Source organism: Sciurus vulgaris (assembly GCF_902686455.1).
Source record: "Sciurus vulgaris genome assembly, chromosome: 7".
NCBI classification, from domain to species: Eukaryota; Metazoa; Chordata; class Mammalia; order Rodentia; family Sciuridae; genus Sciurus; species Sciurus vulgaris.
The window spans coordinates 74517686-74630865 of record NC_136467.1 but is presented as its reverse complement, the minus strand read 5'-3'; the positions used below and the strand labels follow the sequence as shown (position 1 = coordinate 74630865).

The following is a 113180-nucleotide window of genomic DNA, read 5'->3' as shown; positions in this document are numbered from 1 at the left end:
CAGGAGGATTGCAAGTTTGAGGACAGCCTTAGCATGACCCTGTCTCAAAATAAAAAATTAAAATTAAAAAGGGTGGGGTTGCAAAAATAAAATAAAATAAATGGTATAACTAAGGAAATACCAGTTTCATCTTCTTGTACAAACCTTAAACCTTTTTTATTTTCTTTTCCTTTCTTCCCCTCCACCCCTGTCCCCCAGTATTGGAGATTGAATCCAGGGTACTCTACTACTGAACTACATCCCAAGTCCTTTTTGGTTTTTATTTTGAGACAGGATCTCTAAATGGCCTAGGCTGGCCTTGAATTTGCATTCCTCCTGCTCAGTCTACCAAATTGCTAGAATTGCATGGCACCAAGCACAAACCTTAAATTTTCAAGAATGAAATAAGGACATGGTTTAGATAATTCAGGCTATGTCCATTTGATGATTTTGTATGAATCCTATATTTTCTTGGATGTTTTAAGGACATAAACATGTCCCCCAAACCCTTAGGAAGAATTGACAGAAAATCATTGGCCAACTCCCATTTTTATTTTATGTTTTGGGGTTACAAACTAAGAACAAAACAAAACAAAAAAACCCTCTCTGTACAATCTCAGGCTTAAAAATCACAAGCATTTCTCTAAAACAACTATTCATTTTGTACCCTTCTACTATCACATAGTTGAAAGAACCCTAGCGTCTGATATTCTACTTTATCATATCACTCTAAATTCAAATACTGTTAAAACTGGGGCGCTGCAGTAGTTTGTAAAAATGAAATATGCTATTCTCCTTACGGAATTTTAGCTGACTAGAAAGGAGGATTGAATTGACTATCCTGGGACCTGAAAAATAAATGAGATTTGACAGAGTTTCAATCGAAGGAAAACTTAATTTATTTTAAACTTCTTGGCAGTAATTTCCTCTTATTTTCTGGAGATGTCAAGTGAAATATCCAAAGATAACTATAACAATTAAGTCAATAGATTTCCATGTTTTGCACTGAACAAGGGTAGGAAGGTCAGTTTTTGTGTTAGGGATTCACAGGCAAGCAAAACCACCTTAATTATTTTGGGATTCTTTTGTGTTAAAGAAATAGAATATTGCCAGGCACAGTGAAGCATGCCTGTAATCCCAGTGACTTGGGAGCCTGAGGCAAAAGAATTCCAAGTTCAAGGCCAGCCTCAACAATTTAGTGAGGCCTTCAATAATTTAGAGATATCATGTCTTAAAACACAAAAGGATTTGGGGATGTGGATCAGTGGTTAAGCCCCCCTAGGTTCAATCCCTACTACCAATAATAAATAAATAATAAAGTTCAAAATACATAAATATTTTAAATAAATATAAATATATAAATAAACTCAACTCTGGCTGGGGATGTAACTCAGTTGTAAAGTGCCCGTGGGTTCAATCACCAGTTAAAAAGAAAAGAAAAATGTGTCAATATTCTACAGAGTACATTCTATAATACACACAAAAATAGCATGAAGTTAGTTTTGGTTTTTCTTTTTTTTTCTTCTCCTGTGCTGGGATAAAACCCAGGTTGTTGTATTTGCAAAAGCCCCACCATTATGCCACATCTCCAGCCAGAGTTATTTTTGCTGGTTTGATCTAGAGTAGTGTATTAGCATGACTGGTTCTGGTGAAGGCCTTCCTTAGGATTGTAGACTGCCAACTAGGGGATGGCTTGGGTGTCCCAAGTTTTACAAGAAGCTTAAATCATGAGAAAGACAATAACTCTCCTGAATCAAAAAAAAAAATTCTGCAAGAGTTTTGTTTAAATTCCATGCTCTGAAAATTTAAGGTAGGGGAGATGAAATAAAGATTATGATGATATTAAAAAATAAAAAGATAATGCTGGGCGTGGTGGAACACACCTATAATCCTGGTGATTTAGGAGGCTGAGACAGAGGGATTGAGCTCAAAGCCAGCCTCAGCAATTTAGCGAGACCTTGTCTCAAAATAAAACATAAAAAGGGCTGGGGCTGGGGCTCAGTGGGTAAGCACCTCTGGGTTCAATCCCTGGTGCCAAAAAGAAAAAAAAAAAAGATATCATGGTCAATGGAAAAATTACAAAATGCCAATGATGAGCCATAAAAGGATTATACATGGGGATGGGATTATGGGTGAGGGATTAAAAATTTCAGATGAGCATGGAGCACAACCTGTAATCCCAGCCACTCAGGAGACTGAGGAGGGAGAATAGAAAGTTCAAGGCCAGCCTCAGCAATTTAGCGAGGCTCTGAGCAACTTAGCAAGACCCTGCCTCAAAATAAAAAAATAAAAAGGGCTGGGGATATTGCTCAGTGGTTAAGCACCCCTGGGCTCAATCACTGGTACCTAAAAAAAAAAGATTTAAAAAAAAAAAAAAAAAAAAGGGCCTAGATGGCTTCAAAAGCATACAGCTATATTTTACCTCCTTCACTCTTTGGCCAGATTCTCTTGTACAAAGTTCAACCTGCACAGACTTGCTGTACCCCTTAGGAGAGTTTAAGAAATAAGCATGTGGTAAAAAATTACTGCAACTTCTGAAAGATGTTAAGTATAGGCATAATGAAGACTTTCATTTCAACCTATGGCAATAATGCTTAATAAACTTTTATAATTATTGTAAAATTTGTGCATACTTGGCTTTTTAACACAAACTGTTGTTTAAATTAAATGGTTCAAAGTGAGTTTATCATAAGTTTTATGATCAATGCTTAAATGTTAGGGAAATAATTGTTAAACATTTTGATTTCCTGGTTGTGTTCAATGTTAAAGGAATGTTATTTCATGATTGGAAAGTTTCATAATTGAGAATTAAGCAAAATATAAGTAGGATTATGTGTTATTTTCATGTAGGTATCTCTCAGACAGGCATTGAATATCTAAATAGTAGGTAGAGGATTGGAAATAAAGTCACTGTTGTGGGGGAGCTGGAAAAGAGAAAGATATTCAAGGTAGAGAGAAGGGGAGAAAAAAAGAAACAAAATTTAAGTGTTGCAGACACCAATAGATAAAATCCAGTTGTCACTCATGATTAAATGTATTAAAAGTTTTATGTAGTTATTAGAAGGCATTACTTTAGATATTCAGTTGTCCAACTTTATTATCAATCATAGGGCATTTGTTTTGTTTTAGGCACTAAATCTTTTACCACCTCAAAACTGAAAAACAGGCTGAAAAAGAGGCTTTGAAGATACAGAGAAGTGTAAGTTCTTTCTTTCTTTTTTTTTATTTTTTATTTTTTTGTTGTTGTTGTTGTAATCTTGGGATCCAAAACAGGAAACAGGGCCAGGGGGCTTGCTGGGCAAATACTCTACTGCTGGGCTAGCTCCACCAGCCCTTGTGGTCTTCTAATAACCTACACGTAAAACACATATTATGGTTGATGTTAAAACGCTAGTCTTGCCAGACCTACAGTTCAAAGTTCTGCTAAGTTACTGAATGATCATTGACAAGTTCTTTAGCCTCTGAGCCTCAGTTTCCTCTCCTGTAAAATGGGAATAAAATACAGCACCTATTCATTAGGGTTGTTGTTTCAAATGAGATTACTTAAAGAACAGTTCCTGGGGCATAAAGTGTTTGCTAATTGAAGGGCACAATTCTCTGGTGTTAGCGCTGTGGGGGAAATAATGAAAAATCTCTCTCAATGCGCAGCTAACAAAATAAACTATGTTGCAGAGCTGTTTCGCTTTCTCCCTTTGAGATCCAAAGCCATTCTTTTGTTGCCTCTTGAAGCATCAGGCACGGTGTTGTGATCCTAAAGTATCACAGTCCTTTAAGTATGAAGGCAGTAAAAAATCCAAAGTCCATTTATGGAGAACTTTAATCAATAAATCTTTTAATTCTTATGCGGTCACCAGCGCTAACAAGCAGCGTTGCTGAAAGGAGTGAGTGAAATTTTTATAGTGTTCTTCGAAATCATTTTTTTTAAATGATAATGCTCTTATGTTGGGCTTGGAATAAAACGAATATTTCCCCAAGGTCAGGAGCTGAGAAAGCACTGATCAAGTGGCCTTGATGTTTTCCAATTCCTCCGCTGCCCTGTTCTGTCCCACATCCCCACCCCCAGCCAATTCACCCCCGACCTCTCAGCGCCCCGCTGAGCGACGCGCAGAAAGAGCCAGGGAAGGGTGGGGGGAAGGTGGGGCCGAAACCTAACTTCATTGTTCGCGGGACTGACTCTTCCCGAAAGAGCCCGTTGGCAGCGCCTGCGCACTGCGCGCTCTTTGTGCCGGGCTGCAGCAAGCGGCTTGTTTGTGTGTTCCTCTCCCTGAAGCGGTAGAGGCGGGGCCTGAGAGGCGTGGCCTGCCCCGTCGCATTCAGATTGGATTTCTGCAGGGAGGTAGGCGGGTGCAAGGCGGAGCTTCGGATAACAACACTCGGAACCCGGGCTGGGGCTATTTGTTGCTGCGCCGCCTCCGCCCGAGTCATAGTCCGCGCTCTTCTGTGGCTCTTTTAGCAGCAGCAGCCGCCGCCGCCCTGTGATCACTGCCTTCACTTCCTCTTTTTCTTCTTCCTGCCGAGCTGCCTGCCTCCTGGCGCTATGACTGTCGTCTCTGTCCCGCAGCGGGAGCCGCTCCTCCTGGGCGGCCGTCTTGCTCCGCTTGGCTTTTCCACCCGCGGTTACTTTGGGGCCCTCCCGATGGTGACTACGGCACCGCCGCCTTTACCCCGGATTCCAGACCCCCGGGCACTGCCCCCAACCCTTTTCCTCCCTCACTTCCTAGGGGGAGACGGCCCCTGTCTGACTCCCCAGCCTCGCGCTCCAGCAGCTCTGCCCAATTGTAGCCTGGCCGCTGCGGGAGGCACCCCGCGCGCAGCGCCGAAGAAGCGGCGAAAAAAGAAGGTGCGAGCCAGCCCCGGGGGGCAGCTACCCAGTCGCTTCCACCAGTACCAGCAGCACCGGCCGAACCTGGAGGGCGGCCAGAGCCCGGCGACTGGTCGAAGCGGAGCGCAGGCGGTCCCGGGCCCGGCCACCGTCTCGGTCTCGGATCCTGCAGCCGCAACCCGAACTGAGGAAGCGATCCGCGTCTCTGGGCCGCTGCGGCCCGCGGTATCCGGCCAACCCCCGCTGAAAAAAGAGGTGAGGACTGCGAGGCGGGTCTGGGGGGCCGTTGGCGGGCTCTCGGGCTTGGGCCGGGCTCTGAGGGGGTCGGGAGGGTGGGGGCAGGGCGAGGGGCGGCTGTTTACTCGGGAGGGAAGTTTCCGTGACGCCCGCTTGGTCTTGCTGGAGGAAGGGGGGAAGGGGAGGCATGCGCTGGCGCTGCTTATTGGTTCGCGGGAGCCAGCCAATGAGAGGAGCGGCTGCGCCCCAGCAACAGCCCCGATTTAGAAGGCTGGCGACGTTCCAGGGGGTTTCGGCGTTCCGGGCGCGCGCGGTGGTGGGGGAGGGTAGGGGCCCGCGGGAGGGCTGACGTCAGCGCGCGCTACGTGCCGAGCGCTCCGGCGCTCATGAAGGTGGTGGGGCCGGGTTGGGGAGGCCAGGGAAGGGGTGGGGCCCGCTTTGGGTTTCCACCGGCTCTAACCACCTGCGTGGGCGCTGGACTGGGCTACAGGCGGCTCGATTTCGTTGGGCTGGCTTTTTGCCGAGATGTGGGACACCCAGCTCAACTGGGGCTTCGCTTACCGCGGTTCTGACCTACTTTGTCGGACTTTCAAAGTTTCAAAGTTCGAAAGAACGGCCTTCGTTTTTTCTTTCTTTGAAGAGGTAAATTTTGTGGGCTAGTCTTAATGTTGACTGAATATATTGTTCAGCAACTCTCACTGTGCACTATACTGAACTTTACGAATGGCGGGTAGTTTTACTTGTCCAGAAAAAGTATTCACTAACAGTTGAATTGACGTTGTGTTGCCCAAGTGTCATGGTGTTTGATTTGGATAAAATGGATGAAAATTCATGCGGGATTAAATGTCTAAAGTGATTTGTAATTTTAGCAAATTAAAACGTGTAATTTCAGTGACTTCATAATTACGTGGAAACTGGTTCTTGCCCTTGGTTGTCGGATGTTGGACTGAGATTTGGAATTCATCTGGCTTGTGCCGTTGGAAAAAGTTACTAACTTTAAATTATCTTCTCAGATTACTAGTTTTAATATACGATGACTTGAAATATTAGTGATAATATTAAAGAGCATTTTGTAGTTTGTTTGCTGACCAGTAAGATTTCTTTCTTCCAAACGGATATTCAAACGGGGAAGCTTTGCTGGCAGTTATCTCATTGACATGCAATGTTACCTTGTACTCGCTGGTTTGTTTTGGGGTGCTACAAAGCATGTTACAAGTATTGGAAGGGCTATGATCTAATTACACACATCTTTTTTAACCTTTGCCTTTGCAACTTACTGTAAGGTCCACTTAAGGTAGGAAAGTATTGGATTGAATGAAACGAATTCTTGCAACAAATGTTAAAAAAAAGGGGGGGGGGCAGACTGGAAACATTTTTCTGGCAAACATTTGGAAGAGATCTCATTACAGTTGTAGCTAGATGGACTGGAGGTTAGTTTGAATTTAGACATTTTAGCACTTGCTAAGGTTGCATACTGGTTACACCGGTGATTAATTGCATAATTTTTAGTGGCAAACATTTAAGAGGTATATTTGGACATCCAGTGCAGCAAGTTCAAAAGCAATCAAAACAGTGAACTTAAAGTCTAGGGGGAAACATTTTAGAAGGAAATATGTAAAATATATATAATGTGAGTTTTATAAATGATTTTTATTTGAAAACTGTATTCACTTTTGTGTTCCTTATCTTTGTAGGTTTTAAAATCAAAGATGGGAAAATCGGAGAAAATTGCCTTTCCCCACGGCCAGCTTGTTCATGGTATACACTTGTGTGAACAACCAAAGATAAACAGACAGAAAAGCAAATATCACTTGCCACTAACCAAGATCACCTCTGCAAAAAAGAATGAAAATAACTTTTGGCAGGATTCTGTTTCGCCTGATAGAATCCAGAAGCAGGAAAAAAAGCCTTTTAAAAATACTGAGAACATTAAAAATATGCATTTGAAGAAATCAGCATTTCTAACTGAAGTGAGCCAAAAGGAAAATTATGCTGGGGCAAAGTTTAGTGATCCACCTTCTCCTAGTGTTCTTCCAAAGCCTCCTAGTCACTGGATGGGAAGCACTGTTGAAAATTCCAACCAAAATAGGGAGCTTATGGCAGTACACTTAAAAACGCTCCTAAAAGTTCAAACTTAGATTTCAGATTTCAGTATGTATGTAAAACAGTTTTCCCCAAATCTCTGGACTCTAAAAGAAAATTGGTACAGAAATGGAAATTTGCCTTGTTGCAACCTACAGGTGCAAAAGATGAGCTTAAAAAGTTACAAACAGCTTGTATTATATTTTATATTTTGTAAATACTGTATACCATGTATTATGTGTATATTGTTCATACTTGAGAGGTACATTATAGTTTTGTTATGAAAGTATGTATTTTGCCCTGCCAGCATGGTAGGTGTTTTGTATATATACAGTGGAGAAATTTTAAGTGTGTGCTAAGGCACATGGAAGACTGATTTATTTGCACAAGGTACTGAGATTTTTTTTTCAAGAAACAGCTCAAATCTCAAAGTGAAGATCTAAATGTGAAGTTTACTAATGCACTACTGAAGTTTAAATCTGTGGCACAATCATTGTAAACATGGGTTTTGTCTGTGTTTCCCAGAATTGGTTTCTGCCTTCTGTCTGTAATTACTGGAAAACTATTCCCATTTTGCCAAATTTAATTTCTGAGTTTTGGTATATAAGTCATTCAAATTTAAAATGCCTCTTAATTTTAATGCCAACAAAATTGGTTGTAATCAAATTTGAAAGTAATAATAATAATTTGGCCCCCCCTTTTAAACTAGTCTTGACTCTTTATGTGTGACTGTGTTTGTGTGATTATGTTGTGATTGGATTTTAACTTTCCATTTTTACTGACTGACTTTATGCTAATTATCCATCTTACAAATTTTTAGAATTTAACTGTAATTTAACACTTCTACCTCTAAGAGTTCCCCATCTCAGTAGTGGAAATGGGTATGTTAGTATATAGCTTGAAATATATTATTATGAGTGGGTTTTTTTTTTTTTTTTTTTTTTTTTTTTGGGGATTTAACCTGGTACTTTACCACTGTCGTGCATCCCCACCCCTTACCCCCATTTTTAAAAATTTTGAGATAGGACCTCACTCAGTTGCTTAGGGCCTTGCTGAATTCAGGATGGTTTCGAACTTACAATATTCTTCATCAGACTCCCGTCTCTGAAATTTTAGGTGTGTGAATGGTTTTATAAAGTACCATTTGACTTAATGCACAATGTTTTTCAGTGAATGTCAGGATTGGTTTACTAGATTTGAATTGGTTGATCTTTTGAACCAAAATAATTATAAGTGATGTTAAACTCTTAGATGGAGAAAAATCTAAATTCCAAAGCTTGCTTGAGGATAAATATGGCAGTTCATGTGCTTGTACTTTGTCAAAGTAGAGATGCAACCTTATTTCCAATAGTGTGTGTGTACATATGTGTATATTTCCAACTGAAATTCTAAAAATACAATTCCTTAGGGATTTTAGTTAATCTCAACAAAAAGGAAGTTTTTTTCTGAATGGGCAGTATTTAAACATGATAAGGAAAAAAGATGTTAAAGAGTACATGGGTTCTTGAGAAATGGAATAGAAGAGGAAGGTGTTACTTGGAAGAATCTTAGGTCTTATATATCCTTTGGTTCACATAAGGGCAGAAAGAGACTTCTGGCTGCATAAAGGGTAGAGGTAGTATAGGCATTACTTTAGAATAACTTGATAAGCAGTGCTGGGAGGGTATGATAACTCAATACTGTCACCACAAAATTTGAGAAATAGTCATAGGTCTGCTATTCTGTATAAATCACTTAACCTAGCAGTCATTTTTTGCCACTGGTTGTAACGTGTTATATGTAGAGAAATTAGCTATACTCAATATACATACAGCTGGCTTTTTAAAAATGCATTTAGAGAAACAGGTGCTTAAAGTGATGAAAATAGGTGAACTTCTAACCTTGTAATAAGAGCAGCAAGTTAACACGATTAAAATTTTGAAAAGAATGACTTCAGGATGTAGACTGTATTATAAAGTGTTAAAATAGGTCTTAAACACTTTGAGCAAAATTGATTGAATTATACTAAAGATATGTATTCAAAGACAAGGTATTAGTGAATCACAAGTTGAATAGCTTTTGTTCGAAAATGCTCTTTAGTGGTCCATTATCGTCCAGGTACTTTTTGATTTTGCTATCATTTGAATGCCTTAACATTTCCTCTCATGTTTTTGTCACTTGTTTTGGTTTTGTGGGTATGTAAAGCAAGTGATGTGTGTCATTGCCAGCTTTAGGCCTAAATTTTAAACTAGTGTTGGTAAAGGGAACTCAATTGCAATGAAGTGAAAGGTTTGTGAGTGTGAAAATTGTTACGTGTAGGGGCACTTACCTACTGAAAAAATAGCAGTATGTGTTTAGTACTGCATAATGAAGTTTTCAGATATTAATGATTTGGTACTGAGTTTATTCACATCATCGATTTAGTGATATTATGGGAAGAGCTTTTTTTTTGCATTCATTTTGGTATCAAGCATATCAAGCATTGTTAGGTGTCCTCGTAGGCAGATAGATAAAAAGGCAATAAAAAATCAAAGTAAATTACAAGGAGCAGTTTGTTTCAAGGTGGTACTTTGTTTTTTTTTGGGGGGGGGGGGTGCTGGGGATTGAACTCAGAGGAACTTGATCACTGAGCCACATCCTCAGCCCTTTTTTATAAATTATTTAGAGACCGGGTCTCATGGAGTTGCTTAGTGCCTCGCTTTGCTGAGACTGGCTTTGAATTTACAATCCTGCCTCAGCTTCCTGAGCCTCTGGGATTAGAGGCCTGTGCCAAGGTACTTCTTAATGCAAGCTTTAGGTGATTTTGTATGGTTTATAAATGAAAACACTGCAATATTCTAGGCAAGTAATCTACATTGTCTTAGCAGGACCAGCATTGAGGTTTTGGGCATGGTACTTTGTAATCACCCTTTCCTTCCCTATATTTGAATGAAATGCTAGTATGTTGTACAAATATGGGATTTGAATTGAATCCCATCATTCTAGAGAAAAATAGGTTTAGTACATGACTTCAAACTATCTTTTTAAAAGTCGCACTTCCTGCTCATGTCTTTACCTCTGGAAAAGACAGAAGTTAACTTGTAACGTTGAAAAGGAAGTAAACAAAGACCACCCCCCAGCTCCCCGCCACAGTCCCAGTGTTTATGCCTCTTAGGACCAGGGCCTAGAATGGACCTGGGAAAGAGGTCACAGCTACCTTCTTGGAGAGAGGGTAGAATGAGTACTGTGAGTTGCTCTGGCTGCGGTGGATTGTCTAGGTTCTTTGAATGTCTGGTCATCCCCAGCAATCTCATGTAAAGCCTGTGTGTTAGATGTCTGAGGGAAGATTTGGGCTTTACAGCTCAAAGCCACCTGCCCTTGCCTTATTCCTGATTATTCCAGAAGCAGTTTTGAGAAGCATAATTAAACAGTTTGAGATTACCAAAAGGGGGAGCTGGTTTTGTAACTAAGAAGGCTAAAAGGTGACAAAGAGAAGACAATTTTTTTTTAAATGCCTTTTTTTTAAATTAAAATCTTTTTTTTTATTTTTACAAACTCCATTTTGATTGATTGTACATAAATGGGGTACAATTTTTCTATGGTTTTACACAATGTAGATTCACACCATTCATTAATCATACATACGTATGGTAATACTGTGTTTCATTCTACTATCTTTCTGTCCCCCACCCCATCCCACCCCATTTTCCTCTACACCATCCAGAGTTCCTTCATTCTTCTCTTACCCCCAACAACCCCCTCTCATTATATATTGTCACGCACTTATCAGAGAAAACATTCAGCCTTTGGTTTTTTGGGCTTGGCCTATTTCACTTAGTATGATATTTTCCAACTTCATCCATTTGCCAGCAAATGCCATAATTTTATTGAGAAGACATTTTGAGAGCAGGTTTTTTAAGCATTAGCGCCTGGGAAGGAAAGGTAGGGGTTTGAAGATGCAAAGGAACTTGAGAGCTGAAATTATGCTCACAGACAAAGGTATTGTCCTCAAATAGGTGGAAATGTTTTTTTCTTTTTTAGTTTTGGGGTTCAAACCCAGGGCCTTGACTCTGCTAGGTGTGTGCTCTTCACTCGCTCTGTCCCCAGCCCTGGAAACTTAGAAGTTCAGACCATAGTTAGAAAATTCACCAAACTTTTAACCAATTTTAACCTTTTTTCTAATGACATTGTTTCTGAGAACTAAAAGATTGGTTTGGGTGAATTGACATTTCCCAAATATAAGTCCATGATTCTAGAAGATGACACGTTCATTCAGTTTTAATTATTTTTGCATTTGATTATTAAAATTCTGATTGATAATATAGAGTTCCTGCAGATTGGATAATAAACTGCCTTGACGTCCTCCCCCTTGCTTGACATTTGTCCAGTAGAATGTCTGCAATTTAATGTGTGAGGATTTGTTTTGACGTATGTTCAGGAAATGAAAGGATAAATGGAACTGAAAGTTAACTGGGTGAGGTGGAGAGGAAAAAAACTCGACTAAGATACAAGCTGCATTTTTCTCTCGCACAACCACAAATACTTAAAGAGGTAAAAAAAGAAAATTGTTCCTCCTAGGAAGTAGTGAATAATTCTGGTAACTGGGAATTTTCTCTTTGGGAATCTGACCCCTTAAAAATAGCATTGAGTCGGGCCTTAAAAAATCAGTAGTATTTGACAGAAGAGGAAAACAATGTAGAGGTAAAAGTGAGTAGTAATGATGTAAAAAGATGAATTTCCAGCAGCTCAAGAGAGGTAAAGAAAAATGTATTTGAAAGGTATATTGGGGTAAGAACATTGACCCTTGAATGTCATGCTGAAGAGCTTCAGCTTTATTATGTAAGCATGGCAGAATCATCAGATTTGAGGAAAGGAATGAGATTTTTGCTTCAAAAAAACAAAATTGGTGGAAATATGAACAGGTGGGAAAGGGAACACAAAACAAGAATGTCACTTGAACATATTTTAATAGCTCTAAAGAGAAAAGGGCCTTCAGAACATTGTCAGGGAATGTAAAGATGCCTTACATTGGAGCATGTTTTAGAACATTGGAATGAACGGTAAGGAAAGAATGATTTTTAAATCCAATGACTAGGACAAACTAGCAATTAGGGAACTGGGTGGGGGGATTGGAATTGCCCCGGAAGATAATTTTGATTTGACTTGTTGAACTTTTTGGATGTACTGTAGGTTGTCCATGTGGAAAGGCACAGCAAATAGAAGATGGGTCCAAGAGGTACAGTGTAGGTAAATAGTGCACAGAAGCAATAATCACATTAAAGTGGAGCTTTTTTAATTTATTTGGTACTGGGGATTGAGCTACATCCCCACCCCTTTTTATTTTTTTATTTTGAGGTTGGGTTCAATCATTGGGACCAAAACAAAACAAAAACTGAAAAACTCCAAAACAGTGGTGAAGTAGGCACCCTGGGCCATGACTTAAGTAGGGACACCCACTCCTCTATCTTCCATGCTAAGGCTATTGCTGCCCTCAATGTTGACTTTTGTCAGGCTCATTTTCTGTCCTGACAGTGAATTTGGCTACAGTAGTAGGATGGTGAACATTATGGTCCACATAGCCTCCAAGGATTAGGAGGCTGTGGACTACCAACCCCAATAATTTTTTTTTTTTTTTTTTTTTTTTTTTTTTTGATCCTGGGGTTTGAACCCAGGGGTGCTTAACGACTAAGCCACATTCCCAGACCTTTTTTTTTTTTTTTTTTTTTGATACAGGGTGTCACTAAATTGCTGAGGCTGCCTTGACTTGTGATCCTCCCACCTCCTTAGTTGCTGGGATAATAGGCCTGCACTACCACTCCTGGCTGTCAGTGAGATCATGAGAGGAAAAGAGAGGCCCTCAGCTGCTGGGGAATCCCTGCCTCAATTTAGTCCCCCAACACATCGAGAACCTCCCTGCTCCTCCCAGTTTCCATCCCAGATCTTCTGAATAAGATCCACTTAGTCCACTTAGTTTTATGTACTACCAATAAATTCCACTGTACCCACCCCCTATTCCCCCACACACACGAAAAAAAGAGTTGGGGATGATCTGCTTGTTGAACCAAACCTTTTTTCTCTTGGATTTAATTTAATCTCTTGGATTAAATCATCTTGAATTAATCAGTTTTCAAATTGTTACTTTTCATCTTTTTTTTTTTTCTTGAGGTTCTAAATTAAATGTACTAAAATGTATATAAGTAATGTTCTCAACACCCAGGAATTGTATTGCCCAAATTTAAACTGGAATTATAAAAAAAAACCCAAATTGAGTTACAATTTAAGATTTATAAAAGGTGTCATATTTACTGAGGGTTCACTGTTCATATTTTAGAATAATTTTCTCCAGCAGATTTTATAATAATGTGTCTCTTGAACTGGCTACACAAATTTAAAATTCATTAGAGGACTAGTTTATCGTAGATTATGTGGCATTAATTAGTTTCTGATTAAGTAATGGTAGAAAGGGACAAACTGGGAGAACTGATAGGATCTACATAAATACTTTTTGAAAATCAGATGCACATTTGTCAAAGAAGGCTTTATGTACATATGGGTTTCTGGTTATAAAGATACTGGAGGTGGTTCTTGAGTTACAGTGGTTCCACTTAACTATTTTCAACTTTACAATGATGTGAAAATGATTTGTAGTCTATAAAAACTGGACTGGAGTTTTGAAATTCGATCTTGGGGTAGTGATATGTGATAAGATGCTTGTGATGCTGGGCAGTGGTAATGAGCCATGGCTCCCAGCCAGTCACCGGATCTTGAGGGGAAACAGCTAATGCTGTTCAGTGTTCTGTGTTGCTATGATGTTTGGTAGGTTACCTATGTTAAATGCATTTTCAGCGTAAGAAGGGTTTGTCATCATTGAGAAGCACCTGTGGATGCTGATCACATTCCTCTATAGCTGCTTATGTATACATAACTACAACTAATTATGGAATAATTCTCTAAAATTAGAACTTAACTTGACTAGTTGTCAAGTCTGAATTATAGATATGCTCCTGACAGGCTAAAATCTTGGAAAAGGATAGCAGGTACATTTTCCCTCCCCCCACCCTTTTTTTAAAAAGCAAACTAAGCTGAATGTTTTTTCTTTTTGTTTCAGGGTTTTTAAGTAACAAGCTGTTTTTCCTTTTTATAAACATTTGGTGCTTTTTGATTATTTCCAGTATGCAAATGTTTCATTTAAATTGAACCCAAAATTGCCTAACAGTGAGATCATTATAAACAGGAAGATTTTTATTATGATACTTTTTACTTGGCAACATGGAATAACAGGGCTTTCGTTCAAAACCTTTGATAAAGTAGTTTGGGGGATATTTTTGCTATAAAACAAAGGCTCACAATGGTCCCTTCCAAAGTTGAACAAAATTAACCTTATTTTTCAACTGGTAAGACATTTACTGCTCTCAAATTTTAGAAGGGATTGATATCAAAGATAGGAATTGCTTTTCACCAGACTTCTAAGACTTTAGTCACTGTGCATTCATTCATGCCAGTTTGCTTAACCCGATATATACTTCTGAAATTCCTGTAATCATCTGATGTCTGAGACCAAATCCTGAATTTTAAAAATAAAAGTGTTTATGAAAGCTGTTCAACCAAGGTCTTCTGACTGCTCTTTAGCTAATTTAGAATACCCCATTATGAATGTTCCACTTTTTTTTTTTTTACTATGTGTTACATTCAAAATAATTGGGATAGATGGATGGCTATGTGATAAAGTGAGCATAGTTTACTGTAAATTATAGAATTTAAATAGTGGATATATGGGTGTTCACTATAAAATTCCCACTGAAGAATTTTATAAAAAATGTTAAATAGAATTGGAGAAAATGAACACTGCTTTACCAGGTTATTCCACTAGTACAATATGAATATTTTCTAATTCTAAAGTTCATTGACAGGTAGCAATGCAGTACAAATAAATTTTCTGAGTTTGTAAATTTTCAATCTCTTTAATATTTTTCTTTGCACGTTCAAGTATGTTGGTTAGTTGGTTATGTCTAAAACAATAGAACAACTCTAGCCAATGACTGAAATACCAAAGCTATTAAGAACATTAGGCCAAATAAAAGATTAGAGAAAGTAATGGTTTGTTTGGAAAACGTGACAGATGATATTTAATGTTGATGTTGACGTGTTAATGCTTGAAGAACTTTTAAGGGAATATAAAGACGAAAATGGGGATTAAAAGGATTCTGAAAGAGATTTCTAACTTTCCATGGTTTGAGAGAAAAGCTAAAGATATTAAAGTGGAATAATCTGAATTGAAAACAGGGAAAAGAGATTATGGATTTATGAGATGTATGTTCTGGAAGCACTGAAATGAATAGAGGGCAAGGCAATGAGCAAATCTTAACATTTGATTGTTTCCTATTTAAAGTGTTTGTTTTTTGAGATAGGGTCTCACTACATTGCCCAGACTGGACTTAAATGGAGTTAACACTCCATTTAACTTCTACGTGTGCCTCCCAAGTAGTTGAAATTATAGGCACATGCCACTGCAATTGGCCAAAATCAAACAAGCAAACAAAAAACTCAAAAACAAACTTTTATTATTTGCTGTGGTGGGAATCTAGTCCAGAGCCTCCCTCATGCTGGGCAAATGCCTACCACTGAGCTACACCCTCAGCTCATTAAAAGCTTTTAATGCTGAATTAATGCCATTAGAGCTAATGGAAAACTACAAGAGTTGTTTGAAATTATTCCCTAGGTGATAGGGTTCTATTTTCCATGATAGACAGTCATGTGAAACCACAAGCTTTCAGTCTAAAGAGTGAACAAGGTGTTGTCATTTAAAAAAACAACAAAAAAACCTATTGAAGAGCACCAATTTGCCAAGTGTGGTGGTATATGCCTGTAATCCCAGTGGCACAGGAGGCTAAGGCAGGAGGATTTCAAGTTCAAAGCCAGCCTCAGCAACTTGGTAAGGCCCTAAAGCAATTTAGCAAGACCTTCTATGGGATGGGGATGTGGCTCAGTGGTTAAGCACCCCTGGGTTCATGCCTGGTACCCGCCCCCCCCCCCAAAAAAAAATTCATCCACCATGGTAAATGGCATTTAAAAAAATCCTATTTAATAGATTATATGGCAAGAGTGGGAATTATAAAGCAAAAGCAATACTGAAAATGATTAGAACATACACATATACACACATCTAAAATTGTAATGAATTTGTAATCCAGTGACTCAAGAGGCTGAGAGGATGATCACAATTTCAAGGCCAGCCTCAGCAATTTAGCAAGACCCTGTCTCAAAAAATAAAATGGACTAGGGATGTGGCTCAGTGGTTAAGCACACCTGGATTCAGTCTCCAGGACCAAAAAAATAAATAAAATCGTAATGAATATTCTAATAAATCATGAACATTGCTATTTCTAATTTACCTACTTTTGTTCCAAATATATATATATTTGTTTTGAGATACTGGGGTTGAACCCAGGGACCCTCTACCACTGAACCACATTCCCAGCCCTTTTATTTTTTTGGACAGTGTCTTATTAAATTACTTAGAGTCTTGCTTAGTTGCTGAGGCTGGCCTCGAACTTGTGATCCTCCTGCCTGTTTCCCGAGTACCTGGGATTACAGGTGTGTGCTACCACACCTGACTAGAAATTGCAATTTTAATTAATAGTAGTCCTCCTTTAAACTGTGGCCAATTTTGCTTCTGGTAATGGGATCAGAATAAAAGCAATTCTTATTTGTAATGCAGCACTGTACCTTGGGATAGCTGTATCTCAAGCAAACATTACAAAGAAGTCTTGGAATAAATTAACATTGGAAAATAACACAGTGACATAAAATTAAATCCTAGGTTCCAAATAAAAACTTCAGCAAATTCCCCCATCATGGTAGCAGCCACAAAATATGAGTTGCTTTACAAAAATTATTTGGGCCTTATTCATGAGGAGACAGGAAACAAACAGCTACAGTGGCCATCTTTATTTTCTTTGACCTTATTCTCTATAATCCTGAGGAAACAGTGGTAATGTAGTAACCCTGTAATGAACTTGGCAAGTACCTAAGTAAATATATTCTCTCTAAAGGAACTGATCACAGATGTCTAAAATGAAGACAGTTGTTTATTAATAGACAATCATACGCTAAGTATCTCTCAATTAAGTCCCACGAAACAATTCCATGACAAAATGAATGCTAGAATAAAGATATTTCCAGATTTTCCAAGAAACCCAAACATCGGTTTTTACCCAGAGACATGGAACCACTTTCATTGAAGGCATTTCTTTATAGAATAAAGAATAGAATTCTCTTATTTTCCTCTAAACATTATCTTAGTTAAGCATCTGTCAGAAGACTTTGCTGTTCCTAGAAGACATGGCACAGTAGTCAGGGAGGCCTTTCCTTAGCTCCCATCAAACCACATGGTATCCTCCTAACCAGCCTAGGGATTACAATGGAAAACCAAGTCAAAGGTACACAAAAGAATTAAATATGTTAGGGAATACTGCTTTATTAACTTTTTGCTAAGAGATAATGATTTGTGAAGGCAGAGTAAAAAACAGTATAATCAATTCCTAGTTGTTATCTATTTATTTTTTGCAGTACTATGGATCAAACCCAAGGCCTTGCAGGTACTGAGCAAATGTTCTGCCACTGAGCTACATCCCCAGTCCCCCTAGTTATTATTTAAAATGACTATATGTCTTTACCCATTTAGAAAATATTTAAAATTACTATTAATATTTGTTTTACTAAGTTCAGACTTTCCTTTAAATTTTCTATAGTGTCACATAATTTTATAACTTTTTATTATAGCTGAACACTTCAGAGTTGTAGTTTTGAAATAAATAAATTTTGGTATATGATTAAATAGAGAAAAATCTATTCAGAAAGTACAATATACATGAATTTATGGTACTTGTCCAAATATTACCAGCATACAAATTATTTTGTTGTTTCTTACATATAGAATCTAAAATGCAAAGAAGAATGGAATTTGTATTCAAAACAAATAGAAGAAAGACTGGTTCCTATATACTAAAAATATAAGGTTTTCTTCTTAACCACTCTAGATATAAATATTAACTGTATGGGTTGATAACTTTTAAGTTTCAGTAATATAATTCAATTAAGTATACAAGTAGACCTCTATAAATATACCCCCTATAATAATCATATGCAAAACCATTTTATTACAAAGCTACCAAAACCCTCTGAAAAACAAACTACAAACATAGCTTAAAAGAAATTTAGTTATAACAACTATAAAAACAATATCAACAAAGTTATTTGGCTTAAAAAAATGAAGAGTAGTGTAATGTAAAATCTGAATACTGTAATGTGTTTTGAAGATGTAGTTTTGGGTTTTGTAATACAAGGTATTAAACATTCTTTCAAAAATAATGAGTTATATACTTTAGAATATTGAACTAGAGCTTTAAAAAGAAAAAAATTAAGCAGCAGATGAAAATAGGTATGTAGAAATAATGGTATAAAATATGATTTTATATAAAACATAATATTCTTCACATGCATAAGGCTTAATATGAATATTTTTGGATTGTGAGTGTTGCACACCATAATTTTTAAAGTAATAGTCTCAACTGAAAATATAGTATTTCTAAAATGTTCTCAAGTTTTGAGGTGAACATGGTTTAGGATATAATTTCGCATCAACTTTTTTATACTGTTTTTCTTTTTCCCAGTACTGGGGATCAAACCCAGTGGTGCTTTACTACCTACCTACATCCCCAACCATTATGTTTGAGAGAGTCTTGTTAAATTGCCAAGGCTAGCCTTGAGAGTGCAATCCTCCTGCCTCAGCCTCCCGAATAGCTGGGATTACAGGCATGTGCCACCATGCCTGGCATCTCTAATATTCTATCCAACAATTTAAAAAAAACTCTGAGCTCAGAGAAGACAATGTGTCTTTTGAATGCTTGATCTTTATATAAATTCTGCTTTTGGGGATTTGAGACTGTTCTAATTTGAACTAGTACCTACCAGGAATTGACCTAAATGTAAACAAGACAAAAGAGACAGAGGTGTCAAAAAGTTTAAGTCTGCCCTATGCAATTACATAGTTGTAATTACTTTTTATATGAAAAGTGCTTTAGAGTAAAAAATGTTTTTGTAAAAGGTATTATTAATATTATTATTTAATATCCAAGTGGAATTTTCTAAATTGGTTCCATTTTAACTCATTACCTTTGAAAAGTACTCTTCTGCTACAATGTAAATAAAATATGGTCCATAAAATGGTGACATTAGACACGGCATAATTTTTGGTGTGGGCCCTTAAAGTGAGACCAAATCTTTATTATTCCAAAGCTAGATTTTATTTCTTCCACATGCCCAGAGTAACTAATATCAACTCACATTTTCTGTAAGCCTTGAAGAATTTTTATTTAACATAATGAGAGGTTTAATAACTTATATTAAAGACTATGTAGTATTCTTCCATTGCTGTTCACCAACTGTTTTTATGACGATAACTCCGAGATCTGGAATGTGACCGAAAATGAGAATGTTTTGCTGTTTGTGCTTTAGTTTCAGAATTGGTATACCCTTTGGGAGATTTACATGGGGATCTTGCTATGGAGTCAGAATGTCTTCCATGTGATCTTGATTTTGTTCCTGAGCTAGTCTGCTTTTGAGGTGAACTTGATTGTGATTTTCCTATTGACTTGGACCTTTTTTGTAAGGACTTGGACCTTGACCGTCCTCTAGAACCAGAATTCCTTCTTGGAGTTCTTGACTGCCTTGCTGAGGTAGACCGCCTCGGTAGTGATTTGGAACGAGATTTAGACTGGCTGTAAGAAAATCGCCTGTGTCGAGACCTGCAAACATCCATGAAGTTAGACACATATTTCAGACAAAACAATAGTTAAGAAACAACACTTTCAGGAACTTGTGCTTTGCATAACATTAATTATGTTTATATTACATAATATAGGTAAGCTACAAGATAATTCTTTTTTACTTTTGTGATGCTAGGGACTAAACCCCAGGGTGTTTTGCCTACTAGGCAAGCACTCTACCACTGAGCTACACCCCCAGTCCTAAAATAGTTCTAATTTTATTATGCATGCTTTTGGTTCAAACACAAGTAATAAATTCATAGTATTTGTTACAGCAGAATATATGACCAAAAGATTTTTACTTTGCTAGATACATCTTATGAGTCAGTTCTGAAAAATATCCTGCATGTTCAGTCAGGGTTAAACAATTCATCGGAGGTATAAAAATATGAAGAGAAAAGAGAGGAAAAATAGAGAAAAGAACAATTATTTAAAGTTTAACAAATAATGCTCACTAAAAACAAAAACCTAGTTGGTGTGATGGTGCATACCTATAATCACAGCTATTCAGGAGGCTGAGGCAGGAAAATCACATATTTGAGGCCAACCTTGGGAACTCAGCAAGATCTTCTCTCAAAATAAAAATTTAAAAAAGGACTGTGGATGTAGCTCAGGCATAGAGTATGCCCCTTGTTTCAATCCCTGGTATTGAAAAAACAAACAAAAACAACAAACCCTAGATACAGGACCTCTGGGTCCTACCATGATAGAGTAGCTTCTGTTAGGCCAATCTTCTCATTAAAAAAAAAAAAAAAAAAACTATATAAAATAAACGCTTTACAAGCCAGGTGTGGTGGTTCATGCCTGTAATCCCAGCAATACAGGAGGCTGAGACAGCAGGAGGATCACAAGCTTAAGGTCAGCCTCAGCAACTTAGCAAGACGCTGTCTCAAAAAAAAATAAAAAGGTCTGTTGTTGTAACTCAGTGGTAAAGTGTCCCTGGGTTCAATCCCAGGACCAAAAACAAAGTTTCACAACATTTATAAAACCATTATTTGAAGGCATTGGAGAATAACCAATATAAGCATAGGCTGTTTTACCAGGGCCACTTATCAAATGACAGCATGGGAAATTAATCCTCAAAATGGCTTTTTAACTAAGCTAAAGAGACAGAAGTTAGAATTCAGGACTACCCAAATAGTACCAAATTTGAGAAACAAAAATTCCAGAAATAAGGAAATTATAGACCCAAAACCCCCCGCGCTAAGATTGACCTACACATTCTCCTGAAGTCATTGGCTGTCATTAAGCTGTAAGCATATAGGATGAGGCCAGCAAAAAACAGCAATTTGGATATTCAAGAACTGAACTGAAATTTTATCAGATGCACATGGTTGGAGAAACAGGAGTCCCAGTAACCAAAAGGTCAAGAAATCTTGCACAACAACCCAGACTTTCTATTTTCTTTTGTGGTACTGGGGACTGAACTCAGGCGCACTCTACCACTAGATGATATCTCTAGCCCCTTTTATTACTGTATTTCGAGATAGGGTCTCCCTAAGTTGCCCAGGATAGCCTTGAACTTGTGATCCTCCTGCCTCAGTCTCTCAAGTAGTTGGGATTATAAGTGTGTGCCAACCAAAACTGACTAACCCAGGTTTTCAATACTACCCAAAAGGACCACATCTTAGTGGTAAAGGCCACATCCTAAGAGTAAATCAAAGCCAAAACAGATTAGCTTTCACAATGCTCCAAACCATACCTGGTGTATCAAGGTGATCTGTCATTTTAGTACTCTCAAGGAAGAAGAAAACTTTTTTTTTTTTTTTTTTTTTTTTTTTTAGGAGGACATGTAGTTTGAGTGCCTCTATGGTTTTTCATCCACCATATCCAACATCCAAAAAAATATGAAAAAAAAGGCATGTGGAAAAAATAGGCAAAAATGACTAGAAAGTAAGGAAAATTACAGACAAAAGAAGACCCAAGTGATTTGGATATCTGCATTATCAGACAGGAATTTAAAAAAATTACTGACATATTCAAGAAAACACCAGGAGAACATAAAAGGTGAAAAGATGGGGAATTTCAATGGAAAACTGTAATCTATAGAAAGAAGTGGACACTTAGAACTTAAAATATATGATGCCTGAAATTAAAAAGTCACTAAAATAGATTTAACAGCAACCTGGATACAGCAGAATAAACACTAAACTAAAAGATTAGAAAAATTCCTACTGAAACACATTGAGAGCTGGGTACAGTTGCACATTCCTGTAATCCCAGTGACTTGGAGCTAAGTCAGGAGAATTTCAAGTTTGAGGCCAGCATGGGAAACTTAAGAAGACCCTGTCTCAAAGCAAGAAATAAAAGGGGCTGGAGATATACCTAAGAAGCAGAGCACCCCTGGTTTCAATTCCCAGTACCAAACAAACAAAGCAGAAAAACACTGTCTTGAAAGATGTGGCTCTTCTTATCCCTCATACTCTAAGATGATATGGGACAATAGTTGCTTTTTGTTGTTTTTGTTTTTTCCCCAGCCAAGTGTATATACTTTCCTTCCACTGGAAGGCAGAAAATGATGTGATGCCTTATTTAAATCAATCAAGAGAAAAAACTGGTTAACCAAGGCCTTTGGAAACAAATTCTTAATGAAGCCAATGAACATCTTTTTTTTCCAAACAATCTTTTTCACCAAGGCCAGTGGATTATTTATTATAAGGAATTTAGAACAGTACTCCTTAGGTACAATACAACGTCTGATTTCATCTTTGATTTGTAGACTAAATCATTCACCACTCTAAACTTGGGCTAAATTCTGTGTGTGTGTGTGTCTGTGCATTCATTTGTATACATCCATACAGGCAGGCAGGCAGACAACATTCATAGTACTCTGAACTAGTAACATCATTCTCTTATAACATGCCCTCTGTAAAATCAAAAGCAATATTATTGGTATTGGTGTTGCTTTTTTGTACATAAGGCATATAAATTAAAACAAAATCTTAGTTTGCCTTATTTTTGGGGGGAGGTACCAGGGATTGAACTTGGGGGCACTCAACTACTCAGCCACATCTCCAGCCCTATTTTGTATTTTATTTAGAGACTGGTTCTCACTGAGTTGCTTAGTGCCTTGCTTTTGCTGAGGCTGGCTTTGAACTCATGATCCTCCTGCCTCAGCCTCCTGAGCTGCTGGGATTACAGGTGTGTGCCACTGTGCCTGGCTTGCTCTTACTATTTTATGTTCTATATATATAACTTTTTATTTTGAATATAGAAGCTATGTATCATAGTATCAATCTCAAGTAGCCATCCACGTCCTGTAGCTATGAAACAAAATGGATCATTCTTCATAAGATGCAAGGGAGGTTTATACTGTTATTAAATCAGAGAAAGGATAATAAAAAAAAAAAAAAAACAACCAATCCTGACCTAGATTCTCTTTGCTTATAAAAGGAGCTTAAAGCTTCCCTACTTTAAACATCTACTCAAGGATGGGCCAAAATCAAAGCATTTGGTTCACACAAGAGGAAAGGAACTTATGTGATGTATGAGATTTGAGAGTTCTAATCAGGCCACATTTTCTAGCAATCAAGATTCTTAAATATTGAAAGTCATAAAACGTGGATGTGGTTCTCTAATTAGCTCTGGTGTATATATATGCTATATAAGATTTTTTTCTTGCCTCATGTCTGGGAGTTAAGGAATGGAGGGACTGGAAGTGAAAGTGAACAACCCTCGGTGACCAGCTTTAATTCGAAAGTATGTAGCTTAGATATACTAAATGTGGTCAAGGCTAGCCAACCCAGTCAGAGAATAAGAATGCTGTTTTAAATGATGATCTTTCTTTTCTTTTGCAGTACTAGGGATTGAACCCAGGAGTGCTGTACCACTGAGCTACAACCTCCCACAGATTTTTTATTCTCACTAAGTTGTAGAGGCTAGCCTCAAACTTGTGGTCTCCTGCTTCAACCTCCCAAGTCACTGGTATTACAGGCATACACCACTCTGCCTGGCTACACTGATCATTCTTTAAGAATAGAATTCAGCTTAAAATTCCCAAAATGCCTATGAAAATATTAAAACTCAAAAAAAAATTAAAAAATTAAAATTAAAATGAAAAAATTAATGAAAAATTAACTCAAAATATGATAAATGTTTAAGAACTTAAGCATGCCATTACAATTTGTTACATTTCAAAAACTTCACCATGTAATTAATTTCAAGGCAATTTATTATTATTCTATCAGAAACCAACTCCTAGTTAACAAAATAGATAACTTGCAAGTATCTTTCTCACCCAGATTTACTATTTTGTTGATATCTTCTTATAATATTGTCATACTTGGAATTTATTCTTTTTTTAAAAAAAATTTTAACCTTCATTTTATTTATTTTTTTATTTATGCATAGTGTTGAGACTTGAACCCAGGGTCTCATTCATGCCAAGCAAGTGCTTTACCACTGAGCCACAAACCCAGCCCCTGGAATTTATTCTTGATAATAATTTACCTTTCATAAGTAAATTGGTTTATATTAATTTAATTCATTTACTTTGTGGTACTAGGAATTGAACTCAGGGGTGTTCTAGCACTGACAACATCTCCAGCCCTTTTTTGTTTTTTTAAATTTTGAAACTGGGTCTTGGTAAGTTGCTGAGGCTGGCTTTGCACTTGTGACCATGTGCATTAACTTCCTGAATTGCTGAGATTATAAGCATGTACCACCACACCCAGCCTATTCATATTAGTTTTCATAAACCTCCTTTTACAAGTGGTTGCATTATATTTCTTAAGAGTTTAATAATTTTTTAGAACTCAATATTCTGAAGTTTTGGCCTTATTGAGGAAAATTTCATTTGTCTAAAATTCCTCCCCTTGTCAAGTAAATATTTTTTTATTTTTTGTTTTTTCTTAAGTTTATAGTATATTTATATTTAAAAAGTTAAAATTTAAGTCTGCCAAGAAATAACACTGGGGTATCCAAGACGCCATAGTTAATAACAATATGTGACAGAAAAGAGCATATGTTTCACAAAAGTTGATTGTTTATATAAATTAAGATGGTTTATGTGGCTTGCTAAAAAGAAAAAAAAAAAAAGAAAAAAACCTTTGTTTTCCATCTTCTTGTATTTGATACTCACTCTTTAAGGCTATCTGACCGCCTCCTGTTTCTTCCCCATGAAGAACTTCTACTTCGAGTTCTCCTTTGGCTGGGGCTTCTTGATCTCCTATGATCACTTGGAGAACAAGGATGACGTTCTTTTGATTTCATTTGGCCTGGTGCTAGAATATGAAGAACAAGGCTTATAACATAATTCGTTATCTGAAAACCACAGTAATACTCACTCAACTAGTATAATTTTCTGAAAGAATTTTAAATTTAAAAAATCTGTCATTGTTGAAACTCATTCTGCTGAATAAACGAGATCTAATGTTTAGTCACACTTACTTTTGCGATCACCTTGTGCAAACTGTATTTCAATTTGACGGCCACATACCCACTTTCTATTGAGGTTATAAAGAGCATCTTCAGCATCTCGAACATCTTCAAATATGACTAGCTGTTAAGGACACTTTGAACATCAGATAGCATGTGAAAATATTTTAAAGTTGTTATTTAAATGTGAAATGAAATTAATAGGAAAAATAAGTTCTACATATTAAGCTTATATCTCCAATATGAATAATCGGAAAAAAAAACTTTCACTGTTTACTATGAAACAAATGCCCCATTATGATTTAGAGTGAATCTAAAGAATAGAAATGACATGTTATTTTCCTTTTAATGTATACATTAGTATAGCTACAATATACATGTATACTTTGAAATATGAGAAAAAAATTAATCCAAAAAGGCTAGCATTATAAAATAAACTGTTTAGAAGGACTCATTCCCTTCTTTCAGATAAAGGATTCATCATATTTTCACTGAAAATATCAGTATGCAGAAGCCTTTATTCTGAAATTAAAATTACTTTTCCATTAAAAAGCTTTCCAATTATGACATTTGGGGAGAAATTACTTATAAACAAAGTTGCACACATACAAGTGAGCTAAAACAAGAACTGATTTAGTCCTTTTAAAAATAATATCTACCTTTGAATCTACCACTTTAAATAATGCCTATGTTTTCACTATTTGGAAAATAAACAAACAAACTTGGAATAAACTACTTGGAATAGAAATAAAAGAAACATAAAAGCAATCTGTAGATATCTGTAATTATATATATTGATTTGAAATACCCCACTGAACTCCCTTATCTATATCAATTAAATAATTTTAAACCTAACCTATAATGGATATTAACTATTAAATAGCTGTATTTCAGGAGGTTGTTGACTAGTTTTTTTTTTTTTTTTTTTTAAATAGCAAACAAAATAGCTCAAGAAATACAATATAAAATGAGACTGGCAATTACCTCAATGTCACTTGATCTTGAACCTTGACCTTTACTCTTTAAGACTTGCAAGATGGACTTTATAAGAGACGCAGAACCAACAAAATCAGACTTGGCTTTGACTCTGGAACTCTGAGTAAATGTAGGAAAGCCGAAGTCTCAAAGTTGGCTTTGTCTTTTGCTTGATAAAGACTTCCCCTCTTCCAGGTCTTTATATCTGTGTCCACCCTCCCTCTTTACTCCTTGATGCTTGAACTTTAGGTGCCTTTTGTCTCGCCTGCTCGGTTTATGCTTGGATTCTAGCTAACAGGTTGGTTCAAACTGGGGGGCGCTTGCCAGCTACTGTGGACTGCTTTAGATTTTCTGAGATAAAGAAATAAACACATTTAATTAGGCAATGTTAATATCATAACACAAGCTCCTGAATACATATATGTATAAGCACATGTATGCAATATATTCACATGTACATATTAAAATAAAGGATATTGAACATAAGCAAATCCTCTTGGGCGGCGAGTGTAGAAGTCAAGTGGAATGTAAACGTCTACTATAGGGCCATATCGACCAAACTCACGGCGCAAGTCCTCAGGCCTGAAGTGTTTTAGAAATAAGGCAAAGAAAATGAATGGCTGGATTAAAATATTTTGCCTATAGAAATCCAGTTGAAACCTTCAAAAGAAATTACATCAGCTTGTCCAGCATTATCTAATACTGTCTTTTGTTAGAATCAGCCAAGGTTTTGAAAAGAAGAAAAAAAGGAAAGGAAAAAACCAGATTCTCGGTCCTCTCTCTTAGAAGCTCTGATTCGGGAAGTCTGAATTAGGGACTGGAAATCTATATTTTTATAAGCACTCCAAGTGATTTTTATGCTTAGTCAATTTTCAGAAACACTGACCCAGAACATCCAACTTTGAAAGTTGTTCCCATAAGAATTTACAGTTTCATTAAGAACACATTCATATGCCTCACTATAATTTTATATTTATGATAATCTTTGTTTTCAGACAACAAGAAGTAGATTCTAAGAAAATCCTAAAATTATTTCTTAGGCTTTAAGGAAAAATGGATGTTTTACTATTTAACACAAGGCAAAACAACCACTGTATTCTCAAATTTGACAGGTTATTTTGAGTCTTTTATATGCCTTGTACTTCAAAAGGTACTCAGGAAGGCTGGGGTTGTGGCTCAGTGGTAGAGTGCTTGCCTGGCATGTGTGAGGCACTGGGTTTGATTCTCGACACCACATATAAATAAATGAATAAAATAAAGATCTATCAACATCTAAAAAAATATTTTTTAAAAAAAGGTACTCAGGAGGGGATACCAAAAAAATACATAGCATATTTGTCTTCATGGAGCTACAATTTAACTGAAGAGACAAAATTTTTAACAGTAATAGGTTGACTTTTATAATACAGTTTTATACTAGTAACTGTTCATCTGAAGACTACTTAATTCTAACAACTCTACGGCTGTTTACAGATGAGAATACAAAATTAGTCCTTCACTGAGTCCACAAGTGACAGAGGTGGAATCTAACTTCCAGTCTGACACTAATCTGTGTTCATTTGATCTCTATCTACCTATCCATTCATTCAGGTACTGGGGTTTGATCCCAGAGGTGGTGAACCACTGAGTCACATCATCAGCCCTTTTAATTTTATTGTGAAAGAGGGTCTCACTAAGTTGCTTAACACCTTGCTAAACTGCTGAGGCTGGTATTGAACTTGCAATCCTCCTGCCTCAGACTTCTGAGCTTTGGATTACAGGCATAAACTACCATGTCCCACTACTAGTCTGTGTTCTTTTTTTGGTGGGGAGGGTACTGGGGATTGAACTAAGGTGCACTTGACCACTGAGTCATATCCCCAGCCCATTTTTGTATTTGATTTAGAGACGGGGTCTCACTGAGTTGCTTAATGCCTTGTTGTTGCTGAGGCTGCTTTGAATTCACAATCATCCTGCCTCAGCCTCTTGAGCCGCTGGGATTACAGGCATATGCCACTGCACCCAGCAGTCTGTGTTCTTAACTACCACACCATGTTGCCTCATGGAGATCATAGGAATTCAGCATAAAGAGTTGAGCACAAAGCATGGCTTGTAAGAAATAAAAATAATGGGGAGATCCAAGATGGCAGACTAGAGGGAGGCTGCGTTCCTTGTCGCTCCATAACGCCGATTCAAGCAGAGGATATCTGTTTCTTGGTGAGTCAGTTTTTGCTGCTTATCAATCCCCTGGTGTTTACCCCATTTGTCTGCTGTGATGACCTGCAATCTGCCAGCATATCGACGCCTTTTTTGAGAGCAGATTGCTTACTGTCAGGCGTCTATCATCTGCCATTTGCCTGCCTCTCGCCTGTCCATCGCCTACGTTACCCCCTATCCATCACCCAACGCTCGAGGTTCAGCTCCCGATTGTCCGACAGCTGCCAGCAGACTGACTGCAGACCGCCAGTGGAGCGCCAGCTGCCAGCTGTCACCTGGAAGTTCACTGTCACAGTACCTGTAGGTTTGATTACACGTGGCTGCCGCCATTTTGAGACAACAGCCAGGCCCCGTAGGACCCCTGGCCAGACTGACTGAGGCCCGTCTCCAGGATCCCTCAGCCCGACTGATCACTCCCCGTCTCTGGGGCCCTCACATCAACTGACTGCTCACTACTGCCAGGATCCCCAAACCAACTGACTGCGCCCTATCACCTGGAACCCAGACGGACTGATTGCACCTGGCCTCTAGGATCCCACAACTACACCAATCACACAGGACCTCCAGGACCCCTGCTGGGCCAACTGCATCCTGTCTCCAGGACCTTCAGCTGACCACGCCCACCCGAGCTGCAGCTCCCCATTTGCCAACACATTTTGAAGCCAGAGCGGCCATCTTGGATAATCCTGGAAGCTGTAGCTCCGATCTTCGGGTGGGGCAAATCCCATCCTGAGACGCCTGCTGGAGGCTTGAATCTCATTGTCAGGTACCTCTCATGCATCAGGCTACTGGACACTGGGAGGTTTCATTAGTATATGACTGTTATACAGTAGATTTTCTTTTTTCTCCTTTTTTAAAAAAAATTTTTAAGTTTTTATTTCTTTACTTTCTTGCTTTCTTTTCTTTTGTTTACCTGTTCCCTCAGAGTCTCTTTCTCCCTTTTTTGCATGCTAACATCCGATTTCTTTTGATTACACTCTCACCCTTTCTATTTTCTAGAACTTCTGTATATTCTTTTCTTATCCCATTAACAGCCATATTCTACATCCCTCTGCATCCTCTTTGTCCTCCATTAGAAACTGCAGACCTTACTGCAAACCTGTTTGTTTTACCGAAGATAACATTTGAACTCATTTTGTTTATTATGACCATTCTGTTATTGTCCCCATAGAGGCTATTTGGTCTAGGATTGCATAGTGTCTGATTTGGGCACTGCTACTATTGATCTCCCCTTAAAGAAAGGGTTTTGGAAACCTATAGGGCCACTATAAGCCTACAGAAGGAAATCTGCAATACCCCAGATCTGCAGCGCTAGAGGGGAAGATACATGAACAACATGAAAAAACAAGGGAAGAAAATGATCCAAACAAATCTAGATTCTATAGTAATAGAATCCAATGACAGTATGTTAGAAGAAATGTCAGAAAAGGACTTCAGATTATACATGATTAAGATGATTCGCAAAGCAAAGGATGAAATGAGAGAGCAAATACAGGCAATGAATGATAATACCAATAAGCCGAAAGAGCACCTGCAGGAAGCAAAAGATCATTTCAAAAAAGAGATAGAGATTCTCAAAAAAAACCAAACAGAAATCCTTGAAATGAAGGAGATAATAAACCAAATAAAAAACTCAATGGAAAGCATCACCAACAGACTAGACCACTTGGAAGACAGAACCTCAGACAATGAAGACAAAATATTTAATCTTGAAAATAAAGTTGCCCAAACAGAGAAGATGGTAATAAATCATGAACAGAATCTCCAAGAACTATGGGACATCATGAAAAGACCAAATTTAAGAATTATTGGGATTGAGGAAGGCACAGAGATACAAACCAAAGGAATGAACAACCTACTCAATGAAATAATATCAGAAAATTTCCCAAACCTGAAGAATGAAATGGAAAATCAAATACAAGAGGCTTACAGAACACCAAATGCACAGAATCACAACAGATCCACACCACGGCACATTATAATGAAAATGCCTAACATTCAAAATAAAGATAGGATTTTGAAGGCTGCAAGAGAAAAGCACCAGATTACATATAGGGGGAGACCAATACGGATAGCAGCCGACTTCTCAACCCAGACTCTAAAAGCTAGAAGGGCCTGGAGCAACATATTTCAAGCTCTGAAAGAATATGGTTGCCAACCAAGAATCCTATACCCAGCAAAACTAACCTTCAGATTTGAAGATGAAATAAAATCCTTCCATGATAAACAAAAGTTAAAAGAATTTACAAATAGAAAGCCTGCACTACAGAATGTTCTCAACAAAATATTCTATGAGGAGGAAATGGAAAACAACAATGGAGGTCAGCAAAGGGAGGAACTACCTTAGAGAAAAACCACTCAAAGGAGAAACCAGGCTGACTTAAAAACCAAAAATAAGCCAAATGACTGGGAATACAAATCATTTCTCAATAATAACCCTGAACATTAATGGCCTAAACTCATCAATCAAAAGACATAGACTGGCAGAATGGATTAAAAAGAAAGACCCAACAATATGCTGCCTGCAAAAGACTCATCTCATAGAAAAAGACATCCACAGACTAAAGGTGAAAGGATGGGAAAAAACATACCATGCACATGGACTCAGTAAAAAAGCGGGGGTTTTCACCCTTATATCAGATAAAGTGGACTTCAAGCCAAAGTTAGTCAGAAGGGATAAAGAAGGACATTTCATACTGCTTAAGGGAACCATAAATCAGGAAGACATAAAGATAGTAAATATTTATGCCCCAAACAATGGTCCATCCCTGTACATTAAACAAATCCTTCTCAATTTCAAGAATCACATAGACTACAACACAATAATTCTGGGCGAATTTAATGCACCACTGTCACCACTAGATAGATCTTCCAAACAAAATCCAACCAAAGAAACCATAGAACTCAATAACACAATCAATAACCTAGACTTAACAGACATATGTAGAATATTCCATCCATCAAAGAGCGGATACACTTTCTTCTCAGCAGCACATGGAACCTTCTCGAAAATAGACCATGTATTATGCCACAAAGCAGCCCTTAGGAAATGCAGAAAAATAGAGCTACTGCCTTGTGTTCTATCAGATCATAATGGATTCAGAGTAGAAATCAATGACAAAGTAAAAAAAGGAAATTACTCCAACACTTGGAGACTAAATAATATGCTATTGAATGAAACATGGATAACAAAAAACATCAGGGAGGAGATTAAAAAATTCTTAGAGGTCAATGAGAATGATGATACAACATATCAAAATCTCTGGGACACTATGAAAGCGGTACTAAGAGGAAAATTCATTGCAGGGAGCGCATTCCAGAAAAGAATGAAGAGTCAACAATTAAATGACCTAGCATTACAGCTCAAAGCCCTAGAAAAAGAACAGAATAACAGCAAAAGTAGTAGAAGAAAGGAAATCATTAAAATCAGAGCTGAAATCAATGAAATTGAAACAAAAGAAACTATTCAAAAAATTGACATAACAAAAAGTTGGTTCTTTGAGAAAGTAAACAAAACAGATAAACCCTTAATCACAAGGAGAGATAAGACTCAAATTACTAAAATACATGATGCAAAAGGAAATATCACGACAGACACCACTGAGATACAGAACATAAAGAGAAGCTACTTTGAAAATCTATATTCCAACAAAATAGAAAGTACCGAAGACATTGACAAATTTCTAGAGACATATGCTCCTCCCAAACTGAACCAGGAGGACATACACAACTTAAACAGATCAATATCAGGCAATGAAATAGAAAAAGCCATTAAAAATCTACCATCCAAGAAAAGCCCAGGACCAGACGGATTCTCAGCCGAGCTCTACAAGACCTTCAAAGAAGATCTCATTCCAATACTTCTCAAAGTATTCCAGGAAATAGAAAAGGAGGGTACCCTACCAAACTCATTCTATGAAGCTAATATTACCCTCATACCCAAACCAGGAATAGACACATCAAGGAAAGAAAATTTTAGACCAATATCCTTGATGAATATAGATGCAAAGATCCTTAACAAAATACTGGCAAACCATATCCAAAAATATAAGAAAACTGTTCAGCACGATCAAGTGGGGTTCATTCCTGGAATGCAAGGATTGTTTAACATCCGGTAATCAATAAACGTAATCCATCCTGTCAATAGACTTAAGGATAAGAATCATATGGTTATTTCAATTGACACAGAAAAAGCATTTGACAAAATACAACACCCCTTCATGCTGAAAACACTAGAAAAAACAGGGATAGTAGGAACATACCTGAACATTGTAAAGGCTATTTATGCTAAGCCCATGGCCAACCTCATTCTTAATGGAGAAAAACTGAAACCATTCCCTTTAAAAATGGGAACAAGACAGGGATGTCCTCTTTCACTACTTCTATTCAACACTGTTCTGGAAACTCTAGCCAGAGCAATTAGGCAGACTAAAGAAATTAAAGGGATACGAATACGAATAGGAAAAGAGGAACTTAAGCTGTCACTATTTGCGGATGACATGATTCTATATTTAGAGGATCCAAAAACCTCCTCCAGAAAAGTTCTAGACCTCATCAATGAATTCAGCAAAATAGCAGGCTATAAAATCAACACGCATAAATCTACAGCATTTTTATACGCAAGCGACGAAACAGCTGAAAGGGAAATGAGGGAAACAACTCCATTTGCAATAGCCTCAAAAATAATAAAATACTTGGGCATCAATCTAACCAAAGAGGTAAAAGATCTCTACAATGAAAACTACAAAACACTGAAGAAAGAAATTAAGGAAGACCTTAGAAGATGGAAAGATCTCCCATGTTCTTGGATAGGCAGAATTAATATTGTCAAAATGGCCATACTACCAAAAGTGCTATACAGATTCAATGCAATTCCAATTAAAATCCCAATGACGTACCTCACAGAAATAGAGCAAGCAATCATGAAATTCATCTGGAAGAATAAGAAACCCAGAATAGCTAAAGCAATCCTTAGCAGGAAGAATGAAACAGGGGATATCGCAATACCAGAACTTTAACTATACTACTAAGCAATAGTAACAAAAACAGCATGGTATTGGCACCAAAATAGACAGGTAGATCAATGGTACAGAATAGAGGACACGGACACAAACCCAAATAAATACAATTTTCTAATACTAGACAAAGGTGCCAAAAATATGCAATGGAGAAAAGATAGCTTCTTCAACAAATGGTGCTGGGAGAATTGGAAATCCATATGCAACAGAATGAAACTAAACCTCTATCTCTCACCCTGCACAAAACTCAACTCACAATGGATCAAGGACCTCGGAATCAGACCAGAGACCCTGCATCTTATAGAAGAAAAAGTAGGTCCACATCTTCACCTTGTTGGCTTAGGATCAGACTTCCTTCACAGGACTCCCATAGCACAAGAAATAAAAGCAAGAAGCAATAACTGGGATAGATTCAAACTAAATAGCTTTCTCTCAGCAAAGGAAACTATCAGCAATGCAAAGAGAGAGCCTATAGAGTGGGAGAATATCTTTGCCTCTCATACTTCAGATAGAGCACTAATTTCCAGAATCTATAAAGAACTCAAAAAACTCTACACCAAGAATACAAATAACCCAATCAACAAATGGGCTAAGGAAATGAACAGATACTTCACTGAAGAAGATCTATAAGCAATCAACAGGTATATGAAAAAACGTTCAACATCTTTAGGAATAAGAGAAATGCAAATCAAAACTACACTAAGATTCCATCTCACCCCAATTAGAATGGCCATTATCAAGAATACGAGCAACAATAGGTGTTGGAGAGGATGTGGGGAAAAAGGTACACTCATACATTGCTGGTGGGACTGCAAATTAGTGCAGCCACTCTGGAAAGCAGTGTGGAGATTCCTTAGAAAACTTGGAATGGACCTACCATTTGACCCAGCTATCCCATTCCTTGGCCTATACCCAAAGGACTTAAAATCAGCATACTACAGAGATACAGCCATATCAATGTTCATAGCAGCTCAATTCACCATAGCCAGACTATGGAACCAACCTAGATGCTCTTCAATTGATGAATGGATAAAGAAACTGTGGTATATATATAGAATGGAATATTACTCAGCTATAAAGAATAATAAAATTATAGCATTTGCAGGCAAATGGATGAAAATGGAGAATATCATGTTAAGTGAGATAAGCCAATCTCATAAAATCCAAAAGAGGAATGATCTCACTGATAAGCGGATGATGACACTTAAAGGGGGGTGGGACAGGAACAAGCATGGAGGAAGGAGGGACTGTATAGAGGGAAAAGAGGGGTGGGAGGGGTGGGGGGGGAAGAAAAAAATAACGGAATGAATCAAACATCATTACTCTATGTAAATATATGAATATGCAAGTGGTATACTCTTGCTCCATGTACAAACTGAAACAACATGTATCCCATTTGTTTACAATAAAAAAAAAGAAATAAAAATACTTCGAAACATATACATTGTATAAAGAAAAGTCTCAAAGATGACTGCAAAACTTCTAATTCCGGCAAAAGGAAGAAAGATGTTGTTAATCACAAAAATTAGATGGTTGGAAAAGACAGCTAGACTGAAGAAGAGAAAAGCAAAAGAAGCAGCTTTCAGGTTTAGAAATGCAGAATTTAGGGTGATAGTGGAATAGTCATTAAGAGTTTTGTAACTGAAAACTGTGATTACACAGATTGTATTAATTTCTCCAAGACTAGAAGACAAGTCAGTGATTAAGGTTAGATATTGGGCTTTAGGAATTAATACATAAAGATTCAATTAACATTCATTAAGTATCCACTATATGCTAGGCAGCCAATATTATGACATACTTTATTTAATATTCGCAATAGTCCCTGATAGACTATTAGCTTTAAAGGACAATACAATGTCCTTTTTCTTTTACTTATTAATTCTGCAAGTATTTACTGAGCATCTATTATGTGCCAGTCTTCAGGAGTATGGTGGGGAACAAGGAAAACCCAATTCTCCCCACTGAACAAACTATGGGAATAAAGAGTCTCAATCCCTCTGAATACTGGAATCACTTATGAAGGAGATGTAAAGAAAACAGCCACCTTAGCCTGCTGCATTAACTCTGGACCCAATTAGTGTCTCCCACAGTAAGGCACAGTTGATGTTTAAATTTTAAAGCGTTTCGTAGACAATTCTGAAATAGAAAGTTGAGAACTGCTGATAAAGCAGGTGTGTTCACCAGTGTGTATCTGGTGCTTAGCTGATGGGCACACAGTAAAGCACTCAATATACAGTTGTTTATTAATGAGCAAAGAACACAACTATTATTATCATTTAAGAGTAAATGAGACTTAGGATGACAGAAGTTACCTGACCCAGACCAGTACAACCAGTAGCAAAGCTAGAATTTAAATGAAGCTCTTCTGAGCACCTAATCCCATCAACCAAATGTGTGTGGTAATGGGAAAGGGTTTCTAAGTAGTATAAAGAAAAAGACTGGAGCTATGTGTGTCACAGAGGCTTAGAATCCTAAAAGCCAAGGGGTGATAGTCTAAAGGAACAGATCTTCTCAAAAACAAAACAGGACTGGAGATGCACCAGCCTAGGATTCATGAGACCCTGGGTTTAATTCCCATTCATTGTCTCCACTCACTCACCTGTTAGCTATTGTTTTCTCATTATTTTTGCATTTTTGGTGTAATTTACTTAAACGTATTTAGAATTCACTTCAACATATTTAGAATTATATACATTATAGAGGAGTAGAATTTACATTATAGAGGAATTTAACGGAATTTTTGGTGTGATTTACTTCAACATATTTACAATTATACAAATTACAGAGGAGAATTATATACATTTAGAGGAATTTACTTCAACATATTTAGAATTATATGCATTAGAGAGGATAAAACAAGTACCCATGTATCCACCAAGATTTATTTTATCTCAATATTTGCCACGTTTGCCATAATTTTCAGTAGTTTCTGTATTTATTTTGCAGAGCTGAGGATCAAACTCAGGGCTAAATGCTAACCAAGTGTTCTAGCACTGAACTGTATCTCTAGCCATGTATGTGTGTGTGTGTGTATACATACATACTTTTTTCTTTTTTAGAAATCAGGCATTATACCCTTCTATTTTATTTTTTATTTTTAATATTTTTATTAGTTGTTGATGAACCTTTATTTATTTATTTGCATGCAGGGATGAGAATTGAACCCAGTGCCTCACACACGTTAGGCAAGCGCTCTACCACTAAGCCACAATCCCAGACCCTACCTTGTAGTTTAGAAATAATTACTGGTGTTCATCATTCCCGTGAATAACTATATTTTTACTACAAATGTTTTTATCCATAAATGTTTATATATATTCATGTTAAATGCATAAAAGCCACACTTGGTGGCACATGCCTGTAAACCAGTGGTTAGAGAGGCTAAGGCAGGAGGATTCCTGGCCAGCCTCAGCAACTTAGCAAGACCCTAAGCAACTTTGGGAGACCCTGTCTCAAAATAAAAAATAAAAAGGGCTGGGAATGTGGTTCAGTGGTAAAATGCCTTTGGGTTTAATCCCCAGTACCAAAAAAATAGTCAGTCTTGTTTCAAATGTTGAATAAATGGTGCCAGATTATTTGTATTTTGTTCCTTGCCTTTGTGCCCCTTGAGGTTTTTTTTTTTTTTTTTTTTTTTTTTGGAGATTTTTTCCACGTAACTCTATGTGGTATTGTTATGATACAATAACAATAAAACAATTCACTCACCCACAATTTAATCACCCATTTTTCTGTGGATGAACATTTAAAATGTTTCATTAAAAAAATTTTTTTTTCCAGTATTGGAGATGGAACTCAGGACCTCACCCATGTTAGCCCTGAGCTTTATCCACAGTGCTCCCCCAACCACTTTTTAAATTTTGAGACAAGGTCTCACTAAGTTGCCCAGTGGTTTCTTGCAATCCTCTAGCCTCAGCCTTTTGATTAGCTCAGATTACAGGAATGTGACACCATGCACAACTAAAAAAATTTTTAATTGTAAACTGTGCTTCCTAGAGATTTGCTAGAATTCTCAGGTATGCATCACTAGCTAAGGGTAAGCTGGAGAACATGCCCTTCTTCAGCTTCACTACTCCAAAGTGGGCAAACCAATTTATACTCACCTAAAGCATGTAGAATGCCCACCGTTCTACTTTTTCATTAACACCTTTTAATCTCTGCCATTCTGCCATTTGTGGAGTAAATGGGTATCTCATCGATTTTATTATTATTTTTTGAGACAGGTTCTATGTTGTCAAGGCTGGCCTTGAACTCCTGGGCTCAAGTAATACTCCTGACTCAGCTCAGGTAGCTGTAAGTACTGGCAAGTACCACCACACCCAGCTTTTTAAAAATTTTAATTTACGTAATAGCCAGTATGGTGCAACATCTTTTTGTGTTTATAGACAGTTTCTTTTGTTTAAATATCTAGGAGTAGAAATGCTAAGTCAAAAAGGATATATAGAATTAACTTTTATGAAATTGTCACAGTTCCGCACAGTGGATGCATCATTTTATATTCCCATTGGCCAAGTATGAATTCCAGTGGTGTCCAACTTTGTGTTTGATACTGTCAGTCTTTTCAATTTTAGCCATTCAAGTGAGTATTAAGTGGAATCTCACTATGGTTTTAATTTTCACATGATATTGAGTACCTTTTCATGTGCTAATGGCCGTGTGTGTGTGTGTGTGTGTGTGTGTGTGTGTGTGTGAGAGAGAGAGAGAGAGAGAGAGAGAGAGAGATTTGAGATTTTTGCCCATTTTTAATGTCTTTATTGTTTAGTAGTTAAAGTTCATATATTCTGGTAACAAAGCCTTTGTCAGATGTTTTGTGAATAATTTCACTCAGTCTGCAATTTGAAATTTTAATTTTGATGCAATCTAACTTATCAATATTTTTCTTTTATGCTACTTTCTTTGTCCTTTAAGAAATCTTGGGGCTGGGAATATAGCTCAGTTGGTAGAGTGCTTGCCTTGCAAGTACAAGGCCCTGGGTTCAATCCCCAGCACTGCAAATTAATAAATAAATAAATCTTTGCCTGGCCCGGTACAGTGGTATACCACTGTATACCTATAATCCCAGCTACTTGGAAGGCGAGGCAAGAGGATAGCAGATTCAAGGTCAGCCTCAGCAATTTAGTGAGATCCTGTCTAAAATTAAAAAAATAATTAAATAAAAAATAAAAAAGGTAAATAAAGGGCTGGGAGTGCAGATCAGTGGTAGAGTGCCCCTGGGAAAAGAAAGGGGGAAAGAAAAGGAAAAAGGGAGGGAGGTAAGGAGAGGAGGAGGAAGAGGAGGAAGGAAGCAATTTTTTGCCTACCTCCAAGTCATGAACATGTTTGTCTATATTTTCTTCTAAAACCTTTCTAGTTTTATTTTCACATTTTGATCAATGATCCACCTCAAATTATTATGTGAGGTAGAGGCCACAGTTGCAGTTCATTTTTTTTTTCCCCATATGGCTATCCAGTTGCTCCTGCATAGTACTTGTTGAAGACTTTCCTTTCTCCACTGGATCACTTTCTTATCTTTGTCAAATATCAATTAACTCTGGGCTGGCAATACACCCTAATGGTAGAGTGCATGCCTAGCATGCATGAGGCCTTGGGTTCAAGCCCCAGTACCACTAAAGAAAAACAAAAATCAATTAACTCTATAAGCCTGGATTATTTATAAACTTATACCCCATTCTGTTCTATTGATCTATTTGTCTACTCTTAGGTCAGTATCACATTTTCATTACTGTGTCTTTTAATTACGTCTAAAAGTCAGGTAGTTTATGTCCTCCAGCTTCAGTGCCTTTTTCAATATTATTTTGGCTACTCTAGTCCTGTGTGAGCGTGTTGCACACTGGGGACTGAACCAAGGGGTGCTTTACCACTGAGCTACATCCTTAGACTTTTTTTTATTATTTTGAGACAGGGTCTCACTAAGTTGTCCAGGCTGGTCTCAAACTTGCAATCCTCTTGTCTCAACTTCCTCAGTCACTGGGATTATAGGCATGTACCACTGCACCCAGCTAGTCTAGATCTTTTGCATATAAATCTATATTTTAAATTAGCTTGTCCATTTGTTTTTTGTTTTGTTTTGCTTTGTTTTTTTTTTTTTAGCCTTTGAACAGGACTATGTTGAATTGATTGATCATCTGGAAGAGCTCTGGTAATAATTTGTCTTCCAATCGATGAATATGGTATACCTACTAATTTACTGAAGGTTTTTAAATTTCTTCTTAGCAATATGTTGCATTTTCAGTGGAAAGAATTTGTATTTTTTTTTTTTGTTGTTATTAAATTTATTTCTAAGCATATTATTGTTTTGTTTTGTTTTGAGACGAGGTCTCACTTGCTACATTGCCCAGGCTGAACTTGAACTTGTGATCCATCCACCTAAGCCTCCCAAGTAGCTGAGATTATAGGCCCATCTCCCAAGTGCATGTGTACTTGTGTATATAAGTACGTGTATGTGTATATATGTATATATATATATATATATATATACACACACACACCACACACGTACATATATACACATGTATATACATATATATTATATATATATATTTTTTGGTACTGAGTATTGAACCTGGGGGTCCTTAACCACTGATATACATACCAAATTCTTTTTTGGTTTTGTTTTGAGACAGAGTCTTGCTAAGTTGTTTATAGCATCTCACTAAGTTGCTGAGGCTGGCTTTGAACTTGTAATCCACCTGTCTCCCAAGTTGCTGGAATTATAGGCATATGTCACCATGTATACTTTTTGACGCTAGGGTAATGGGAATTTTTTTTTAAATTTCCCTGTTTTCAACTGCTTGTTGTTAATATGTAGAAATAAAGTTTTTATAAGTTTAATTTGTACTCAGGTAACTTTTTTATTAGTTATAATAGTTATTGTTGATTTTATGGTGTTTTCTATGTTAAAAAATAAAAACATGTCACCTATGAACAGGGACGAGTTTTACTTCTACATTTCCAATTTTTATGTTTTCATTTCTTTTCTTGCAACAAACACGGGTTAGGACCTGCAGTAAAATGTTGTATGGAGATAGTGAGAGTGGTCACCCTTCTCTTGTTCCTGCTCTGAGGGGAAAAGCATTCATTCAGTCTTCTACCATTATGAAGTCAGCTATAGGTTTTTCATAGATGCTATTTGCTAGACTTAAGAAGTCTTCTTTTATTCCAGTTTGCTAGGAAGTTTTATCATAAATATTGCTATATTTTCTTTAATGTTTTTTCTATATAAAAATATATAGTCTCATATATACTGTAACCAAAGAATACTGCAGAAACAGTTCAAGAGAGGTACTTGATTGTTGCTCCCCAACCAAACATGATATTACACATCAAAATGGGGATGCTACATTTGAGATTTGGATATTATTACTTTGTTACATTAATTAGTACATTATATTTGTCATTTAAAAATTATTCCTCTACATAGTAAACAAAGATATTAAAGTTAATATTTTTCTTGATTCACATTTTGCTTCACCAGTGAAAAGAAACCTAACACAAAATTTAAAATTTATTTTAAAAATCTCTAAAAATTCTTGTGCTCATGGTCAGTCCTATTAAATTTTATGCTAACTCACAACATCTTTTCTTTCTTTCTGTTTAGGTATACACAACCCACAATATCTTTTAATGCCCTGTGCTTTATAGTTTATATTAAAATGGCCACTTTCAGTAACTTGGGAGGCTGAGGCAGGATCACAAGTTCAAAGCCAGCTTTAGCAATTTAGTGAGGCCCTAAGCAACTTACCAAGACCCTGTTTCAAAATAAAAAATAAAAGAACTGGGGGTGTGGCTTAGTGGTAGAACACCCCTGGGTTTGATATCCCTGGTACCGAAAACAAAAACACCCCAAATATTCTTATTAAATAAAAATTGAAAAACACTTAAAAATAGGAAAAATTAGCTAAGTCTTACCACCCAAATGAATTTTTTCAAGTCTTATTTTCTAGTTTTTCCTTTTGTTTTTCTTTTAATTTAAATCATTCTGCATATAGAATTTTATAGCTTGCTTGAACACTTTATCTCAATTATTTTATTTATAGTTAATACTAAAAGATAAAATTAACTTAAAATATACAAGGTGTCACAATAGTAGTTAACTTAAATTGTACACCACTTGTACAAAAAATTAATGCAGCTTACATGTAATGACTGGACTGTCAACACAACTCACCAGCTATGCACTTTTAGGCAAGATACTTAATCTCTCTAAACTCTCTAAATCTAGAAATGCGGTCAATAAAGAACATACAAGATTTATACAAAAATTTAATAATATGTTGTTTTAATACAGCACATAGCAAATACTTAACAAATATTAGCAATTATTAGTTCAATAATACAACATAATCTAGATTTTGATTGTCTCCCCAGTGGCAGTCTAAACTTCAGTGGAAGAATGGAAAAGAAAATCAGTAAATCTCAATTATCAATCTCGATATTGATGGTGGGTACCTAGACCAGAAGTTAGGAGTCACATGCAGATGTGTTTTATTTTGAATTTTTTGTTCTCCTCTTTGTGATGCTGGGCATTGAACCCAGGGTAGGGTGCATGCTAGGCAAGCTCTCTATCACTGAGCTGCTTCCCTACAGCCCATAATTTTTTTTTTTTTTTTTAATTTTGAGAGGGGGCTTGTTAAATAGCCTAGGCTAGCCTTGAAATTGCAATCCACCTGCCTGAGCCTCCAGAGTTGTTGGGGTTACAGGCTTTCCCCATTGTGCCTGACAAAATTCAGATTTTTGATTTCTCTTGAAAATTAGATACGACAACAAGGAGTCCAGATATCTACAGGGTAGCTATCAGTTGGAGCTTAGTAGCAGATGCTGTTCTTTTTAGATGGCACATGTCCTTTTTCATTTGCTTACACTATCCTGTTGTGCCTTTTAACCTGACAGTTTCACTCATTTATATTACCTGACCGGCTCTTGTGGCCATTAAGAATTGGAAACCTCTGGGGTTTCTTTGGTTGGTTGGTTGGTTTTGTTTGTTTCTGCAGATAGGCTAGAGAAACTTGATGCTTATTCAGTTTTTAAGCGGGTGTTTAACTGTGTAATGCTTTTTATCTTGCCCAAATCAAGAAATTTGCTTTTCTATGTAATGTATGAATAAACAGACTGAGAAATGCAAACACAGGCATCTTTTAGATGTTAACTAAGATATATTAACTCACAGTCTATAGTTGTGACATAAATATATGTAGTGGTCAAATTTTAAAAATACTTAACATCTACTCCTCAAAGGTAAAATATTATTATTCCAAATGAGTACGAAGTCAAGACCGCTCCATATTTGTGCCTGTCTAGCCCCAAGTCAGTCAGTAAAACTGTTTCAGCTGTCCCTGTGTACAAGATAATATTGCATAACTAGAAAGAAGGGGGTGGTCCAGCGCAATCAAAGTGTCTGTTGTCTCACCACCACCACCACCACCCCAATTCTCTCTGGCTCCTACTAGAGGGAAAAGTGTTATATGAAAAAAGTCATTCAAATATGAAAAGAGTGAGAGAAAGAGACAGACACGGAGCGGGGGAGAGGGAGAGAAAGAAAAGGGAAAAAATAATTTCTTAAGATCTATGTTTAGACACTATATAGACAAAATTGCCAAAGGGGAATGGAGGAAATGAGGACTCAGAGCATCAGAATTAAACAGTTAGGTCCATCAAAATCGTAATAAAGGGTGTTAATGCTATACTCAGAACTTTAAAGATGTAAATCTCATTCACTGAAGTCATCTTTTGTATATAGTATATAACTGTAAAAAAATATCATTTAACCCTAGCACTGTCTGTATGTAGATCATTACTGGCGGAAAGGAAACTAAGGCCCAAGGTACGCATCATCATTTTATGATACGTTCTCAATCAGCCCTCATTCCTCTTCTTCTAGGAGAGGTGCACGCACGGCTTTACCCCGGCACGGCGACAAAGAGGCTGCAACGCAGGCACCCGCAGGGCGAAAGCACTCTGGGTTAGAGTCGGGGAGGGACGCGGCCGCCCGAGAGGCGCCCCCTGCGCTGCCCTGACCGCCAGGCGCGGTGCGGGGGCGCGTAAAGCGCAGTGGGCCGAGAGTGCGCCGCGCCGGGGCTGAACGCCCGCCGGGAGGCGGAGGCGCGAGTCCCGCCCAGGCCCCGCGTAGCCCGGGGTTCACACCGTCCCGGGGCAGGCGGCTGGGCCGCCGCAGGTAGGGCGGGCGAGGAGGCTCCGGGCACGCCCGCCGGGCCTCAGCCGGGCTCCACGGCGCGGCCGTTACCCCGCCCCTCCCCCGCGTCCCCAACCTGCGGCGGCCGCCGCTCACCTGGTGGCGTCCGCGACGTTCCTGACGAACAGGGAGGTGTTGGGGGGCCTCGTGTAGCGAGACATGACCGCTTCCTACGTTCCTCCGGTCTGCCCGCGGCCGCAGGGCCCGCTAGTTCTCTCGCTGCCGCCGCCGCCACAGCAGCTCCGACGGCCCCCGGCGCGACCCCCTCCCCTCGGCCTCGGCCCCGCCAGCGCGCAGCCGCAGAGGCCGGCGCGGAGGGGGCGCTGTGCCGCGCGAGCCTGTCCGCGCGGACCGCGCGGGGCGGGGGCCGCGGGCCGGGGATCCCCGGTGGGGGGCGGGGGTCCCTAGGCCGAGGGCAGCCGTGGGTGGCACGAGGCCCGCCGAGTCCCAGAGGATTGGGGAGGGGGCGACGGGGCTGTGCCAGGAGGGAGGGGGCCCAGAGGGCCGAGGTCGCGAGCCCGGTCTTGGAGAGGATCCCAGAGAGGAAGGCGGTGGTGGAGGTGAGAGTCGCGCTAAACCGCGCGACAGCCCCGCAGCCACTGGGGCCTTCTTTGCAATATCCTCAGGCCCAACCCTTAGCAATTGTTAGGCCTCTTGGCCTTCTGGTCTCGCTAAGTCGGAGTGAGGGAGCTAGTCCCCCATCCCGGGTTTAGCATTTTGATCCATTATTCGCTTAAGGCGTAATATTCAGCTTTGAGAACATTTATTGAGATGTTTATTGAGAGCCTGTTATGCAGCAGGAACTATTGTAGGTGTGAGATGTAGCAATGACTTAGCAGGTGAAACCCCTCATTTACATTGTAGAGAGGGGAACATGAAACGGATACAATGTAGAAAAAAGCAGTTAATGCAGTAGCAGTTAAGCAGATTTAAATGATACCCCCCATTCCTCAAAATGTTGTAGCCTGTCCCCTTCTAGTTTTCCTCTTGCCTTTTTGTTTGCGCCTATGGCGGGCAAAGCCTTTACCCAGGGCTGGACTGTAACCAGGTAACCCACAATTATTGATTACTCTCTAAGAAGAGATCTGCTTTATAGAGTGTAAATGATACAGTCACCTGACCCAGCCCACAGCCATTTGTAGGCTAGAAGTCCCCAAGGTGTGTGATGCTTCTGGAAAGCGACTATTCAGTTATTCAAAAAGGGTTGTTATGGCATAGCTGGCACAGGGCTAGACTGGGAATATAATGATGGGGAGGGGAGGCAGGGTTCCTTCTTACAATCTAGTAGAGAGAACTTTTCAAAATTAATATAATTTTGCTGTGCTGGAGAGCTGAACCCAGAGGCTCACTTTTGTTGGCATTCTATCGCTGAGCTATATCCCCAGCCACTAGGGAGATAGAATCTGATACACTGATAAAGATACAAACTACAATAAGGACTATTGAAAAGAACTGTATGCTGCTGAGAGGGAACCATATGGTGATGAACAGGGCTAAAAGGTCACTTAACTTTTCCCTAAAGAGGGAGTTGAAGAATGGAGAAGAGCAATGGGTGCATTGGAACATCATGTGCAAAGGCCCTGAGGCAATATAGGGAATAGAAGAAGAGAAATGTGGCATGGAACTGGAAAAGAGAAAATAAGGCTGGAGAACAGGTTAGCTTTTTCACAGGAAACTTTGGAGTACTGGCTATGTTATTAGTTTGCTGGAGCTGCAATATCAAAATGCCATAAAATCAGTGGCTTAAAACAACAGAAATTCATTTTCTTACAGTTCTGGAGGCCAAAAGTCTAAAAATTAAGGTGTCCAGAGCCATAGACACCTCATCAAGGTGTCTCATCAAGGTACTAGATGAGAATCCTTCCTTCTTCCAGTCTCTGGTAGCCCTAGGCATTCCTTAACCATAGCTACTTAGCTCTAGTCTCTATCTTCACCTGAACTTTACCTCTGTTTTCTCTGTATCTCATATGAGAATGCTTGTTAATCCAGAGTGATCTAGATCATCTGAAAATCCATAACTTAATTATACCTGCAAAGACCCTCTTTCCAGATAAAATCACAGACTAGGGATTACAACTTTGACATATCTTTTTTGAAGGCCTCCATTCAGCCCAATGCATTGACTATGCATAGAAATGAAACTTGACTTGATTGACCAGTTAGGTTACATACTAAGTAGAGGAAAAATAATTTGCTAGCCTCTATGTAAATTACGAACCTCTTTAGTTAGAAGCATGTTTATCTGTTTGTTATGCGTAAAGAGAATTTACATGTGGAGGCATCGAACTTTAATTTTTTACTTTCTTCTTCTTACCTTTAGAAACTTTCAGATTATTGCTAAAGTGCTTTTATAATTAGAAAAAAAAAAACACAATGTGCTTTACATTAAAAAAAAAAAAAAAGTTTCTAGGAATATGTGAAAAGACAGTGCGGCCATGCCTGGTGTCTCATGCCTGTAATCCCAGCAGCTTGGGAAGCTGAGGCAGGAGGATCACAAGTTCAAAGTTATTCTCAGAACTTAGTGAGGCCCTAAGCAACTTAGGAAGACCCTGTTTCAAAATAAAAACATAAAAAGGACTGGGGATGTGGTTCAGTGGTTAAGCACCTCTAGATTCAATCCCTTGTACAAAAAAAAAAAAAAAAAAAAAAAAATTAGTGTAGATGGCATCTCTGATAGGCTCTCTGTTCCTATTGATGGAAGTATCTGAGGAAAGAGTCTTAAACTGTGAAAGGAAGTTTCATTAGAACTTGAAATTTAAAGATAGTTGGAATTGATTTAAAATAAGTTGTGGAACCATCATTACTTATATTACATAAAAATGTCCACTCTTCCTATTCTCAGATATATTTGTGGCAAAAAAAAGGGGGGGGGGGGCTCGAGATGTGGCTCAGTGAATAAGTGCCCCTGGGTTCAATGCCAAAAAAATTAAAAAGGAAAAAAAAAAAAAAAAAAAAAGAGGAAAGTTTCCTGTCCTGGAACTCAAATACATTCACATATAGCAATGTTGCTTTATTGAATTGTTTCTTTAAGGCACCAAATGATACTCTATAGGCGTGGGAGAGTCTTTCCAAATTCCCAAAGGATTCCCAAGGAATATAGTACTAGGAAATCTGAGAATTGTTAAATACTTACAGCTCTTTTTTTCTTTTTCTTTTCTTTTTGGTCCTGGGCATTGAACCCAGGGGCACTTTACCATTGATATATTTCTCTAATTCTTTTTATTTTTGATTTAAAACAGGGCCTCACTAAGTTGCTAGGGGCTTCATTAAGTTGCCAAAACTGGTCAGGCACCGTGGTACACACCTATATTCCCAGTGACTCAGGAGTCTGAGTCAGGATCGCAGGTTCAAAGACAGTGTCAACAATTTAGGAAGACCCTGTCTTCCTAAATTAATAAAATAATTAATAAATTAATTAATAAATTAATAAATTAATTAAATAAAAGGGCTGGGGATGTAGCTCAGTGGTAAAGAGACTTTGGGTTCAATCCCCAGTATCAAAAAGAAAAATAAAGTTGCTAAGTCTGGCCTCTAACTTGTAATCCTCCTGCCTTAGCTTCCCAAATCACTGGAATTATAGGTATGTACCACTGTGCAGGTTTATAGTTTCTTTTTTACGACAGAATTTAATGTTTTGTTCTTTGCAGTTACCATTACTCTTTACCATTCAATATATTTTTAAAATTACAGTTTATTTCATGTTTCTTAAGTTTTCCCCAAAGGCAGATTTCTATTTGAATATATTTTAGGAAAATTGGTGTCTTTTTTCATTTAAATGCTATCACTGCTTTATTTCACTATTCAAAAGTAAACAAATTTCAAATTTTTCATTAAAATCACAGTTTTATAAAGAGTATTGAAAATGAAATTCAGAATCTTTTTTTCCACTTGCTAAAACTTTACTTTAAAATAGTAGTCTATGCTGGGCACAGTGGCACACACCTGTAATCCCAGCGGCTTGGGAGACTGAGGCAAGTTCAAAGCCAACCTCAGTAACTTAGTGAGGCCCTAAGCAACTTAGCAAGACCCGGTCTCTAAATAAAAATAAAAAGAGCTGGGATATGACTCAGTGGTTAAGCACCCCTGGGTTCAATCCCTGGTACTAAAATAAATAAATAAAAAAAAATAGTAGTCTATATTTAAAATAAAGGTACATACAAACTTATTTTGAATGTTTAATTGCTTATTCTTGAGACCCATCTCTGCTAAAATTACTGATAGACAAAATTATTGTCATTTAGAATCAGAGTATTTTAGACCTTCCCTCTTATTCTCTACCTCATTACCCACACTCTAAGCCCCGCCCCCCCCACCCCCCAGTATGGTGACTTGAACCCACTGAATGTCTTATATTCTTTCTATCACTCAAGAACAACTGTTGTAAATGTTCAGGAGAACACTCTCAATTTCATCAGTATATTTTGGGGAGAAGAGTTTGAGAGTAGAAATGAACTGTTTTTGGGTTCTTATTAAAGTTCAAAATCCAAGGCTATTCCTATTTCTAATTACCATGGCTAACCAAGACTTGCCAAGCCTGGTTTATAATATTGAGCAACACATATTTGTTATTCTATTAATTTTTCAGTGTGGGGATTGAACTCAAGGCCTTGCACATGCTAGGCAAATATCCTACCACAGAGCTACATATCCAGGCCACATTTGAATCACGTTAATTAATTCATTTTGGTTTTGAGTGTCATTATGGAGAAATGGAACTAATTGGAAGGTTTTTGTTTTGTTTTGTTTTTGGTACCAGCGACTGAACCCAGGGGTGCTTAACCACTGAACCACATCTCTGACCTAAATTGTTTAGAGCCTGCTAAAATGCTAAGGCTGGCTTTGAACTTTCGATCCTACTGCTTCAACCTCCTAAGCTGCTGGGATTACGGGAGTTAACTATCCCTTCATGCTCTATTTGAAAGTTAAATTAGGCTTGGATATGTATGAGTGTCTCGAAACTTGTGTAATGAAAAGTGCTTTGAACAAAGATCAGAATTCATGAAACCACCACAGTGAACATCATCTTATGCAGTGAAGTCACTCCCCAACAGATGGTGCTAGTTTTCCTCTAGTGAGAGCTGCCCTGGGCCACCCTTCCTCCTCCCCTTCTCTTCCCTCCCCTCCCCTCCTCCCTTCCTTCTTCCCTTCCTTCATTCCTTCCTTTTTTGTCCCCTTTTCATTCCCTAGGACCTCCCATACCATTTCTTAACATGTTCCAAGACATTGAAGTTGAAAAGTGATGTAGGGATTTATATAGAATGATTGTCAGAAGTTTTCATTTGCCCTGGCACTGATTTATAAAACTTTTCACTCAATCCAGTTGGAAAATTTACAATTGTATGCTTTTATGAATTTAATCTCCTATGCTGTGGCTATAGGAAACATATAAATAGTCATTTTTATGATAATGTAAATAGGAGAGAACAAGCTAATCTCTTTCAGAAAGTCAACTTGAAGAAGACCTGTCAGTATACCCATATATTCCCTAAAATGAAATTAGGTCTTGAAAATTTTTAGTGTTAATCTCCTGTTTGTTAAGCATAGTGCTAGGAACTAGAATGAAAATATAAGTTATGCTCTCTAATTCTCAAGGACCTAGCCCAGTGTTTCCCAGACATGTCATTTTTATATATTCTCTGAGATTTGCGCCACAGTCTTATACCTCTTTACCATAATGTTTACTTTAAATTAGCTCACTTTTATTTTAAAAGCAAACTGTCCCAAATATCACTTTTAAATATTTCATAGGCAAAAGGTAGTCACTAGAAAGTATCAGCAAAAAAATGTTTATTTTTATCTACAAAGTTTCCAAGCTTGAGGTCAGCTCTCTTTTATAAAAGGGAAATTAATCACCCAAATAGGGAGATGTTGAAGACATACTGGCTCCAAACTAAAACTTCCTCCATAATTGTAGGTAATGTCCCGCAGGCATACTTGGCAGAATCACTGAGTCAATGGTGTGAGCAAAGGCCCATCACTCAGGCTGGATTGGAATGCCATTCAATGGACTTGTGATGCTTGCCTGTAGCCTTGGGAACAACCATGATAAGTGGAGTTAATGACCTTTTCTTTGGTTGATGCAAAAGGAGCCTCCCCTCACGTAAGCAGCTGCATAGTCTATGTAACCAAAAGCTTTGTGCACAATAGACGGATTTTGCTTCACCACCACCTGGAGCGAGTCCCCGGTGTCTGTGTATAGGTGACACCATCACCCTCACTCCTCCAAGGAAGAAACCCCATTCAATACATAATGTAATGTGAGGTATTAAAAGGGAATAACCCTCACACCATGCAATTCCACACTTAGTGCTGTGTCAGTGTAACACATAAAACTGCAGTACTGCCACTGGTAGGTGATTTATTTTGGGAGTTAGTCTAGCTGAAGGTTGACACCCATGAAAACAGATCATCCTAATACAGTTTCATTAGTCTACATAAAGGTATTTTAGAGTACTGTGGAGGACATAGTAGAATCAAATTAGTTCCTTCTGAGAAAGGGAGACTGGGGTTATTTTAGAGGGAATCAATGTTCTAGCTATTTATTGAAGGGTAAGTATGAATTCCAAGAATAGAACAAAACAGCATTTAGGCAGAATGGAGTGGATGAGCAAAGCACACAATTGCAGGAGCAGCATGGTACTGCTGAACTAGGTGGGAAGGAATGGTGAGTGCTACAGAAGCTGGAGTGGAGATGCGGAGGCAAGTTTGGAGAGGTCATGAATGCATGTCATGCCAAGGAGATTTGGTTTAATTTTGGGGGGAATGGGACCCATCAGAAATTTTTAAGCAGAGAAGTAAAAAGATTAGATCTGTGTTTTGTAAGAATGATTCTGACAGGGATGTGGAGAATGAATTGGAGGGAGTAGTGAAGACTGGCACAAGTACATCAGTTGAAAGGCTCTTGCATGTGTTATGCTTGCTCTTTTAAAAAAATATTTAAGTTTTGTTCACCAAAAAGTCTTAAACATGGTGCCCACCCCAGTAGCATTCAGCATCCCTAAGAGCCCAGACCATAGACCCTAAATGTCATTTCCTATTAAAAGGAACCATGATGACTCTTTGGAATAGTGACTGAGTCCAGTCTGAGGCAGAAAATGAACAGGATGAGCCTAGAATAGCTTGTCACATCAGAAAGAAAGGCTTCTGAAATTATGTTAGAAGGGTTCTAAAGCCAGCGCAGTGGTGCATGCTTGTAGTCCCAACTAGGAGGGGAGGCTGAAGCAAGAGGATCCCAAGTTTGAGCCCAAGCATCTTGGGCAGCTTACAAGACCCTGTCTCAAAATAAAATTAAGAAGACTGGAGATAAACTGAGTGGTAGATAAACTCAATCCCCAGTACCATGGCAGGGGGTGGGAGGTAGGAGGAAGGATTTCAGAGACAACACTGGCTAAAGATGGGGCAATTTGAATATCCGTAAGAACAGTAACTGCAGTGAATTAAAATATATCACAGGGGGAGATGGTTCATGCCTGTAATCCCAGCAGTTTAGGAGGCTGAGGCAGGAGGATCGAAAGTTCAAAGCCAACGTTAGCATTTAGCGAGATCCTGTCTCTAAATAAAATATAAAAAAGGGCTAGGGATGTGGCTCAGTGGTTAAGTGTCCTTAACTTGTGTATACATGTATCATACGCATATCAATTATTTTCAAGTGCACAAGTTCATAATTACACTAAAAATGAGCCTAATTGATCATTTTGATTCTTACTTTCCTATGCAAATTTATACCTCAGGTTAATCCAAGTAACTGATGAGTGGAATTTGTTGTTGATGTTGTTTTCTAAAAATACTAGAATCAATAACATAAAGAAGGAATGATAGAATGAGTATCATAACTTTGCAACCTGTAATGAATTAATGGGTTTTGGCAATGGACAAAAAAGCCTGCTAAATTAATACAAAGAGAACAACTAGTCAATAAATGCAAAAGGACATTCGTTTCAGTACCTGTGAAATACTTTTGCAAAAACATTGAATCTAGCCTGTAGCTCAGCATTGGCTAATAGAACTTTTTGCAATGATGGAAAATTTCTATATCTATACTGTCCAGTATGCAGTCACTAACGAATATGCTAGTCACTAACATATGGGACTGTATAAAATTTTGAAAATTTAAGTTCTGCTATTCAGTCCCATTTCAAGTGCTCAATAGTGACAAATCAAGCTGTATCAGTGTTCAGGAAATACAAGGGACAAAAGAACACTTTAATGACACCATAGGAAAGCAAATCAGCAGTGTCAACAGTGTGAGAAACTATAGGATGACTGCTCAGTTCTTCAGCAAATAAATTGCAAGAAAAAATATAAGAGAGGAAAAAATTAGTATGAGCAATGCCATAAGGTGAGGTGGCCTCTCATTCTGTGATCCAGGGTTCCTTGACACTCATGGAAGAGCTTTTGCTGCAGAGCCAGGGACCAATGCATTGTGAGGAGAGTAAGAGGTAGAAAAAGGAGGTGATAGTGAGAGAAAACAGGAAGTAAGGAGGATGGACTCAGCTCCAATCCTGTGTATTTGTATAATGTCATTCTATTCTGAATGAAAAAAAGTGTGGACCAACTTGGATGAATACAAACACAATGTGTTAAGCAAAAGAAACTACATACAAAAGAATACTATCTATAATTCAGGAAGTCCAAGTTATTATGTGTGGATAGAAATCAAAGTGATAATTTTTTGGGAAGTAGGAATTGACTGGTAGGAGAAATAAGGGAACATTAAGGGGAGATAAAATTGTTCTATGTTTAGATTGGAGTGTTGGCTACACAGATATCTGTATTTGGCAAAAGTCATCAAATTGTACACTTAGGATATGTTATTTCACAGTACATATATTTTACCTTAAATAAAAATGTTTTGTGATTTTTTTTGGGGGGGGGTTATTGGGAATTTAACCCAGAGTGCTTTACCACTGAGCTACATCTCCAGCCCTTTTTATTTTTTATTTATGTTGCTGAGAACCATGCTAAATTGCTGAGGCTGACCTTGAATTTGTGATCCTCCTGCCTCAGCCACCTGAGCCTGGCTCATGAATTTTTAAAAATTAAGAACTGTTACAGAAGAAGGGTCACTGGACAGAAATAGCAATGTTTAAACAAATTGAATTTATCTTTTCTTTCAAACAGCTCCACTGGCAGCCTGCATGGTTTGCCAGTGTTGGGGTGGTTGTGGGTATAACTAGAGAGGTCACAGAAGGCTGTTGTAGGCTGATGGAAACAAGGTTACTCAGCAGCATTCTATGGTGAGCTTCAGGTACCATGAAGGACTTCAAACGACCAGAGAGCTTGGTTTCAGGATGGTCCTTGGGAAGCTACAAGAAATGGTGGTGATACCATGGCTGGTTGCTATGAATCAAGGCCCTGCCTGTGACAATTTCCAGCCAAATTGAGTATGCACTTGTCACCAGCCTTTTGGCAGATTTCATGTTTGTTCAGACTTGTCCAGTTGGCTAGAAATCAGCTTCATGGGAAATGCCACTTTCACATACACTGGCTACACTAATTCAAGAGAAGTGTCAACCTGTTGACAAATTTGGCTCCATTCAAAAGAAACATACAGGAAGGAGGGACTATATGAAGGAAAAGAGAGGTGGGAGGGGTGGGGGAGAAGGAAAAAAATAATGGAATGAATCAAACATCATTACTCTATGTAAATATATGAATATGCAAATGGTATGCTGTTACTCCATGTACAAACTGAAATAACATGTATCCCATTTGTTTACAATAAAAATAAATTTAAGAAAAACTATTCCCATAAAAAAAAAAAAGAAACATACAGTAAGTCAGTCATCTTTGGAGAATACCAGTCCAGAGAAAGAGTCATAAAAAACAGAGTCCAGCAGACAGCTATGGAAAGTTGACTAGGATCAACCCAATCTTGAAAAGGGGGACTGTTTTCCTGATAAAAGAACTGAATGAAGCTGGGTGCATTGGCACACTACTGTAGTCCCAAAAATGCAAGAGACTGAGGCAGGAGGATTGCAAGTTTGAGGCCATGCTCAGCAACTTAGCAAGACCCTAACCCACTTAATGAGACCCTGTCTTAAAAAATAAAAAGGGCTGGGGATGTAGAGACTCTGGGTTCAATCCCCAATACTGTCCCATACCAAAAAAAAAAAAAAAAAAAAAAAAAAAACAACTTGATAACTTGATGCCACTTAAAAGAACATACTTGTGTACAAAGTGATAAATAATAGAACTTTAGTTCTCAGGATAGTGTTTAATAAATATTGTTTTTTAAAATTAATATCTTTGCCCAGCTGATGAACCACTTGCTATCATGAAACCAGAGATTGTCTTTTTTGGTGAAAATTTACCAGAACAGTTTCATAGAGCCATGAAGTACGACAAAGATGAAGTGGATATCCTTATTGTTATTGGGTCTTCCCTGAAAGTAAGACTGGTAGCACTAATTCCAAAGAAGGAAACAAGTTCAGAATGGAAAGAATGAGAAGATTGCTCAGAGGTAACCAGCTGACAGGAGCAGAACCTGAGATGCTTTAATGCTTCTCTTGCTTGTTAGATTTTTGATGAAATGTAATGACTTGTTCAATTATTAGTGGAGGTTTCTTATTTTGTGTTTGGAATTCAGGTCTTTTTATGCAAGGGTACATTTGTTATGGTTTTATTAGCTCGCTTCCCCTCTTTATCTAATTTTCTTTTCAACCTGTTTTTAGGTTCCATACCCCACGAAGTGCCTCAGATATTAATTATAGGGAACCTCTGCCTCATCTGCATTTTGATGTAGAGCTTCTTGGAGACTGTGATGTCATAATTAACGAATTGTGTCATAGGTTGGGTGGCAAATATGCCAAACTTTGCTGTAACCCTGTAAAGCTTTCAGAAATTACTGAAAAACCTCCATGAACACAAAAAGAGTTGGTTCATTTATCAGAGTTGCCACCAACACCTCTAAATATTTCAGAAGACTCAAGTTCACCAGAAAGAACTTCACCACCCAATTCTTCAGTGATTGTTACACTTCTATACCAAACAACGGAGAGTAATGATGATTTGGATATATCTGAATCAAAGAGTTGTGTGGAAGAAAAATCACAGGAAGTACAGACTTCTACTAGGAGTGTAGAATGTGTTAATGTGGGAAATCCGGATTTGAAGGATGTTGGTTCCAATACTGGTGAGAAAGGTGAAAGAACTTCAGCTGCTGAAATAGTGAGAAAGTGCTGGCCCAACAGACTTGCAAAAGAGCAGATTAGTAAGTGGCTTGATGGTAATCAATACCTGTTTTTACCACCAAATCGTTACATTTTCCATGGCGCTGAAGTATATTCAGACTCGAAGACGACGTCTTATCCTCTAGTTCTTGTGGTAGTAACAGTGATAGGGTACATGTCAGAGTCTAAGTTTAGAAGAACCCCTGGAGGATGAAAGTGAAATTGAAGAGTTCTACAATGGCCTGGAAGATGATGCTGATGTTCCAGAAAGAGCTGGAGGAACTGGATTTGCAGCTGATGGAGGCGATGGAGAGGCAGTTAATGAAGCTATATCCATGAAACAGGAAGTAACAGACATTAACATCCAGCAAACAAATCATAATGTAATAATTGTCCAGTTACAGGAATTGTTCCACCAGCATTAGGAACTTCAGCATGTAAAAATGAATGTTTACTTGTGAAGTCAAATAGAGCAAGGAAAACAGAAAGGTGTAATATTTATAGACTGGTAGATTGTTTTCTTCATGGATAATTTTTTAACTTCCATTTCTGTACTTGTACACTCAACACTAACTTTTTAAAGAAAGGTACTAAGTATCTTTAGTCAGCTATTGGTCATGACATTCTTTTAAAGTTTCTTTTGTATGATACATCTGTATTGTATGTATAATTTTGTTTTTGCCTAGTGAATTTCAACATTTTAAAAGTTTTCAAAAGCCATTGGAATGTTAAATTAATGTAAAGGGAACAGCTTATCTAGACCAAAGAATGGTATTTCACACTTTTCTTTGTAACATTGAATGGTTTGAAGTCCTCAAAATATCTGTTCTGCTGAACTTTTGATTCTTTAGCACAATTATCTATTTTTAAACACTGGCATTTTCCAAAACTTATGGCAGCTAACTTTTTTAAAATTATAAATGACATGCAATGTAAGTAGATGGAAGTCAACAATATGTGGAAGAGCACTCAGTTGTCATTATTTTTCAGAAGTAAGACTTTGGTGCTAAGAGTTTCAGGAGTATTGTATTTATTGTTCAAATGAAGATGGCTTTTTGTACTTCCTGCAGATATGTAGTAATGTCTATAATTGGCCCATAAAACTAACCTAAAAAAGACAAGTGAATGCTTTGGAAATGTTTCAGTTGCTTTAGAAACAATAGTGCCTGTCTGGATCTCCTTAGTTTTGAAATATTTGCTATTGTTGTTTAAGTACCTATCACTGTGGTAGAGCTTGCATTGATCCTTTTCCACAAGTATTAAACTGCCAACATGTGAACATGCAAAGCTTTTCTGAATCTATAATAATGGTACTTCTACTGGGGAGAGTGTAATATTTTGGACTGTTGTTTTTCCATCAATGAGGAAAACAACAGGTCCCTGATTACAGTTCCAAAGTAATGAGATGTTTATTTTAACTCAGCCAGAAAGTACATGTCTCCTGTTGGGAGGATTGGCATAATGAATACCAAACCGCTAGCCTAGTATTATGGAGAGGAACATGAACTTGTAATAGCAGAATAGTTATTGAATAAAACTAGTTTAACATTTTTATTTAAAAGCTTAGCCTGCCTTAAAACTAGAGATCAACTTTCAACTACTGAAGCTTCTAGGCCTTTGAAAAAAGCTCATATTTTATAAAGTCACAGTAAGCATTTATTTTCCAGAACTTTTTTGAACATTACTCCCAAATTATATTCTTATGTTGGTTTAGTATTTATTACAATAAAGAGGGTTTGAAACATAAAAAAAATTAATATCTTTTTTATTTTTACAGACTGCATTTTGATTTATTGTACACAATGAAGTACAACTTTTCATTTCTATGGTTGTACACATTGTAGATTCATACCATTCATAAAATCTTACATATACATAGGGTAATACTGTCTGTTTCATTCTACTATCTTTCTGTCCCCCACCCCCCAACCCCATTTTCCTCTGCACCATCCAAAGTTCCTTCAGTCATCTCTTTCCCCTGCCACCCACCTGCTATAAATTGCCATGCACTTATCAGAGAAAACATTTGACCTTTGGTTTTTTTGGGCTTGGCCTATTTCACTTAGCATAATATTTTCCAACTTCTATTTCGCTTAGCATAATATTTTCCAACTTCATTCGTTTATCAGCAAATGCCTTAATTTTATTCTTCATTATGGCTGAGTAATATTCCAATGTGTATATATAGCACAGTTTCTTTATCCATTCATCAATTGAAGGACATCTAGGTTGGTTCCAGAATCTAGCTATTGTGAATTGAGCTGCTATGAACATTGATGTGGCTGCATCACTGTAGTATGCTGATTTTAAGTCCTTTGGGTATAAACTGAGGAGTGGGATAGCTAGGTCAAATGGTGGGTCCATCCCAAGCTTTCTGAGGAATCTCCATAATGCTTTCCAGAGTGGCTGCACCAATTCGCAACCTCACCAGCAATGTATGAGTGTGCCTTTTCCCCCACATCCACGACAACACTTATTATTGCTTGTGTTCTTGATAATAGCCATTCTAATTGGAGTGAGATGAAATCTTAGGGTGGTTTAAATTTGCATTTCTCTAATTACTAGGGATGATGAGCAGTTTTTCATATATTTGTTGATTACCTGTATATCTTCTTCTGTGAAGTGTCTGCCCATTTCCTTAGCCCATTTGTTGGTCGGGTTCTTTGTATTTGGGGTGTAAAGTTAAATATTGTCTTGTATACATTTTATAAGGACATTATTTTATTTTTCTTTCTGTATAAGCATAAACATTACATTTTACATTTTATTCAATTATACATTGCAGTTCATCAATAGCATTCAATTCCAAATGGATGCTATTGAGTTTTTCAGAGAGTCCCAAGCAGCAGTAAGGCCCAGCAACATATGTTATAATCAGTCCAATAATTCACATTTTATTGAGTTTCTCTCCTTGGCATATCACTCTCCTGCCTTCTTCACTCCTGTTTTCAGGGAATATCTTACAAATAAATCAACTGCTCCCAAGAGTATGTCTCTTTGCTTGATTTCACAGAAAACCAAGCTAAGGTATTAGAAATGTACCACCAACCTTACCATATATAACTGGACTCTCTGGGCTGGTTTTCTTTGCCTTCTCTTACAAGAGTTGTAGTTAATGTGGGCATTGCCATCCATCAACAAAGCTTAGTCACATCCTTCTGAGCTTAGTCAGAGAGAGAGAGAGAGAGAGAGAGAGAGAGAGAGAGAGGAGAGCAAGAATGCAATGGGGACAACAACATCCGCTTCAGGTGATGGCTGCCTCTGGTGTTCATGAATTCTCTAGACCTCTCCAAAGCTGCCCCCTTTCACATGTTCCTGAATGTCCATTAACATTCAATCAATGAGACTGACAGATTCTTTTCCTTAAGCCATGGTTTCTCTGACATCACCCCAGAAATTACTGGACTCTATGATCTTAGTTGTCCTTTAACAGTGGTACAGTTTCAGCCAGTGGCAGCAACAGGCTAGTGATTTTCTTTTTTTTTTTTTTTTTTTTTTTGATTAAAAAAATCTATGAACTTGAATACATTTTATTTAGTCTTGAGTCACACTTATAAAACAATGGTAAATATACTACAAACTTTTACAAACATAAGCTTTCCTAATGCCACATAACTTCAAAGCTAATGAAATTAATTCCTTCTCCCTTTTTTTATTCCTTCTATAGAAGTCTTAAAACTGAGCAATCATTGGCATGCCTGCACTTTCACAAACGTGTCATGAAAACATGATGCTCTGTCAAAACGATGCAGGAAGCAATTTCAAGTGAGATCAAGGATCTTATATTTTCATTTTTTTGTGCTCCGTGTCACATAAAAATAAGATCAACTGGACTTTCTTTCAGCCCTATAATATCATTTTAAACTTCCAATGTCTCCATGCTAGAGAAGAATACAATATCTAAGTGCTCTACTATATAGCATCCTGAATTCTAAAAGAGATAGCCTTTATCTTTACCCTTCATTTTTTTTTAAAGAGGGCTGAAGCACTGCCCTTAACTTGACGGAGACCAGCCACTGACTTCCTTCCTGTACCAGCTTTCCAAGAGGATACTAAGTGAGTTTTTGCCCTAATGTTTTAACCCCGGGTTTTACGTGGCTTCTCTTCTTTGTGCACCTTCATGTGCTGCCTCAGATGAGAGCTCTGGCTGAAGCACTTGCCACATTCACTGCACTGGTAGGGTTTCTCCCCTGTATGGGTTCTCTGATGCTGAATAAGGTGGGAACTCTGGCTGAAACATCTGCCACATTCATCACACTGGTAGGGTTTTTCTCCAGTATGAATTCTCTGGTGCTGAATAAGATTTGAACTCTGCTTAAATCTTTCTCCACACTCATCGCATTTATAGGGCTTTTCCCCAGTATGGATCCGACGATGCTGAATGAGATTAGAACTTTGAAAGAAACTTTTCCCACAATCAACACATTTATGGGATTTCTTTCCAGTATGGATCTTCTGATGTTGAAAAAGAGTTGAACTCTGACTGAAACACTTCTCACATTCCGTGCATTTATAGGGTTTTTCATCCAAGCTTCTTCTCAGTCTGCTCAAGCCTGAATCGAATCTAATAGTCACTCCCCATTTCTGCCGCTGCCGGCCTGTTTTACGTTTGTTCTCATAGGATTTTCCTTGGTTTGAGCTTCGAGAAATACCCCCTTTAGGTTTTCCTAACCTCATGGTGAACTCCCAAGTTGTATTTGTTAGAGGGTCTTCTGAACTAAGGTTTCATTTCTTAGAGCTACAAAGCTCAGTTTTCGTGCCGCGCTGGCAGCCGCCCTCGCTCGCCCCGCGCCTCAGGCTAGTAATTTTCAATAGGGAAATATCAAGCAACTGCTTCAGGTGATTTTAAGGGCTGAGAGCTTGGAGTAGGTCTGTACTTAAGCAGTCCTGATATGTATCAGAGAATTTCCCATTAGAGCCAGGTGTACCTCATTAGTCTTGACTACAGAGTACTGTACAGCATAGAATGATGGGCATGAGCACAGCCTCATTTGTCATTTGTGCCTCTCCAGCCAACACATTTTCTTCAACTGAGAACTTCAGAACTAGAACAAATATCTGTTGCTGCCATCCCTGCAACTCATGCTCACAGGTCCTTACATAGCCAGTAGGGGTGATCTTGCAGAGATGTTCCCCAAATGTCTAGTCATTCTTGATTCTTGGTTTTTTTTTTTTTTTTTGTACCAGGGATTGAACCCAGGGGTGCTTAACCACTAAGCCACATCCCCAGCCCTTTTTATTTTTTATTTTGGAACAGGGTATCCCTAAGTTGCTTAGGGCCTTGCTAAGTTGCTGAGGCTAGCTTTGAACTTGTGATCCTCCTGTCTCAGCCTCCCGAGTCGCTGGGATTATAGGCAGGCACCACCATGCCCAGATCTTAATTCTTATTTAAAATACCTAAAATAAATTGCCTGGAACTGTGGTTCAACAGGAGGATTGAGAGGTCAAAGCCAACCTTAGCAAAAGTGAGGCGCTAAGCAACTCAGTGAGACCTTAAATAAAATACAAAATAGGGTTGGGAATTGGCTCACTGGTCCAGTGCCCCTGAGTTCAATTCCTGGTACCACAAATAAATAAAAACATAGATAAATAAATAAATTGGAAGCAGAGCAAAAATGTGTTCAGTAGAGGCTTCACTGGATAGTATACTATAGACCTCACTATTATTGTAGTTTCCCCAATATTAGCATCTATAGTTTTTTTGGGGGGCAGTTTGTTTTGTCTTGTTATTGTTTGTTTTTTAGTAGAGAGATGTCTTCCATCCACCTGTGGAGAGTGTAAGCCTGCCGGCTATTGTTCTGGAAATTTAGTAGGGGTAGGGAGCTAAGGTTGTCACATATTTAATTCAATATGTAGAATTTAACTTGACCTCCTATTTTACCTTTTATTCCCCTCAAACATTCCTGAATTTGAAGTTTTTTTCCAATTTTCCAGTGAAATATCTGCCTTCTGTTGGGGTGGGAAAGGTTTAGGTGTCTAGCTCTATGATGTTAGAACTGACACTGGGAATTTTAGCTGTTCCTTTTGTGGTCATTGAGCTCGTATTGCTTTTAACTCAGGCCACTGCATTCAAAGTGACAGGTACCTCTTGTCTTGCCTTTTTTTTACTTCTGTACTTAAATTTCAGCTTTTTTTTTTTTTTTTTTTTTTTTTTGCCTTGTTAAGTAAGCCTCCACTTGTCCATCTGCTTGCCATTTTCTGAGATATATCCTAGCAGCAAAAGTACCCCACTGAAAAGAGTATCTCTCTCAGCCTCCCTTATACATATGTGTGTTAACATGACCACATTTTAGTCAAAGTTCTGTTAAGGGAAATGTTGTAAGAGATACCTGCAATGGCCCTGTCAAAAGATTTTATTCAGCTGAGGAGTGCGCTTGTTCTTCTCTGTTTCATTTTATTGCCTGGAATGTGGACATGATAGCTGGAATGCATCTGTTATCTTGGATTCATAAGGAAACTTTCGGGAAGAAAGCTGCAAACTGAAGATAGCAGAGCAGAAGTGTAACCTGGATAGTAGTGAAGTTGCCCTGACTCACACCAGACTTTTTTTCATGAAATTCTACCTCAGTGAGTTACATTTATTTTGGATTTTGGGGTAAATTCTGCTAATCTAATTTTAGTTGATTCATCTTTTTATTCTAGTCCTTCATCCCAGTCTTTCTTTGGTGGTGATGAAAGTCAGATAGGATAATTATAGTAGTTGCCAGATAGTTAGCAGTACAAGCCTTCTTGTCAACCCATCTGAAGAAGGAGTTCTCCATCTTCTAACTCAGTTTCCCCTGTGCAATCACACCAATACAAGTAGGATCAGAAGTAGATCCAGAGTTTGGGAGGCTTGAAGCTTCTATAATTTGGGAGTTTCTATATAAGAAAAATACAAAAATTTAAATATAAAATTTAGACACTCTTAGGTGAGGTTTTCTAGAAGAACCTGAAATGGAGATGCTTGTGCAAGTGATTTATTGAGCACAGACTTTCAGGAAATTGGAGGGGAGTGAGGGATACAGAATAAGGTGGGAGAAGCTAGGCAAAGGTGTGAGTTCAGAAGACATCTAGTCTGAGCCTCATTATGTGGGGAGCTCTGGAATATCAGTTATCCTGTTCCAAGGCAAGGGTTTTTATGCCTCAGCCTCAATCAGTCATTGGGATGACACAATCTCCAGGCATCTTCAAGCAAGGTGATTCTCCCTAAGACCTAGGCAGTCTGCTGCAGAAAAGTAGAGGTGTGGGTCCAAGTAGTCAATACCTGCATCAGCTGGGAGGTTGGTGCACAGATTTGCTGAAGGCAGTCAGGATAGAAGACCAACAGCTATTGCTATAGGTACAAAAATATGGAAGAGGAAATTGTCATTTAAAATTTTAACTGTTGAAAAATATCACAAATATTGCAAAATCCAGAAAAATATACACCATTTCTCCTGTTTGACTACATGATCTTTGATCTTCATATGACAATGTGAAGTTTTGTAATACAGATTTCTGTGGGCAGCTTAGAGAGATAATTTGGTCTGACATGAGTGAATTTTATTTTTTATTGCTAGTTTAGAAAAGTATCTTTTAATTTTATAACTTCATGTATATTTTTAAGGATTATTGTCAAATTTGGTAAGACCTCTCAATTTTTTTGTACATGAGCTGAAGGTTTAAAGGCATTTCACAATTCTTTGGGCAGTGAGGAATCTCCAATTTTCTTTGAATTGGCCACACTCATTAATCAATTTTTCTTTAATTTCTTGTCCCAGTTGTACACAGTGAGTTTCCTATACATATTTTAATGAGTAACATGCCAACAGACCTCACCAAGATCAAAAGCATCAGATAGGCTACGACAGAATCCAGTACTTTGCAATGCATGCCAACATAACATAGGACTTTATAGCCAGATTGCATGTAATACTGCTGAAACTGTACACTACAAACAGTAATCCTGATAAATCGATTTTTGTACAATTCCCATTAAAAGGAGGAGAATAACTATGAAAATTATAATTATGTACCTTGTATTATTAAGTGTACATTTTTTTAAAATTTATTTTTATTGTAAACAAATGGGATACATGTTGTTTCTGTTTGTACATGGAGTAACAGCATACCATTTGCATAATCATACATTTACATAGGGTAATGACGTTTGATTCATTCCGTTATTTTTTCCTTCCCCCCACCCCTCCCACCTCTCTTTTCCCTCTATACAGTCCTTTCTTCCTCCATTCTTGCTCCCCTCCCACCCCCCATTAAATGTCATCATCAACTTATCAGTGAGATCATTCGTCTTTTGAATTTTTGAGATTGGCTTATCTCACTTAGCATGATATTCTCCAATTTCATCCATTTGCCTGCAAATGTCATAATTTTATTATTCTTTATAGCTGAGTAATATTCCAATGTGTATATATACCACAGTTTCTTTATCCATTCATCAATTGAAGGACATCTAGGTTGGTTCCACAATCTGGCTATTGTGAATTGAGCAGCTATGAACATTGATGTGGCTGTATCTCTGTAGTATGCTGATTTTAAGTCCTTTGGGTATAGGCCAAGGAGTGGGATAGCTGGGTCAAATGGTAGGTCCATTCCAAGTTTTCTAAGGAATCTCCACACTGCTTTCCAGAGTGGCTGCACTAATTTGCAGCCCCACCAGCAATGTGAGTGTACCTTTTTCCCCACATCCTCTCCAACACCTATTGTTGCTTGTTTTCTTGATAATCGCCATTCTGATTCAGATGAGATGAAATCTTAGTGTATTTTTTTTTTAATATATTATATATATATTTATATAAATATAAGGAAGATTTCCCCCCCCCCCACCCACCCAAACAACATGTCTCTCAGTGTTTGTTCGTTTTTTTTTTTTTTTTTTTTTTTTTTTTTTTTTTTTTTTTACACAGAGATTAGGGAATTTCAGAATTTTTACATACATTTTAGCAAACACATTTTGATCTATTGGCTTCTTGGTGCAGTAATGCAACGGTAATCCATTCTGGTGCCAAAGGCTCATCCCATTACAAGGAAGTTGCAAACACTAATTTCTTAGGAGGTGAGGCCAGCCCCACATGAACTTCTTTGCATCCCTCTGGTCCACCATGATTCATAAATACTTAGACTTTTTTCTCAAATGAATCATTAGACGTTAAAAACGGAACAACAGAGTCACAAAGGGCCACATGCTTTTCAGTATAAAGCATTCTCCTTCACTAGGTTGCTATCACAGTGCAGACTGACTGCCTGAATATGCTCAGGAGATTTAGTCAATATTGTCTGTATTTGGTTATGGAAAGGCTCTCAATTTTTTTTTTTTTAAATCCAAAGTGCATAGTGAGAACAAATCAAAGCATTTTTTTCCTTTTCAGTATCAGTTTCATCTAAGCATTTTCCTATGAGAGGACTGCTCAGATGCCTTGTCTTTTGTCCTCCCACCCTCTAAAAATAAAAAAATAAAAATAAAAATAAAAAATAATAGAGTCAAGCAGTTTAGACATTCATCAGCCTGGTAAACAAACTTTGCCAGCAAATAGAAGTCCTACTATTGTAAAGAAAATTGATAAGACAAAAAGTACATATGATGACCCAACTACTGTGTTGTTGGGTAATTTATAAGGTTGACCTCCGACTTCATTGATGTAAAATCCTATTGGAAATATTAGGGCAGCCATACAGAAAAGGATCATTCCAGTGAATACTATCCATCGAGCATATTTCGTAGCTTCTCTTCGCCAGTGGGAAGCCACCAGCAACCCACATGTGACAGTCAATGAAATGATTCCCATGATGATAAAAAACAGGGTGGTGACCCACTCTGGGGGTAGCGGGGGAGGGATGCACGTTCGGTCTCGTCCATGGATTGTTTGACACTGTCGCACTAGCCCCACAGTGAGCGCTCCCGGACTCCCCGGTGTTGATCCAGTCAGGGTTGGCGATGCTGGCGATGGCGAAGATATCAGCGGCCAGAAAGAGACATCCTGAGATGATGGTCAGTTTATCCATCTCCCCGCCCCGCTCTCCCCACCCCCGAGGCCGCGGCCTCAGGCCTCCCGCATCCATGGGCCGCCGCCTCGCGCGCCGCTGGCGCCCCCTTAGTGTAGTTTTGATTTGCATTTCTCTTATTACTAAATATGTTGAACATTTTTTCATATGTTTGTTGATTGCTTGTAGATCTTCTTCTGTGAAGTGTCTGTTCATTTCCTTAGCCCATTTGTTCATTGGGTTATTTGTATTCTTCATGTAGAGTTTTCTGAGTTCTTTATAGATTCTGGAGATTAGTGCTGTATCTGAAGTATGAGTGGCAAAGATATTCTCCCACTCTGTAGGCTCTCTCTTCGCATTGCTGATAGTTTCCTTTGCTGAGAGAAAGCTATTTAGTTTGAATCTATCCCAGTTATTGATAAGTATACATTTTTAAAAGTATTTTTTAGTTGTAGATGAACACAATATCTTTATTTTATTTTATTATTTATTTTTATTTTTTTATTAAAATCTTTTTTATTTTTACAAACTGCATTTTGATTCATTGTACACAAATGGGGTACAACTTTTCATTTCTATGGTTTTATATAATGTAGACTCACACCATTCATGTAATCATACATATACATAGGGTAATACTGTTTGTTTTATTCTACTAGCTTTCCATCCCCCATCCCCTCCCACCCCATTTTCCTCCACACCTTCCAAAGTTCCTTCATTCTTCTCTTCCCCCAACCACCCACCCTCGTTATATATTGTCATATACTTATCACAGAAAACATTCGACCTTTGGTTTTTTGGACTTGGCCTATTTCACTTAGCATGATATTTTCCAGCTTCATTCGTTTACCAGCAAATGTCATCATTTATTCTTCTTTATGGCTGAGTAATATTCCAATGTGTATATATAGCACAATTTCTTTATCCATTCATCAATTGAAGGACATCTAGGTTGGTTCCAGAATCTAGCTATTGTGAATTGAGCTGCTATGAACATTGATGTGGCTGCATCACTGTAGTATGCTGATTTTAAGTCCTTTGGGTACAAACTGAGAAGTGGAATAGCTGGGTCAAAATGTGGGTCCATCCCAAGCTTTCTGAGGAATCTCCATACTGCTTTCCAGAATGGCTGCACCAATCTGCAACTTCACCAGCAATGTATGAGTGTGTCTTTTTCCCCACATCCACGCCAACACTTATTATTGCTTGTGTTCTTGATAACAGCCATTCTAATTGGAGTGAGATGAAATCTTAGGGTGGTTTAAATTTGCATTTCTCTAATTACTAGGGATGATGAGCAGTTTTTCATATATTTGTTGATCACCTGTATATCTTCTTCTGTGAAGTGTCTGCCCATTTCCTTAGCCCATTTATTGGTTGGGTTCTTTGCATTTTGTGGCATAACATATGGTCTATTTTCTAGAAGGTTCCATGTGCTGCTGAGATGAAAGTGAATCCGCTCGTCAATGGATGGAATATTCTATATATGTCTGTTAAGTCTAGGTTATTGATTGTGTTATTGAGTTCTATGGTTTCTTTGGTTGGTTTTTGTTTGGAAGATCTATCTAGTGGTGACAGCGATGCGTTAAAGTCGCCCAGAATTATTGTGTTGTGGTCTATTTGATTCCTGAAATTGAGGAGGATTTGTTTGATGTACAGGGATGCGCCATTGTTTGGGGCATAAATATTTACTATTGTTATGTCTACCTGATTTATGGTCCCCTTAAGCAGTATGAATTGTCCTTCTTTATCCCTTCTGACTAACTTTGGCTTGAAGTCCACTTTATCTGAAAAAAGGATGGAAGCCCCTGTTTTTTTACTGAGTGTGTGTGCACAGTAGTTTTTTCCCATCCTTTCACTTTTAGTCTGTGGATATCCTTATCTATGAGATGAGTCTCTTGAAGGTAGCATATTGTTGGGTCCTTCTTTTCAATCCAATCTGCCAGTCTATGTCTTCTGATTGATGAGTTTAGGCATTAACATTCAGGGTTATTATTGAGATATGATGTGTATTTCCAGTCATTTGGGCCCATTTTTGGTTTTTAACTTGGCTCGGTTTCTCCTTTGATTGTTTTTTTCCTTTAAGGTAGTTCCTCCCTTTGCTGACCTACATTGTTGTTTTTCATTTCCTTCTCTTGGAATATTTGTTGGGCATATTCTGTAGTGCAGGCTTTCTATTTGTAAATTCTTTTAACTTTTGTTTTTTGTGGAAGGATTTTATTTTGTTTTCAAATCTGAAGTTTAGTTTGGCTGGATATAAGATTCTTGGCAACCATGTTCTTTCAGAGCTTGAAATATGTTGTCCAGGCCCTTCTAACTTTTAGGGTCTGGGCTGAGAAATCTGCTGATTTTCATATTGTTTTCCCCCTACAGGTAATCTGATGCTTTTCTCTTGCAACCTTCAAAATCCTATCTTTATTTTGAATGTTAAGCATTTTCATTATAATGTACCTTGGTATGAATCTGTTGTGATTTTGTGCATTTGGTGTTCTGTAAGCCTCTTGTATTTGATTTTCCATTTCATTCTTCAGGTTTGGGAAATTTTGTGATATTGTTTCATTGAATAGGTTGTTCATTCCTTTGGTTTGTATCTCTGTGCCTTCCTCAATCCCAATAATTCTTAAATTTGGTCTTTTCATGATGTCCCATAGTTCTTGGAGATTCTGTTCATGACTTCTTACCATCTTGTCTGTTTGGGCAACTTTATTTTCAAGATTAAATATTTTGTCTTCGATGTCTGAGGTTCTGTCTTCCAAGTGATCTAGTGTGTTGGTGATGCTTTCCATTCAGTTTTTTTAATTGGTTTATTGTTTCCTTCATTTCAAGGATTTCTGTTTTTTTGTTTTTTTTGTTTTTTGTTTTTTTTTTTTAGAATCTCCATCTCTAACTGTGGTATATATATACAATGGAATATTACTCAGCTATAAAGAATAATAAAATTATGGCATTTGTAGGCAAATGGATGAAGTTGGAGAATATCATGCTAAGTGATATAAGCCAATCTCAAATATTCAAAAGACGAATGATCTCACTGATAAGCGGATGATGACACTTAATGGGGCGTGGGAGGGGAGCAAGAATGGAGGAAGGAGGGACTGTATAGAGGGAAAAGAGAGGTGGGAGGGGTGGGGGGAAGGAAAAAAAATAACGGAATGAATCAAACATCATTACTCTATGTAAATGTATGATTATGCAAATGGTATGCTGTTACTCCATGTACAAACAGAAACAACATGTATCCCATTTGTTTACAATAAAAATAAATTTTAAAAAAAGAATCTCTATCTCTTTGTTGAAATGATCTTTTGCCTCCTGCAGTTGCTCTTTCAACTGCTTATTGGAGCATTCACTCATTGCCTTCATTTTCTCTCTTATCTCATCCTTTGCTTCAAGAATCATTTGAATTATGTATATTCTGATCTCCTTTTCTGACATTTTTTCTCCCATGCTGTCACTGGATTTTATTAATATAGAATCTAGGTTAGTTTGGATCATTTTCTTCCCTTGTTTTTTCATGTTGTTCATGTATCTTCCCCTCCAGGAGTGCAGACCTTGGATATTGCAGTTTCCCCTCTGTAGGCTTATAGTAACCCTATAGGTTTCTAAAACCTCTTCTTTAAGGGGGAGATCAATATTAGCAGCACCCTGTACAGACAATATGCAGACCTAAACCAAATATCCCCTATGAAGATGTTAACTATATTATCATAATAAACAGAGAGGATGAGCTCAATTATTATCTTCAGTATAACAAATAGATTTGCAATAAGGTCTGTGGTTTCCCTTGGAGGACAAAGAGGATGGGGAGGGATGTAGGATGTAACTCTTAATGGGATAAGAAAAGAGTATATAGAAGTTCTAGATCATAGAAAGAGTGGAAGTGTAATTAAAAGAAGTTGGTTGTTAGCATGAGAAAATGGAGAAAGAATATCTGTGGAAACAGGTAAGCAAAAGGAAAAGAGAGCAAGAAAAGCAAAGAAGTAAAAACTAAAATTTTTCAAAATGGAGAAAAAAATCTACACTATAACTGTCATATAGTATTCAAACCTCCCAGTCTTCAGTAACCTGATGTATGAATGGTACCTGACAATGAGCTTCCAGTCTCCAGCAGGCATCTCAGGATGAGATTTGCCCCACTTAAAAATGGAAGCTTCTGCTCCAGGATAATTCAAGATGGCCACTCTGGCTTTTAAATGTGTTGGTAAATGGGGAGCTGCAGTTTGGGGTGTGGGTGTGGTTGGCTGGAGGTCCTGGCAGTGGGGAGTGGTTGGTTGGGCTGAGGGGTCCTGCAGGTACTGTGACAGTGGGCTTCCAGGGAACAGCAGGCAGCTGGTGCTCCACTGGGGGTCTGGGGTTGGTCCGCTTGATGCTGTTGGACCATCAGCAGGTGGACCTTGGGCAGTGGGTGATCAGTTGGTGAAAGTCAGGCAAGAGGCAGGCAAATGGCGCATGATAGGCACCGGTCAGTGATCAATCTGCACTCAAAAATAGTCGATATGCTGGCAGACTGCAGGTGATCGCAGTAGACAAATGGGGTAAATAGCAGGGGATCCATAAGCAGCAAAGGACTGCCTCACCAAGAAACAGAAATCCTCTGCTGAAACCCGAGTTATCCCTTTTTTTAAAAAAATTATTTACTTACTTATTTACTTATTTATTTTTATGTGGTGCTGAGGATCAAACCCAGTGTTCACATATGCAAGGCAAGCATTCCACCACTGACTACACCCCAGCCCCTTCTTAATAGGACAGAACTTTTATTACTAAGAAGATGAGAAAAGATTCCCCTGCTTAACCATTTCACATATGTGGTGATTGGTAGACTTTTCAGTAGACTAACCTTTACCTCCATTCCTTTCAAGTCTTGTTTTTCCTTTACTACCCATATGCTTATGGTGGTATCAATTCTAGGGCAAGGTCACATTGCAGTAGGACCTCTGGTCTGCACCTTTGCTTTTTGGATGTCCCCCTGGGCAGTGTTTTAGTTTTGCTGGAAATAATTTCTACACTTGGGAGCTGGTTATACCTCCACACAGAAGTGACTGCAATATACTTACATAATTATATTATACTAAACTAAAATGTAATGCATACTTGATTCAACTTTCTCCTAATTGGATTTCAAAATGATTATGGCTGCTCCAATATCAGATTGTGAGTTCTCATCCTCTTCATTAAACCTGTGTTTCCAAATATTTTACCAGGAAAGACACATTACCAACCAAGCCATGTTTACCTAACTCTGCTAATCCAATACAATTTACTTCTAACATCTTAATACTCAAAGTCTCTTTGAACATATATATTCTTTCTAAAATTTTATCCATATGCATTATATATACATTTGTTCCTGCCTGTATTTTTATTGGTGCCTTATAGTTGTACATGATAGAATTTGTTGTTACATATTCATACATGCACACAATAAAACAGAATTGTTTGGCCAATATCATTCCACAATATATGTCATTTTTTATTTATTATTTTTTTGGTACTGAGGATTGAACCCAGGGGTATTTAACCACTGAGCCACATTCCCAGCCCTTTTTGTATTTTATTTAGAGACAGGGTCTCATTGAGTTGCTTAGGGCCTCACTAGGTTGCTGAGGCTGACTTTGAACTCACGATCCTCCTGCCTCAGCCTCCCGAGCTGCTGGGATTACAGGTGTGTGCTAGAGTGCCTGACTATATCCTTTTATGTTTGGAAAAGTTCAACGTTTTATACACTTATTACTTAATCTTGTGATATTTTTCAGAATAGTTTTCTCTTTCAATCAACTCCATTCTTAATTGTAAGTTACCAGAAGAAAGAGCAATGGGATGTTGGAAATTTGGTATGAGTTCTGAAGTCTAGGGGTATGTTAGGGTTTGAATCTGAATTGTCCCTCCAAAAGCTCATGTGCTGAAAGCATGGTTCCCCATGCAAAAAGGTTCAGAAGTATAACTTTCAGGCAATGATTGGATCATGAGGGCTCTGTCCTCATCAGCAGATTAATCCGGTTGATGAATTAAAAATTTGAGTGGACTTATTAGGAGATGATAAAAATTATAAGCAGGTGGGACATGGCTGGAGAAAGTAGGTCACTAGGGGTGTGACCCCTCTTTCCACTTCTGCTTCCAATTTGCTATGATTTGATCAGCTTATCTCTGGCATGATGTTTCTGCCTTGGTGCCTTCTGAACATGAACTGAATCTCTGAAACTGTGAGCCAAAATAAACTATTTCTCTTCTAAGTAGTTAGGTATTTTGGCCCCAAGGTCAAAAAGCTGACTAACACAGGATACTTTCCATTACGGCAGTGTATTTCCCCCTTAAAGGTCAATCAATGTTTTACATGCTTCCTTCACATTGCTCTGTCAATTTTTATGTTTTTTTTTTTTTTTTTTTTTAAACTTCCATAGGCTTGCCCAGAATCAAGACTTGGTTAAGCTGAATTAAGTGAAGTAATCTTTTTGCACACATGCCTCAGTTATACTGAAGGTTTACTAAAAATTGCTCTTCTGGATTGGATAGCAAGTCAACAAAAGTCAACTAACAAGTTCTTCCTAAGTTTCTACATTGATTCAGAAATATGCAATGAAATTAATGGAAATATTAGTACTGAAGAGTAAGAAAAGGGACATAAGAAGCATTTTGGTGTCAGAAACTAGAATTTAGATCCAAGTATATGTAATTTATTTCTTTTACAGCCTTAGATGTTTGAAGATCAACTTCTCTTGGATTATAGCTACAATGGGTGATCCTATAGTGCAATGTAGAAACCCAGTTTTTCTATTCTAAATAAATAAAATCTTTTAGTCATTAACTGAAAACAAATAGGTTAGTTATGAGTTAGTAATTTGACCCTTCTATTCGTTTATTTACCTTACTGCTTAAATTTTACCTTTAACGTGTAATACCTGCATGTTGTATTTTTGTGGTTTATTATGTTTAATGTAGACTTAATTTTTAAAATAAAAATATTTAGACCAGACTGCATCAATGTAAAAAAATTGCAAATGTGTACTATTTATTTCCACTCTGTTTTTCACTCTCTCCTTCATATACTTTTCATTGTTAGTTTCCTTTGATAGCTTACGTATAAACTATTGGGTATTCCAGTGTAATTACTTTGATGTTAGGCTTTTGTCCAGTGGGGGTTCAGTGCCAGGAGGCAAGGTTCAGGGCTCTAGTAGTTGAAAGTAGATGTGAGGCACAGTTGGGATAGTAAACATTCTTCATCTGGAGGAGGCAATAGCCAATTGTCAGCCCCATTCAACAATCTGAGACTTTCCACAGGTCTTTTTTTACCTGCAGGCCAAAAAAGGCACATTGTCAATAGGTTACATAAATGGGCTCACAAGCAAATATTTATAATCTTGGGGTATATACACTGAATCAGGGTGTTTATGACCTTGACTACATACTAAAAACATAGCCTGCTGGAAGCCTGGACTAGGGAGTCGAAATATAACCATCTTGGGCCTGCCTTATAGAATTTTAATTCCATTTGGAATATAATTTATGTTCATTTCCATTCAAAAGTATACACAGTTGCATAGTTAGCTTTGTCCTGTGCTAAAACCTGGTATGAGTGATAAGGTCAAATCTGGGCTTCCAAGCTTTTAAGAGCAACATAATGGACACAGGTTGCATGTCCTCAGGACTGGAGATCTCTGCATGGTCAAGTGTTCCTGGAGAAAGAAACTGACCTCTCAATACCTTGGCAATACCTCCTCTTCTTGGGTAAAATTATAAACTAATTTTAGACAGTGAAAACAACAATAGAACATTTGCTGACATTTCGTATGAATTAGTAAATAAAATATTTGCCTTTCCTTAATAATAATAAAAGTGATATTCTAGATTTTTTTAAAAATTGGACAGTTACCAATTTTTTAAAAATAAAAAACTATTAAATTAATTATACAGAATTTTTCTGTTAGGCCAAATTAGTTTTTAACAAAGGAAACTGGTTTTAATGAAGTAGCTTATAATAATGAAAAAATTTTTAGTTGACATCAAAAGTAGAATACAGTTTTGGAGGAACATTTTAATTTGATTTGCATTTACCACTGGAAAAAAACATGAAATTTCAAGAAACCTCTTTCTCTCCTCTCTCTCTCTCTCTTTCTTTTTTTGGTAACAGAGATTAAATTCAGGAATGCTTAACCACTGAGCAATGTCTCCAGTCCTTTTATTTTTTATTTAGAGACAGGGTCTCCCTAAATTGCTTAAGTCCTCACTAAATTGCTGAGTCTGGCTTTGAATTTGCAGTCCTCCTGCCTCAGCCTCCTGAGCCGATGGAAATACAGGCATGCACCACCACACATGGTTCAAGGAATGATCTCTTAAGAGGAAATGAATGTTTTCAATTCTAATATTATTGTAAGCATTTATTAAGAATTTTTAATTTCTCGAGGAAAATATTTGAAAAAGCTTTATTAAGAAATTGTTTAGAGCTGGATATGTAGCTCATGCCTATAATCCCAGCTACTTAGAAGTTGGGCAAGAGGATTGCAAGTTCAAGGCCAACCTGGTAACAATGAGAGACCCCCATCTTAATAAAAAAAAAAAAAAAGTGTGTTGTTCTGTGCACATGTGTGTACCACAGATGCCTCTTTTTATAAAGTCTTAATATTACAAGGTATAATGAAATCTTCATTTAAAACAAATACTCTGCTTTGCTGATATATAATCATCTTGGGCTGGTTCTGTTTGGTATATGTTATGTACTGAATTGTGTCCTCCCTCAAAATTCATAGGTTGAAGCCCTGACCCCTAACATGACTATATTTGGAGATAATGCCTTTGGGGAAGTAATTAAGGTTAAATGAGGTCATAAGGGAGGGGCTTTGTGGGAAAAGAGAAATGTTTGAAGCATTTTGAGGAAACTTTACAGTGCAGAATTGAACATGATGCTCTCTTTTATCTCTTTTCAAAGCATTCTGTCAAATCTGGGCTTTTCTTGGATGGTAGGTTTTTAATGGCTTCTTCTACTTCATTGCTTGATATTGATCTGTTTAAATTGTGTATGTCCTCCTGGTTCAGTTTGGGAGGAGCATATGTCTCTAGAAATTTGTCAATGTCTTCGGTACTTTCTATTTTGTTGGAATACAGATTTTCAAAGTAGCTTCTCATTATGTTCTGTATCTCAGTGGTGTCTGTCGTGATATTTCCTTTTGCATCATGTATTTTAGTAATTTGAGTCTTCTCTCTCCTTCTCTTTGTTAGTGTGACTAAGGGTTTATCTATTTTGTTTACTTTCTCAAAGAACCAACTTTTTGTTATGTCAATTTTTTGAATAGTTTCTTTTGTTTCAATTTCATTGATTTCAGCTCTGATTTTAATGATTTCCTGTCTTCTACTACTTTTGCTGTTATTCTGTTCTTCTTTTTCTAGGACTTTGAGCTGTAATGTTAGGTCATTTAATTGTTGACTCTTCATTCTTTTCTGGAATGCACTCCATGCAATGAATTTTCCTCTTAGTACTGCTTTCATAGTGTCCCAGAGATTTTGATATGTTGTATCATCATTCTCATTGACCTCTAAGAATTCTTTAATCTCCTCCCTGATGTTTTTTGTTATCCATGTTTCATTCAATAGCATATTATTTAGTCTCCAAGTCTTGGAGTAATTTCCTTATTTTACTTTGTCATTGATTTCTACTCTGAGTCCATTATGATCTGATAGAACACAAGGCAGTATCTCTATTTTTTTTTTTTTTAATATATTTTTTTTACTTGTAGGTGCATTTCCTAAGGGCTGCTTTGGGGCATAACATATGGTCTATTTTCTAGAAGGTTCCATGTGCTGCTGAAGAGAAAGTGTATCCGCTCTTTGATGGATGGAATATTATATATGTCTATTAAGTCTAGGTTATTGATTGTGTTATTGAGTTCTATGGTTTCTTTGGTTGGATTTTGTTTGGAAGATCTATCTAGTGGTGACAGCGGTGCATTAAAGTCGCCCAGAATTATTGTGTTGTGGTCTATGTGATTCTTGAAATTGAGAAGGATTTGTTTGATGTAAATCGATGCACCATTATTTGGGGCATAAATATTTACTATCTTTATGTCTTCCTGATTTATGGTTCCCTTAAGCAGTATGAAATGTCCTTCTTTATCCCTTCTGACTAACTTTGGCTTGAAGTCCACTTTATCTGATATAAAGATGGAAACCCCCGCTTTTTTACTGAGTCCATGTGCATGGTAGGTTTTTTCCCATCCTTTCACCTTTAGTCTGTGGATGTCTTTTTCTATGAGATGAGTCTTTTGCAGGCAGCATATTGTTGGGTCTTTCTTTTTAATCCATTCTGCCAGTCTATGTCTTTTGATTGATGAGTTTAGGCCATTAACGTTCAGGGTTATTATTGAGAAATGATTTGTGTTCCCAGTCATTTGGCTTATTTTTGGTTTTTAAGTCGGCTTGGTTTCTCCTCTGAGTGGTTTTTCTCTAAGGTAGTTCCTCCCTTTGCTGACCTCCATTGTTGTTTTTCATTTCCTACTCATGGAATATTTTGTTGAGAACATTCTGTAGTGCAGGCTTTCTATTTGTAAATTCTTTTAACTTTTGTTTATCATGGAAGGATTTTATTTCATCTTCAAATCTAAAGGTTAGTTTTGCTGGGTATAGGATTCTTGGTTGGCAACCATGTTCTTTCAGAGCTTGAAATATGTTGCTCCAGGCCCTTCTAGCTTTTAGAGTCTGGGTTGAGAAGTCGGCTGCTATCCGTATTGGTCTCCCCCTATATGTAATCTGGTGCTTTTCTCTTGCAGCCTTCAAAATCCTATCTTTATTTTGAATGTTAGGCATTTTCATTATAATGTGCCTTGGTGTGGATCTGTTGTGATTCTGTGCATTTGGTGTTCTGTAAGCCTCTTGTATTTGATTTTCCATTTCATTCTTCAGGTTTGGGAAATTTTCTGATATTATTTCATTGAATAGGTTGTTCATTCCTTTGGTTTGTATCTCTGTACCTTCCTCAATCCCAATAATTCTTAAATTTGGTCTTTTCATGATGTCCCATAGTTCTTGGAGATTCTGTTCATGATTTCTTACCATCTTCTCTGTTTGGGCGACTTTATTTTCAAGATTAAATATTTTGTCTTCATTGTCTGAGGTTCTGTCTTCCAAGTGATCTAGTCTGTTGGTGATGCTTTCCATTGAGTTTTTTATTAGGTTTATTGTCTCCTTCATTTCAAGGATTTCCGTTTGGTTTTTTTTTTTTTTTGAGAATCTCTCTCTTTGTTGAAATGATCTTTTGCTTCCTGCAGGTGCTCTTTCAGCTTATTGGTATTATCATTCATTGCCTGCATTTGCTCTCTCATCTCATCCTTTGCTTTGCTATTTTAATCATGTATAATCTGAAGTCCTTTTCGGACATTTCTTCTAACATACTGTCATTGGATTCTATTACTATAGAATCTAGATTTGTTTGGATCATTTTCTTCCCTTGTTTTTTCATGTTTTTCACGTATCTTCCCCTCTAGCAGTGCAGATCTGGGGTATTGCATATTTCCCCCTATAGGCTTATAGTGGCCCTATAGGTTTCCAAAACCCTTTCTTTAAGGGGAGATCAATATTAGCAGTGCCCAAATCAGACACTATGCAATCCTAGACCAAATAGCCCCTATGGGGACAATAACAAAATTGTCATAATAAACAAAATTATTTCAAATGTTATCTTCGGTAAAACAAACAGGTTTGCAATAAGGTCTGCCATTCTGTCAAATCTGTAATAACCATCAGTGATGTAGATTTGAATTTAATGCATTAAGTCTGGCTTAAAGATGAAAGGAAAATGGAAAAATGGGCTGAGCAATACACAGATTAATCTAGCTACACACATGTGAGCATATGTACTTACAAAAGGAGAATCCAGAAATACATGTAGCAAAATGTTAAGTTTTTATTCTGTATCAATAGTCATATGGTTGGCATAATAAATCATAAATAATTTTCATTATTTTTGTACTTTATTGGCTTTTCCAACTTTTATGGTGAAATTTTGTAAAACAATGGTGATCCTAATAATAACAGCTAACATTTTTGACTATGTGTGATTTTATGTCAGGTGCTGTTCCAAATGTTTACATATACAGTAGTGCCCCCTTATTCAAAGTTTTGCTTTTTGCTCTTTCAAAAGTCACCTGAATATGTAGCATGAAAATGTTAAGTGGAAAAGTCCCAGAAACAAACAGTTTGTAAGTTTGTTACCAGAAGTCCAGAGTAGACTATTGAGTCATCCTCCATCTTTTGGTGTGATACCTTATACCTTTTGGGGTAAATGCCCTAGTATTTACAGCATTGAAACAGCAGTACAGCAAAGTAGAGATAGTAACTACAGTAGGGTTACTTGCAAGGTGACACAAAGTGAGACATATCCCAGAAAGAGGGGGCAGACAGATCAGCTAGGGACTGAAATGTGTGGAAATGATTAGACTTTGAACTTTTGTTAGAATGGTGATTTTGCATTGGCATGACACCTTGGAGTGGCAATAGCCACGACTCTTCCAGCTGCTTCCTGCAGAGCTGCTGCCCATGTGGGAAAAGTCATATGCCTACATTGTTTAAAAAATTAGGGCATGTACTTGTGTACTTGGGTCACTTTGTCCTTTCTGGCCTAGCAGCACCAGCAGAAGGTTATATAACAATCAGATCAACTAACCTTCAAAGCAGCTTATGCACCATTACTTCAGGAGAGAAAATTTCTAGTTCACCAGACTGGGCTCTCTATCTCTTAGTAGTGTTGTGTATAGACCATGGGAAACCAGGGCAAAGGAGAGACCTGTCCCTAGAGAGAACTTCTCTGTCCACATTTCCAGGAATGGCTATGGAGAGCAGAGCAGCTAATCTCACTATCAGGAGGGAAGGAAGCCAAAGGGAGCCTCAAATTACCAAGTACCAGGACATCCAGGACTTTAAAATAGCTGTTTGAGAAAAATCTATATAGAGCTTGAAAGCAAGTTATACTAGAACCTTACCCAATCGAAGCAGACATCTGCCAAGCATTTTTGCTCATTCCCTTTGTGTTGGGACTAATGACACGTTAACTAACTCAGGCTGACTCCTTACTCCCTGGCGAGTGAGCAAGATGAAGGCCTCAAAGGCGGTTTCAATAGTTAATGACGATGAACCGGACCACCGTCAGGGATTGGTTAACAATAGTTCTGTGAACGTGATCAGCTCGTGCTTACCATATAGTCTTATGGGACTTTTGCCTGCGTGAACACCCCCTTCCTTGCTGACCTTTAAGCTGATTGGTTCCCGCCTAGCCCCCACCCTACATAAAAGCTGTGTGATTTCCTCAGTAAACAAGTTCCTGCTATGATGCGTCTCCCTGATTGTCCTCCGCCTGGAGGGCTGGGAGTGGGCGGTCAGTTGGCCTTACCTATCCTGGTCTGACCTTGTTGGGGAGTGTCCCCTTCCCTTGCCGCTGGTCGAGAAGAACAAGGGGGCTTAAGACCCCAACACCTTTGCTTGTTTTCCAGCATTGTTTCCTTGGCTTTAATTTTTCCCTTCCAAGCCTCTCACTCCCAGGATGATTTTAATCGTCCTTTAAATGTAACCATTACGCACAGTTGATATGTAGAAATGCACTCTCCCTAGTGACCCGATAGTCTCTTCTTAGATGACTGCATCCACCTCCTCTCCACATGTCCTACACACATCCATCAACTTGCCCATCATTGCCCCTATCTCAGCTCTGTTTCCTCTTTGTTTCTGTTGTGTCCCTCTCCCACAAACACAGTCATTTAGGCGTCACATCTGGTCACTTCTGCCTGCAGGATATTTCTGGAGGCCTTGGACTTTGCAGGAACATCTTAACATCTCAGACCTTAGTCTTTTCTGCTTCCACTTTAGTTGTCCATCTAGTCATCAGTAATTCTTCTAGAACAAAATTCTGATCTTTGCTCTCCCTTAACCACATTCAATAGTTTACCTATTGTCTGGATAAAGTTAATATTTCTAAGCCCTGAGTATAATTCTTCCATGTCCCTTCATCCCCAATCAAGTTTTGTTTTGTTTTTGCCAGCTCTTTCAACTTCTTAGCCAAGACTTGTTTATTTCAGCTGGAGAGCTTTCTGGAGATAACTACAATTTCTTGGGAGGGGGTTACTTAGGGAATATTATAAATGGTCAGTGTACTAGAGTGACACTGTATTTTGCTTACTGTGATTGTTGATAGTGGCAGTCCCCAATCATGTAGTAGGCCTGCTTTATTCAGGAGAAAATTGATCATACTTAAGGTGAAAACAAGTAATCAAGATTCATATGTACTTTAGGAAATGCCTCATTTATTCTGCATTTTAAAGATTTTAATTTAAGTATGTGTATTGGGGGTGAGGGGAATAGTTGCACTTTCTCCAGGGATCAAATTATTTTATCACCTTTCATTCCTTTCTTCTCCAGTATTTCTTTATTCTTAAAATATAGATTTCCCCCCCTCATTTAGGTCATACATTGTCCCTCTGTGTTGGGAATTTTATTTTATTATTTTTATCTTAATTCAAAGATTATAAGACATATCAAAGCCTGTTGTCACAAGACAGTCTGAATCTGAAAGCCAAAATATGATGTAGTATACTTCACTCTAGCAAGGTATTTCAGCTAGGAATAGCGTTACTTTTCTATGGTAAAGGAAAATTTTTTTTCTATAATCTTTTCACCAAAGCACCCAACTAATTTTCATGAATTTCTGTATTCAAAGTTTTAAAGTCAGTTGAGTTTTTGTTTGTTTTTGAAATTGGGGATTGTACCCAGGGTGCTTAACCACTGAGCCACATGGGGATTTTTCTACATGTTTTTGTTCCTAGTAAAAATTATTGTAGGCTCCTTAGCAGTAACAGATAGGGCAAACAGTTGTATGAATATTATAGGTAGAAATGAAAGTAATAGTAAGCATTATTGAACTGATTAGATTCAAGAATGCCATATTTCAGCTTTCAGATGCCATGCTACCTGCACCCTAGCTCCAGGTAAAGGAATGAGAAGTCTAGGAAGAAGCATGGCATTTGCATACACAGTGTCTGCATGTAGTTTCATGTAGTTTAGAGGTTGGTTGCTACCAATACTCTATTAGCTTATTAGACTCAAGAAGAATAACCAGTTAACAAATATTTATTGACACAGAGAAAGGACTGTATCATGAATACTTGATGTTAGGTGCTGGGGAACAAAGTGGGAAAACAAAAGACCGGAGGGGATGATATATATTCAACAAGTGATCACAATTTACTAAACAAATGAATTCAAGGGTGCAACATACTATGAGCAAGAAATATAGGAGGGTCAACACTAGAAATCTAATACATGCATGCACTCGCACACATATTCACAAGGACCAGAGCTTGAAATTTATTTTCCTCTATCTCAAGTGACAGCTTTGTTAATTTGTAACAAGTAATATAAATAGCAGCTTGTATATAAAATTTATATGTACCTTTTTTTCCTGCTACTATTTATTGCTGCTTGATGAGAACAGGTTCTACTGATGTCCAAAGGCAGAGTCACTGCAGTAAAATTTATTCAAGATACGTGATTGTTGTAAATTCTAAATTGGTGAGCTGTAGATCCATTTAAGAAATTTGGATGTTCATTTACTAGTTCTGTAATCTCAGACTTTCATCTGTAAAGATATATAATCACATTAACAGCCTCATAGAATGAAATGTGCTAATACACATAAAGCACTTGGAACAGTGCCTGGTACAGAGTAAGTGCTGTACAAATGTCACCTATTGTTTTTCTCTAACAGCGTCCTGGTTTTTTTAGCCAACTAAGCACAATAATATTGAATCTTAGAGAAGAGTTTTTTTGTCAGAACTATACAAGAGAAGGTCTATTAAGCACAGTTGAGGGAATCTAGGAATTTAATACCATATTTGTTGTCTTTAGGACTGAGTATCAGTTAGGGTGTTAAATGACAAAGACTGTTTCAAGTTAGAGATGACATTTTATTCTGGCACTGTTGGATAAAGTAGTAAAAACAGTAGTTGATAGTCTTCCTGTTAGCTTCCTTTAGACTTTTCTAATGATTCATTGGGCTTTTTGCATGACTATATTGTGTCTTAGCTTAGTTGTGACAAATTAAGAGCATTGAGAGGAAGAACTGATAGAAGCTTTTAATATGTGAAAAACCTCAGACATAAACCTCCACAGTGTTATTAATAGGCATATCGTCAACAACAGATTTTCAGATATAATGCTTCACTCTGGACAAAAGAGTATGACATCTTGAACTTCTTCACTGGGTAATTTAAAACTCAGTTATAATGTGAACACCAGCTGCACATATCATGTTACTTTGAGTTCAGAATCAATTATAAATGAAACTAGTCATGTTCCCTTTCAAAGCTGTTCCTATTTAAAGCAACTGTCCAAATTCACAAGGTAGCATAAATACTTTCACTATTTTTTCTAAATTCATTTTTGGGGGGAGTGCCGGGGATTGAACCCAGGGGTGCTTAACCACTGAGTCACATCCCCAGCCCTTTTAAAATATTTTATTAAGAGACAGGGTCTCTTGCTGAGTTGCTTACGGTCTCCCTAAGTTGCTGAGGCTGGTTTTGAACTTGCTATTCTCATGCTTCAGCCTCCCCAGCCAATGGACTATACTATAAGAGCTAATATACATCAAGAGCTTTCTATGTAATCCAGGTGCTGTTCTAGACGTACATTTTTGTTCTAACCAGAAAACTATATAAAGCAGTCGCAGCTTTTAGAGAATATAGCCTCAAGGAATAGAAAGAGGGGGCAGCACCAAAAACTGAAGTGCATCGTCTTGAGGCCTATGTTCTTTATACAGCATTTATACCGACGCCATGTTTTACACACTAAAAAACTTGTATCATTTATTTAGAAAAGAGAGTGGCGTTTTTCAGATGATTATCTCCAACTGGCCCACCTCTGATGGCTATTAACCAAAAGAACGAACTCATTCTGCGGCTGTGGGATATAACACGTTAAAATAAGAATGCTTTTGGAGCGTAAGTCACCAGGGAAGCCAAGGACTCTGTAGAGACCCGGGCCCCGCCTTCCTCACAGCCACCCACTTCCCCGGGGCGGAGCACCTACCCGGGTGCGGAGAGGCGGGGCCGGGCCTACCCGGAGCTGTGCTGCGTCCTGCGCGCGCCACTGGGAATCTAGCGGCCGCTGGGCGTGTGAGCAAGTCGGGGCACACCGTGTGCGAATGAGAGAGCGAGCTGAGCGCTGAAGGGTTGCGGGCCTTGGGCACGATGAGACCCGGCGGGGAGCGGCCGTTGGAGCGGGGTGCATGCGATGGCATTTCAGAGCTGGAGCTGCTGAAGCTGCGCGCGGCGGAACGCATCGACGAGGCGGCTGAGCGGCTGGGGGCCCTGAGCCGCGCCATCTGGAGCGAGCCCGAGCTGGCCTACGAAGAACACCATGCCCACGGTGTGCTGACGAGCTTCTTCGAGCAGGAGCCGCCGGCCGCCTCCTGGGTGGTGCAGCGGCACTACCAGCTGCCGACCGCCTTCCGAGCGGAATGGGAGCCGCGGAGCGCTGCGGGGTGCGCGCTGCACTTGGGCTTCCTCTGCGAGTACGATGCACTGCCGGGCATCGGCCACGCCTGCGGTCACAACCTCATCGCCGAGGTTGGGGCGGCGGCCGCGCTGGGAGTGAGGGGGGCCCTGGAGAGCCTCCCTGGGCCTCCTCCGCCGGTGAAGGTGAGGTGGGGCCGATTCACCCAGTGCACCTCAGTCGCGGGACTGGTGTAGGGCGTGTGCTGGACGTGTGGCTCTCCCTTTGGCAAAAGGCAGAAAAGAATCCCCGAATAAAAGTAAGGACTAAACATGTTGCGAACTAGTGACCTTATGCAGACTTTTATTTTCACTTATGTAGTTGTAAATAACTCAGTAGATTCTTCTCTAGGAAAAAAACTGAAAACCAAGCCTGGTTTTTGTTACGGGCTATTTTTGGTGACTGAGAGGCAACTGCAATTTGCTGACGAGGTTGTGTAATCCCTGGAGGAAGTAATTTTTGTAGGAAAACCTACAACCCCTCTTTAATAGACTCCTAAATCTACATGTTTTGGCTGTGGGAAAGGAACTGTAGTGATTTGAGTACTTGTTATTTGGATAGGAAATTTTCAGTCTTAAGAATCACCAAACCTCTAGAAGTATACTAATAATGGGAAAGCAAATGAACATTTAGTCATCCTTAAATCTTAATTTTTATTTCAGTTTTAAGAAACTTCCTTAAACGGGAATGTCGTTTATGTTTCTTAGGCAAGTTTAATCTTGTGTTACTGTTTTTCCATATATTATATTGTTCATTCTGTGAGCTAAGATTCAGTCATCATCACGCAGGTTAAAGGGAAGACAAATGTTTTAATACTATTTAGCCCATTTTCCCCCAATGTCAGTAACCTTTCTCTTTGTCCTAACAGTTTCATCTTTTTACCTACCTTCTCTTTTCTGCAGCTGGGGGTTGTTTTTCGCTTTTTAACTTTTTTGTTTTGTTGGGGCCAGGGAGATGTCCTTTGTCATTGCGTGAAACATTGGAGAGATTTAATTTTAACAAGGTATATGAAAGATTCTGAGCTATCAGCAATACACCCATCCTTTTTTTTTTTTTTTTTTTTTTTTAAAGTGAGGAGTTAAGAACAGAGCAGCTAGTTTAAGAGTTTGGATACTTTATAGCTTCTAAAGAAAGCTGGACTTTGAGAAACGTACCAACTTCTCATTCCAAATGGTTGTTCTCAGTTTTAGTAAGGTTATCTGTCTATCTGAAAATGGAATTTGAGTTCTCTTTACAAGCCAAGTCTTTTTTTCCAGCTCATTACATTGTATTCCTCGACATGACCTTGCAAGTATGAATTGTTTATAAACAATTTTTCTTTGCTTTTTAAAATTGAAGAAGTTTAAGTATCAAAGTAAAATGTTTATTCTGTAAAGTTTTCTTTTGTTTAATTAGGTGTTTGGTGACCAGTAAATCTGCCTGGTTGAACTGGTGGAATCGAATTAGTAAGTTTGTGTAATAGTTGGCCATTTCTTACCATGGTATTAAGATTTGTTTAATGCTCTTCATAAAGGATTAATGAGTTAAGACTTTTTAAGTAAGTAGCTTAGTAAGGAATCAGTTCAGGCCAGCAGGTTAGGGAATCAAAGGTAATTCAGCTCTGACTGAAGATTTGCTCTGTGACCCAGGGCAAGACACTTCACTCTGTTCCTCAAAACCACCCTCCCCAAAATGTTGATGCATACCACTTACCTATCTCACAGGGTTGTTGTAAGGTTGACTAACAAGTCACTGAAAAATTCCTTACCAGTAAAATGCTGGTGAATAGTTCTATACATACACTAAAAGTCTAAGCCATGAAGAAGCTTTAAGAAATAAGTCCTGGCAAATTTTGAGGAACTAAGTATGTAATATTCAACTTTTTTCACATTTGTCATTAGTTATACAAATTTGAGTCATTATGGGGAAAGTTTCCTATATTGTGCCTGGTACACACATTGCACCAAATTAGTGTAATAAACTAAACTTTCTGATTGATTTATTACCATGTATTTTATGCCCACTGCATAAATCTTGTCTCCATAGTTTAAGAACTTTAATATAGATTGTGAGTACATATTTGAGGCAACCTGTTTGATATTTTCCTACTAGGACTTTTTGTTGTTGTTTTGCTCTGAAATAGGTATTTCCCTCTAGATAAGTGTCCTGGGAACCCCTGCAGAAGAAGATGGTGGTGGAAAAATTGATCTAATTGAAGCAGGTGCTTTTAAAAACCTCGATGTTGTTTTTATGGCCCATCCATCTCAAGAGAATGCTGCTTATCTACCGGATGTGGCTGAACATGAGTAAGTAATCAAGTTGAAGATAAACTTAGAGGATGACAGACTATAGAATACTTTTATGTCTAAGAGACCAACCCTCCACATTTTTTTTCATTTAAAAAGTAAATTGATATGTGCATGTACAAATATGGTATAATGAATCCCACTACTATGTATAATTATAATGCTCCAATTAAAAAAAAAAAGTAAATTGAGCCAGTTGTAGTGGTATATGCCTGTAGTTTCAGTTACTTGGAAGGCTGAGGTGTGAGGAGTGTTTGATCCTATGTGAACTGGAGACCAGCCTAGGCAATGCAGTGAGACCCCATCTAAAAACAGAACAACAAAACAGAAAGTATATTTTAAGGTAATATGATGTCTTAACTTAAATTGAATGATGTTTGATAAGACTCTTCTTTAAAACAAAACAACAAGTGTATTGAAAAATAATATGATGTCTTGATTAACATGACTGACATTTGGCAAGACTCTTGTAATTGAGATTTATTATGGTGTTCATACTTGGACTGCTAAAATAGTACCTAAAAAATAGGAGTAGCAAATCAGAACATGTTGACACGTGTGTTCTGTTTTGAATTCTGAGAGTACCTGGGTTCTGGAAAGCTTGTGTTCTTTGATAAGGAGTTGCCTTTGCAACTGAAAAGATTTGTAAGAGATGGTTTTATTAGACTTGGGAAGAAAACACTTCTTCCTATGTCCTGAAAGAGAATATGGAGGCTGGATAGCTGAGGATTTTAGTGGAATTTATTTGTCTGTGCTTTTCAGATTTGTCTGTTGCTAAAACCTTTTATTTGTCTTCCTGTATGTTGAGGACCTCACTTTTTTGGCATCTAGAAACATGCATCATTGAAATGATTTGAATTTTTACAATAGAAATTTCAACCATTTTCTGCTAAATGCAATACACTGTTCAGTGCTGTTCTATCAGCTAGGATTATCCACGAAGGGCCGAGTGACCTTTGTTATATTTAACAAAATCCAGGTGCATCAATTTCTGATGCTTTTTACTGTTGTGTATTATCTACTATATGTGTTTTATTTCTGCTTAGAGTATTCAGGTTTGCCATGAACATCAGAAGTCTAAATTCTGGTCTTACTGACTTTATGTTCCATGGTTGAATTTTAAAGCTATTTAACAACGAAGGAATTTTATTCTTTAGTCAAAAAAAAAAAAAAGAAAAGAAAAGAAAAAGGAAATTTCAATCATTGTAGTTGTCTGGTTAGTGGTCCAGTCAAAAGGAGCCACTGCTTGGCTGCTTCAGGAACACCGCGTACTCCTGTGGTAGTGAGGACCTGGGAGTGCTGGCACAACCATCCCAGCAGTTCTGCCAGATTGTACTGGGGAATGTCACCTCCCAGAGCCCTATCAGGTCTTGTTTTGAAAGAGTGATCATTTTAACTGCTATGGTATCTTTGTTGTTATCATAGGGAATTGGTACAATGACAGTAGGAAGTATTCTTTCAACCTTGGTTTCAGGGATGGTGTAATGGTAACTAGTACCCCTCTAGTTACCTGAAAAAGACGTGGAGGATTAGAGATCTCCTCCAGTGCCTCTGGCCGGAAGGGGCCTGCACCTGCAGCCCCTTATGATTAGGCTTAGGGTTAGGCCTCTTGGTCTTGATCCTGAAGCCAGCCTACTTGGCCCCAGGCCTATTTTAGTGTCTGACTTCTTTGCTTTTTTCACGGGTTATCTTTTAAGATTTCCACAAAAGAGAAACAAGATAAAGAATTTAAAGAAAGTTAATAATTCAACTATCTTTAAAATTTCTGACAATGAATACTAAAAAGCAAGTCATTCCTGTTGGCCACCCTTCCCATATGCAGTCCCTTCTTTGTTATTTGTTACCCCAGGGACGAGGATTGAACCCAGGTCCTTACCCATGCTAGGCAAGCACTCCACCACACAGCTACAGCACTAGCCCTTCAGATCCCTCTTTAGAGGTGTATATCCTTTGAGGTTTATTTATAGGACATACATAGGTATATGTATAAATTAAATATTGAAGGAAGCTTTTTCTCTCTGAAGTATTGAGTTTAACACACACATACACATTTATTTTATTTTATTGAGGCATTCAGAGTTAACTCAGGGACTCTCTTCCACTGAGCAACATCCCCAGTTCTGTTTTATTTTTTGAGACAGGGACTTGCTATGTTGCTGAGGCTGGCTTGAACTTGTAGTCCTCTTACCTCAACATCCTGAGTCACTGGGATTATAGGCGTGTGTCACCATGCTCAGCTAAATGTATATCAATATATTATTCTCGCTATCTGCAGTGGCACATGCCTGCAATCCCAACAACTCAGGAGTCTGAGGCAGGAAGATTTGGGGCAACTTAGTGAGGCCCTGAGCAACTTATGGAGACCCTGTCTCAAATAAAAAAGTAAAATAAAAAGGGCTGAGGATGTGGCCCAGTGGTTAAGCACCTCTGGATTCAATCCCTGTTGCAAAAAAACAAACAAAAAAACAAAACAAAAACACAACATATTGTTTTGGTCCTTATTTTTTTATTTAAAACATTTTTTTTTGAGATGGGTCTTTCTATGTTGCCCAGGCTGGCCTTGAATTCTTGATCCTCCTGCTTTAAACTCCCAATAGCTGGGACTAGAGGCAAGTGCCACCATACCTAGCATACAGGCCCTGGTTTGTTAAAACAAAATTAAAGTTTTAACTTTAAAGTTTAAAATAATTTCATATTATTTTGTTTAAAGTATGTTTTTTAAGGCCAAAATATTAATGCTGATATAAAACAATCTTTAACATTTCTTTTCCTGTAGTTTGTTGTTCTTTAATTGCATATAGGTTTGAACTTGGAAGAAATGGTACTAGAGCCATTTTCATAAAGGACTGCTTTTTCCATTTTGTAATACTACCAGTTTTCATGAAATTCTAGTTTCAAGGTGATAGTGAAAAGATATATGTCAAGGAAATAAGTATACTACAATCTTATAAATGTGTTTGAATGTTTTTACTTGTTTTTGTTCTGCTAACAGAATGTTCCGGAATGATTCAAGAATGGGTAGCATTCTAAGAACTCCTGAATGTCCAGAGTGGTTTTTCAGTCTAAATGTGAATAATACTAATCAATTAGGCTTTGAAATTGTTAACTAAGCAAGTCGATCACTTAGTTACACTATTATTTAGTTATAAAGCTATATGTATTTAATTCATAATGTGAGAATATGAAAACTGTGGAATGAAGTAATGATAATTTATAGAATTTTAAAATATTAATGAGGGTTGGGGATATAGCTCAGTAGTGGGGTGCTTGCCTAGCATGTATGAGGCCCTGGGTTTTATCCCCAGTGCTGGAAACAAGTTACATAAAATAATTTTAGCAATCTAAGGTATTTTGAAACACTAAAATATTGCTAGGGTATATTGTGATAACATTGTGAGTATAAAGTGAGTTTCAAAGATTATTTTAGCCCATTTCACTGTTGCTTTTTACAGAAAACTTGTCTGAGTTTTTGCAAACTTTTGAGAGAACGCTATCATACTATGGTGTAAAAGGAAGCAGGAGCTCCTATTTTATAATTGCATCATGTAATACAGTAGTGCATGTGTATTCAAATTGAATTGTATACAAAGTTAAATCTATATGAGGTTGGTTGAACAACATTTTTTTTCTCTCTTTGGAATGCTTTCTTTGTGTTAGGTACTATGTCACATAATAATAAACTATAATTAATGCAAGTAAATTGTAGTGCTTTTTCTGCAAATAATTTGCAAATAAAAATTCCAACAATGTGAATTAATTTTGAGTAAGAGTTTGGTAGTTCTAACTAGTGCATTTTTTTTACTTTAGTGATACTGTAGGAAGTAATTTTCAGTGATTTTGTTATTTCCTAGTGTGACTGTGAAATACTATGGAAAAGCATCTCATGCTGCAGCTTACCCCTGGGAAGGAGTCAATGCTTTAGATGCTGCTGTTCTTGCCTACAACAATCTGTCTGTGTTAAGACAGCAAACGAAACCATCCTGGAGAGTTCATGGTATAAGTGTCTTATATTTTATATACTAGGTGCTTAATATACTTTAGTGCAATATAATTAATATTTGATTTTTTAAAAAAATTGGTAACATAGTTATGTGCTTCATATGAATATTCTAAAATTTTGAACATTTTTAGGAATTCATGTGACAGGGTGCTAGGATATTTCTATGTGGATAGGAAGATAGTTACAACTATTGTACATAAATGGAATGATCATCTTTGAGTAATAGAGATGAAGGTTTTATATGGGGGACTATGTTTTTTCTATCAGTGTTTGAAAGTTAGAACTTGATTTTCCAGTTATCCCATTGTCTCTTAATGTTAATAGCATTTTGTCCATTCCTCAAATTTTAAAAAGGTATAATGATGGGGCTGGAGTTGTGGCTCAGTGGTAGAGCACTTGCCTAGCACAAGTGACACACTGGGTTCAATCCTCAGCACCACATAAAAATAAATAATGTAAAGGTATTGTGTCCACCTACAACTAACTATATATATATATATTTTTTTTTAAAGGTATAATGATTACTGTATTTGAACAAAGGCTGTTAAATCCTGAGCATTGAAAATTATAAATTTAAAATTATATGTGTCACCATAACAGTAATATAGTAATAAAGTATACTGTCGTAAAGGTACACATTTACATTTTAGTTTATTTTCTTATGACTTAGGAAATTGTTGTAGCTTAATGCCTATTTTTTACTTGATTTTTAAAAATAATTTTTTAGTTTCCAATGGACCTTTATTTTATTTTATAGGTGGTGCTGAAAATTGAACCCAGTGCCTTACACATGCTAGGCAAGCGCTCTACCACCGAGCTACAACCCCAGCCCCGATTTTTTACCAGGTTTTGCTATAGGGAGAAGTCAGTTTGTAATTGTGCTTTTATCAATTTTCTGCCTTATTTTCTTTAAAAGGAAAAAAACAGGAAGTTTTTTAGAATAGAAATGTATTTTTAAGTAGATCATATAGAATTAGATTTTACATATCTTTTTTTGTTATTACGTTGGATAAGTCTTCATTCTGTGTAGTTCCAAATAAATGTGTTTGTTTTGACAGTTTAAATACTTAGGATCTGATTTGGGTTTTTTTTTTTTGGTATGAAAATTATTTTTCCAGAGCTAAATTCCACTTAAAGCGTTGGAATTATAATTATAGAACCTCACTCTGTTGGGTGCTTTTCTTTTTTTATGTTGAAAGTTTATCAAACAGTACAACTGTAGTAAAATCATGAAAATTTTCCCCAGAGAACTTAAGATATTATTACATTTTTTATAGTTATATAATTTTTTAATGTTTTAAAAAAATAATCCAGATTGTAATTTTTTTCTTTTTGTGGTACGTAATCTAGATTATAATTTCTTTATTTCTTTTTGTGGAGGTGGGGATGGAACTCAGGGCCTTGCTTATGCTAGGCTAGTGCTCTACCACTGAGGTACACCCTCAGCCCTATATCAATTTCTAAATGTTATATAGATTCCTTAGAATAAAGTATATATAGGCAGTTTTTTCCCCTATGCTAGGAAATATCACACTCTCTATAGAATCTTATGTTGTACAACTATTAAAATCTTTGATCAATGTGTCAGTGAAGTAAATATGTTTACATTATTTTTCTTTATGTACATATTGTCTAAAAAACTTTATGGATATATTTAAGCTTAAAGTAATGATCACAGGTTTAATTTTAATAATTTGGTTCTTTTTATAGGTATAATAAAAAATGGTGGCGTAAAACCCAACATCATTCCCTCTTACTCTGAATTAATTTATTACTTCCGTGCACCTTCAATGAAAGAACTTCAAGTTTTGACCAAAAAAGCAGAAGATTGCTTCAGAGCTGCAGCTGTGGCTACAGGGTGCACAGTAAGAACTTTTCAGAGTTAATTATAATCAGAGGTATATAGTGGGCTTGGGCTGTTTATGTTACGTTCAATTGAAACCTAACTCACTTCATTTTGTGATGATGGTTGTGGTGGTGTTTTGGTGCTGGGGATTGAACCCAGGGCCTGTACTCACTGGTGATAGCTGGAATTTGTAAAGTGAGTTGGTTGAATAGATAATATGAAAGCCTTTAATTCTTATGTATTTTACTCAATGTCTGAATAAGGAAGACTACACATCATCTTATATAGTAATTAGAGTAATTTGGATACTGCTGCTCTAAAATCCCTGCCTTTTGGCAAGTTATAACCTTCATTGTTGGTGGTTACACTTTTAGAAATGCTTCATATAATTCCTGTAAAGGGAACTTTATGTCAAAATCTACAAAAGCTCCTTTTGTTAAAGTAGTGATATAAAGTACAGTAGTGATGTAAATACTCCTCAGTGGCTGCAATGGAAGTTAAACCCAGAAGTTCGTCAAGAGGGTTTGCTGATTTGCATTGATGTATCAGTCATGTATGGAGTAAAGTGGGCTGAGTTTTAGGATTATATAAAATAAGAATTTTGCACATAGTCTAGTTGGAGAGACAAGATCTTGACCTGTGCTGCCCAGCCTCATTTTCTCACTTTAAAAACAGGGATAATGATACAGTTGTAGTGTTCTTTTGAGAGGTAAGTGAACAGATTAGAGCATAGCCTTCACGTGTATTACTTAATATTTTTTCTGTCCTTGGTAGTCTAGTGATGTGTAATTGGTTCACATGGCAGCAGTGTCTCATGGTAGCAGTGGTCCTCAGACAGTGTATATTAAATATCCTAAGAGTAATGTCCATTGTAAGTGTCAGGAAGAATCTGAGGCAGGTAATCGTTAGCCTGGGGGAATAGGAAGATTTCATGGAAGACTGTAGACCTGTATCAAGCTTTTAGGGATGATCATACTTTCAGGCTTGTGAAGGACAGAGAGTGAGAGCTCACAGATGGGGAATGTGGTCAACAAAGAGAAGAACGGAAAAGCTCATGTTGTGTTGTGATGAATCGATAAACAAATACATGGACAATTGTAAAAGCAAGTACAGAGCCTCCTAAGCCATTAGAGAAGGCAGGTATAGATTTAGTATATAATTGTAAAGCATCCATAGCTTAGGGCAGTACAAACTAAGCTTTTATTCCCTTACTTATTTATAAATATTTAAAATATTTGTTTATAAAATACATACATGAATGATTACCGTTAGCTCATTTCTCATATTCCTTTAGTAAGGTTTATTGTTATAGGATTTAAATCTAATTAAGTGGTATTTTAATAATTTCTTATATTTTGACTGACTTGAAAGATCTGACTGGATTGTCATTGTTTCTATCTTAGATATTACCAAGAAGAAAAGAAATGTGATCTCTGCTGTTTCATGATTGGCATTTGCTAACATTTTTGGTATTATATTTAGTTTGAGGGAATATTGCCCATTTTGAGTTAGTCCTGAATCTGCAAATCCACTCAACTGGTCACATACAATGTACTTCTGTATCTTCATACACTTAAATTAGTGAATGAGGACCATTGTCAACCCCTTGTCATTGTGAGACTGTGGTATTTCTTACAGGGTACCTTATGACCAGGCAGGGGTGTCAGTGTCATTTTTGTATGTTGAATATTAGTAAAGCTGAGTTTCTTTCTTTTGGAGACTGAAATCTAGAGCAGTGTTCCTCAGATTGTGGTTTTTTTGCCACCTGCATCAGAGTTACTTGGGGATGCTCATCAAAATGGTAATTTCAGGGCTCTCCCCATACCCTTTTCAGGTGACTGAAGTTAACACCTGCTGTACTTGCTGGCTAGTTTAGAGCTTGGTGACATGTGGTTTGGTTCATATATAACATTAGGAAGACAGGGTCTTAGGAATTCTCATTATAAGACACTTTTTTTTTCAAATTTATTTTTATTGAAGACAATTTTTTTTTTTAAGGTAGAAAATTTGAGTGAGTTTATGTCTAGATGAGAAAGTGCCCTCTCTTAAAACCTCTTTCCAGCTGGGCAGGGAATCCCAGTAGCTTGGTAGGCTGAAGCAGGAGGATCACAAATTTAAAACCAGCCTCAACAACTTAGCAAGGCCCTGTCTCAAAATAAAATATAAAATCTGGCTGGGGGGCTGGGGAGATAGCTCAGTAAGTAGAGTGCTTGCCTTGCAAGCACAAGGCCCTGGGTTTGATCCCTAGCACCGCAAAGAAAAAAAATAAAAATTAAAAAAAAAAAAAAAAAAAAAAAAACTGGCTGGGGATGTGGCTTGGTGGTTAAGTACCTCTGGGTTCAATCTCCAGTACAAACCCCACCCCCCCAACCCCTCCAAAAACAATAAAACCTCTTCCTGTTAGAGAACCATCACTGGTTTGAAAACTAGAGAATTTGCATATTTTTGTTTCAAATTTTGTTTTGTAATTTTTTTTTTATTAGGTAGAAATTAAAGGTGGAGCACATGATTATTACAATGTTCTACCCAATAAGAGCCTATGGAAAGCTTATGTGGAGAACGGAGAAAAGCTGGGAATAGAGTTCATTTCAGAAGATGCAATGCTGAATGGCCCTTCAGGTAATTAAGTTCTTTTATTGTATTTTGAGCTATTTGAAATGGACAAGAAATGCCATCTTAAATTAAATGATTTTGGAGGTAAGGAAGTACTGCTGATGTTTTTAGTGATATTTTCACAAACTTAACTTTAGTGATATTTTCACAAACTAGTGAAGAATCTACTAGTAGAAACTAGTATTGAATGTCAAGTTAACAAATTTGTTTTTACAAGTAGCCAACCTACTTTTTGGTCTGTTTTCTGAATATTTCTAGTGTTTCCATTTCCTTAGTTCTAATTTTTGAGTAAGCTACTAAAATGGGAAATAGAATTTTAATTCATTCTCAGTCATCACAATGAGCAAGTTATTAAAGAATTTAGTTATCTGGGGCATTTTCACATTCTGAAGAATCACAGACAGCTGTTAGAATTTAAGAAATATATGCATATTTTAAATAGTATAATAAATATATTAAATAATATTTGGGATTATTTTAGATTTTTTTCATTTTAAATATTATTACTAACAACACTTGCAAGTTAGAGATGTATCTCCTGAAATAGAAAAATAGATATTGTGAAGTAGAACCAAAAGAACTTGGTAATAAAAATGGGGTGCTGATATCATCCATTGAGCTAAGAAGTTCAAGAGAAAGCAGTTTAGGGTCAGGTGGGTTGGTATAAATTATTAGCATTTTAAAAGTTTGAGGTGCTCATCAAATTTCTAAGTGGAGCTATTCAGAAGTCTATTGAATCTGGAACCACAAAAGATGTTCAGGTAGGAGATTTAGGGAGGTCGTTGTTAGTAAGTTTGCCCACGTATGTAGAGGGAGAAGATGTCTGAAGATGGAACACTGGGATCCATGGCTTTTAAGTGATAAGCAGAGGAAAGGGATCTGGAGAAGGAGACAATGTGGTCAGAGAAGGCCAGATAATCAGGAGAGTGAAGTCATGGTAGCCAAAGGAGTAGAGAACTTCTAGAAGGGAAGGAGGAATAAATTATGTCCGATGCTTATAAAGGTTGAGTAAGATAGGTATGGTCTAGTATTCATTATATCAGCAATTAGAAATTCATGGATGGTCTGGAGAAAAATGATGGGAGGCTGGTGGGACCAAATTCTAGATCTTGCTTCTTTACCTACTACATTGACAGGTGAGATAGTAGAGATAGCAAAGGAAGATTCTTCCTTTTCAAGAAAGTTAGCTTTAAAGGAAAGCAGAGTAGATGCAAACATAGAAAAGATTTTTAAAATAAATAGTTGAGAGAAGTAGATGCAGGTAAGTGTTCAGGAAGGAGGGCAGGAGTTCAGAGATGTCCTCCCTAGGAAGTTGTTGGTAGCATATGGTAAGCCCTGAAGTGGCAGGTTGGAGGACTGAAAGAGAATTGCCACTGAGAGGGTTTGACCAGAGACATCAGTAGTGTGTGTGTTCTGAACAGCATTGATGGCTCAGCTCAGCATTAAAGACCATGAATTTGTTGTCAAGGCCTACCTTTACTGTCCTGTCCTTCTCCCTAGCGTGTTTATGCAGTCTAGCTGTGGGAGGGAAGATGCATCATTAGATCTACGCAGGGTTTGGATTCTATATAATAGACAAACAGTAGGATAAAGTGACTGTAATTTGGATATGGCTTGCAGACTCCAGGGTATAGCTCCACAAGTAAGATCTTAAAATATACAGCAGGCATTTGTCCATCTTATCTACCAGTGTGCCATCACCAGGTAGCCTGAGTGTCTGGAGCCGTTCCTGGTACTATTATGTGTTCAGTGAATATTTTCCAAAGTGGTACATTTTTACAGAGCTCAAAGCCTGGCCTTGGTCTGCCTTCCACATAACTAGAAGCTGTGAGACTGTGGGTCCATGATTTAATGACTCTGTGCCTTGGTTTCTTCCTGTGTAAAATAAGAACTGCTCAAAATGTTAATGAAGCATTAGAATTACTTTTGGAACTGGTAATTCCAGATAAACAGTAACTGATGTTAAATATTTTGCTTTCATTCCCTTACCACTCATTTCTTGTATAGTCTAACTTTGTCAGAAAGTGTTTGACACTTAATAAGCATCAGTAAATACCCATTGAGTGAACAGAAGGCTTTGTTTTTACTATGATATATTCAGCAGATGTTAGTGTCAGTCATGTGAGAGACCAGAAGCATGGTGATTTAAAATATTGTTTCTTGCCTTAGAGAGGTTCACGATGTTTTTTGAGAGACATTAACCACATAAAGACAATAACTGGAAAACGAAAACTGGAAAATTCTATGGAGGATTGTAATACAATACTGTGAGAGCCTTTGCTAGAGGACCTTACCAGGGAGATGAAGTAAGGGTTCCCTGAAGAGATGGTGTTTAAAGCAGGTGGAGAGGGGACAGCATATGCAGAGGTCCCAGGGTGTCCAGAATGACTGGGGCATAGCAGATAAGTGGGAGTGTGTTCTGAGACTAGGATTAGAAAGGTGAATGGAGTCAGAGCATATTAAGATTGAACAAATAAAAATAAAAAAGATGGAAAAAATATTGGCAGAGTAGATGCTGCTAGATCAATTAGACTGTTATATCATTTCCAACAAGAGGTGATAATATTGTAAACTGGGGACAGGTGCTGGTGCTGGTGATGAGAAAAACGTTAGGTTTCTGAGGCATTTGGAAAGTAGTTTTGACGATTAGGGTTGAAGAATAGGAAACTCATGAATTTGACTTTGGCTGTGTTGGGTTTACTTTGAAGACATCCAAGAAAAGTTAACAGTTGGCAATTGGATGTACAAGCATGGAGCTTAGAAAAGACTAAGTTACAATTGATGGTTATTTGAACAATATGTATGAAGAAAATCTTGAGCTTCTAAGAATATGGCATGATAAGAGAAAGGGCTGGAATTGAGTCTTGAATAAGTAACGTTTTGTGGTTGCATAGAGGAAGCTATACCTCCAAAGGAAGGGGCCATCATAGTTCACAGAAGGCAGGAAAGGGAGCAGGCCACAGTGGAGGCTGCTGGGAGGACAAGTGAGAGTAGCCTTGGCGTTGGGAGAGGCAGGTCTTGGGGGACTTTTCTGAAGGCCATGAGAGGACTGATGGAGGTGGCAGCAGACTGGAGTGGAAGAAGAGGCAGTGAGTGTGTGAGCCTGCAGGCAGCTCTCCAGGGAATTCACTTTACCAGGTCTTTTCTAACAGGGCAGAGAACCATAACCAAGTGCAGGATTTGGATTAAAATTTCATCATTCAAAAATATTTAACCCAATATATTTTTCTTCATGTGTTCCAAGGATCTACTGATTTTGGAAATGTTACTTTTGTGGTTCCTGGAATTCATTCGTATTTTTACATTGGCTCAAATACCTTGAATCATACTGAAGAGTACACGGAAGCTGCAGGTAGGCTGTTAAGGGTGGAGGTTTTCAAGGTAGGCTGTTAAGGGTAGGCTGTTAAGGGTGGAATGTTCTCTCTTTTCCTAGCAGTAGCTGCCTTTCTAACTATTTAATTTAGCCTGTTATTTCAGGAAATAGATTCTGTGGGCAGTTGGAGAGGCAACTTAGGTATTGAGAGTTAACCTGAGGAATTAAGAAGTTGATTTTTAATTAGCACAGAAATATTTTAATTCATTTTCTCTGCCCTTTAGGATCCCAAGAAGCTCAGTTCTACACTTTGCGTACAGCCAAGGCTCTGGCAATGACTGCATTGGATGTTATTTTCAAACCAGAGTTGCTGGAAAGAATCAGAGAGGACTTTAAATCAAAACTTGAGGAAGAACAATTTTTAAATACAGTAGAATAAGAAGAAGACTTAGTAGTGGTTTACGAATCATTAAGATGATTTTTTTCTTTAATCTTTTTTAATGGAAGAGAACATGCTTGATTTTAATCTTAAAGGAATCAAATTCTTCTTATGTGATAAGTAAGAACAGGATATGGAGAAAACATAATCACTCATATCTAAAATGAAAATTTTTGCAAATTTATATTTGATGGAATTGTGATATTTTGGGAATTGGTAGTTGATATCATTTCTTAAGCTGGATGATACATGATTTATCAATAGTAATATTTTATAAGTTTATATATTGTATGTTTTAAAAGGTCCAAGAGGTTTCAGATCTTATATGCAGAATTAACACCCATGAAATGATTTTGTGGTAGAGAGCAGTAAACTTATTTAATGAAGTTTTAAAGTTCAAGTTCTAAATTTAGGAAAAGTTTGTTTCAAATATCTCACTGTATTGCTTAGAAAAATCTCTTCATTTATAATAAGAGTAGACTTTTAATCAGAGATGCTTTTGGGAAACAACCAGAAACTCAGGTACAAAGAATAACTTTAGTTCTACCATTTGAAGAAAAATGAGAATTTTCCATATTTTACACATAATTAATTCTGGGATGTGGCATTAATTTGTAATTCAATGTTACAGTAATAGGGTAAGTGTTAGTCAGGATTGGACTTTTCCAATAAGGCATTTGCATGGTAGCCCAGATGAGATTTGTAGGAGAACTCAGAGAGGGGTCACTGACTGGCATCTGCTCTGCTCTCTGGAATCTTTAGAGTCCTACACTGTCCCTCCAGCCGCAGCCTGCTCAGGCCCCAACTTAGAAGCCAACCTGCCTACCTGGCTGCACAGAATTCTGAGCCTCCATAAGCCTTATGCTAGCCCAATATTCATTAAAAATTATTGCAAGTTTTTCATGATTCTAATTCACACAAAAATTAGTGTGAATTTCTTGAACATGCTAAAAAGAATGTGTGAAAAAATACCTGGTAAAACAAATATTTTAAGCTGTGAATGCAGTAAAGCTCCAGTGTACTTTATTTTAAAGGGAGTCCTCAGGTTTGAGCAAGCATGCCTGAAGTGGAAGGGGAAGGAGAGAAAGTGTGCATCTGGCTTTTGTGGTATAATAAGCAAGTCACTTGGGCCCTCTGAGCTACCAACTCACCTTTTGAAAAGTTAGATCTTCTCCTTACAGTCTTTTGAATCCCTAATTCCCTTTCTATCTGAAATTATTTAAAGTTGCAAGAAAGAGAGGTGGTTGTGTTTGGGAGAGTTAGTAGTTGAGAATTGCCTTTCTTCTGTATAAGGGTCTGCGGACTGTGGCCTAATTTCAGCTAATAGATGCCTTTTCTTTTCTTTTCCTTCCTTCCTTCCTTTTTCAGCCTGCTAAGAATGGGCTTTGCATTTTTTAAAGGGTTGTTAAAAAAAAAAAAAAAAAGAAGAAACAACAGAGACTGAAAACAGTGACCTCCATACCTAACGTGTCTGGCCCTTTACAAAAAAGGTTGCCAGCCCTTGTTCTGTATAATAGTGAAATAACACCTGTTTCTCTTTGACTTAGGTCATACCATCAGATCTTCTGGGATTACACTTAAAGCCTCTGCATTGAAAACACTGAGAAAGGGATTTAGACTACAATGTCCTAACACATTGAGCTTGACTATTTATTATGTTACAGTTCATTAGGAAATTTCTCCTTCTAAACAGTATGAGTTTACTGTTTGCTGTAGAGTACCTCCTTCACTCTAGGATACAGCTACCCTGTTGCTCTAAGATGTTCCATTTATGCAGTCTTCTAACTCTTCATGTCAGCTTTCAGAGTTGATCCAACATAACTACCATTTGTTGTCTTGTAGCCAGATGTCCGGCATGGTTGAGGGAAAGGGTTTCTGTCAGAGGGATGAGCTGGCTATGAATTAATCGCTGAGAAACTTATTTAAAAGAAAAACCACAGGAGACAATGATCTTTTCTGAATCAGAGGGGGCGTGCCGGATTGAGCCATGCCAGATCTGGCTGTCAAAGATGAAGGAGCCCACCTTCCCTCTATTTATTATAGTCATACAGGTAAAAGGGGGACCAGGAGGAGCTTCTGTGAGGAACAGGATGGGGTGGAGTTAAGAAAGCTATTTGCTCTAATGGGTTATCCCAGCAGGACCAGCAAATTTGTGGCGGTGAGCCACTCTGCACAGATACCACATACTCCAGGCAGTCTGGAACAATCTCTCAATGATTGCCAGTTCCTGAAAACCAGATTTCTGGGTCTGATAGCTCACCAAACCTGGTTTTAATTACTGTCATAAATGGCTCCCCACAGTCTGGTTATTTACAATCTCAATTAGTCTTGGTTGGTATATATTTTATATAGAGAAGAGGGCACCAACAAAAGCTTCATGCTGTGAATTAGACATATCAGAGAACCAGTTTTATATAAACAATTAGTTTCCTAATTACTAGTTTTATAAATTTCTCAAACATAAAATTTCTTTTGTAATTCCTGCAGTCTAAGAAACAGCATTTCATATTCTAAAACCTTGATAAAATTCTAGAACAATGATTATTAACTGATATTCCAACACACTGATACATCTCATCTTTTGTGATATGTCATAAATTGCTCTTAATTGTCATTCATGCAAAGTGTTTGTGCTTTGTATATGATTATTTACTTTTGTTACCAGGGATTGAACCCAGAGGCACTTAACCACTGAGCCACATCCCCAGTCCTTTTATTTATTTATTTATTTATTTATTTATTTATTTCAAGAGAGGGATTCCCTAAGTTGCTTAGGGCCTTCCTAATTTGCTGAGACTGGCCTCTAACTTGTGATTCTCCTGCCTCAGCCTCCTGACTCACGGGGATTACAAGTGTGTTCCTCCATGCCCAGATAATTTACTTTTTAAAAACAAATTAGAAAACATTTGGCCTTTGTTTTTTTTTGGGGGGCATGGCCTATTTCACTTAGTATGATATTTTCCAACTTCATCCATTTACCAGCATATGCCATAATTTTATTCTTTATGGTCAAGTAATATTCTCTTGTGGATATATACCACAGTTTCTTTATGCATTCATCAATTGAAGGGCATCTAGGTTGGATCCGCAATCTAGCTATTGTGAATTGAGCTGCTGTGAACATTGATGTGGCTGCATCACTGTAGTATGCTGATTTTAAGTCCTTTGGGTATAAACTGAGGAGTGGGATAACTGGGTCAAATGGAATGTTTTCTCTGATAAGTACATGACAATATATAATAAGGGGGGTGCTGGAGGGAAGAGAAGAATGAAAGAATTTTGGAAGGTGTAGAGGAAAATGGGGTAGAAGTGGGTGGAGGATAGAAAGATAGTAGAATGAGACAGACCCTATGTATTACCCTGTGTATATGTATGATTACATGAATGGTGTGAATCTACATTGTGTACAACCATAGAAATGAAAAGTTGTACCCCATTTGTGTACAATGAAAGTGCTGTCTGTAAAAATAAAGATTTTAATAAAAATATCTGTATAGAGTATTCAAGAGCGTTTCTGCTTATTATAAGCAAGTTATGAGTATGATAGCTACCCATCCCTGTATACCCACTCAAATAACACTTCTGGGAAAACTCTTATTCTAAACAGAGGGGTAAAAAAAAAAAAAAAACATGTATTTTTCTTGTTCACATCACTCCCATGGCAGTTTTCACATGTCGCTTTGTATATATGGTAATCTGTGTATTTTTCATCACCTTAAATAGACAATAAACTGCTGCAGATTAAAAAGCTCAAAAAAAAAAAAAAAAAAAAATCAGAGGTCGCCTCCGCCCTTGCAGCCCGGCCGGCTACGACCCGCCCCTGGGGGCACGTCTTACAAGCCGAACTTGGCCGCGCACATGCCGGGCCTCCGCCCTCAAGCCGCTGGAAGCATCCGTTCCTCTTCCACCAGCATGGCAGCATCCTCCCAGTACCGCCAACTGCTGAGCGACTATGGGCCACCATCACTGGGCTACACCCAGGGAACTGGGAACAGAAAGGTGCCCCAGAGCAAGTATGCGGAACTGCTGGCCATCATGAAAGAGCTGGGGAAAGAGATAAGGCCCACCGATGCAGGGAGCAAGAGTGCCAAGGAGAGACTGGTTTGGGAGTGCTTGGCTGAAACAGAGCGGAATGCCAGATCCTAGCCTCCTTGTCAGCAGCGGAGGGTTCCTCTCCAGTGTGAGAGGTGACAACTCATCTTCCCTGTTCAGATGAAACACTTGTTTTCAAAATGGTAACAGTTTTTTTTTTTTTTTTTCTCCCAAGGTTCAGTCTCAAAATATTGGGAAAATATTTTGAAGTTAATTAGGATTTGCATTTTAAGTAGTTAGGAATGACCCAGGTTTTTTGTTTGTTTTTAAGCATTGATTTAAAAAAAGATGTATGTGAAGTTATTTTACAGCAAACTGTTGTTTGGCTCCAAGATACCAGTGTCCCTTTATCTTTTGAATACTTCAAGTCACCCAAATTGCTCTTTGTTCCTTTTCATAAGCTCAGTTGATCCCAAAGACTTTGTTTTAATGCATCCTGACCCCCTGCTTCACTTAGCTGGTTCCCTGTGCCATACAGTGTAGATTCTGCTTAATGGCACTTCTTTTTTGCTTAAGCATTTGCATGAGTCTTCGTGCTTTGAAGTCAATTTTCTTTTCTTTTCTTTTTCTTTTTTTCTTTTTGCGGTGCTGGGGATTGAACCCAGGGCCTTGTGCTTGAGAAGCAAGCACTCTACAAACTGAGCCATATCCCCAGCCCTAAAGTCAATTTTAAGAGTGCACAATTTATAAATACAGAAGAGCAACCTGCCAAATCTAACAAGGATCCCGAAAATTTTCATACAAAGACTGTATGTAGATTTCAGGTCTGTGTTTTTTGTAAGTTGATCAAAACATCTGGAAGAAAATGACTAAAACTCTTTGCATCTTTGTATGAATTTATTACTTGATGTAATAAAGCTTATTTTCATTAAAACAAAACAAAGCAAACAACAACAACAACCAAAAAAAAAAAAAAAAAAAAATTAGAAATCTACTCTTCAACATGGAGGTGGAGGTCAATAAGTTCTAACTGATGTTCCAGAAAGCTGACTCTGATCTGGATTACATTCAGTACTGGTTGGAATATGAAATCAAGACAAATCATCCTGATTCAGCAGACCAGAAAAATCCAGTTAGTCTTAAAGGAATTATTAGAGATAAAGTCTCACTATCAAACTTTTTATATATGTTTTAAACCAGTTGCTGTTGAGCAGAGAGATTAAGAGCCACATTTATGCTACTTTGAATAAGACTATGACCATGATAAAAGAACTACAAAAGCAAACACACCTGGAGCTGTCACCAGTGACTGAAGAAGAGAAAATTGTGACAGAGCAATGAAAATCTCACATAACAGACTTAGGAAGAAATGAACTTGCAAAAGGAAACTAATGAAAAGGTCCATTCCAGAGAAATTTAGGAAGATGTCTTATTAACACTTGATGATTAGAGGCTGGTAAAGGAGAAAGAGTTTTGGCTTGAGTGACAGGGTAGTGATACCTTTAATATGAGTGGAAAATATAAGAGTAGATATTATCTGTATAAAATTTAGCTCCCCCTGGCCAAAAAAATAAATGGAAATGCAGGGATTTAAATATATACTTATATATATATATACTTAGTTTTGTAGTTTTAACTAGGGAAGTCCCTTAACTCTATTTTGGACCTGTTTTCTTTTTGTATAGTTGAGATAATGTAGATATTCTGCCTTGTCATAAAATAATGTTTATATATTTCAGGCAGTCAAGGTGTGAATGAGTATGATTTAGAAATTAAAGAACAAGCAATATATTTTACATATATATGTATAAAACCTCCATTTTTTGAAATGTTAATTGCAGATGTGAATCATTGCTGAGACCATTAATATATGATATGTAATCTGATAAAACCTAGCTAATGTAATTAATTGTCTTTTCTGTGATAGCCTCACTTTTATTTTTTTCCCTATTCCTTCTGCCTGCTAATGTTGAACAACATGAGCTTGTCTGCAAATGCTTTTTTAGACTACCCCTGTGGTATTTCAATAATCCCTTTGTTTTCCTTCAACCCATGTATGTTACTGTTTTTTGTTTTTGCAGCAGTGGAGTTGAACCCAGGGCCTTGTACATGCTACATCCCTAGGCTGAACTACATCCCTAGCTCTGTAACTGTTCATTCTATATGAAAGAAAACTGGTGTAGTTGTGCATGCCTAGAATCCCAGCTACCCAGGAGACTGAGGCAGGAGGATTTCGAGTTTAAGGCTAGCCTAGGCAACATAGCGAGACCCTGTTTCAGTTAAAAAAAAATTGTGGATGAAAGCTACATCAGAGCATGTATCTGCTCTTTGCCAGTTTTGTATGTGTGAACCAATTTCCCCACTTATTTTCAAACAACTATTGGCAACAAGGTAATTGTCCAAAGTAGGGACAGGACTGGGGAAGTAGCTCAGTGGTAGAGTGCTTGTCTAGCTTGTGGGAGGACCTGAGTTTGGCCCGCACCACAAAAACAAACAAAACAAAAAACCCAAATAAGGACAGATTTTTAAAAAACTGTGAGAAAGAAGCTATAGCCCCGTGGAAGTGCATATGCTTAGCATGTGTGAAGCTCTGTGTTCAATTTTCAATACTAAAAAAGAAAAAAAGATTTGGAGTTATTTATAATAGCGATACATATACATATCTGGCAAATAGGTGAATAGGAAAATAAATCGTGGTGGATCTATATAATAAGATTATTGAACAATCAAGAAATTATTATGGAAATGCTGAAGCTATGCCAAATTGGGGAGAGGAGAATCAGGTACTACAGTTTTATAGTTAAGATCGGGCTTTGGAGTCATACCTGAGGTATAAGTACCTGCTTTTAGCTGTAGTTTTGCTCTCCATGGTTTTAATTACCTGTGGTCACCTGCAGTCCAAAAATAATAAATATCAAATTGTGGATATAAACAATAACAAAACAAATTACAGAAAACTTCGGTTAGCATCCTATTGTTAACAGTTCACTTGCATTCTGATAAACATTGCATGTAAAAAGCAAATCTACACCAATGCAATGTCCCATCCCAGGCTGAGGAACTAATACGATGTACCACAGAGATTTGGGTTTCTGGATTTCTATATTTCATTTTGTTTTTTAAAAATTTTGGTCAAAATATGGATTTATCCATTGGACTATAGTCATAGATTATTATGTCAGAGAAGAAGGTGAGAACTGACAATTTAGTCTATCTAGAAGTATATTTTTTTATATTACCTTGACATTTTACATTATTTTACTTTAACAGTTATTGAATATAATTCAGATTTTTAAAATTCCTTTTTACTTTTTATATATGCCAGTGAGTTAGTTGAACCAGATTATGCTAAAAAAAAAATAAATAAAATATATAAAAACTGGAGTCCAGTTCCTGTGTCCAGCTGGCTATTGCAGATCTTCATAGGCCCTTTGAATTTAGGAGACCTCTTTTGTGTACTTATAATTTTTCTTTTAGAATTTTTTTTTAATTTTTATAGTTGTAGATGAACAGCATGCCTTTATTTTGTTTTCATATTTTTATGTGGTACTAAGGATTGAAACCAGTGCCTCACATATGCTAGGAAAGTGCTCAGCTGCTCAGCTACAGCCCAGCCCCCACTTTTATTTTCAATTTTTACTTTTAATATATTCACAGAACTGTGCACCTATCACTAAAATCAATTTTAGAACATTTTTATCACTCCAAAATGAAACCCCACACCCTTTTTCAATGACTCCTAATACTCTCATTAGAATTAATTTCTTTCTTAACCCTCACACTTCAAAGTTATGTTTCCTAAGTGACTGTCTAAATTTTCATAAACCTTTACTTTAGCTTTAATTACCATTGGTTGGTCTTCACCACAGCGAATTTCTATATTTTAGAATGTAAAGAAGGAGGTGTTAAATTGTAAACAGTGTTAGTGTCAGTTTTAGAGAAGGAAAGGTTCTGTTCAGCTCCTTTTTATTTTTTTTTTTTTAGGAGGTAGATTCTCTCTAAATTGCCCAGGCTGACTTTGAACTTTCAGTCCTCCTGCCTCAGCCTCCAAGTGGCTGGGTTTACCTCTTTATTCTTACAAAATGAATGTTAATGTTTAGAAGGTTAACAAATAAGACTCATTTAGAATTTTTATATTGTTCTTGAAGGAGATAACCAAGTTTTTGTCCCATTATTAGTTTGATGATATTTTATTATCACTAACAGACTCTGTGATTTTATATCTATTTCCTTCACTACTTTGTATATTTGAAGACAGTGTGTGTATATTTTTAAATTTAATTTTTTTTTTTTTTTTTTTGATACTGGGAATTGAACCCAGGGGTGCTCTACCACTGAGCTATATCCCCAGCTCTCCCCACTCCCTTTTTTATACCAAGGATTGATCCCAGGGGCACTAAATCACTGAGCCACATCCTCAACCCTTTTTATTTTTATTTCCTAACTTGCTGAGGCTGGCCTCGAACTTGTGATCCTTCTGCCTCAGCCACTGGAGTAGTTGGGATTACAGACATGTGCCACTGTGCCTGGATTGTTTTAAAATTCTTAACAGTATCTAGCATGGCAGTTTGCCTGTGAATATTCAGTACTTTTGTTTTGTTTTGTTTGGAGGACTGGCAGATGAACCCAGGGCACCCTACCACTGAATATATCCCCAGACCATTTTAATTTTTTGATTTTGAGATGGGGTCTCTTTAAGTTGCTCTGGCTGCCCTTGAACACAATCTTCTTGCCTCTTATCCTTTTTGAATGAGAAAATACTGCTTCCTTGCTTGAAATAATTAAAATTTAAAGTAGCTCTGTGGACAGATCCTAAGTACAAAATATGTTTTAATTTTGTGAACATAGCTATCTTTTGTACAACCTGGAGTAGAAACAGATGCTTTATATTACCTTGCTTCAGATACAGGAAAACCAGGTTCATTTTTTGAAAATGGCTGCACTGGTTTAATGCAAAGTTTAAATTATAAGATTTTAATATATTGAATTAGTTTCTGATCTAAACTAGAGGTATAGGTGGACCTACTTGAGGTGTCTTTGTTGTATGGAAAGTGCTTTTATTACATACATTTATAATCTTTCTTGTTCATACCCTACACTTTAAGCTTGTTCCTCAAATACCAACTTCGGGCTGTGTTAAAAGATATCTAAATTAATGGTTTAAATATAATTACAAGACTGGATTGTGGCTCAGTGGTACAGCGCTTGCCTAGCATGTGTGAGGCACTGAGTTTGAGTCTCAGCATCACATAAATAAATAAATAAAATAAAGGCCTATCAACAACTAAAAATATATATATTTAAATAAATAAATAAATAAAATTACAAATGGAAATGCTTTCTCTGTAGTGACAGTTTTAAGCAGGCTTGATTATGGGACCTGAATAAAACAATTATGTGTTACAGGTTGAACATCCCTTATCCAAAATGCTTGGGGGCCAGAAGTGGTGTTTTTTTGTTTGTTTGTTTTTTGTAGCAGGAATTGAACTGAGAGGTGCTTAATCACTGAGCCACGTCCTCAGCCCCTTTTTAATTTTTTTATTTTGAGACAGGGCCTCACTGATTGCTTAGGGCCTCTCTAAATTGATGGAGTTGACCTCTAACTTGCAGTCCTCCTGCCTCAGTCTCCTGAGTGACTAGGATTACAGGCATGTGCCACCACGCCCAGTCAGAAATATTTTGGATTTGAGAATTTATTTGGATTTTGAAATATTATATATACCTGATGAGGAATCTTGGGGATGGAACCGAAGTTTAACCACAGATTTTTGTTTTCCTGTTGAATATATACCTTATATACATGGCCTGAAGGTAATTTTATGGAGTATTTTTAGTGTGCCTGCATTTTGACTACAACCTGTCACATGAAGTCAAGTGTGGAATTTTTCACTCATATAATGTTGCCATTCAGAAAGTATGGGATTTTGGAATCACTGAGTTTTCAGATTAGGGATATTCAACCTGTTTTATTAGTTACTAAGTTGGTCTATAAGATCAAACCCTGGGGATATAGCTCAGTGGGTCAAGTGCCTGCCTAGCATGCACAAGGCCCTGAGTTCAATCCCTAGCACTGCAAAGTTAAAAAAATTAAAAAAAAAAAAAAGACTGACTGCAGTTAGTATTTAGCTTGTCTCTCTAAATTTTGGACTGTTTTTTAGTCTTGCAAATTCTCCTTATATGATCTTCTCAGGATATTTTCCTCTTTTCATTGCTTCTCTCTATAGCACTTACCAGTGCTAGGCATTTAGGATAAACTAGAACATTTTGTATGTTTATAAATAGGTATGTGAACTTACAGCATTTTGATTTCTCACAATCCCCCAAAGTTACTTACTTTGATATTTTATCTTAAAATTTTGACCCTTGTGTTCAATAAACATTTGTTTAAGAGTTCCTGTTTCTAAGAATTTGATGAAAGAAGAATAAGACAAAGTCCATGCTCAAAAAAACTCACAGTTGGTGGCAAATTCTCACTTCTTAATTCTTTCTTCATTCGAACAACACTGGGATTGGAGCAACATCTGAAAGCTATTGTCTTGGAATTTTTTGAGAAAAAGTATTTCTAAAATATTTTTAAATACCTGAGTTTCCCCAATCTGTTTGAACAGAAGAAATTGATGTGAAAAAATATTTTTTAAAAGTGAAAAGATTGTTGCTTGATAATATGTTCTGTAAAAAAGAAAGATAAAAACCTTTCTGATGGTTTTGTGCAGTTCTAATGTTTTATCTAAAGCAGTCTTTTGGCAAATGTCCTGCACAGACCAGCCTTCACATTGTCAAAGTAAATTTTCATTGTAAGATAAATGTTATCTTAGTGCTAGCTAGGAATTTTTGTAAGGCTATAAGGTATGACACTTTTTTTTTTTTTAACTTCAGGCATTTTGTAGTACAATTATGGTTGAGGATGATGCATTTTGATATGTGTGAAGTTGAAATTTTCAAGTAAGCACTCTGCTACCATCAGATTATGCTAGTTTTTGTTATACTTTAATAGATCCATATTAGCATGTGTATGAAAATCTAAAATGTTAAGTATGTTTAATAACACTTGTTTGTTTTTAAAATGACATATATGAAGATATGAAAACGTGAAGATAAAGCAGTTACCCAAATACACTGTGGTATATTGCACTTTTTCTTATTAATTTATCAGTATTATAGGTATTAGATTGCCTTTCAATTGTATAAATTTGTAAAATTGTATAAATTCAATTGTATAAATTACATATATTATTCATGTAATGAGATTTTAAAAGGACAGTTAAATATTTTGTTTAAAAATGAATGTTTTACTAGTCTCGGAAGCTAAAAAATGATGATTTTACTTCGTAGGAATTAGATACACAGCTACAGTATTGAATTTGAATTTCCATTTTTGAAAACTTCCACCATCAGGGACTGGTGTCGTAGCTCCCTGGTAGAGTACTTGCTCCTCACCTGTGAGGCACTGGATTTGATCCTCAGCACCAATACAAGTAAATAAAAGTATTAAAACAAAAATTCTGGCATCAATACAAAGTAATTCCATGTAATAATGCAAATAATGCAAACGCAGAACAGATTATTAGATTGTTATCAATAGCTAAAGAATAAGTGTCATGTTTATTTGTTTAAATTGGCTTTTAAAGAGTTTAAACTTTTTTTCAATGATTAAAGCATAAGATTAGTTTTGGTTAGTTCATCGAGTCAAAGCATCCAATCACCTTAGAAATATAAAATAGAAAAGAATCTAGATCAGGGTTCTAAATACGCAAGCATCTGTTTAGTCTAAAAATCAAGTCGATGTTGCCCTATTGGATGAACTATTGATTTGAGAGAATTAAAAATTTTACCTGTTTGTTATGTTACTAATCATGGACAATGTTTTGTGTCACTCAAGAGAAGGGAATGCAGTTAAACATCTATGTTTTCCACTTGAATTTGATTTATTTGAGGTATACCTAAATTTCTAAATTTATTCATTGTCACTACACGAAAATTTACAGGTGCAGGTTTAACAATAGCCTCAATGTGAACTAACCCTGCACATTCCTCAAATAAAAATGGTGTGTTAGGATACAAGAATCTTAAGAGTTTAATGTGAACCTAAGTAGCCCTTCATAAAGTGTGCTCATTGTTTGAGAGACAGGTAAGATGCTGCGTTTGAAGAAGTGCACTTGGATAAAACTGAAACCTAAACTTTAATATTCAAGTCCCTTTACTCTCTGAAGGTTGTGTAGTATTCCTAAATTACCATTCAGCCATAAGGTTTCTTCTAAGATGGAGCGGTTATCTACAGCAGCTGTTTGGTATACCTTCCATGGTCTTTGGAAGTGTGGCTTCTGCCCATACATTCCAGGTCACAAAATGCACTTATGGGTTCTTAAAGAGAAAGTCTCATTTGAAATTGTGTGTGTGTGTGTGTTTGTTTATAGAAAATCTTGGACATGAATTTACAACCACGATCCTCTTGGGTTTTTTATCTCTAGGTATTTTCTCCAAGCGCATTTTGAATTCATATTCCTCAATTCTCATGTTGTCATTACCCCAACCTGCCCTCTGCAATTTTGAAATTTGCGGCCTAAATATAATTTATTTTGTTTCATTGATCCAAGTTTGAACAAAAAAGAATTTAGGCAATCCAAAGGAAAAATTACAAAAATAGAAATTAATTTGCAAAGCACATATTTCTTAACCTAAGATGACAATAATTCGACTAATAAAACTTATAGTATGGAACTAGAGTGTCTCCCAAAGGCCTATGTGTTTAAAGGCATGGTTGCCAGCCTCGGGCACTGTTGGGAGGGGGTGGAACCTTTAGGAGGTGGGCCCTAGTGGAAGGAAGTTGGATCATTAGGATTGTGCCCTTGAAGGATATATCGGGACCCCATGCCTTTCCTCTCTTTGCTGCCTGGCTGCCATGAAGTGAATAGACCACCTCCATTACCTGCTTCTGTCATGACGTGCTATATTGCCACAGGTCCTAAGCAACAGGGCCAGAAACAGACAATTAAAACCTGAAACCATGAGCCAAATCAAATATTTTTCATTATTAAATTGATTATCTCAGGTATTTTGTCACAGTGATGGAAAACAACAAAAAATGTGTTTTCAGTTCCTACTTCAAGATATTATCACTATACTCACTTGTTTATTCTTTTATGATCAATATGTTTTATTACATAATATTTATTGGTCATATTCAATCAACAAGATCAACAGAAACTTGTAAATATAGCACACTCTAGCATACTTTTTTTGTGCAGTATATTAAAATAATTCTTGCATCCCTTATATATTTTACAACCTGGGGAATAAATAAAGACATAAACACACAAGGACTATATATATACATATGTATTTTTTTTCTTTTTTCTGGTACTGGAGATTGAACCTAGGGCCTTGTGCATGCTAGGCAAGTGCTCTACCTCTGAGCTATATCCTCAGTACTTTTTTTTTTTTTTTTAAAGTTTATTTTGAGGCAGGGTCTTGATAATTTGCCTAGGCTGGCCTCAAACTTGGGATCCTCTTGCCTCAGTCTGGGGAACTGTAAGTGTACCACACCTGGTTATATTTCTTATTTTTCAATTCTATGACCTGATCTATGGCTCCATTGCTAAAGAAATGCATTTTCTGCATATTTCAGAAGACTTTCCTTCATAGTGAACCAGTTGCTAAACTTTTAAGTCTGACGTATTCCTCTAGTTCTGGTTGTTGTTGAGCTCGGAATCACCTAGTAGAAAAAGTCTTGACTGGGGTTCAGTTACTAATTCCTTCTAAGTTCCCCTGAGGTCCAGTTTCCCCTTTTTCAGTCCTTTAAAAGTCCTACCACAAACTGAAATGGAATTCTGACAAAGTGGGAGTTAACTCTACTGGGGACTTAGAATTGACGCAGGATCATTTAGATGATGATGATCCCTGGAACTCTAAGATTAATAAGCCTGGAGCTGAATGACATATTTGAGTAGAGAAGGACAATCTTGATAGCATAAGGGAATCACCCAGCAAGAAATAAAGAAAGGTACTATACAACTGTACTGTTGTAGAATCTTGCTACTTTTCATAAGATCCAGCTGTACTTCCCCTAATTTCCTTTATTTCTTATTTGTGAGATTCCTCATCTATTTCTTTCATAAGTGAGTTACTGGTCCATACTATCTATGGATTCAACCAACTGCAAATCAAACAATATTCAGGAAAAAAATGTATTTGTACTGAGCATGTACAGACTTTTTCCTTGTCCCTGGTCCCTAAACAGTAGAGTATAGCAGCTATTTACATAGCATTTACATTGTATTAGGTATAATAAGCAACATAGAGATGATTTAAAATATACAGGAGAGAGTGTGTATAGATTACATATAAATAAAATACTATGCCATTTATATGAAGGATAAGCATCATTAGATTTTAGGACAGATTTTAAAAATCTGAAATTTTGGGGGTCCTGGAACCCAAAAATATTCCTGGAATCAATCCCCTATGGATACTAGGGAATTACTGTGTTGCTAAGGTATAGATTCATAGGGGTTCCTGATTATTAGAATGTTATAAAGCTGGGAAGCTAGAATTAGACTATCTTAACATAAAGAATGAGGTCCCAAATTAATGTTTGCTCTATGCATTCATTGTTAATGTAAGGAAATGGAGTGACTATATATATCTTAGATTGTCTATCACAGTATATATCACAGTCTATAGTACAATAGTACATGGTACAATAGTTTATCCACTATCAGGAGAAATTTTTGACTTGTACATCCACAGTATGCAGTGATTTAAATGACTACAATGTATCATGGGAAGTTTAATAGAAAAAAGGTCATGTTATGGAAAAGAATCAAAATCAATTTGCACAAAAAACATGATAGCTATGTAAAAATTTATAGACACAAAGATAGGAAGTAATACTTGTTACTGCTGGCTAATAGGATTATGAATGAAGGTTGTTTTTTTTTTTTTTTTTTGCACGGGCTGGTATCAGGGATTGAACCCAGAGGTCCTTTACCACGGAGCTGTATCCCCAGGCCCCGCACCCCCCTTCCACTTTTAAAGGACAGAATCTTGTTAAGTTGCTTTGGTCCTCACTAAACTAAGTTGAGGCTGGTTTTGAACTTATGATCCTCCTGCCTCGGCCTCCTGAGTCACTGGGATTACAGGTATGAAAAAGTTTTGACTGTTTTCTGTAACTTGATGAACTTTACAAACTACTCCCCAAAAGAAGGGAGGGGCAGGGAACAAAAGGAAATTCACTTTCCAATTTAGCACTTAAGTCCAAGTAACTCAGATTCATATTCTCTGAGAATTAAAACAAGTTTGTAAGCTTGCTTGAGCATTGTGGTAGAGGAATATTTAAAAAATATTCCTGGACAAAAATTTCTTCATATTCCAAAGAGGCATTTGTGTTCTTTCAACTGGACCTAGTGAAGGCATCAGGGGTACTTCACCAACTTCTGAGATCAATAAATCAGTTAACACATATAGTAAGTACTCATTATTTCATATGTAGTTGAATATATAAATGCAGTGCTCATATCACTTTCAGTGAATGATATTCAAAGGTGAGTAGTTATGAGACTTGGTTCAGAACTTTACTAATGAATGTGCACATGAATCACCTGAGGAATCTTGTAAAATACAGGGTCTAATTGAGTAGGTCTCAGGGCCCGAGATTCTGCTTTTTCTCATGTTTTGGAATTATAGTCATCCCTAGTTAAGGCAGTGCTGCTCTGGGATTACTTCTGGGAAACTAGTTGCATTTATTCGAGTTAAAAGTAGGTATAGAGATGACTCAAAGATCAAAATCCAACTTGAGGAGTGCCATGGTAAGTAAATCCTGTTATGCAACAGTATTATGAAATGGCAAAATAGTTCTGATTGCTGTACTTCAACCTTTAATTTTGAGGTGAAATTGCTAGCTGTATGTCAGTATAATTATGACATATTTCACAACTAAAGACCATTTTTCAAAGACTTACTTGTGGAATGACAAAGAGAACAACTACATAGCTGGGTGCATATTAAGATGTAGTATCAGATTTTTGGAAAGAAACCAGAACATTATAATTGATTTTAAAATAAGGATAGTTATGTGCAGATGCGTAACATGAAAAAATGGTGCGGTTTTGGATGAAGATTGAGACATTTTCAGAGAGTGTTTTTTTTCTCTCATCATGTTTGAACTGTTTCTTTGGGCATATCATTAAGTTGGGCAATATAAGTTGATTGCTTTCCAATAGAAGGTCTAAGAAAAAGAAACCACTGGAAAATTATAAGTGGAATTCTGTTAAGGCATGCCTGAATAAGATTTGAAACTTGGCCTTTGTCAAAGAAAATTTTGGAACTATAGCCAATAAA

General features: G+C 37.4%; 5 protein-coding genes, 1 long non-coding RNA gene and 1 pseudogene across 12 annotated transcripts; 4 read left to right on the top strand and 3 right to left on the bottom strand.

The window, feature by feature from the left end:
* Window positions 1-4155: 4155 nt before the first annotated feature.
* PNRC1 (proline rich nuclear receptor coactivator 1) lies at window positions 4156-7825 on the top strand. Its single transcript, XM_079146999.1, has 2 exons — window positions 4156-5056; window positions 6733-7825. Exons 1-2 carry the CDS (start codon window positions 4517-4519, stop codon window positions 7174-7176), a joined length of 984 nt encoding a protein of 327 aa, XP_079003125.1. The 5' UTR covers window positions 4156-4516; the 3' UTR covers window positions 7177-7825.
* An 8661-nt stretch (window positions 7826-16486) lies between these two features.
* Window positions 16487-81969, bottom strand: SRSF12 (serine and arginine rich splicing factor 12). 5 transcript variants are annotated; one of them, XM_079147013.1, is made up of 5 exons: window positions 81852-81969; window positions 26266-26607; window positions 25294-25417; window positions 24986-25127; window positions 16487-19884 (listed from the first exon to the last, which is right to left on the bottom strand). In XM_079147013.1, the coding sequence occupies exons 4-5, from the start codon at window positions 25114-25116 to the stop codon at window positions 19515-19517; spliced, it is 501 nt and encodes a 166-aa protein (XP_079003139.1). In that variant the 5' UTR covers window positions 25117-25127; window positions 25294-25417; window positions 26266-26607; window positions 81852-81969; the 3' UTR covers window positions 16487-19514. The 5 variants fall into 5 exon arrangements, with proteins under 5 accessions (XP_079003139.1, XP_079003136.1, XP_079003138.1 ...); XM_079147010.1 differs by lacking the exons at window positions 26266-26607; window positions 81852-81969 and adding exons at window positions 26734-26838; window positions 57885-58018 and having other exon boundaries at window positions 25294-25397; XM_079147012.1 differs by lacking the exon at window positions 81852-81969 and adding an exon at window positions 57885-57997.
* On the top strand, window positions 54078-56512 carry LOC306665680 (NAD-dependent protein deacetylase sirtuin-1-like; annotated as a pseudogene). Its single transcript has one exon. The product of its transcript is annotated as an NAD-dependent protein deacetylase sirtuin-1-like (transcript).
* LOC306665654 (modulator of smoothened protein-like) lies at window positions 63698-64814 on the bottom strand (the record flags this gene model as incomplete). Its single annotated transcript, XM_079147337.1, is given in 2 exon segments — window positions 63698-64712; window positions 64714-64814. Coding segments are annotated over 2 exon segments (501 nt in total). The 3' UTR covers window positions 63698-64312.
* LOC306665159 lies at window positions 73345-80540 on the bottom strand. The gene is made up of 3 exons (XR_013764932.1): window positions 78249-80540; window positions 76518-77799; window positions 73345-73739 (listed from the first exon to the last, which is right to left on the bottom strand). It is a non-coding gene; the product is annotated as an uncharacterized lncRNA (long non-coding RNA).
* Window positions 81970-81995: 26 nt separating the features above from the next.
* PM20D2 (peptidase M20 domain containing 2) lies at window positions 81996-98285 on the top strand. Of its 2 annotated transcripts, XM_079146987.1 has the most exons (7): window positions 81996-82462; window positions 84453-84601; window positions 88453-88595; window positions 90312-90466; window positions 92931-93066; window positions 96305-96412; window positions 96658-98285. In XM_079146987.1, exons 1-7 carry the CDS (start codon window positions 82013-82015, stop codon window positions 96810-96812), a joined length of 1296 nt encoding a protein of 431 aa, XP_079003113.1. In that variant the 5' UTR covers window positions 81996-82012; the 3' UTR covers window positions 96813-98285. The 2 variants fall into 2 exon arrangements, with proteins under 2 accessions (XP_079003113.1, XP_079003114.1); XM_079146988.1 differs by lacking the exon at window positions 96305-96412.
* Window positions 98286-100622: 2337 nt separating this feature from the next.
* On the top strand, window positions 100623-101231 carry LOC306666589 (cyclin-dependent kinase 2-associated protein 1-like). The gene has a single exon (XM_079148758.1). It carries the CDS (start codon window positions 100671-100673, stop codon window positions 100956-100958), a length of 288 nt encoding a protein of 95 aa, XP_079004884.1. The 5' UTR covers window positions 100623-100670; the 3' UTR covers window positions 100959-101231.
* Window positions 101232-113180: the final 11949 nt, after the last annotated feature.

What these genes read in the sequence shown, in the direction of transcription:
- PNRC1 (XM_079146999.1), top strand. Translation starts at nt 4,517, where the DNA reads ATGACTGTCGTCTCTGTCCCGCAGCGGGAGCCGCTCCTCCTGGGCGGC. An exon ending in AACCCCCGCTGAAAAAAGAG is followed by an intron (nt 5,057 to 6,732) that starts GTGAGGACTGCG and finishes TTATCTTTGTAG; the next exon opens with GTTTTAAAATCAAAGATGGG.
- SRSF12 (XM_079147010.1), bottom strand. Translation starts at nt 57,961, where the DNA reads ATGGCAATGCCCACATTAACTACAACTCTTGTAAGAGAAGGCAAAGAA. An exon ending in TGCACAAGGTGATCGCAAAA is followed by an intron (nt 25,128 to 25,293) that starts GTAAGTGTGACT and finishes TTCATATTCTAG; the next exon opens with CACCAGGCCAAATGAAATCA. An exon ending in CGGTCAGATAGCCTTAAAGA is followed by an intron (nt 19,885 to 24,985) that starts GTGAGTATCAAA and finishes GGATGTTTGCAG; the next exon opens with GTCTCGACACAGGCGATTTT.
- PM20D2 (XM_079146987.1), top strand. Translation starts at nt 82,013, where the DNA reads ATGAGACCCGGCGGGGAGCGGCCGTTGGAGCGGGGTGCATGCGATGGC. An exon ending in ACCATCCTGGAGAGTTCATG is followed by an intron (nt 88,596 to 90,311) that starts GTATAAGTGTCT and finishes TTCTTTTTATAG; the next exon opens with GTATAATAAAAAATGGTGGC. An exon ending in CTGTGGCTACAGGGTGCACA is followed by an intron (nt 90,467 to 92,930) that starts GTAAGAACTTTT and finishes TTTTTTTATTAG; the next exon opens with GTAGAAATTAAAGGTGGAGC.
- LOC306666589 (XM_079148758.1), top strand. Translation starts at nt 100,671, where the DNA reads ATGCCGGGCCTCCGCCCTCAAGCCGCTGGAAGCATCCGTTCCTCTTCC.